Raw genomic sequence first — 126,583 nt, 5'->3', positions numbered from 1 at the left:
TGTGTAAACCGGATTAGCAGTATGAAAGAAAGACACACAATAAGCTGGAATTGTTTTACTTCCCTTTCATTTCTCATGCCTATATCTCTAATAAATTTGTTGCTCCAGCAGTGGGTCAAAGGGATCATGTTGCTCAGCTTCTTTTTCATGCAAGACCCAATGGCAGAGATCACTGAAATGAATGGTGTGCCTTCTGCCAAATGCAAAGCTTGATACAGATATATTAGATGGGGAGATAGGGATGAGGCAAGAGAGAGATGGAGGAAAAAATGTTCAAAGTCTGGGTCTTTCCAGAATACATCTCTATCCACTGGAGCAATGTGGGTAAGAAGATACTTGAGAAGGGGGGAATCAATACAAGGATCAATGCTGTGTTTTCTTTCAAGTTCATTGTAGGCTCTGGACATTTTCTCTGCTGCATAAAGTCTAATTCCCCTTTTCAAACTAGTATTTGAACCTGGAGTAATAAATGTGGAGATTTCTGGGATCTTCTCAGGATATCTCCCCTCTGCCACCCCACCCCAGGCTCACTACAGACTCAAAAAATGCCAGTGTTCCTGGGTTTGTGCTGTAGACCCCTCATTTACTCCTTTGTGGAATTGGGAGCAGCTTCCCATTAAAGGAGATCAGGGGTAATTAGCAGCATTATTTTGACAAGTTGGCTAGAGCTGTTCCCTTTCCTCCAGTCCTGGGGAGGGGGGAATAGGGGAGGAAACAGAAGGTAGAAGGGGAAGGGGAGGGGAGTCATACTTAGGGGTTTCACATTCTGTGGCTGCTGAGTCTTTTTTTTCACTCCCACCCCTGAAACCTTTTAGACTCATTTTCTACCATCACCTTTTAAATAAATACAAAAGCTGCCAATGAGAAAATAATAAGGCATTCTTAGGGAGCCAAGAAAATGTGGTGGATGGTGGCATACTTGCTCGAATAGAATAGACTAGTTATCCAAGGTACCTGCTTTGAACTGTTCAGGCTCTGGCCCATCACTCACATCTTGCACCCTGGGCTCCCCACCCAGAAACAGACATTACATCAAATCCCCAGTTCCTCTCCCCATCCCAGTCTCTCAACAGGCATACTGTGGGACTTAATATAATACTTGCACTTCTTTGCATTTGAAAAGAATATTAAACTCAGGCAAAATTATAACATGGCCCAGAGATCAATTGACTGGAATACATTTACCCCTTTATTCATTTCTACTCTGCAAAAACTAGCTAAATCACACTAGATTTTAAAGACCCATTTAGTCTCATCTGAGTAACCAGTGAAAAGTCAAATCTCACTATGGTTTCTCATTACTCAGCCAAGTCCACAATTGCTTATCATTGCAATGTCCAGATACAAAGGGCAGATATTTCATTTCCCAGTGTTATCACTTGGATAATTGGATGTCAATTTTGAGATGTGTGTGGTGTGGCCATGGATATTTGAAGTATTGGAATGGAGAAGGGAAAATATATGAAGGATTCAGATTTTAAAAGTTTAAGAATATCTGTTTGAAAACTACAGACTCCTATGAAGTCTTGGATAATGATGGGGAGACCCAAATGACAATTGATAGAGACGATACATTCCCCCTTTACTTGGAAAGGGGAAAGACAGCACTCAACTGTTGCTCCAAAGAGGGCCAGCAACTCCTGCTGGTTGAAAAGGCCCCAAGCTCTCACTTATCTGGTAACTCTCAGGAGGGGAGCCACCCTGCAGAAAGGCCAAAAGGGACTGTCTTCCTAGCAGACACCTTCCCAGGCCTGGCTGCTTCAGCCAGCCTCATTTCAGGTCTGGAGAATCCTTATGGCTAGTTGAAGTTAACAAACCCGGTGTGGCACAGCAGTCCCCTGCACAGGGCATGCATATTAAAGCCGACAACGCTTACAAATGTAAATAAGGGCAGATTGATTAGGAACAACATTATCGCTGGGAATGTCGCACTCGCATGCATCAGCAATGAGGCAAATTGGGGGCAGCCTCAGCCCTGACCACCCAAGTCGAGCAGGCTTTTACACTGGCTCCTCTTCCCTTTCTTAAAACGTTACAGAAACAAGGCCAATTAGATCCTCAAAGTAATTCATCTCTGTGTATGAAAAAAGCAGACCACAGGGGAAGCGGCGGGTGGGGGTGGGGAGATTAAGATAGCGCTTGTTAGAGCCCAGGCTGGGGACTGCGTCCTGGAACCGATGGGTAGAATTTACAGGCCTGGACTATTGTCTGAGATGCTGAAAAGTTAACCTATCAAACAGCGGGTGAGGAGGCTGAGGGCGCTGAAAACCCGGGAGATCAATGTTCAAAACGTTTAGGAATTAAGTCAAACTGAGGGAAATGAGCCCGAGTGGAAGAGGCTTTACCATTGAAATGGTGCACATGTAGAAGCAGTCAGAACGAGAGGATATGCAGCTGCGTGCAGAGAGTAATAAGTAACCATGATGTGTACATAGCCTATAATTTCAGTTTAGAATTCCATAATCCAAGTGGCTATACTAAAATTGCTATAAATAAAAAGATTAGGAGGCACAACTAATGTTCTGGTCTCAAACGCTGTAAAGGAATGTGAAAAGACAAACATAGCAATAGCAACCTATGGCTACATGATTACCTTGCTACATACATACAGCACGACTCAAATATCAAAAGACTGACATGTAAAACTAGGGGCACAACCCCCAATTCTCTGAAAAATAATTTCCAGCGGCAAGCACTTAAGAGTTTGACTTGAAACGTCTGCAGAACCAGTCAGTAAAAAAAGGTAGAATGAATCACCTTTCCTGCTTTATGTTCTTTATCAAACAGAATAAAGATCAGGATATCGCTTCAAGATTAAACTTGCTATGTGTCGAGCCCAATCTTCCTTTGATATTATATTTTAAGGTAGTGTCATTTTAATTGCACGGTGCTTGCCTTCCCTTCTGGATTTTAGCAGCCCTCCCAGAGCTGCGCACAAAATCACGTGCTCCTTCAGAGTTTTGAGTTTTGAATTTCCGCGCTAGCCGAGTGCTCCGGTCCTCCTGTTGATCTCGAAAACATCCTCAAGACACTTTTACTGTCTTTGTCTCTATTCTACGAGCCACCCTATTCCGCCCAGGGTCCCCCACACGTTCCGCCGGTTTGGGATTCAGGAGACAGGGCCTCCCACTGACACCAAGACGGAGAAAAAGCTAGAAGGAAGGTGGGGAGGCTGGATAGGGAGGAGAAAGTGTTCACGTGAAAGAGGAAAAAGAAAGGAAAAGGGAAAGGAGGGAGGGGGAAACCGCCAAAGAGGAAGGAAGAGAGCGGGGAGGGCTGCCGACAAGCCCCCCGCAGGAACCGCGTGGGCCGCCCGGGTGGCCGGCGCGCCCCGCTGCAGTCCCCTTCGGGCAGGGGCCGCGGACGCCCGGCAGCTGAATGGGAAGGGAACCCGTGCGCTCGGCCATTGGCCGGCTGCAGGGAGGCCGCGCGGACATTGGGCAACGTAAGGGGGCCGGACCGCCTTCAGGAATGTACTACGGCGCGTTCGGCACGTCCGTCAGCGCCGGCGGGGTGCTAGCCTCGTCTGGGCTCCCGGGAGGCCGCGCTGGAGACTTGGAGTCCGCCCGGCTCGAGCCAAGCGCACCGACTTCCCTACCTGCTCCGCCTGGGCCGCGCGGGGAGTCCCGGAGCTCGGGTGCGCGCGCAGGCGGAGGCACGCGCGCGCCTAGGCCTCCCGGCAGCCGAGTGCGCGCCGCGCTGGCCCGGCCCTGAGTCACGTGGCCGCATGGGCTCCGCCTTCTCCCTGCTCCTCCCCCTTTCCCTCCATCTGGGTTTCTTTCTTTCCTTTCCTCTCCTTTCTTTCTTCTTTTTTTTCAATGAACACACACCGTGTGCATCTTAAAGCCACACTGCTCCAATTCACTGCTGCGGTCGGCTTCTAGCTGCCGCGGGGTCCCCCTCTGCAGTTCAACCACGTTTTTAAAAAAGAAAAATACTAAAAGGAAGCAGAATCGAATTTGCGGGGTCTGGTCCCTAACTCAGGGAGGAATTTAATAACTTGCAAACTTAAGAAAAACAAATTACACTCCTCAAAAATTCTATTTTTCAATAAAAAGCGGAACTGTGTAGATAGTTTAATTTGTCTATGGCCCCAGGATCTACTTCAGAGGGTCGCGTGTTTTCCTCCCCAACGGGAAGCGAATCCCCGGGATGTCTCGGTGACACTGGCCGCAGTGTCCTGACAAGTCCTCGCAATCAGCGCACAATTTGTTTCGAATGAATCCAACATCAAAGCCTTTATTCTCCCCAACGTCACGCTATTATTAAATATAACAGGATGCGTACCAATTTTTGAAAAAAATAATAAAACTTTAAAAACAGACTTTAAGTAACAAAGGCACATGAGTAATAAAAGGGGGGCGTCCAAACGAACCCCAAATAGGAAAACTTTTTTCTCTTAAGGAAACAGTTCCGTTGCTCCGGATTGTTAAAAAGATTCTGTTGTTTCTCTTTTGCATATGTCATATTAAAGATTCAAATAAAAACGCCTCTGCCTCCACAAGACTACTTCGGTGTCTGGATTCCACGTTTTTAAAACACTGACTCCTTCAAACGGCGACTGTGCTGCCGTGGGTTTTGGTGGGGGGTGGGGGGGAGCATTTTAAGAAAGGGTGGCTTTCCCCAACGTCCTTACTTTCCTCTTTAACTTTCCATTTTGTTTATCTTAATGCGAGGCGTTGTTCCCTGCGAGAGCCTAAGTCTTCTCTTTAGTTAGAAAAGAAAAGAGAGGAGAAAAAAAAAAAAAATCTGGCACACACTGGCGCACTATCCACCACCCTGTCATTATTGGTGCAGGCCTGGGAATTCAAGCCGGACCTCCCAGTATTTGCTGCAGCTTGAGGCCAAGGTGCCTCTGAAAGGGTTTTCTTTGAGGAATTTCAGAAATTGTTTAAGCGCTTAAAAAAATATTACATTTCCCCCCGTGTCTATCGCGAGGCAAATGCTCGTGGATGTGTGTGTGTGAGAGAGTGTGTGTGCGCGCGCAAAAGGCGTCTTACAAAAAGAAGACACTGTTGAAAAGAAAAGAAATAAGAAAGAAAAGGGAGGGGGGAGCATTCCTTAATGGAAGTATTGCATGCGAGAAGGTTGGCGCTCTCGGAGGCTCCCCCCGAAGCCGGGGATGCACACACTGGGGTTGCCTACCTGGGTGGTCTCTCTACTTTGGTGAGCTGTTGCTAAGCAGCTAATAATAGTCATGTTTGCTGAGTAATTTCTGCCCTCCGCGAGCCAATCGCGTCGCAGAAACCCAAGCCATCTGACAGCCCCGGGGGCGGGAGCTCCAGCCTTTTTCTCTTTCGCTCGGTCTCTCCCCCTCCACCCCCTCCCCTCCTCCTCCTCTTTCTCCAAATGGAGAGAGTTCTTTTTTTTCTTCTTCCATCTCATCTATTGAATCAAGGAGCTGCTGCGGCCGCTGCCCGCTGCACACACACAGAGCGGAGTCCCCAGGTCCCGGGAGCGAGAGAGGCGCGCTGCACTGGGGCAGAATGGTCCAGCGGGTCGGCGAGGAGCACAAGAAAGCAGAGTCCGGGACCGAACAGCCACCGCGAACCCAGCAGCCAGAGCCCGAGCAGCCCGAGCAGCAGCTTCAGGAGCCGCCACCGCCAGCAGCAGCCGCCGCGGGAGCAGCGGCGACGGCGGCTGCCCCGGCCCGGCAGCGCTGAGACCCGCCGGGCACCCACGGACCCTGCGGCAGTGGCTCTGCGCTTACCCTCCGCGGCCGCTCGGGCGACCCGGGAGGCGCCGAGGGAGACTGCGAGGCCGGCGGGAGCGGCGGGGATTTGCTGGCGCTTTCTGCAGTGAAGGGGTCGCGGCGCGGGGCGGGGGGCGGGTAGGGGGAGTTGGGGACCGCGAGGAGCTCCGCGCGAGCGCCCGAAGGACAGGCTGGCTCCGCGCGCCGGCTCTCGCCTTCCCGAGAACTGGATGTGGGCAGCGGCGGCCGCAGGGAACTCGGGACCCCCGCGCAATGTGGCAATGGATGGCGCAGGGTCTGACTCCCCGGCAGCGGCTGCGGCCGCAGCGGCAGCAGCGCCCGCCGTGTGAGCAGCAGCGGCAACAGCAGCAGCAGCAGCAGCAGGTCTGTCAACCCCAGCCCGAACAGCCGGCGGCCAGCAGCGTCCTCGCCAGCCGAGCGCCCGGGCGCGCCGGGAGCCCGCAGCGGCGGCGGCAGCAGCGCGCCGGGCCGCCCGGGAAGCCTCGGTTCCCGCGGCGGCGGCGGCGGCGGCGGCGGCGGCGGCGGCAACATGGCCTCGGCTGGTAACGCCGCGGAGCCCCAGGACCGCGGCGGCGGCGGCAGCTGCAGCGGGGCCCCGGGCCGGCCGGCCGGCGGCGGGAGGCGCAGACGGACCGGGGGGCTGCGCCGCAACGCCGCGCTGGACCGGGACTATCTGCACCGGCCCAGCTACTGCGACGCCGCCTTCGCTCTGGAGCAGATTTCCAAGGTGCATTTCAGACTCTCTCCTCTCCTCCCACTCTCTCTTCCCTCCTCTTCCTCTTTGGGATCGCCCCCGCCACACACACACACACACACACACACACACACACACACACACACCTCTCCAGGAAAAGAAGCAGACAAGTGGGGATTGAAAAATTCAAACCCTCCCTCCGGTCCTAGGAGGAAAGGGCTGTCTGAGGTCCGCAGGGGGTGGAGGGTGTGTGTGTGTGTGTGTGTGTGTGTGTGTGTGTGTGTGTACGCGCCCTCCCCGGCAAGCCTTTTCCGGAGCACTGGAAAGCGGTCCACAGAGGACCACCTCGAGGGCGGCCTCAGCGCGGCACAGCCCAGTGCCCCCAGCCCCGTAGCCCCCTGCTCCCGCGCCCCTGCCCCTATTTGCAACCTAAACCCCTGTAATGCTGCCACATTTCTTAACATCTTGGAGGGGGAGGCGGAGTGGAGAGAGGCGGAGAGAGGAAGGGGGGGGGGAGGGAGCCGAAATAAAGGTGGTTTCCTCTTTTGGCAGCCGGTTTTGCTTTTGTTGAACATGAGATCTCTACCCTCTTAAAAATTATCCTTGGAAGAGGGCATCTCCCCTCTTCCTTTTTAGTTTTTGAGCCACCTCTTCTCAGAGCCTGAGGGGAAAGGGAAAGTTGTAAACAAATTGCCACCTTAAATCCGCGGTACTTGTCTGCCAAGCGGCCGGGTTCATTGTGTTTACGAGGCTCGCTGAAATGTGTGGAATCCAGGGAAGGCGAGCACCCAGACGGGGGCCCGCCGGGGCAGCGGCCAGCGCCGGGGAAACGCCGCCGCCGGGAGCAGCCAGCGCCCAGCCAGGACCCCCGCCTGCGCCGGCCTGGGCCCTTACCCTGTGCACTTGGCTACTTTTTACGTTTAACCAGATGGGAAGGGAGAGGAGGGAAAGATCCATGTGGCTGCCCTCTTCCGATCACAAATGTTGTCGTAAGTTGCAGATGGCTGCCCCACTTCCTAATTCAGCTCACACAGCGTCTCCCAACGCTATGGAAATGCGTCGCGAGTGAGCTCCGGCGGCCGCGCTCACCACGTGGATCCCCACTTACTACCACGCGGGGCGGGGGTCAGGCTCGGGGGGCCCGCAATACATTGTTCCCAGAGCGCGCTCGTCCCCCAGCCCCCATCCCTGCCGGGGCACCCCGAGAGGGGTAAAAGATGGGGCTTGACTTGCGGGGAAGGGACCCTTGGCTTCCTGGTTCTTAAATGGTGGGCTCCATCGCAGACATTGAGCAGCCCCTCCCTTCCCGGCTCCGGGGTGAATATTGCCTGTGATGAGTGATTTCTCTCCTCTCTGCCTCGGCTTCCCTTCCCCCTGTTCTTGCAGCCCTTCTCCCCAACGCCCCCAAGACACCTTCGGGGATGTTGCGCGGGTCGAGCGGGGGGTTGTCCCTGCTGTCGCCAAGGTGCAGCTCCCACGCTGCAGCCCCACTTTGATTTATGTCCAGGCGCCCCCCACGCCGCTCGCCTTACCCGGGGCCAGCCTGGGTTCCAGTCCCGAGGGCACCCCCCACCCACGGATGTCGCGGGATCCGCGGGCGGGTGCGCGCAAGCCGGCGTGGGCGCGCGGGCCGCGACTCCCCGGCGCTCACTCCTCCCTTCTGCTTCATCCTCAGGGGAAAGCTACTGGCCGGAAAGCGCCGCTGTGGCTGAGAGCGAAGTTTCAGAGACTCTTGTTTAAACTGGGTTGTTACATTCAAAAAAACTGCGGCAAGTTCTTGGTTGTGGGCCTCCTCATATTTGGGGCCTTCGCTGTGGGATTAAAGGCAGCTAATCTCGAGACCAACGTGGAAGAGCTGTGGGTGGAAGGTAAGAGACCTAGCGCCCGCCGCAGCGCCCTCTCGTCCCCCAGCCCAGGCCCCCTTCCCGTCCTCCTTCCAACTGATAAAGATATTTGCCAGCGTACACCTAGAGCCTTTCTGTGGCGAGCGAGAACCCCCTGCCCGCACCAGGGGGAATTGTTTATTGTTTGGGCGCCTGGCTGGGAGCCAGGCCCGCCCGACAAAGGCCGCGCTGTAATCTACTCGGGGCGCTGCGCTTTGCTAGGTGTTGTGGGAGAGAGTGGCGAGGGCGGGCCGGCGGGGGCGCCAGGCCCCTCCGCGGGACGGACCACTCCGCGCGGCCGGGGACCCCTGGGGCCTGCCGCCGCCGCTGCTCGCCTCCGCCGCGCCGGAGACGCGGTCGGAGGAAGGCCTCTCGGCTCCTGGCTCTCTTCCTCGGCGTCCTTCCCTCCCCCACCCCCACCCACCACGTCCAAAGAGAAAGAAGGGGGGGGGGCAGAGAGAGGCCACCCCTCCGGCTGGAGGGAGTGCGCGCGCCCCCGGCGGCCGGGGCCGCCGCGCCGCGGAGGGTGGGGGGCGGGCGTAGCGCGGGCCTGCGGAGGCGGCGGCGTGTGTGGTCCTGTTTTTGGACAGCTTTCAACTCTGGGGGAAAAAAACATTTGTCTCAAGGTACAAAAAAAAAAAAAAAAAAAGTGGGGGTGGGGAGGAAAGGAGTTGAAAAAAAAAACAGTAAAGCATAGACTGGAACGCATGTTTGCAAAGTAGATTAATATTTCCTCGCGGGTGGGGGCTTTTTAAATGGTATGATTTGGGGGCAAGGCTGCGTTTTGCAGGCTGAAAGAAATGAGTTTTAAGAACGCGGGTTTGGAGGGCGGGGCCACGCGGGAGCTCTCCAAGGCTTTCTGCCAGTCTTTTATACACATTCCTCAATTTGGGGGTTCTCGAAGTGTCTTTTTTTAAGCAGTTGTAAATTTAAAATAGATCCCCCCACCCCCACCCCCACGACGGAAACATTTTACATTCTTTTGGTCGCACGGCTTTTTTGTTGGGGGGAGGGTGTTATTGGTGGTTGTTTTTTAATTATTTTCTGGAAAGTAACAGATTTGCTATTTGGAAACATTTAACCCCTAAACACTGCCTTGGATATCTCTGACAATAGGATGGGAAGGAAGGATTGAGGTAATTATGCAGATTTTTCAAAACAGAATATCTTGAGCATTCCTAGGGAAAGCTACCTAACCCAAAATTTGGAAGCCTCAGAGTTATATGTGTAATTACGTGAATGATTCCTTTTAGGATGCTGAGAACTAACCTTGGAGAATATTTTGTTAACTATGCCTTGTTTATGAAGATTCAGCTCTCTGTGTTTTGCAAGCATATGGTGGAGTCTTTAATTGAGAAGTGACAATTAAAATAATAGTCCAAGTAATTAAGGCCAGAAAACATTCTTGCTTTAAGTAGCTTGATAATTAATACAAAAGTATTCTTTGGATTGAATCCATGGGGTAATTTACCTCAGTTGAGCACTTCAGCATCATTGGTAGATAAAAGAAGGGTTTTATTGAACACCTATGATATCTTAGCACCAAGCTTACTGAGCACCAATAATGTCCCCAGCACGTGTTAGGTACTGTAAGGGTCACTGAAGTCTGTGAGACACTCTCTGTGTACAAATCCACTCACTTACAAAATACTAGAGTTGAATGGGCTTGCAGTAAATTTGAGCTCACAGTTGAAGTGGGCCATGAAAGTCAAATGGGGAAAAAAAGCTTCTGCGGAAGTGAGGCAAATTAGGGTGACCTGGAGAGAGAGAGAAGGAGAGAGGGAGTTCTGCACAAGAGCTCAGAAAGGGGGTCAAGCAAAGCCCAAGTGAGTGGAGGCCCCTAGTGTAGTGGGAATAGGGTGCCATGGCTCATGTGTGCCCTGGAGCGCAGGGCTGTAGTTCAGAAATGATGTGATTGGCTAGGCTGTGGGGAGCTGGACGAAACAAGGGGTGAGCAGAGGGGCCTCCCAGCTCTGTCCATATGTTCACACTGCACCACTCAGACCAGTGAATTTGCTCAGTATCAGTGACCATGACAAAAGATAATTTTTTGCTATTTTGAGCAAGACTTTTAGGTAGACCTTTAATACATGTAAAGAGAAGTGATGCGATTTATTTTCTTAACATTGTATATTTCTGGAAGCAACTGTGTTTCTGCATTACACACTTCATTGCAAGTCCTGAAAGAAGGAGGAACATGATTAGGGGCAGTCTCCCTGAGCTGCCGCTTAGTGAGAGAGTATTAAGGAGTGATACCTCAGACACTCAGGACTCAGTTTGCCAACTTTGGGCCTCTGAGTTTTGGTATTTTCAGCGTGGCTCACAAGTTCTTTAAGCAAATGTTATTTTACTTAATGCTATCACTTGTTGAGCAACTGCCATTACTGTTTATTATCTATTATCACAAGCCTTACAACTCAATAAAGTAGCCATCTATTATATTTATTTTTATAACATGATAGTGTATGTGGTATTTCTACATGTAATAGCTGAATTCTTGTTCCATTTTACAATGGCAAAATGTCCACTTTGCCTACTAATGATTTAAGTCAACTTGGCCTCTTGATTTCTTGATTTGTCATCACTCATTCATTCATTCATTCATTGGGTATTAGATTCTTCCCGGTAGAAGAAGCAATAGTTTCATAAATGCAAGGAAACCCCACCAGGGATCCCATGAGGCCACCATACCATCTTATAATTTTAACATAAATTCAAAGAAGAGGTAACAGTGAGGAGGTCTTGTTTATGGTGTAGTGAGCTTGGTGTTCATATCAGCAATAAATAGTGTAAGCATTTGTTTTCAGGAGTTGGAATTTCCTGCTGTCCTACACTGTAGCAGATTAAAATGAGCAGCAACTCAGAATTTAGGTTAATTTGTACTTTAATCTCTTTGATAAATTCTTCATCACTATGAGCACAAGAAGTCTGTTAGATGGTTGTTTTCTTAATGGAGACTGTAAATGTTCTGAACATAAACATGGGTGCTTACTACTCTAAATAAACCAAATGAATAGAGATTGCGTATTTCCCTAGTTAAAAAGCAACAGACTGAGAAAGCATAAGAGATTTTAAGGGGAGGGGAATGCTGAGGGACAGCTTGGAAAAAATGCTATTTCCCTTGTGATATTTAAAAATATGACCTACCACACACACTACATAGATAAATATACAAAGGCAACTAGAGATACATATATCTACATACCTACACACGAATACATATTATATACCAGGTGATTCCTGCACAATATGTGGGGTTAGGTGCGCCAACCCCTCCACAATTAAAAATCCATGTATAACTTTGACTCTCCAAAAACTTAACTACTAACAGCCTGTGTTGACTGGAAGCCTTACTAATAACATAAATAGTCAATCAACACATATTTTGAATGTTACACACATCATTTACTGTATTCTTACAATAAAATAAGTTAGAGAAAAGAAAATGTTATTACAAAAATCAAGAGGAAGAAAATATATAGATATGGTAGAGTATTTATATCCCCAAAAAATCTGCATATAAGTAGACCAGCACAGTTCAAACCTGTGTTGTTCATATATCTCCACTTAATATTTGTATTTGTGTGTACACATAGACTTACTACATCTATCTTTGTATCTGCCAAGATAATTGTTATCTTTTTAATATAGCCGGCAAATTAAAGGGATCCACTTGATAGGCTACATCACTGATTTGACTTTCATGCTTTTAACATGCTGGGGAAATGTGGCTTTATAAGGACAGTTTGAATACATTGGCCACAATGTGCAGACCAATATAAGCTAGATAAATAAGATTCTGTCCTATTTTTATCTCATTGGTGATAAGAATTTTTTGATCCTCTTGTTAAAATGTTCGTACAACGATTGCTTTCATCATTGTAACAGCAACCAGTTTCTTTTAAGAAACTCAATATACATTAGATGTTAGCTTAGGTCTCAGGGTTAGAGTATTTGCAAGTCAGAAATACCAAATTTAGCTCACTTGTGAATAGAGTCATGAGGTTTAGTAAAAGAATATGTGGAATGATGTTGTGGACATCTGCTGTTACTGAAGCACATGCCAGTGGTGGCAAGGTCTGGGAGAGACTAATTGTTATTTAAAAATAAAAATATTCGGGGCACCTGGGTGGCTCAGACAGTTGAGAGTCTAACTTTGGCTCAGGTCATGATCTCACCGCTTGTGAGTTTGAGCCCTGCATTGGACTCTGTGCTGACAGCTCAGAGCCTGGAGCCTGCCTCAGATTTTGTGTCTCCGTCTCTCTGTCGCTCCTCTCCCCCCCTCCCCCAAATAAACAAACATTTAAAAAAAAAATTTTTAGGGGCACCTGGGTGGCTCAGTCGGTTGAGTGTCCGACTTCGGCTCAGGTCATGATCTTACAGTCTGTGAGTTCGAGCTCCGAATCAGGCTCTGTGCTGACAACTCAGAGCCTGGAGCCTGTTTCGGATTCTGTGTCTCCCTCTCTCTCTGCCTCTCCCCCGCACATGCTCTGTCTCTCTCTGTCAATATTTGTTTTTAAAAAAATTTTTTTTAACTTTTTAAATAAATAAAAATATTCAGCACATGTTCTCCATGCCTGCTCTGTGCCAGGCATTGCATGAAGCTCCAGAGAGATGTTAGTGAAAGGCCACAGTCCCTGCCCTCAGGACCTCCACCCAGCAGGCACATAGACCACTGGCACTAGGGCAGGGACGCCTCCCAGGACAGCCCTGACAGGGGTCTGAGCCAGGCACAAGGGCTGGAGAGGTGGGGGTGCTGCTGGGACATTCCAGAACAGAGGAACAGCTTCTGCAAAGGCTCAGAGGCTGGGGGTGTGGCCTCCAGGAGAACTCCCAGTGCTTGACTCCAGTTGGGACATCGGTCTGAGGCGGGGAGCCTTGGTGCCTGGAAGGCCCAGCTGCATGGCAGAATGGTCTCTGCTGTGTGCAGGGCATTCGGCTGAGGGGCTACCAGCTCTTCCTTTTAGTCATTCTTTGCCTGTCTCATTATCTGTACTAGCATATTTGGCCTCTAGTGCCCTCCCGGGACTGGAGTGCTTCAGCTGGATTTCTCTCCTCTGGGCACAGAAGGGAAATACTTTATTTTTAATCTTGCCCATTTCTCTGTTGGCATTTCCTTTTTTGCTTAGCACCCATATCTTCCTGTCTCCCTTAATAGCTACTACCCCCCACTCCAACCCTCTCTCAGATGCAAGTTTGTTGTCACAACTCTCCAGTGGCAGAACATTCATTTATCTCTTTGAGATTTGTTTTTCCCCTCAAGCTTTGCCCAGCCCCTGGTGTCCTTTACTGCAAGGGGTTATAACAGCCTTGAAATGAATCCATATTGCATTGTGTTTGGTTATTAACATCAAAGGAAGAAGGCACAAGTTGTGACTCTGATTTTTTTTGTTGTTGTTAAGGAAAATTTAAAAAGATGTTCTTAATGCCTGCTTGATGCTTATAAGTGCTCTCAAGTTTGTTTCTTGCTGGTATGATGGTTTCATTGTTCTTGGCTTGAACTCAGGCAGTTGTAGGAGATAAATGAGCTCCACCACCTTTCTTTAAGTTTAGAGCAAGTTTTCTCACTCTTGACATTTTGCTGGATAATTCTGTGTTATGGGGGCTGCCCTAAGCACCCCAGGATGTTTAGCAGCATCTCTGAACTCTACCCACTAGATGCCAGTAGCAGCCTCCCAGTTGTGACAACCAAAGATGTTTCCAGTCGTTGCCAAATGTGGCGGGGCGGGGGGGGGGGGGGGGGGAGCTGCACAAAATCACCCCAATTGAGAAGCACTGGTTTAGATAATAGATTCCAATTGGAAGACTCATGCTGTGCAAATGGAGGGCTTTTATTATGATGACATTGTGGCTGCAAATGCATTGCCTTACATGCAAAGGAATTTTTTTTCTTTAAGATAATGTCCCCTCCCATCTCCATATTTACTGATCTAGGTAACTAATTTTTTATGCTAATAATTTAAGTTTTTTGTTTTTCTTAGAATTACATTAAATATCAAATAAAATGCATGACAAGTTGACAGAGTGAGGGAGGTGGGGAAGACACTGTGTGGGTGGGGGCCAGCTATGCAAGGAAGAGAAAGCTTTATATTAGAATAGATTTTCTTCAGGTAACTTAATTTTGAAGACAGACCTTGTTGCATTTCAAGAAGCGTAGGATGAAAGTTTTATTTAGCATGAAGGTGACTTTGTAAAAAGCAGGAAAAGACACCACTAAACTTAGTTCATATTGAAATAAGAGCTCCTTTTGGAAGCCCGCTCAGTACATTAGCTCTTCGGTGGTCTAGCTCTCCTCCAGATGTTCCTATGACAAACTGCTTTTCCCCGGGTGCCCTTTTGCAGCAGAACCAAAGGGATAGTGAGGGGCTGAGACCTTGAGCCCATATGGGCAATATGAGCTCTGATTTTACTGCCAGTTTCTGCTCTGCAGGGCTGTCAGTTTGGGTGCATTTCACAAGGAACAAGGGACACAAGACCTAATGAAATGCAGCGTATTCTCCTTGGTCCCCTAAGCACTTTGAAAAATTAAGAATATGTTTATTAGCTAGGTATTGATTAGATTGCAATAGCAGGCGCACACATACAGGTGCAAGGAATTGTGGTTTTTCTTTTACATCAGGAGAAAAATAGTTGAAAAATTTACATCCAACAATAATTGCTTGAAAATACCAAATAGCCTCAGGTGCCTTCTCCCCAGGGCAGCTGACCCTGGGAATCTTCCGTGTCTCTTGACTGCCTGCCACTCTTGATCCTGCCAAGGAGTGTAGAAGCCAGGTTGGGCAATGGGGTGTTTCAGATCCACGGACCGCCGCTTGGAGGCTCCAGAAGATGACAGCTTCCAGATGTACGAACCGCCGGATCCGTTTGTTTGGATTATGCACCACAGCTGATGGCGAGATTAACGCTGGCTGGACAAGCTATGGGAGATTTGTCTGGTTTCCACAATGCTGTGTTTATATTTCATTGGGATTTCTCCTTCAAAGCTGACCTCCCCATGACCCCCAGAGCTCTGTCCACTCAGGCCAAGCTGTAACTTGTCTGCCCTTCTTCTCGTGTTGGGGGGTCACAATTGTGCAGCGGAAGGGGCTGCTTTCATGGTTTACCACCCCCCACCCAGCTCCATGCCAGCTGTTCACCCAGATTTAGCCCCAGAAAAGTACTCTTACTTTATGAGGGTAGGAGGTGGGGAGGTGGAGGGGGGTTTGATTTTAAAAGTCTTTTTGGCTTTTAAAACAAATATGGAAATGTTTTTAAATTACTTAAAATTTTTTTTAAATGTTTTATTTATTTTTGAGAGAGAGAGAGAGACCAAGTACAAGTGGGGGAGGGGCAGAGAGAGGGAGGGAGAAAATCCTTAGCAGTCTCCAAGCTGTCAGCAAAGAGCCTGACATGGGGCTCGAACTCACAAACCGTGGCATCATGACCTGAGCTGAAGTTGGCCGCTTAACTGACTGAGCCACCCAGGTGCCCCTAAACTTACTTTAAAGGACACCATATCTAATAGGGGCCGTTTTGCAGAAGTATAGTATTTGACTCAACACTAGTGTGATACTATTTTGAAAAAAAGACATCCCTAAATAATCGCCATACCTGTGTGATTCTGTTATTATAACACTATTTCCTTTGCCCCTCACTGGCTCCCAGAACCTCTTCTCCCAACCCCCCTTTGCTCCCTCCCACCCTTCTTTCCCCCCACAGACTCCTAAACTGCCCTAATCATTTCTTCCCAGTAGATCTCTGGAGTTACTAGTGTGAAATCTGAAATGGTAGTAAATCTGGTTAATCACAAACTGACAGGAGGGAATTAGAACATGTATTATTTCAAACCAGCTGTGGGAGATACCAAATCCCAAGCTGCCATTTGCATCCTTGAGGTTCTTGTCTTGGTAATGGGTGGTACCCGGACCTTACTCTCTGATTGGGTCTTGTCAGCAGAAGATGTACTTCCCCTGTTGAAGAGTCATGGCATCCTATGGACTTTTGAAGTGCCTTAGAATTCATTGACAAATGGAGTGTTAAATAAGTCTTGGTCCCATGTGTTTAATGTGTTGTATGGAGTATGAAGAATTGGGCCCCTTAGCATTTCTTGAGATGGTAAGTGAAATGTAAGCCAATACATTCCAACCCAGGCACCATACTTCAGGCTTTCCATGGATGGAACCCTCACCAAAGGCAAAAGGAACATGGTGCTTGGGCATAGATGGAAGAGGACAGATTTCCTTATCCAAACTTTGGCCGACTCGGCAGCATTAGATGGTCCATCCCACATGAGAGGTCCCAGAGAGCAGAGGGTTTTGCTCATGAAGGCACTTCCAGCAGTTCATACGGAGAAAGCTCCCTGGGATTTTCTTAGTGGGAAGCTTCCCTGACTACACAGATACCATCAGGGTCGTCAGGATATAAGCACTTTTATTACTTGTTCTCTGCTTTCGAACTTTGAGTTTGGGCCCTTCATCATAAGACCTATTTATTGGATTTGTTTCTCTTAAACTGGATTTAGGATTGTGTTTTTCTTTAAATGGCAGTTTGTTTTCCTACATGTATGTATCTTTAGGTTTGACACAAATAATTTCATCTTCCAAAACAGTAGAATGCTGCATTGGGAAACTGCTTGACTGTCATAGAGATTTTTAGGAAAGATGCATCCTGTCCACAACCTTTCAAGACTCTGACTATTTTGTTGTATTTGGGTTCAGAGCATAGCTGGAAAAACAGCTGTCATGTGTTAGGGAAACTGTGTCGTTTGTGGGCAGTCAGGCACCTGCTCATGAGTGACAAGTTAGTTGTTGGGGAGATTTATAATGTGGATGTAGGGCCCTATTTCTAGAAACCCAGTTGTGAGTTGACCCAGATAGTCCACACTGCATGTGGGTCCCAGAACACCACTGGCTATGAAGGTGAGGCTAGTGAGAAGCAAGTCTCCGTACCACAGCACAAGCTTGATTTATTCTCGTTAGGATAAATGAAAAGAAGCAGTAGGTTTCCCCAATTTATCAACCAACATAGTTTTCAGTTATTGATGAAACACGTACAAAAGCAAGCAAAAGGAACTGGAAGTAGGCTTTGTTAAGTCAGTGTGCATGATTTTTTTCCCCTTAAATCATTGCTTAAGGGCTTCTGGCCCCTAGCTCAGGAATCCTGCCCAAAAATGCCAGATGTATTACACAGTCAAGTACTGCAATGTAAACACTGCTCTGTGCCATGAGGCAGGGTGGTCCATCTCCTATTAAAGAAGAGCGAGAGATTGAGAGGGAAAGAGAGGTAAGCCCTCTGCAGTGGCACAGTTGTGGTCGTGTTGTTTGTGTTTTTGGCTGCAGAGTCAAGATTTGGAAGTACAAAAACCTAGATGAATTAATACTTTTTACTGGCAAAGAAAAGCAGCTTGAATTGGGATGCCAAAGAGAGCACGATGTGGCTTGGATAATGTTGCTTCATTGGGTCAGATAAGTTTATAAAATGTTGAACCGAATGGGGAGGGGCTGATAGGAACGAAGCTGTTGTTTTCATAGCAGCATCTGTGAGCATCACCCTTTTCATCTGCTGTGAGCTCAATTGAAAGGTGAGTGAAGTAAGGCAGGGAGAGACCAGCTTCTTTCACCCCCCTCTCCCGTGTATAAGAAAGCCTCCTGGCTTGGTGCACCTTCTGTGTGTAAACCTAAGAGGTATAACAAAGCTTCTCTGGTGTTTTGTAGCACTGGGGGGGTGGGGGGGGGGTGGGGGGGGTAGCCCAAGATCTATGTTGCAGAATAAATGGCCTTCCAGTTTGCTCCCAGTTCCTAGATTTCAGTAAAGCAGCTACTAATGATGTTCATTTGGAGGTAAGAAAGTAACTGGACACTTTGAGCCACCCCTCCAAGTACAACTTGTTTTACAGTGCTGCGGGCAACCCAAGGAAATTGGAACACCTAGGCATTAGCTGTACATCCAAATAATCTAATACTAAGCAGTCCTTAGCCTTACTAACTTTAGGATGTTTAAACATTAATATGAAGGTATTTTGGGAGTTAGGAGGAAATGGGGTTTCAGTTTGAATTTGGGGAGTTGTTAAAACAACTTGCAACCTGCAATAATATTATCCTGATTTTAGAAATCCATTCTGTAGAGTGATCTGAGAAAATTGCTTTTAGAAACAGGGATGGGAAACAGGCGTTTTGAGATTCAGGAAAATGCAGGCTTCTTGACTCTGGCTCTCCCCCCACCTCCCTCCAGCACTTTTTTTTTTTCTGTTTTGAACTCTCCCATCTCCCCACCCCCATTCCCTGATTTCCTTTGCTCCTTTAGTGGGGAAACCAGGAAATTTCACAAAATAGACATAAATATCACACAGTGTCTTTTGAAATGAAAGCATTCTAAGAGAATAACAAAAGAATTTTCCCTAGTTGCCTAAGAAATTATTTCTTCTCTTACCTGACTTTTCTCCGTGAGGTTCATACATTGTTGCACTAAGTTTAAAAATGATAAATATGATGCCATCATTTTAGGCTACACATGATCCAGAAAAAAAAATTGCACGTTTAATATGTTGCTTAATTGCAAACAAAGCTTGCAATTTGAGAGAATTGGGATTAGGGCTAAATATCTATTAACTGCTCTTTCTAGAGATTTGGGGAATAGGATGACCCTTTTTTTTTCTTTTTTTTTTTTTTAAATAGGCTACAGTTTCACATGGCTCCCAAAAGAAATCTCTCTCCCTTTTTGTTTCCCACACCAATTGATTTATCATTTTGCTTGCAAGCAGATCCAGAATGTTAGGGCAAGAACACACTCACTTTTTTCTCGTAACTTTTTTGTTGCGGACCGAAACCAGTTGACTTGAATAAATTTTTCTGAGGCCTGAATGTAGCCAGCAACGTGGAAAAATCTTGCCATTCAGGGCCGTCTGAATGTACATTTCAGCCACACAGTAAGCTGCATTGGTAGGCACTGGACTGCTAAATACAACCATTTTTCGCAGCAGCGAGTTAGACAGGTGATTAGCATAATTAGCACCGAGCAGCTATACATATGGTAATGCTGAGTGTGTAAATGCCAGCTGCGGTGTAAAATTTATGTCAGGGGTCGGCAGGGCTGTGCGAAAGTATTGTGTTCCAGCTGCAGGTCAGGGCCGCCAAAGCTTACCTCCTTTTCTCTTGTTGGTGAATACGCCAAACAGAAGAGAAAGACAGAAATATAACAGATACGGCTTTGATGGAACAGCCCAGTTCTGTGCAAGAAGGACTGTTCTATAAAACACACACATACACACACCCTTGCACACACTTGCAGAAATCCCGTTGCTTTCTCTACAAATCGTGTTTACTTCATGCAGGGTGCACGTAAGCGGCAGCCAGGATGCGGGTTTGGGGAGGTACAAGGACCAAGTGATTTTTCTGGGAGGAAAAGTTTCAGTCACTGAATTCTTACAAGGCGTTAAGAGTTGTTCTGTTTCTTTCCATCCTCTTGCTGACCGCCCCCCCCCCCCACTCCTGCCCACATTGTTTTCCTTCAAATTAAATGGGAACACCCCTACCTCCCCCACCCCCACCCCATGGGATAGGACTGTAATATAAGGTTCCAACAGCAAGACTCTCTTCCCAAATTGCTTGACTGGTTTTAGCAAAGGACTAGAAGTTCCTTTGTGTTGTTTTTCTGGGGCAGCTCTGCTCACCACTTCACTGCCACTATCAGACCCATGACATCCTTTATAGATAAGAAAAGAATCAGTAGGGCTCTTGCTGGAAAGGAGGACAGTCTTGAATGGTTCACACCCTTGGGAATGCATGATGGGGGAATTTATGGCTGTGACGAGTTCATGAATTTTCTCTGCTGTCCCCTCCCCTTTTTTTCAGTTGGTGGCTATAAGGAGCAGTGGTGGTGACAGAATATAGTTCACACCATGCTGACCTGGTGATGAAACTTCCTCGAGGCACCAGGGGGTCCTTATGCATCAGTCCCTAATCCAGCTAATCCTGATGGCAACAAAATCATGAAAGTGGCCCCCAGGGAGGGTGTGGGAGATAAAGCAGGCCAGCGTGATGTTCCTCAGGGCCCTGGGAGCCTGCCTGTGGAGGTGGGGACTCACATTGTCTTCTCCCCTGTGCGTGCTCAAGTAGGAGGCCGGTGCCAAGAGGCCCAGGCCGTATAATGGCAAGAAGACTGTTGAGAGCAGAGAGGTGATGTCAGCCCCACAGAAGCTGAGAGAAGGGAGCTGGGGTTAATGTTATGCAGCAGCCCGAATGCTGGGGTAGAGAGCCCGCAGCCCGGGCAGGCACTTGGCTTTTGTTGTCGTGGTTGTGTTGTGTTCTGTTTTTATTTTTTGAGTGAAGAATTTAGGAGGCCTTAACTAAGGACTTAAAACTTGATAACAACACTGTCTTTGGTCCCTGGGTTCTGCTTCTTGGTCCAGCTTTGCCTCTGAGCATGCTGCTCTGTGTCGAACCCTCCCAGGCTTGCTCAGCTCCTGCAAAAGGACAGGACTTGAGTTTGCATCTACTTGCTTATAGACTGGAGCATTCAGGTGAATCTTGGTAGCGCCTGGGACAGTTCCCAGTGGGGCAAGTGTGCAGTTAGGGATAGAGCAGATCTCCATCCCATTCCAGCCTGCCGGAAGCCAGGAACATTCTTGAGTCCACAGGCTGTGGCTTCACTCGGCCTGTCTTTGAGGGGGCGGGGGGGGGGGGGGTTTGACCGCAGCCCTCATTTGCCACAGCAGCAAGTGACCAAAGAAGAATGGGTCTCCTAACAGATGCAGTGTGATCTTGGGAGCTGCTGGCCCTGGAGAGAATACCAGGTGGGGGGAGCTGTGGCAGGCAGCAGGTCCAGTGTGGGCACAGTGCTGGGCTGACCTGATCGTGTCCGACAGGGTGAGCGGGCAGCTTCAGGGAAAGCCATTCAGAGAAGCAGCCTGGGCGGTAACAGATGGCACCACAAACAGCTGGTGTGGGGGCTTGTGGTGGGCACATGCTCAGGCCTGCTACCCCTTCTACCACGTTCCGCCCTCCTCACCACCACCACCCCCCTCAAGCTGTCCCTGGGGAGGTGTGGGGATGTGTCCTGCTCTTGTCTTGTTTTTGTGGTTTTCACTCACTGGGCTCACTTCATGAAGGCAAATTCTCTTTGGGCTATCTGATTCTAGCATTTTCCCATGGCAACACCCAAGGGCACAATCCCACGAGGAGAAAAACAGCCCTGAAGCTTAAGCAGCAGTTGGCTAGTCATGAATAAAAGAGATGGCTGGAAGACTGACTAAAACTCACAGCTCAGGAGTTTTCAGCCAATTGCCCAAATTACGGAATCTTCATTTTTTTCAATTTAGAAAACGAGCCGGTGCTACTAATTTTGCAGTTACACCCTTTGGAGATTTGTAGTTTTTCACCCTCACAATAACTAATCGCAACATTGAAAGAAGGACCTGAAGTAACTAAAGGGGAAGAAAAAAAATCTCTCTAGAGGCTGTTAGATAATTCATGGGATTAATCAAATGCAAATGCTCCGCTTGCGTATACACAGACCCCATTTTCCTAATTGGACTCTGAGTGGGTACTTTTCAGGCTGAAAGGGTCATTTGTTTTGACTGATTGACTTTTTGAGGCTTTGGGGAGAATTAATATCTTATACAGATGACTGCCTGTTCCCAAGGCTCTGTATTGAGGCTGTTCATTCATTTATTCCTCTGACACACTGAGTGTGCGCATGCGCCTGGTGTGCCGAGATAAGTGGGCAGCGGGCGGTGCCTCCCTGAAAGGACTTGGAATTTACTGGGAAAAATACTTCGTTTGGTCCCTCAGATCACCTTTATGTGGATCACAATAAGCTTTTGCTAAAAGTCTTGTGCATGAATGCTGCAGCCGTTTATTAAGCTCTGTGCAGGGGCCATGCTGAAGAATGGTACAAGGTGGGAGAGCATCATGAGGGGAACATCTCTTGTCTACCATGGAATGGAACAGCACTGGCCCAGAGGTATGGACCCCTGGGTGGAATGGTTTCTCACCTGTGCTGGCCCTTCTTCACCTTGGAAGACCATAATGGTTTGATTTAGGGAGGAAAGGATCAGCAGAGCTTGAGCAAGAACTTCTTTGGGGAAGTGATGCTTTTTACCCCAGCTCTTTCAAAGAATTGGTTTAAGCCTCAGATTTCTGGAGAATTTGCAGGTAAAGAGGCCTAAAGCTGTGTACCCTAGTCTCTCTAACCCCCTCCTCCAAATCAGGCCCCTCTGGGGACCCCAAGGAAAATGGGGGGCTGGTACTGCCACCCATGAGGTTCTACTGAAAAAACTATCTCCTCACAGTGGCAGTAAACACTGTGGGAAGCAATGTTGTCCTTTAAGCAAAAATGCCATCCGTTGTCCTGTGTAATACTCTGGTGCAGGTGCATTCTAAAAGCTCTAGCTATGAACTTGACACAGTCTGGTATATGGAATTCAGGACTTCTAAACTCATATCCTCAACTAGTGCTCAGAAGCCACAAGGCTCTCTCCAGGCAGTTGGACTAGGGTTGAGGGTCGGTTCCACCTCCTCTCAGCTGGGGGACCTTGGGCAATTGCAGCTACTTTTCCTCTTCTGTAAAATAAGGGTGATGATACATCCCCTGTGATGAATAAGCAACCGAATGAGTGGATGAGTTCAGGGTTTGGGAAATTTCACAACACATTGTTAACACTCACACCAATTTATGAGGTTAGTAGTATCATTTTCATCCCATTTCATAGAGAAGGTTACTGAAGCCCAATTATGTCACAGGGACTCGTCCCAAATCTCAGTGCTGCCTTTCTGGTCCTGGTTCCCACCACCTGACTGTCCAGTCAGCTTGCCCCAGCTTGATGAGGGAACAGCACCGCACTGAGCAAAATATTTATAACTAGGTAAAGAATGAGTGGGAAATGGGTTTGCAGATGAAAAACATACACAAATGTAAAAGGCTATTTCGTGTCCCAGGATCCTGAGATAACATTTTTCATGAGTCTTGTTCAAAGAGTTTGATTGTTATTTTATTGTTAAAAGTTATTGCATTTGGAAGAAGGAAAAGAATATAAGAGGACTTTAGAATTTAATGAATATGCATGTTTTGTTTTGTTTGCGTTGAGCTTTTTAATTCAGATCCCTACCAAGTAGCTTTCTTATTTTTCTCTTTTTGTCACATGGAAGTCTTTAATTATATGGGTTCTTTGCAGAAAAATTAAGAAGTAGTGATAACCCTCAAAAAGGGAAATGGGTAAATATTATCCATAAACCACCACACAGCAGTAGTGGCTGTTCACATGGCTGTCAGCATTCATACATCTACATCACAAATACTGGATCGTATGGTTCATTCTGCTCAGTAGTCGGAAATAATTATGCAGTATTTCATGAACAGATTGTTTTTTAAATAGAAAGGACCTTGACCTTGAACATGGGACAGAGAAGGGAGAAAAACCATCTCCCCCAGACTGCACCTGTAACTTCGGTCGCTTGAAATGGGGTCTGTGGGGCTTCCTGCTGATGGAGCATCACGCTGATGTGTGATGAGGAAGACTCACAAGAAAAGGAACAGCTTTGGGCTGTCACCCCGTTGTGATTTAGGATAGGCATTTGCTAGGGTAGCAAAAATCAGGGGAGTCCATAAAGTTGCTCTGTCCAGAGAGGTTTCTGTTTCTGGTAGCTTGTTCCAGAGCACCTTGGGTGAATACTGATGTAAGACCATACGAACGCTGAGCAGCTTATGACACAGGTACACCCGAGAAGGAGCTAAGTCTACCAGTGCAACCAAATGAATGACATAATTATGGTCTCACCAAGCTCCAGCCACACTGGCCTCCTTTCTCTTCCTGCAGCAAGCCAGACATGAGGGCTTAACAGTTGCTGGTTCCTCTGCCCAGACACTGTCCCCCCCAGCTCATCACAGTCAGCTTAAATGTTACTTCCATTTAGGTCTCCCCAGGCTACTCCATTTGAAGGGGGCTTCCCCCTTCCCCACCACCCAGTAACTATCCTGGCATTACCATCTGTGTTTCCTCCAAGGCACTTGTCATCCCATGAGATTATCCTATTGATTTGTTTGTCTACTGCTTGTGTGCTTCACTGGCCAGCAAGCCTTTTGGAGAACGCACCGGTTCTCACCCCGCATAGCACCCCGCTGTGTAGCACACAGCAGGCACCTTCATATGCTCACTGGGTGAGTGTTAGGACTCTTTGTCAAGTAAAGTGGACGAAACTTTTTAAAAAGTTACCAAATAGTTTTGCAAAAACAATAGATGGAATGTTAAATAAAATATGGCCATGTCATATGTAAAACCGAATTGAACGCTACTGAAAAGTAGGATACAGCTTAGGTACTGGAGGCCATTCAGGGTTTTTGATCTCCAGTTGCTCAATCTACCTATGATGAGAGTCTTGTCTTGGTTGAAAATGATTGTCACATTAGCAAAATATTACATTTATCACTAGAGCAAAGAAATGAAGGAAGAAAAAAATATTTTCAGTTCCAGAGACATGATAGACACCTTTATTAAAAAATATACATCTTTAAATATACATTTTAAAACATCTAAAAAAGTGACACTATAAAGCCCTTGAGGTATGTTTTATATCTTGTAGGAAATAGCATCATTTTTGAAAACCCCTGTAATAAAATAATTGCTCTAATGTGAGGTTGGTCTGGAAGATGTAGATAGTTCTTTTCAGGAGCATGAACCTTGCATTTGATCTCTATTTTTGTGTGCACTCGTCTCTTGGATCCTCACCTTATGGGTTATAGTTAGAGGCAGCTGCTATAAAGCAGGAGAGGTGGGAGGGAGTGTCTGTGGTCCCACTCTGTTGATGTTTGTTTTTACCTCATGGTTGAATTCACCTGAAGCTCTAAGCGTCAGGAAAAATAAAGGAAGTAGGACTTTGTAAGCAGAATGAGGGATCGTGTGCTGTGCCAATGCTTCAGGAGCTGGTAGAAATATAAATGATTTATAGGTGTGGGGTATTGATGTCATATAGCCAGAAAAAAGGAAGGAGTTGAGCTTTTTTTCAAAAAGGCTATTTGGAGATCTTGGCATGGCAGTCTGTAGCTTTTCAGAAGTGACCTCTGGACTAATAATTGGCTTTTTAGCCTCAAACAGCCTTTTTATCTCCAGAGAATGTGGATTGAGTCTAATTCAGTTCTCTAGTTAATTGCTTGAAATAATACATTGTGATTCCTGCCAGAAGGAGCCAGACCCTGCCTACAGGCAGCTTTATAAGAGCATCCTGAAAAGGCCTAGGACTTCATGTAAATTTATCCTTTGTTGCAAGTTTCCTATGTTTTCCTGTGGTCTTTCTTTAACTTCAAATTGATTGCAGTATCCTGGGCAATTCCCCAGGGCATTTGTCAAAGTTTTCCGCACAAGAAATCTTAATACTTTCTGTAACTGACTGATAATATCCTTCCCTCTGCCCCTCCCCATTTCTCCTTGCCCCTCCCCGCTCCTTCTTCCTCATCCTCCCCCTCCTCTCTCCTCTTGGACACACCCAACAGTATGTTGGGCCTCACCTCACAGTATTCCGCAGGGGCCTTGGCCATCTGCGTGGACCCACACACATGATCCTGCCAGTCTGTGAATCTGGACTAGCTTTCCTAATGAGGGCATTATTTGCTTTTTAGCCTGCCCCCTTGTTTATAAAATATGCCAAGAGAACTAAACAGCCCGCTGTTCCCAGTACTTCCTTACTTGCCCAAACCAAATGTTTATGTCCTTGAATGCTAAACTTGAAGAAAAAGGATTCCTCCTCGTGGGAAAGCTTACCATGATTGCTGAAGGCTCTTTCTACACTGTAGCTGAAGGCCTGTTTTCCAGTAAACATGCAACTTACCAGTGACTTTAGGAACTCTTCAGACTCACTGTTCAGACTCATCAGCTGGCCTTGGAGAGTGTGTGTGTGTGTGTGTGTGTGTGTGTGTGTGTGTAGGGAGGGGGAGAAGGGTAGGGGGTGCTGCTTGCTCTAGGATTGTCTCTCTGCTGCCCTCCTGGGCCCTTCTGGAACAGCCCCTTCCCTGTGACCATATTGGATCAAAGCATGCTCTCCAGAGCACTCCCAACTGCATCCCCGCACACCTACCCTGTTGGGAAGTGACACTCCCTCCCCCCACCCCCCCCACCCCCATACCTCCCAGCCAGGTCCAGCATTCTGAGCTTGGCTTATTCTAAAGCCATAGTTGAAATATAACCTAAGACCTGAGAAACAAAACAAAAAGTGTACCTTGTTGCCCTCGCCTGTAGCATGCCCCACTGTGGCCAGCCTCCTGGAGAGCCCGGTGCTACTGGGGCAAGGCCTCTGGGCTTGCAGCAGGTTCAGGATCCCTGGGGAGCTTCTGGAACACAGGCTGCCTGCTCACAGGCAACTCAGAACCTGGTACCTTTGTTTCCGGATGCTGACCAGGTGAGTCTGATAGAGCCAGGATCCAGAGACTGGCTGTCCTGGCCACAGCTGAGACATTTGGTTCCTCTCAAGTACATCTGATGTAAATCACATTATTTATCTTCTCCTGGCAAGTTTTCTGCTGAGCACACATTTGCCACCTTTCTTTGTTTCTTTTTGAACGGGGAGAAACATTTCCTTGTTACCTTTACTAGATTATTTAGGAGAAGAGTGTAAATTGAAGCCATTTATCTTGAAATGTGCTGCAGGGGCACATTGTTTACACAAGTGAAAGAAATTGTAACAGGGGTATTTGGTCTGGTCTGCAAGGAAAAGGTGTCTCAAGTTTTCCTTCCCCTTCCCCCTTTATACATATGGCACATTAGTTAGAAGGTGCACAAAGCACGTATGCATTAGGTTTGCATATGCAACAGACAGGACAGTTTTTCATGGCCTTAGTATTTTTTCCGTTTTTTTTTTTTTTTAATTGGTGAAATGAACATTGCCAGTAATAATAAAGTGAATGTTATCCCCCAAACATCAGCCCTGCATTTTCATGACCAGAGATAATTTATCCTGTATCCTGCACCTCTTAGTGAGATAACAGAACATGAATTCACGGGGATATTTCTGTTCTAATTGAAACCTGTACATGTTTGTCAGTTGGTGGACGAGTAAGTCGCGAATTAAACTATACTCGCCAGAAGATTGGAGAGGAGGCTATGTTTAATCCTCAGCTCATGATTCAGACCCCGAAAGAAGAAGGTGCTAACGTCCTGACCACGGAAGCTCTCCGACAACACCTGGACTCCGCCCTCCAGGCCAGCAGAGTCCATGTATATATGTACAACAGGTAAGGTGGCGGGAAGAAGCGGCTGGTTTTACTAAATAAGGTTGTGCTGGAAATATGCTTCCAGTGTTCAAGCAGTTTTCTGATAAGTGGGATTTTCTTAAATCTTGAATTTCATTTCTAGAGTTTGGTAACAGATCAAATATGTTATAATGTATTTTCACTAAGTATCTTGGCACTATATACCCAAATGAGTATGAGTTTTCAAGCAGCCATTTGGGTGGCTATACAGCCATTCTGAGGATCTTTCCTGCTTAAGCTATTTTTGGAGCAGTTACATTTTGAATTGCCTTTAGTCAAAAAGACTGAGAAAAGAGGGGCATCTGGGTGGGGCTCAGTTGGTTAAGCCCCTGACTTCGGCTCAGGTCATGATCTTGTGGTTCGTGGGTTCAAGCCCTGCATCAGGCTCTATGCTGACAGCTCAGAGCCTGGAGCCTGCTTCGGATTCTGTCTCCTTCTCTCTCTGCCCCTATTCCACTCACGCTCTCTCTCTCAAAAATAAATAAACATGAAAAAAATTTGAAAAGAATGAGAAAAATGAAAGACTTTACGTATGGTTACTTTGTATTCACTACAGATATTGACAGCATGTGTCACAAAGCATATAGCGGTTGAGTCACTATGGTGATTTCTTACTGACGGGTAGGCAGATATGGTGGAATTATAATACAGCCTCACAAAATATTTCCCTTTAGCTTCAAAACTAACTTAACAGTGCTGTGGGTATAATAAAAGCATATGAAGAGTTCTGGAACAAAATTGACAGTCCTTCTCTATTTAAACAGTGCATTATTCAGGGCATGGACCACATCATGTCCGTTCTTCCACCCCCCAGCATTTAGATCAGAATTTGTTGATTGACTAACTGCCTAGATTGATACATTTGAACTGGATCTTCTCCCTGAACTATTGGGATGACTGTCACTAAACCCTGTTTTCAGGGGACTGCTTACTCAGTTGGCATTTGCCTAACCCCAACCTGTCCCTCACCTCTTAACTGACTGGTTGATGATACAGTTTTTCACAGGGGAGGTGAGGAAGTGCCACTGTATACCTATTCAGAGGCCAGGGAGAATGAGGGGAGAAAATAAAAGGAAAATCTGTACTTGTCCCTGCTACGGTAACCTCCACTCCCCATGGTCTTCACTGGATTGTCTCTAAGACCCATCTAGCTGGAGACAGCACCCTAAGGTCCAGCATGAGTCACATATCTTTGACATGCTCTTGTTTCCTCATCTGTAAAGTCAGTTACTGATCAAGTGTGGTCTATTATCCTCAGGAGGTTCTGAGAACGAGATATATAATGTATGAAAAGGAAAACGTAAGGAGGTATTCTAGCACTCTTGTCAAGCAAACTTGGCTAGTGAGCATATCCCTGATCTTATCAGCACATCCCTCCCATTCTGCAGTGGAAGCAACTCCCCAGGGCAGTTTTGCAGAACTTTCAAGTAGAGGCCCTGCTGGGAATTTGGAAATAAATAAGTTCCAGGGCCACTGAAAGCTGCTGTGACCCATTCTTAACACAATGGGACCCTACCTTGAAGGACTTGTCACTTAGACACTTAAGGAGAAGATGTGAGTGTCTGTACAATGAAATTATATTCTTAATCTGAGATGGAAGCAGAGAACTTTTATGTGTTGGAATGAGCTTTAAAGAACACCTAGTTAAACCCATCTCATTTTTTAGACGAGAAAACCAGGAATTAGATTAACTGGACCATTTGTCCAAGTTCATACAATTTTTAAACACTAGAGCCAGTTTTCAAACCCTTTCTTCTGGCTCCAAGCCCAGGGGCTTTTTTAAGGCACAGCCATGACCTCTCAAGCAAGTGTAAATGAGTTCACTGATCAAGTGATATTGACAACCTACTCAGGCTAGATGGTATGTGTTGATGCTATGTGGAGTTCAATATAAACATACACATAGATATATGAGTAGGTGGGTGGGCGGATGGGTGGGTGAGTGGATGGAAGGATGGATGGATAACTTGGGCCCTGCATTAGGAGCCGATGGTCTAGTTAGAAAGAGGAAAGTATCACACCATAGATGGGCATGTACGAAGCCAAACACAGATACTCCCAAGTCCAGGTGCTCCACATATCAGACAGATCAGACCAGCAGTGTTCGGTGGTTCATGAGAAAGGGGTCATTTTCAATAGCCCTGGGCAAAAAAAAAAAAAAGCCTAGTGGGAAGGTGTGGCATTTCAGTGAGGACCCTGAGGGATAGATGCGAAGGTTCCACAGGGAAGAGGGCTAAGTCCAGAACATTGCTTTGGGTGACCAATAAAAAAAAAGAAAAAGGAGATGAATAAATAAACTAGAGCAATTTAGAGAGACTCAAAAAAATTTTTTTCTCTTGGATTTCCCATCCCTATACTTTCCAAATTTCTTCTTTTTCAAGTTAAACTCCCTGATACACTTGGAAAGGCATGTGCTTATAGAGCATTTTTCTAGAGATGTCAGAGTTCTATAGTATTCTATAGATAGATGATAGATAATAGAGATAATTGGTGATCAGTATATTTAATAACATTTCTATAGAACAAGAATAAAAAACTGTAAAGTAGGAAATCTGTCTACCTGGCAATGCTGTTTACAGCATTCATGGTTCAGAGCAGAATTCGTTTGGAACACTGTTAATAAGGACGTTAACTGCCAGTAAAAATAAGTCAGTTACGTTTTCCCACCTAAATATATGTTAATACATTATAAACCTTACTAATTAGTCTCCACGTATTTTGAAATTGTGATAATTCAACTGAATTATCTGCCCTGAAGTTGTGCAAATTCAACTGAATTATCTGCCCTGAAGTTGTGCAGTGTATGTAGAAAAGCAGATAATGGCGTAAACAAGATTATTGGGAGAACACTTAAGAAAACAGGACTTTTCAAGTACTTTGGTAGCATTCATTTACATAAACACCCACATGTTAATTACAATTGAGTATTATCTACTCATTAAATTAAGCTTGTTGAGTCTTTACTTGCCAAAAGTTGTGTTCGTTTTGACAGATACCTAAAAGTGATCAAAATTGCAGTTCTTTCTATATGTTCTGTAGTCCTGATTTTGCATGGATTTCCATACTTTATTACAGTGAGAAATGTTTGTGTCTCCTTTCTATTTTAACAGGCAGTGGAAATTGGAACATTTGTGTTACAAATCTGGAGAACTTATCACAGAAACAGGTTACATGGATCAGGTATATTTTCTTTTTTTGCATATAATTCTCAAAAATTCCTCAATGGTATGCATTAGCCTAATATGTGGCCTGTTTTTGTTTTTGTTTTTTTTTTTAACTTTGACAGATAATAGAATATCTTTACCCTTGTTTAATTATCACACCTTTGGATTGCTTCTGGGAAGGGGCAAAGTTACAGTCTGGGACAGCGTACCTACTGTAAGTGTGTGATATCATTTTCTGATGTCTGATTTCTGAACTTTAGAAGGTTTCTGTGATGTTACTTCATCATTGTTTATTCTGTTTCAGTTTTGAACAAGAAATAAAAACATTGAGATTCCATGGGCATGTTTTGAGTGAATAGTTGGGGGAGAGGGGACTTTAGCAGAATGTTTTTCCTCTTTTCAAAAAAAAAAAAGTTCTGAAGGCATCATTAAATTTCATTCACTTTTACCAACCTATTTATATGCAAATAAAATGCAAATTATTTCAGAGTATGTATGATTTTTAACTCTTTAATAAGATATTTGCAGTTTTGCTGACCAAGCCCTTCCATAGGTTTAGTTTATTTTTTAAGCAGAGAATTTATTAGTGTGTGCATGTCAGAATTAAACATATTGAGTTAAAGTTCAAGATCTTCCTGTGAAGTAAAATACTAACCTTTCTTTGGATCACATTAATGGCATTTAAGGGGGAAATCCGCTATCTTTGAAGGCCGTGGCAGGGGATGCTTCACAGTTTAGCAGTTGGATATTATACATACCACGTCATTTAGGAATAATTGTTAATCAGTGTAGACATTTTCAGTTAATTATGCAAGAGTTCATGCTTGGGTTATTGTTTCTGTCCTAGCTTGCACATATCTGCAAAAGCAATTTGCAGTGGCCATACCCTGACCTTCAGTGTACAGTTTTAGATGGGAAATAAGGGGTTTTGTGTTTTCTGGTTGGGAGATTCTGAATAATGACTTCAGCCTGGTTAAGCAGCTACAGTGTGGTTTGAACCACATAACAGGCAGCCAAAAGCCTTTCTGGTCTGTCAACAGCACAAATTCAAAAGTGAGTGTGGGGGGAAGTGGCCTTGATGGTGGTGATGGCAGAGGCAGCGGGGGGCTTTCGGGGTCGACTGCCAGGCTGTCAGAGAGAGCTCATAAGTGTGGGATTATTAAAGGTAATGGAGATCAAATATTTTGATTGATGACATTTACAAAGCATTTATTAGGCTGGCAAGTGCTAATTTGACATTGTGATTCCTTCTCCCACCCACCCCCCCACCCCCCTAATTTTGGATCTCAGTCTTTTGCTAGGAAGTGCCCTTTGGCTAATTCTGTAGTAGGTATTAAATATGACATATCAGCCAGTAAAGATTCTTTGATCGCTTCATTAATTTACAAGCTCTCTGCTTGGCATTTTTGTTCATGAATTACTTTCCTGACTCAGGTTTGCATACAGATACACTGGAAAGGAGCATTTATTTTGTATGCCAGGGTCCCAGAATTGCAGCACAACCAGAAAGCCTCATGCAATCCAGACACAATATATACAATATACACCATCTTGGAGGCTTGGGAAAGAGGCTTGGAAGCCTCCTTTCATGGTCTCGCCTCCTAATTTCTTTCACAGAGGTAAGCCTCCTTTGCAGTGGACAAACTTTGACCCTTTGGAATTCCTAGAAGAGTTAAAGAAAATAAACTATCAAGTGGACAGCTGGGAGGAAATGCTGAATAAGGCCCAAGTTGGTCATGGTTACATGGACCGGCCCTGCCTCAACCCGGCTGATCCAGACTGCCCTGCCACAGCTCCCAACAAAAATGCAACCAAAGTGAGTACAGTCCTCGATTCTTCCCTGAGAGAGAAAAACTTGATGTCTTTCCCCCATTTGGAGTTCTATTATTTTCATTTTTAAGATTTGATTCTCAACGACTTTTTTTGTCTATGGAGCTAAGTTTGTTTATAGAGCTAAATTTTGCTGTAAGATTTGCCATACGCCTCTCATTAGCCTTGTTATTAATGTTCTCTCTGAAACAAACAAGCCCTTAAAGCACTGGATTTTAACAAGGCATGTGACCTGCCTACTGACTCCCGTAATTATGTGGCTGTCTTTTTATTTTAGCCTCTTGATGTGGCCCTTGTTTTGAACGGTGGATGTCATGGATTATCCAGAAAGTATATGCACTGGCAGGAGGAACTGATTGTGGGTGGCACAGTCAAGAATAGCACTGGGAAGCTTGTCAGGTAATCCAACATATGGAGGAAAAATCCAAGCCGTCTATTTTTTGTCCTTTCCTCAGAAACCACTTCCCTTCTGACATCTGCAAGTGTATTTGCATTAATACCTAACTGTTATCCTAGCTAGCCGCCTGGTGTAATAGAATCTTAGGAAATATTACTGGACCAGACCAGCTTGAAAGAACACCTTGTGGGGAATTTTTCAAGAGGAGATTTGTTGTTTTCATTGAGACTCTAGTTAGTGACTACAGGTTTTTAGAAGACCTGTCAGGTAGAAGATCAGGACAAGTGTAAAGTGGGCAGAAAACATTGGTCATAGCCAGTGGGGTGAAATGCTGTGACAGCTAAACAAGAATGATCCTCTGTGCACTCGCGGACTCTGCTCCGGCAAGCGTCAGGCTCTCCGTCTGAGATCTGTCCCTTGGGAGAGCCGTCGTCTGGGATTTCTGCACAGGCAAGCACACAGCGCTGAGCCCAGCATATCTGGTCAAGCTATCTACTCCCCGACCCTTCCTGTTTCACTGAATAGAAACTGAGAAAGGAAATTGCCTATTAATTTAATTTCGGGGTATATCTGTAAAAGGTTTTGTAAGGTTACACCTTTAATATGGTACATCAATCTATTAAATAAAATAACCATCAGGTCCTGTTTAATGGAAACATGTGCTCACATAGAAGGAGAGAATGGCCACAAGTGAGTTGGGGGTGCTTGTTTGTGATTCTAAGCAGTGAGAACTACTTCCTGGAAATGCTGATGTTGTGTCTTTACCACCCATCACAGTGCCCATGCCTTGCAGACCATGTTTCAGTTAATGACTCCCAAGCAAATGTACGAACACTTCAAGGGGTACGAGTATGTGTCACACATCAACTGGAACGAGGACAAGGCAGCAGCCATCCTGGAGGCTTGGCAGAGGACGTACGTGGAGGTAAATCGCCAGTATTCCGACGCCTACCTTTGAATCTGGGTACAAACCCCTTAGTTACTAAATACTTCATTGTAGTAATGTTTTAAAACATTTTTTTTTCATTAGAATTTATTTTCAAAGCAAATTGTCATTTTGGGTACTTGGTGGGATGGAAACTTTTCTTCCTTTCCTAGATAGACATTGAAAATCTTAATGTCTGGGTGATGCTAATTCTAATTGGGATGCCTGAAATATTCTGAGTAACCAGTTGTGAACTCCAGAACTAAGGCATAACAGTGTTTAAAACAACAACAACAACACTTGGTTAGCAAGAAAAGGTGTCTGGAAAACATTAGCCAGGCATAGAATCTATTCACAGCTGCAGTCCCCTTGGTTAGGTCATATGACAGGAGCTGGCCTTTGTTTCCCAAGCAGTGACCTCTGCTGAGCTGCATATGACCTTTTAAAAGTGGCCAGCAAACAAAGTGGGGAGGAATCACCACAGGAATGAGTTGTTTTAGATTAGTGGGGAGCCGAGGGGACCCACAGATCAGTTGTACAGTGGCAGAGAGGTGAATGGGTGGAGTAAATAAAGCTTGGAGTGGGCTTCAAGGATTCTGGCTCACCGCAGCACCAGATTCTCACCTGATTAGCAATGGCCTTCATTGTTCCAGGCCCAGGGTCATTTCATGTTAGTCCAAGTTCAAACCTGGATCATGTAGAACTCTTTAATGCATCAGAAAAAAGTGAGGGTTGAGTGGAGGGGGCATGTCCCCCAAGATCTGTGCTGTCAAAGCCCATTGAAGCTTTAATTCCGTGTCGGACTTTATCCTTATGTTGTGACCACAGGTAGTTCATCAAAGTGTCGCCCCGAACTCCACACAGAAGGTGCTTTCCTTTACCACGACGACCCTGGACGACATCCTCAAGTCCTTTTCTGATGTCAGTGTCATCCGAGTGGCCAGTGGCTACTTACTGATGGTAACAGTCAATTCAGTTCTCCTGGGGGATGGGGCGGTTGGTTTGGTTTTTAGTTTTTATCTTTCCATGACCGCTCCTGCTTTTTAACTGCTCTTAACACACACGTGCATCCAAGACAGAGAGAGCTCTGCTTCATAACGGTTTCAAAAGTGGTCGTGTAAAGCGTTTTCTCCCATTTGTAGTTTGCCCATCTCTGACTCATATCATTTCATGTGATGTCTGTAATGTAAATTTTTTGTTGTTGTTGGATTCAATAAGTTCTACTTTTTTATTTGGGGTGATGGGTGGGGGAAAACATTAGAATCCTTAAACATTCTAATGTTTGGCTTTTGTTTTGTGTCTCCCCCCACCGCCCCCCATCCCCCCTTGTTCCTTCACCTGCCCCCCACCCTGTGGTTCTGCTCGCAGCTTGCCTATGCCTGTTTAACCATGCTGCGCTGGGACTGCTCCAAGTCCCAGGGTGCCGTGGGGCTGGCTGGCGTCCTGTTGGTTGCACTGTCAGTGGCTGCAGGATTGGGCCTGTGCTCATTGATCGGGATTTCCTTTAACGCTGCAACAACTCAGGTACTAAAGGAGCCATCCATCCACTGTTTATTGACAAACACCCCTCCCCAGGCTTAGCCCTGCGGCCTCCTATGTGTCCCTGTCACCTAAAGAGTCTTCCGTCCTTTGCCACCAAGATGCCACACTTCGGGGGAGGGGGCTGCTGCCTCAAAGTGGAGCTCTTGGCAGTGGGGGGTGGGGGGGTGGGTCTGAGTGGGCTTGTTGCTTGGTTGAGGCACTTCACTTATCAGTGAAATTAAGACCATTTATTAGAGCCGTGGTTCCCAAACTTAGGTGTTTGCTAGAGTCACCTGGAGGGCTTGGACAGCTCAGACTGCCCGACTCCACCCCCAGAGTTTCCAATCATCATTTCTCAGTGATGCTGGTCCAGGGCTCATGCTCTGAGATCTGCTGCTTTCCATGAGTCAGATTCTTTCTCATTTATTAATTTAAAAAAATATAACGGAGCTTAGAAATAGAAATGCACAAGATCTCCTGTGCGCTAAAACAGCTCGATCTGGGGGATTTAAGCCTCAAAGAAAACTAGATTCAATGGTGTGAGCTGTCCTTTGGGGAGCTTGGGGGGGGGGCTCTGGGGGTAGTGTTTTCAAGGGCTCGGGAGTGGTCAGAATTGGGCTTCACGCATCTAATCTGCTGCCCTTTGTTTTTGCTGCAGGTTTTGCCGTTTCTTGCTCTTGGTGTTGGTGTGGATGATGTTTTCCTTCTGGCACATGCATTTAGTGAAACAGGACAGAATAAAAGAATCCCTTTTGAGGTAATAGAAAAGAGAAAGAAGAAAGCTTTGGGGACAGCCAAACTCCCCTCTGTTCTTGAGTTTTTGTCCTCTAATTTTCTGTAATCTGGCCCAATAAATATTTCAGTCCCAAGTCAGTGACGTGGTACTGGCTCTAAATAAGTAAAAGAAGTTAGAAGAATCTCAGAACACTTATTCTAAGGCCCAAATTTGCTTTTCTGTTTTGTGTGTGTGTGTGTGTGTGTGTGTGTGTGTATGTGTGTGTCTCACTTTGTCCCCATCACACCCTCCCCCACACCTTTTTTTTTTTTTCAAGTTTATTTATTTTGAGAGAGAGCAATCGAGGGAGGGGCAGAGGGAGAGAAAGAGAGAAAGAACCCCAAGCAGGCTCCACACCTTCAGCACACGGCCCAGTGTGGGGCTCGAACTCATTAACCTTGAGATCATGACCTGAGCTGAAATCAAGTGAGGACATTTAACTGACTGACCCACCCAGGTGCCCCTCCCCCACACCTTTTAAATCTGAAAATTTTACTTAAATCATTATCTTGCAGCTCTGTGCTTTGGATGTCAGAGCCATGAACAACACATAACCATGTAGATAATCCTGAGAACTTTCTCAATGCCAGTGTTAGGGGGTAAGGCAGAGATCGCCCTTTCTTTCTTATATCCCAATGTCAGCATTATCGACTCTCTGCTGTCTTACTTTGTCATGTATGTGAATTGTTCACACGGTCTGTGCTCTGAGGGCACCCTGCCCTGTGCAGTTTTCAGCACTGTGGTTTCTCATGCTCAGGACAGGACTGGGGAGTGCCTCAAGCGCACGGGAGCCAGCGTGGCCCTCACATCCATCAGCAACGTCACTGCCTTCTTCATGGCTGCATTGATCCCAATTCCCGCTCTGCGGGCGTTCTCTCTACAGGTGAGTCTCCAGTGATGAAACCTATGGTGAGCACCCCACGTTGACTTTTCTCCATTAACACGCCTCCAGTCCTACTGTAGCATATACCATATGGAGCTCGTGTGGGTGGGTGCTTCTTTAAGCCATAACCCTCACAGTCCCCCTAAAATACAGCCCAGGGTTCTTCCCTTCCTTTTAGTCCTGTAGCCCAGATGCCTGTGGCCTGGGTGTCCTCAAGACCTGGTGCCTTAGGGAGCGGCTCTTTCCTTTACAGTTAAACTAAAATGACACCAGAGCTGCTCCATATAGGATGCCAGGAAGCCCCTGCTCCAGATATCCAGAAGTCCTCTGGTCTCATCCACAGTGTGGCCAGCTTCTGGCCATCCCTGCTTCGAAATCCCACTCAGTTTCTGTGCTTACCCCAACATGCCACCCTCTGTCTATTTCCCTAAAGCAGCCTCAACACAAGGCAGTTGTACAGAACACACTTCATTGACTATGAAGACGAGCTTGCAGTATAGACCAGGCTAGGCGATCACTTAGAATTGAACACATGGGGGTTATAATGGGTGCAGATCCTCCCCGACTCCTGCAGTCCAATCTACACATAACATTTTTTTTTCTGAGAGAGAGAGAGGCAGAAGGAGAGGGGGAGAGAATCTTAAGCAAGCTGCACGTCCAGCACAGAACCCTTCATGGGGCTCAATCTCACAACCATGCAATCATGACGTGAGTCAAAATCAAGAGTCTGATGCTTAACCTGCTGAGCCACCGAGGTGCCCCTGCGTATAATTTTTGACTCTCCCCAAACTTAACTAATAGCGGCTATTGACTGGAAGCCTTACTGATAACATAAACAGTCAATTAACATATATTTTATGTTCCGTGTGTTATATACCGTATTCTTACAGTAAAGTAAACTAGGGAAGGAAATGTTATTAAAATCCTAAGGAAGAGAAAGTACTTTTACAGTGCTGTACTCTATTTATTGAAAATAGCCTCCAAGTGGCCTGTGTAGTTCCAACTTTAGTTGTTCAAGGGCCGGCTGTATTAGCTTCCACTGTGCAGATGTATTGGCCACCCTCTGCCTGCAGGGGGTTCATTGGTGGGCCCTTGCTTGCCACCTTTCTCCCTAGTTCCCCCACAGTCTCTTCTGTCCTCTCCTCTGCCTTCTTTTGGTCTCCTCGTCCCCTCTCAGGCTGCACAAAAAGACTCAGAATTCCTTTCCCTTCCTTATGCGGAGCAGTTTGGCTTCTGCATTGTTCTCCTTCCAAACTAGGCCCTTTCAAAGCACCAAGATATTTTTTGAACAAAGAGCCAGCTTATGTGAACGGTAGGAATGGAGAGCTCCCTGGGCTGGGGCCACAGCAATGGTCCATTCTATGCTTGGCCTGCAGTGCCGGTATCGCCCTTCAGCTGCTTGAAGCCCCCAGGGATCCGGAAATCGATCAGCACAGCAGGTGAAAGCTCACCGCCCAGTTTGAGATGTGGCCTTCCTGAGCCCGAGATGGTTTTGGGTTTTGATGTCTCAAAGACGTTATTGCAGTTTTGTGAATTAAATTCAAATTTTACCTTTCTTTTTCTCTTACAGTGTGATGCGTAATTTATGAGATGGCCAGGTTTTTAAAGGAAACTACCTTTGGTGTCACTTTTTAAGCCTTATTACATCCGTCTTCTTCATGTTGCTTTACTCTTGTAAATCACCAAAAGGTGATTGTGACCAGGAAGAGAAACGGACAGATGATAAATTATGTTTCTCTTTATACTTTGTCAACACGCTTCGCTCTTCTGTAGTCTTCATATTTGAATTTCACTTCACTAATGGCTAATAAAGACCTAAGCAAGTAATGATGCTACTGCATTTGGGATGCTAGACTTACTTAATATTTAGTGTAAGACAAGACATGAAAAAAATTTTTATACCAGTCACTATAACCACCACCCCCAAAAGAAAAAGGGTTTATTACAAAAATATATATAAAAATAGAAGCAGTAAGTGAATTAATGAATAAAGGTAAGCCTTTAATGACCAAAGCACAGGAAAATGAAAATATAAGTGCTCAGTAATGTGGAAGATGAGTGAACATTGCCACTAAATTATGGATGCAACCAAAGTTCTAGAATGCCTTTTTGCATGGGCATCTGCGCCCCCGCATTTTGTCTCCCGTTCTTATTACATATAGAGCAGATTCTAGTATTGAAAAATTGTTGTACTCCTTGGACAGTGGGACCCTGTCTCCCACCTGTCTCCTTTTCTGCTTGCCTTTTTCTCACTGTTCTTTATTTCCGCTCTGCCTCACACTCCTTCTTTTCTTCTTGTGTGTGTCTCTCATTTTCTCCTCTCCTCTCTCAGTATACACTGATGATTCATCAGGACATACTCTCCTTTAATGATATCCTATGGTGTGGTGCTGAAAAGCTACATGAGTTTTCCTTACGTCTTTTAGAAAATCCAGTGCGCTAAATTCTCCCAAGGTAAGCACCTTACCAAGAAGAGAGGAGTACTGTGAGTTTTGCATTTCTATTCTGAGCCACTGGGGTACCACTTTAGAAAATTGAGGACTTCCAGGAGTCTTCATTTATTAAAGACTGGCTCTGCCATAGCACTGGCTCATGCTCTGTCAAAAAACTAACAAAAGCAAAGAAAAGGAAAGAAAGAAGAAGATAATGTAAAAAGAAAAGAGAGAGAATGTGTTTTGCAGTAGCCATCAGAAATTTACATTGGTTTCCTTTTAAATACACTGACATTCAAAATTGACCATTATGTAGCTTCTTCTCTTTCTTTTAGTGAATGACATTAAGTTGTGCCTCTGGGTATTCATTTGTGTTTATATTTTCAGGATACTACAGATTAAGCCTCAAAAGAGAGAGATCCACAGTGGTTCGGCCTAATAATAAGTCCATGTTAATTTAGGATTTTTCCCTATGGAAATTTTCCAACTGTCTAACTTTACACAAATAAATAGAAAAATTTTCCCCAAAGAAACCATCTTAGACTTCCTTGTCAATGTCCATCCATCTGTCCAAATACCACCTCTGTGCCAGAAAGCAGTGGCTTTGGTAACCAGTGCCCCGCACTGGGCTTTGCTGGTAACTGAGTGGTGTTTGTTCTTCAGTGAAAACTCCCAGAACAGAATGTCTTATTGTTCCAGACAGTATGAGGGTTTCAATGAGGGCCCCCCTAGGCAGGGCCCAGTTGTCTTCGTGTCGCAGCAGGGCCACCATGGGTGCGTTGCAGGGGGCAGGGTGGAACACAGAGGATGGGGACATTTCCCTTAAGCACCGGAATTAGAATTGATTGACAGTGCAGATCATCCCCATCATCTTTTCAGATTTTCTACAATTTCTTAAACTCCCCTTTGCTCCAGCAATGACACATGTCCCTTGCTGAGAGACCTTGCAGTTATTTATTTATTTATTTATTTATTTATTTATTTATTTTTACTATTTTAGTGCACTTGAACAGGGCATTGAAACTGTGTCGTTTTCTTGTCAGAATATGTGCTCCCTATGTATGTAATATGCCACTTGACAGTAAGCATGGGCGAGATGCTACACTTTGGAGTTCTGGGGTTCTTCATTTCCCCCACAGACTCCTCCAGTGGATATGGCTGATACCAGATGTGTTCCACAGTCACTGTGGAAGCATTGGTGTCATTCGGCCCAGAGCACCTGGGCCACTTGCGTTCCTCATCCTCAGGAACTTCTGTCCAGAGTGAGGCCCAGAGTGTTCAATCTGCATTCCACCCCTGAATTCTGAACATGCCTATCATAGAAAGAAAAGCTGAAGGGATTCCACCTCTTGGACTGAATTTTCCTGAAAAATCTCCTTGAGAATCAAATCCATTCTTCCCAGCACCCCTGTGGTCAGATTGGTCAGGAGTCCTAACCCCACCTACATCCATCCCCTCAGGAGGTGACCAGGTGACAACAACTCCCAGGTCTCAGGCTGAGGGCTTTGACATCAAGCCTGTATTTAAATTCTGTTTACTCCATAACCTGAGGCAGGTGACCATCCTCTGCACCTCGGACTCTCTGTTAGGTAATAGTGTCAACAGCAGTAATAATGGCTGACCTGGTTGCTGTGAAGACCAGATGAATCATGTGTTAATTCCCTGGTCTCTCATTACTCCCCCTTTTACTCCTTTCTCTTTCCCTCCACAGAATTTTATGTGTCCCCCCTCAGACACTGCTTGTCAGTTTCCTCCACGTGGTACATCCTTCCTCCTTGCCCCCCAGAGTCCTATTTTTGTCTTCTACACCTCCCAAGTACCTGCCTTGACCACCCTCTGGCCCGCCATCCCCACACGCACCCGCACCTGCACGTTCTTTCCTCCTCTGAGCTGCTCTGAAACCCTGTGCAAGCTTTTACTACTGTATATATCAGCCTGAATCATAATTTGTTTAAAGGTCTGGCTGTGTCGGTCCTTGGAGAGCACCAGGATTTTGTCTTATTTCTCTTTTTGTCTTTAGTACCCAGCTCAGTACCTTGCCTTTTCTTTTTAAAGTATTTGCCTCTTGGATGAATCCTCCAGGCAAAATAGTGATTTGCTTATTAAAACAAGTCTGACCTTCCATACATTAGAGTGGTTAAGTCCACAGGTTTCATATGTTTTGAGTTGATGAGGAATCTCAAAGCAGACTAAGAAGAGAGAAGTTATGTAATTTTTAGCAGAAGACTTGATTATTTTTCAGTTTTGTAGACTTGACAGGGAATAAATTATTGAAGGTCCCTTTCCAGAACTTACACTTGCTCTCTCGCCTTGAGCATAAATTCACAATTACTATGAAAAGTTTTTTGCAAAGTTCTCTTCTAATTCTGTAAGGTATCAGTTATAATCAGTCAGGTTTTCTTTTCTCACCTGGAGATTTACCCAGTTGGAGAACGTTTTAGAACTAAGTAGTTCTTCAGAAAGCTTCCTAAGAATTTTTAATTTGCAAAAAATTTTCTGATGATTTCTTGGTTACTTAGCATTCCAGTTGCTTTTTTTCTTTATTGTGCTGCTTCTTTCCACGCTTTTCTGAAGGGGAGAGCCCTTTCAACTGTCCTCTGTTGACTTTCCCCTATTAACAGCCCAATTGTGTAATTTTTACTAGGTCAGCAGGAGATTTGCCAAAGCACTACAGAATCTAGCCCCATGTTTATTCTAGGTTATGGAGTGACTTTTGAATCTGTACTTATTTATTCTGCATACTATAATCACACGCAGGAATTTCTTTCTGCCTTACTCTCCTTGACCTTTTATATTACTGTGCTCGCATACCCCACAGGCTGCTCCAGAGGCTATTTGGAATGTGCCTATTAAAAACCTCAGGGGATGTGTTTGAAATTTTATTTCATGTTTTAAAGGTGACATTTTGATATACCCAATCCACTTTACATATAAATATTCTAAGTATAAAATCAGAGTTGCGTGAAACTCTTAGAAATGTTCTGAAAGGGGAATGTTTGTTTTAAATTAAAACATCTCAAGTATATTCTGTATTCTGCCTTTGTAAATTTGGTTTGGTTAGGTTGCTACCAAGACACTCATTTCATTCCTGTGTTTGTACATCATGGGTTCGTGAAATTCTAAGAGATAGAAAGGATCAGAACGATGGGGCCTGTTCTAGTCAGATGGTCTCTTAATGATGGAAGAGAAGCAAAAGGATGAGAAACTCCAACATCTATTTCAACTTTCTTTCATTTCCTTACTGAAGTGTTTAAAGATGTTTAATTTTTTTAAATTTTTTTAATGTTTGTTTATTTTTGGGAGAGAGAGAGCATGAGCGGGGGAGGGGCAGAGAGCAAGGGAGACACAGAATCCGAAGCAGGCTCCAGGCTCTGAGCTGTCAGCACAGAGCCCAATGTGGGGCTCGAACTCACAAACCGTGAGATCATGACCTCAGCCGAGGTCGAATGCTTAACTGACTGAGCCACACAGGTCGCCCAGAAAGATGTTGTTTAAAACATCTTTATTTTCAGAGCAGTCCTCTGGCATATTGGTGACCTCTGCTTTTTTTTTTTTTCTTTTTTTTCCCCTGCTTCTAGGCGGCTGTAGTAGTGGTATTCAATTTTGCTATGGTTCTGCTAATTTTTCCTGCAATTCTCAGCATGGATTTGTATCGACGGGAAGACAGGAGATTGGATATTTTCTGCTGTTTTACAAGGTACAATTTCTGGCTGCTGTGACTTTTATTTGTTGGGTACAAAGTGGTAGGGTTTAGAGAGGTCTTTAGTCTGTGGACTTGGAAGAAAATGTAATCAACAGGGCTTGTACCAGCGTGATGGAGGCAGAGGAGATAATGGACGGAGGATGCTTTTTTAGGGATATCGAAAGACTGGGGCTCTCCCCGCCCCCTCTGCCCCGCCCCTGCCAACAGAAGACGCAATCACAGCCCCAGGGTTGTGATGTGCATGGCCATTATTTCTTCTGTGGATCAGTTTTGCTGATTATCAGGAGTGTGTCATATCTGTATGGATTCAGGCAGAACAAAGGTTTGAAAACCAACCATCCAGAAAAAATACAGCCCTTTGGGTGTTGTGGGATTGGGGGGGGCGGTGTTTTGGGGCAGTTTTTAGGAATTATGCTTTGAAGGGGTTCATCAGCGTGTAACTTGATTTTGTCAGCCAAATTCAGGTTCAGCCATCCATTTGGCTTCCTTTGACTTACTAGTGTCTATGTCCAGATGGTTAAATCAGGTGACATGTGTGAAGTTGAGCAGTACGATATTTTCCTCCTAAATCAGAGCTATGTAAAATGGATCTTGTCAGTCATTGGCAAAAATGAAAGCACTTTGTTTCCCTGTTTCAGTTATACCACTACAACATATTTTTCCCTCTCAGCCCCTGCGTCAGCAGAGTGATTCAGGTTGAACCTCAGGCCTACACGGAGACTCACGATAACACCCGCTACAGCCCCCCGCCCCCCTACAGCAGCCACAGCTTCACCCACGAAACCCAGATCACCATGCAGTCCACAGTACAGCTTCGCACAGAGTACGACCCCCACACGCATGTGTACTATACCACTGCTGAACCACGCTCTGAGATCTCCGTGCAGCCCGTCACCATGACCCAGGATACCCTCAGTTGCCAGAGCCCCGAGAGCACCAGCTCCACGAGGGATCTGCTTTCCCAGTTCTCAGACTCCAGCCTTCACTGCCTTGAGCCCCCCTGCACCAAGTGGACACTTTCATCTTTTGCCGAGAAACACTATGCTCCTTTTCTCTTGAAACCAAAAGCCAAGGTAATCTACCAAAACAGAAGATTCTTGTCTTCAAGAAATGGCAAAACAGTCTCCTTTGGAATTCATCAGGTTGCTTCTTTGGGTGTCGCTTCTTTCAGGCCTTCTACAGAGTCCATCCATTTAGCATGTGAGGCCATTTTAATGAGCTCATATTCTACAGCAGTGAATCTCTATGCAGCAAGTGCTTCTGTGAATTTAGTTCAACTTCTTACATTATAAACATTTCATTCTTCATGAGCTTATTTTTAAAATATGCTTACTATGATTACTTGTTTTTCCCTGCGGGAGAATGACCCCTACATGCTGCATCCAGGCCATTGTGGTGATAAAAGTGAGGTCTGGGGCGCCTGGGTGGCTTGGTCGGTTAAGCATCTGACTTCAGCTCAGGTCATGATCTCACACTCCGTGAGTTCGAGCCCCGCGTCAGGCTCTGTGCTGTCAGCTCAGAGCCTGGAGCCTGTTTCAGATTCTGTGTCTCCCTCTCTCTCTGCCCCTCCCCTGTTCATGCTCTGTCTCTCTCCATCTCAAAAATAAATAAACGTTAAAAAAAAAAAATTAAAAAGTGAGGTCTAAACCAAACAGCTTGCTTTTGTTGAGGGAGAGTCGATCCCATCCTCTGACTCTGATCTTGTGCCTTTTGCTGTGTTACAGGTCGTGGTGATCTTCCTTTTCCTGGGCTTGCTGGGGGTCAGCCTTTATGGGACCACCCGAGTGCGCGATGGGCTGGACCTTACAGACATTGTGCCTCGGGAAACCAGAGAATATGACTTTATTGCTGCACAGTTCAAATACTTTTCTTTCTACAACATGTATATAGTCACCCAGAAAGCAGACTACCCAAATATCCAGCACTTACTCTACGACCTTCACAAGAGTTTCAGCAGCGTGAAGTATGTCATGTTGGAAGAAAATAAACAGCTTCCCAAAATGTGGCTGCACTACTTCAGAGACTGGCTTCAAGGTAAGGTACTGCTAGAGGGCGTTCGCCCTTTGTAAACTCACCCTTTGGCCCTTGGTGTGTTCAGCGTCCACAAGTTCCCTTTGTTCGCTTAATTAAAGTGTTAGATTATAATGTAACACTGACGTGTTTCATTGACTCCTAAGTGTTGCTTAAAATTCTTATATAGACTGTTTCTGGGGCAGCCTCCCAAATCTGGCTTTCACCTATTAAATGATGCAAACAGTTCACACGGGTGACTCAGGAACTTCCGTAAGAATTTATGGGTGCACATTAGAAAATGGGAAAGTATGTTATAAAATAGGGAGCTGGGTGCTTCTAGTGCTCTTTTTTGGATGGCGGTCAGTTGGATGACCAAGTGAAACCAGAGTGATGGAATTTCTAGACTGACTTCTTGTCAGATTATGGCTTACTATACCAGCGGATTTTGCATCATTGGTGAATATAATGTAAAATTCCATATTTTGACCGTCTTTTGATTTGGCGTATGAAATAAACTTATCAGTGCTTAACTACATCTCACAGTACTTCATACTGTAATAATGAGTCAAATTCTGCTGTAAAATGCCTTTCTTACTTCTTACCTTGTTCTTAGAAACATTTCTAGGAAACGGTAGTCAGCTGAAGAAAAAAAATGGCTTAAATATGCTCCTAACTGCTGACTGAATATGAATGTATTCAGTGATTCAAAGAACATCTGTTCATTTATTCCGTGTTGACACATGCAAAGTGAAGTGGGGAATCAAGATAATTATCCACACAATTCAAGGAAAAATGCTTTTACTGAAATACCCAAATAATTATGGCCCCCAACATTTTTTGGCTTAAGTTGTCCAAATGACTGTCTTAATTTCCCACTTAATTAGGCTTGTTTAAACACAGATTTGAGTGCCTTTTTTGGTCTTAAGTCAATACACTTGTATGTAAAGATTAGGCAGCCAATTTCCCTGTGAGTTTGCATGGAATGGTAAACAACTTGAGTTTGATTGAAAATTCTTCAGTACAGTTTTTCTGGCCTTGACTTCTGTTCTTACAGTTTTGTTCATATGTATATACCAGATTTGACCTCTTTTTTTGAGGAAGGCAAAGAGAACCACATGATCTTAATACTATTTTTTAACATGCTCTGAGATTAACTCAAATTTGCTCCAAGTCTTATTTTTGACAGTAGTTTGGGAGGTAGTGTTTTTCAGATAATGGGTCAAAACAGGACCAGACAGTTGAGAGATTCCCTGCTTTTCATTTTTCCTCCGTTGGCCAAAGACATGCAAATAGCTTGCCACGAATGACAAAAGAGTGCACTGCCAGTATCTGAGCAAAGGAGGCTTGTTGTAGAATTGATTTCAGTGTCTTCAGCCATTCCTTTGGAAGCTCAATATGGCATGTTAGGCGGAGCTTGGGAAGAGGGCAGAGGGGTATTGTCTGCAGGCAGTGCTGAGGGCTAACCTTTTTATAGCGTATTGTAAATTATCCCTATGCTTTCATCCATTTAAAGACCTAAAGCAGTTGGACTTGATAATCACACTTTTTTAAAGGTGCCATTGAATCATGTTCTGATTGCTAACTGAACAGCACCCACCTAAACCAAGTGAGACCTGTTCATGCTCCCAAGTCAGGGTCCCAGCCAGCTCTAGAACTCTGCTTGTGACTCTTAGGAGGTCTCGCAGAGAGCACTGGACACAGAATGGCCAGATAATGGGACACTTGGGTTGCCTAGATACTTTTCAGGCCTGTCAAGTGGTTGATTGGGTCTTTGGACACTTCCTGCAAGGAATCAGCTCTCCTTGAATCATTCAGAACTTACTGTGCGATTGTTAAGTGTTGGGAACCTTGTTGGTTTTTAGTGGAATTATCACTAAAAACCATGTCGTGCTGTTAATCTTTATCGACATTCCAGTAGTTTGGGAGGAGTAGTTAACTCATACAAAATACGTAATGGTAATACCACATGTTATCTTTAAATGCACATGCAAGGAAGGCTAAGTTGCAGGTAAAAACCACACTGTACATCATGTCCAAGTGGTGTTCGTTTATATTTCACACTGAATTATGCAGATAAAATTTAAATTAATGTTTTCTTTTTAGGGTTCCATATCAAGGAGAAATTGACAATTGGGATAATTAGCTCAAAACTCTCACTAGAAAATGAAATTTAGTACAAAATTTAAAATGAGACAGATTCTAGCTGAAACTTTTACGTTTTGCTATAAGATGGCAGTGGAGGCAAAAGCCGTGTGCCTCGTTTTGTGTATAGAATCATATGTTATACATGCATCTTAGGCAAACTCATTGTTACTCAAGCTTTTTAGTAATTAGTCAGAAAATAAAATAATCTGAGTATACAGACTTAACTTTTCTATGAGGTCAGTGACTAGTTCTCATTGGTGTTTGTACTCCCAAATAGAGTGAATGGCATGGGGAGGCCGGCAGCATGGATGATGAGTTGAGCTGAGTTGCCGACAGGGTTGACCTCCCCAAATCCAATCTCTCTTACTTTGGTTCACTGTAGGGTGTCCCCAGATCCTTAGTGCATAAGTATCTTAAACTTACACTCAGATTTTTGGAACACCCTGTTTGCCACTAGACATCATCGGTGCCCACGATAACTCTGCTGATCTTATTCCTGCCTTTAGCAAATAACTTCCTGAGCACCTTACTGTGTTCAGGGCAATTTAGAGCATCCACGGTTGAAGCCAACCCTGGAACTCTGGATCCTGCTGCCTGGATCCAAAGCTTAGCTCCAGCCCTGGCCTGCTGGGTAGCCTTCATCAAGTTGCTTTCCAAGCCTCAGATGAGGAAACTGAGTGGAACCATAATGCTAACAGGACTGTCTCATGAGGTGGTTGTAAGAATTACATGAGCAGTGATCAGTGTAAAATGCGAGACAGCTCAGTGCTCACTGAGCACGAGTGGCTCCCTAGGATTAAAGGATCAAGAGGGAAAGGGTTAAAGTACCACACAGGCCATGAAGTGATGAAATTTCTATTAAGGCAAGGAAAACAGACCAGGTCTCTTTTCTGGGGAGAGGAGGGGTTGTTTTTCCTCTCCTGTTTATTTTTTTTCAAAAACAAAAAAAGGCTTTAGGTAATAAAATAACATCTGTTCCATACGGCTTGTTGTGTGCATGCCTCACTGTGAAAAACAGTCTGTGTGAGAGTTGGGAGCGCGGCTGCTCCGGTGGTCCCCCCCGCCCACCGCTCCTCCACACTGGGCCTTCTTTCACCACCGAGCCCACGGGCCTCATCCCCACATTGTTCATGTAAAAACAATGCCCACAGCAATGTCAGCAGGAAGGTTTAAAGAGAGAGACAAGGAGACAGGGTCCTGTGCCGCCCTCTCACCCTACTTCATACCCCAAGAGCTTAATTATTTTGAGCACTAAGGGAGCCAGTATTTTGGGGGGTGGTGTCTTTGAAGTCACTCGAGGCATGTCGTGAAATGAAAGGAACCCTTCTCCCTTCTTACTGGCTATGTCTAACCCATGCATACGCAGCTTGTTCAAAAGATGTGGTTTCCTGAGCTGCCGGGGCTGGGGAGTTCTAGTTGGGAGGGGATTTGGGGAAAGCAGGGCAGTGGGAAGGGGGTGGGGTGTCAGGAGGGTGTGGTGGGGGGAGAGTGTGTGCACACGGGATCACTCAGCCCCTAAGGCCGGGTCACCAGGGCCCTGTTTTCTCTTCCAGCGCGCTTATCTCTTTACAGCTGTAGCCAAACCATCAGGTCTGTAATGATGGTTTTGATTACAGAGGCCAAGCACAGCTGTGTGTGGTGGGCTGGTGGGCTCGCCCATCCCCCACCCCCAGAAAGCCCTTTCCTTCCCCTCCCTGTGCTTGCGGTTTGTCATCTGTTCTCACAGAGCCCCCTTGTATTGGCCTGTGGCTTCCTGTTCTCAATCTGATCCAAATTTACCCCGTGAGGCATTTCCCTGCGCACACAGGCGCACCCGAGATCCCTCCCCTCCCCCTCCCCCACACCCCCCTTCTGAGGAAGGGTGGCAAAGAGGAACAGTCGAGAGTGAATAGGTGTTGGCTGTGATCTTTACACAACCTGGCAGCCGATCCCACAGCTTGTATTAGCTCCACAAGCCGAACAGATGGAACAAATTGACAGAATCGTGTTCACTCACCCTGAGCTCGAGAAGCAGCTGAGTTGCTGTTTGAAGTTGTGAGTTTGAATGCGTTTTTCCTTCTCTGAATGTACTGAAGAACCCACGGCTTCAGCACCTGACCGTGGCATGAAGTGGCCAATGAGCCCATGCGTCGTCCTCACCCAGCCAGTCCTCACCCAGCCAGCCGGCTCTCCCAAGCTCTCTCTCTCTCTCGCTTTCTTTCCAAATAGCCATGGGGGAGAAGCAGGGGTTTCTTTTTTTATGTAAAGGTAAAACACGTATATTTGATTCCCAGAAATGACTATTCCCCTCTTCCGCCTTTGAAGCAGGGATTGTTAGCAACCTGAAGTTCACTCATGACAAATCTAATAGTGTCACTTGAACTTGATATAGGAAAACAAGTAGAACAGAGAGTCTTTGAGGTTGACGTCAAGTACTTCCTTGTTCTGCTCAGCGTCCTCAGCCCATCCCGTGGATCGTTTTGGTTAAGAAGTGTAATGTGTTATACACGTTTGCCTTTTCTAGGACTTCAGGATGCATTTGACAGTGACTGGGAAACTGGGAAAATCATGCCAAACAATTACAAAAATGGATCCGATGATGGAGTCCTTGCCTACAAACTCCTGGTGCAAACCGGCAGCCGTGATAAACCCATCGACATCAGTCAGGTACTCTCATGGCCTGACACCCTGGGGGTTTCAGAGGGCATCGTTGAGCAGAGCTTTGGGGAAGCTGCTATACTGAAGACTGTTCGACAGCCTACCATCCCAGCCTGCGCTGTCTGGAGACCTGAGGCATCAGGGGCTGAGAGAATACTGAATTGGCTCTGATTCACTTCATCCCATCAGCTAACTGTGTGACCGCAGGCAGAGTGCCTCGCTCTGCTCCTCTGTCAAGTGGGGACAAGTGTGTTACCCTCCCTCGGGGGCAGTTGTTCTAACCAAGGACCCTCAAGGCAGTGCAGGCTCTTTTGGATCCTAGAAAAGCTGTGTTGTACTGTTCTCTTTTGAAAATAGTACTTGTTACCATGTTGGTCTTGATTATATTCCGACTTGGAGGGCTGGTAGCAGTCATTTGAATGAGCAGAATTTGGGGCAGATGTGTAAGTTAGGAGACCAGAGAGGTTACTAGAGGGAAGGATTGGTTGCATTCGACTCCTGGGGTCACCCTGGCCCAGCAGGTAGAGGAGGAGGCTAGGCATGTGGCTCTGTGGTGAGGCAAACAGAAATGACGGCTGTTGGACCCTGAGCGCACCCACTGCTCTGATCACCCCGCTAGCTAATAGGAGCTGTTTCAATTTGGCGATCGTATTCTGCAACTACATCTGCATCTTCGGCGATGCCTGCATCCCGGCATATCCCTTTTGATTCCTCGGGCGTGTTGGGAGTGTGTTCGGACCCTTCAGATTTCACATGAGTCCAGCATTACTACCGGCTCTCCCCGGATCCCATTCCCTCTGCTCCTTGCAGCTTACTTGCTTCCCTCAGGCAGAAAACCGTCATGCTAATGATCTTCCCAGCAGCTCTGTTTATTGTCTCCCCTTTTTTGCTGGCATTAAAGGTGACAGATTTACAAAGTACATTGTTCAGAGTTATTATGGAGTGTGAACTTGGTGCTTTATGGCCGCATGCAGCAGGCTGTCAGGTTTGACAAGGATGTGGGCAGAGGAGCCTGTCGGAGAGATAGCAGGGGGATGCCCAGGGGCTGGGCCAGACTTTAGGGACCAGGGACAGGGAGGAGCAAACTTGATTGGGCCAGGCCCCCGGATATCACTTCCTCTGCCTGGGAGGGAGAAAAGCGTGCTTCGTGCACGGAGGCCATGAGCTGTGCTATGTAATTCCAGAGACGGCTTGAAGACATGCAGTTGTTACATATCCCGGGGATTAATTGAATCCAGACCCCTGAAATTTCGTTTTCTTGCTCTACTCTTTCTTCCTTCACTCTTTCTCTATTAACTGCTGTCACTGGTGTTTTTCATTTTGTTAAGAAGGCCCAAAGCATTGGAATCAGGCCTGCACCTAAAGTAAACAGGAACAATATATTTGTGTGTTTGTGTATGTGTGTCTCTCTCACAGTGTTTTCACCTAAGCAAAGCCCACAGGACCTAGTATTTGCCATGCCCGGGATGGGGCATGCTAAGCGTGACCACATCCCTCAGAAATCAGGTTACCCAGAAAGAGTGGAGCCGTGCACAACCCCTTCCACTCTCTGGCGATGGGCATTTTGTGAATACACAGGTCATAGGAGGCTAGTGTTAGCAAAATTTATACAGATGTTGTTTTATTTTTATAGCTCTCCTCCATTTACTGGGTGGCATTTCCTTCAGTGTTAACAGCAGAGGTTAACTGCACACAGACGTGTATGGGGATTCTTGCCAGGTTTTTTTTCCCCCTTCCCCTCCTATAAATATGTTTCTCCAGATTGTTCATTCTCTGCCTTGGCTGCAGACAGTCTTTTAGCATTCAGATTTAATTGGTTCAGTCAATTCCTGGACCATCTGCAGGACTGTGTGTGTGTTAGTGCGTTTTGAAAGAAAGCAAAGGTGCTCTGATGGGATTTTGTACATGTTCAAAGAAGGGGCATTCTAGTCATTATTGCAAATGCTGGGGCAGGGTTCTGCTCCCCCCACCCCTCCAGGGAGGAGTATGTTTACCTCCAGCCCCATTCTGAAGGACCCCTGTTCTTCCCATTTCGCAGTTGACCAAACGGCGCCTGGTGGATGCAGACGGCATCATCAACCCCAGTGCTTTCTACATCTATCTGACCGCCTGGGTCAGCAATGACCCCGTGGCTTATGCCGCCTCCCAGGCCAACATCCGGCCTCACCGTCCTGAGTGGGTGCACGACAAAGCTGACTACATGCCGGAAACCAGGCTCAGAAGTAAGTAGCCCTCCAGTGACGCCCGCCGGCAAAGGGCCTTACCCTGCTCTTCCAAGCTCTGTCATGGCCCTCATCTGCTGACGCTACCCAGGGTTCAAAAGTGTAAACAGAACAATATATTTCTTTGAGTTTAAAACTCTGGGAGACACAGGAGGATGTGTAATGGGATACAACCCGTGCTCTGTCACGTTGGGACGTGAGAGCCCCTAACCTCCGTTTGTAGCTTGCATTCTAGGATGTCCACCAGGCAGCTCTCTTTAATGCCAGCTGTTCCATGTGAAAGCTGGGGACGCCTCCAGGTTGAGTGGTATTTTACTATTGCAGAGTTTTATCGCTGGGGATTATATGTTTATCTTTACTTTGTCAACTCTGGCGTTGAAGGGATTTTTGGCAAGTTGGGTCATTCCTATAAGCCACCAAGCACCTGTATTCTGTCAAATCTGTTGAAACTGGAGCAGAATAGTTCTGTACACAGCAGCGTCCTCTTCCTTTCCTCTCTCAGCCCCGACCTGGAGAGGTGGTCCCATACGGATTTAATTTGCATTTATGTTTAGAGGCGTTAGTAGCTTATACCTTGGATATGAGGCCGAGGGAGGATGTGACAAAGAAGACCGGTCCCTTTGCAGACATGGCTGGAGAGGAAGCGGGTTGTGCTTCTCTGTATCTAAACCCCAGAGCCTTGTGGCAAGCAGCCAAGGCTTGTGTTAATGAAAATTTATAGTTGAGATTATAATAGGGCAAATCATGTTTAGCAAGTCAACTGAATGACCCCAAAGGGTCTGGAACACACAACGGCAGTAACTAAATGCTTGTTGTGTGAGGATTTCTTCCCCTGCTGCTGAAGACTTAGCATTGCATTAAAAAAGAAGCATGGAAGGTTTAAGTGTGTTAGATCACTAAAAGGATAAGAAAGTTAAGCGTTTTTCTCAGTAAAGCATGACTTTTGAGTTATTTTGTTCTCATAAGTGATTGAGTAAAACAGTTTGAACTTCGTATTTTCTCTTGTGTCAGTTGAACAAAAAAAATGCTCCCACCATTGAATTCTTACAAAAGTGACTGCTTCTAGAAGATTAAAATCAAAGGTTAAATAAATACACAGATCCTGGGCTCCTCCTCTCCCTAAGCAAATTAAAAAAAAAAAAAAAATCAAATGTTGATTATTGAAACCTTTTTGAACCAAAGATTAAAACTGTAAAGGCCCGAAGACTGCCCTCGGTAGCTCGTTAGGGGAGAAGTGCAGTGAGGAACTCTGTTGCACAGTTCCCTGTCTATCCGTTGCCGTGGCGGAGAATGCGGGATACAGATCTGGGGATGGCTGCCAGCAGGGTTTGCCACGTCTCTTCCATGCCTGGGGCATGCCTGTTGACCAGAGCCTTCAGCCACAGCCCCTTCCCCCTGTCTTGTCTGTCCAGTCCCAGCAGCGGAGCCCATTGAATACGCTCAGTTCCCTTTCTACCTCAACGGCTTGCGGGACACCTCAGACTTCGTGGAAGCAATCGAAAAGGTCAGAACCATCTGCAACAACTACACGAGCCTGGGGCTCTCCAGCTACCCCAACGGCTACCCCTTCCTCTTCTGGGAGCAGTACATCGGCCTCCGCCACTGGCTCCTGCTATCCATCAGCGTGGTGCTGGCCTGCACGTTCCTCGTGTGCGCCGTCTTCCTCCTGAACCCCTGGACGGCCGGGATCATTGTGAGTTCATTCGGAGGGTTTTTGGGGAAGTCGGATTCCTTTCAGCCTAGCTCTTGCTGCAGCCGGGAAGTTGTGTTTATGTCTGGGCCTCTGGAGGAGGGTATAGATTGCATCATTCTTACTATATTTATTCTGCTGGAGGTGGCGAGGTTCGTGGTTAGGTAGTAGAGCCTTTAATGGCCTTCATCTTGTGTCCCTTCTCCTAAGACTTTAAACTTTCCATGTAAAGATAGGGGAGTTTTTAAACACATGTTCTATAGCAGCTCCTAGCATTTATTAAACACAAACACTCTGAGCATTTATTAAATACAAATGTAATTAATTTTTTTTAATTTTTTTTTTTTTTTTTTTTTACTTAAAGGGCCTTTTTGTGACTACATCCCAGACCTAACATAGAGAAGATTCTTCTAAAACAGGGGAGGGGGAGTAATTAGAGAAATTAGGACCAGGGGTACAGAGGTAAAATGGGTTTTGAGATGGTTTTGTGGGTGGTATGTGTTTCAAACATTGAAGGATAATGATGAACTAGTATTGCTGACCGATTTTTTGGCATCCTTCTTCCAAGTATAATACTCTCAGATTTGAAGTAAGTTTCATAGAGAGTCTAATAAAATCATGGCAGTGTTTAAATTCCATGAACTGTGGTATAGACTTCAAAATGCCAAAATTATAAAAACAGAGACCAGGGCTGGTTTCTGTACCATAAGTCTGTGCAGCAGGTATGTTAAAAGGTAAATGTTTAGTCTGCAGGGGTTTTCATGGTACTTAAGCAATTGATGTTGTCCATCTTTCATTAGCTTACTAAAAGAAAGCAAAGGAAACTTTTATCGTACTTGCTCCCCACCCCCCGCCACCACTGCCCACTGCCCCACCCCCAACAAGGAAAGACCATTCACTCCTTGTCTTCCGCCCGGGGAAAGTTTACCATTTTATTTGGATTTTCTCCCCTTTGACTCAAGAAACTCCAGTGTCTACCTCACAGATTTTCTTTCCATCTCTGTGCAAATTTTTACAAGGCAGATGGAAGGCAAATAAAAGCTTTTCCTTGGATTTAACTGTCTGCCGTGTCCACCCGCCTCTCTCCTCATTTCTTCAAAGTGAAGGCGCCTGTAACCTGACCCATGTCAGCTGACCAGAAGGTCCTCTTTTTCCCTAGCCATCCTCTCTTAACCCATGGGCTCTCCAAACAAAAGCAAGGCTGCCTTTGCGTAAAAGAACTTTTATTCACCCGTCCTGTCTGCTTTCTTTAGGATGCAGGGTACAGAAACCCAAAACACTAACGTTTCAACTCTGTTGTAAGTTTGGAAGGACACTTTCTGATGATTAAGATCAAAACAGAAGGAAATACCTTGTTTTAAACTGTATTAGATTTGTAGCTAGTGACGAGTCCATGTTTGTGTAATTCTTATATGCCTAAAATGGAATAATTGTCATTTTTTTTTTCGCTTTCTAGAGCAGGTGTGTTGGAAAAACAATTCATGGTAGAATACTAAGCGTTGCCTCTATGTACTCCTTGTACAGGCTGATGTCCCAAAACTGTCCCAAAATCTCCCTTGTCAGCAGGGACATGGTGAAGTAAAGGCAGGTGTCCAAGTTAAAGCAAGTCAGCGCCTGCCTTCTGTCTGGGTCCCGGGTGTTTGTCCATGCCCCACCTGCAGCGAGCCCCTCCCTCCTTTGTCTTCAGCACCTCCAGTGTGTGTGTGTGCCCATCCACTCATGCTGTGCATCTTCCTGAAGGTGACGGTCCTGGCTTTGATGACGGTCGAGCTCTTTGGAATGATGGGCCTCATTGGAATCAAGCTGAGTGCTGTGCCTGTGGTCATCCTGATCGCTTCCGTGGGCATTGGAGTGGAGTTCACTGTTCACGTTGCTCTGGTATGGTGGACCTCTTCACTAAGAACTTTATGAAGAGGCAGCGTGTTTCCTCTTGCTCTCGTAGTCTCCCAAGTTGGAAACCTTTCCATTTTCTCCAGTGTCAAGGAACACACATAATGACATGTCCTAGTGAAGAGGCTTCAGAGCACAGGCAGTCCTGTGCTGGGACAGGCTGAAATCTAGGCGGTGTCCTTCCCCACTGGGAAGGGGGGAGGCCCACTAAGGAGAAGGGCACGGAAGGTGAAAGAATACTGGGCAGGGTCAGCGTGGGCCAGGAAGGATTCTGCTTATTTGGTGCCCTTAGTGTCAGGTCCATAAGTTGTCACCTTGGTTCCTAAGTTCCATGCTGTGAGAGAGAGAGAGAGAGTGTGTGTGTGCGCGCGCATGCGCGCGCGCACGCACGCACACACGCACACACACACGAATATGCATGGGTAAAGTGAGACCACACTCATAGGCCTGGCAGGGATGGCGTGACTGAGGGTGAGGCAGGTCAGCAGCCAAGGAGATACCCTGGGGCCGATAAGGCAGAGGAACTCCTTCTCCCCGTTAAGCCCACCCAGTTCCTTCCACCTCCTGGCCTCCAAATTCATGAAAGCAGAAAGTAAGAGAACTGGGGTTGTTCTCAATGGCATTTCTCCCCACTCTCTCATTCTGTGCCTAGTCCCGTGAATGGTTTGTTGGAGGAAGTTAAACGTCAGGGTCTTTAATCCAAGAGGCAAACCAATTGTGTATACTTCTCAGAAAATGATTCAAAAGCCTCCTAGCAGTGTGTGAGTCCTGTGCACACTCGCACTTATTACACCCTCATCCTTGAGGTTATTGATAGGTGCTCGATAAATAGTTGCTGACTGAGTAAATACTCATGTTTGGAATGCCCTACCTAGGAAACCTAGCACTGAGCTTGGGTCAAAGTCCTTTTGGCCTTGCTTTCTCAGTCACTAGCATTGATTTTCTTTGGGCTCAACACGTGGCATATGCATGCGTATATGTGTGCACATCTGCACATATGCTGTGTCTTGTACCTTCTTAGTTTCTCCACAGGAGTCTTTCAGGGCCATTTTTATGCACTTTGGAGACTGTAAACTTTTGTGTTTCAAAAAAAATGTTTTGTTGAGGTTGTTCTGTTTTTCCTCAGTGTATAAGGAACAGCTGATAATACAGAAGCAATATTCTCTAAATTTGAAGCGTACCCAAATTTTTTTCCTCCATTGATCTGAGAGGAGGGAGAGGGTATTTTTTTTTTATGTAATGTTTATTTATTTATTTTTGAGAGAGAGAGAGACAGTGATAGAGAATGAACAGGGAAGGGGCAGAGAGAGGAAGACACAGAATCGGAAGCAGGCTCCAGGCTCTGATCTGTCAGCACAGAGCCTGACACAGGGCTCGAACCCACAAACCATGAGATCATGACCTGAGCTGAAGTCCGATGCTTAACCGACTGAGCCATCCAGGCACCCCTGAGAGGGGATTTTTTTTTTAAAAAGAAGAGCCCACTAACCTAGAGCTTAGAATGTAAATAATTCTTAGTATCATTTCTTCAAAAAAGAGAAAACCTTGAGAGTTAAGAATCCACCAGTCATTTTATTCTGATGTGAATGAAAATCACCTTTTTAAAAAAACTTTGGTAGCTAGCAATGCAAATAAGAGCATTCTAGAACAGGTTGTTACAGTAAAAATGAAAACTGCAGCCTTCAAACTGTTGTGGCGCCCTGGGCCTCACACGTGAGGTAGTGTGAACATAAATGTCCATACCGGTGCTGGGTAAACAATTGAGGAATGCTTCTACCAGTTGTATAGATTTAATTCCAAGAATTTAAGGACTCTCAAGAGCCAACTCAGCTTTGCGAGCAGTAACCCCCCACTCAGTGCTGGTAGCCCACACTTTCATTGAGACACTCTCTACACTCAGGATATGGTGTTCCTACCTGATCCTGTATGTGAAGATCTATTTAAAGCAGGCAGTTACTGCTCTTCCAAGGTGTGTAAAATGATGGAATAAGGTTGGTGAGGAGCACTCTTCAGGGAATCAGTGGTTCCTGTCAGCTAGCTATTCCCACAGCCTAAGTTGTACATGAGATGATAAAACCCTGCTTGACCCCTGTGGCCTCATGGCCCAAGTATGGCACAAAATAACATGGTTCCAAACCATCTTGTTGCTTTTCTCCCAAAAGAAGAAAGGTAATTGTGTTGACCCTAAAGTCAACCCCACTCTGAAAGAGCAGATACACTTTAGAGAAAGTATGGACACTCATAGCACATTTTTGTAAACGTTTCTTTCTCCATCTGCTCAGAAGAACAACCTTAGTGTTCTTCCACAGGCTACCCAAGGGATGGGAATGCCCCCAGTGTGTTATAGACCTTGATTTATTTTTTTTATTTTTTTTTTAATTTTTTTTAACGTTTATTTATTTTTGAGACAGAGACAGAGCATGAACGGGGGAGGGGCAGAGAGAGAGGGAGACACAGAATTGGAAGCAGGCTCCAGGCTCTGAGCTGTCAGCACAGAGCCCGACGCGGGGCTCGAACTCATGGACTGAGAGATCGTGACCTGAGCTGAAGTCGGACGCTTAACCGACTGAGCCACCCAGGCGCCCCTAGACCTTGATTTTTAAGGGGCTGTGACATGCAGTGTGCCCGAGCTATGTCATCTCGGCATGTCCCAGGGCAGCCCTTAACTTTCAGGCAAAAAAAGGACTTGTGCCAGCCTCAGTCCTCTCTTTTGGGGCCCCGCTGAAAGGCCAGGCAGGGTATAACAGTAACTGACTCATGTTAAAATGGTCCTGGGTCACACTGTCAAGCCAATAGTCTGATTGGTGTCAACAGCATTCTTGACCTAGCAGAGCTTTAGGAAGGTAAAGGAGGTGGGGATATAACCACATGGAGTTAAAATAAGCTTGAATTTCTTTTTTTTTTTAATTTTTTTAATGTTTATTCATTTTTGAGAGAGAGAGAGAGAGTATGAGTGGGTGAGGGGCAGAGAGAGAGAGGGAGACACAGAACTTGAAGAAGGCTCCAGGCTCTGAGCTGTCAGCACAGAGCCCGACACGGGGCTCAAACCCACGAACTGCGAGATCATGGCCTGAGTTGAAGTCAGATGCTCAACCGACTGAGCCACACAGGCGCCCCAAAATAGGCTTGAATTTCAAGTCCTGTATTTTTCTTGTGATACTTCCATGGTGTTTAGAGAACACAGCAACAGAAATGCCACGTCATCCACAAGGAAATATGTACTTAGCACCCAGTTGCACGCAACCCTCAACTAAGCCTACTCGGAAGTAAGATCTTGACCTGCCACAAAATCAGAAAGAATGCTGTCATTCTCACACCACGGCTCTCCCATGTGAATGCTGTGTGCTCATTCAGGTTGGGGGGGGGCGGGGAACCCAAGGGGAGTAGCAGTGAATAAAGGGACATTTTGCTCCTTTTTGTATAGTTTTGGTTTGGTTTTTAATTTAAAGTAAATATGCTTTCTGTCTTTTTTTCTCATTGTTCAAGATTTGCGTCAATATCAAATATGATGCAATATCATGAACAGGTCATTTTAGCGTAAGCCTAGATTTAGGTACCAGAGCAGCCCTGATTAAATAGCCCAGGAGCTAAATGGGAAGCTGTGAGGAGGTCCGTACAGGTCCATACAGACCAATTAAAACAGCTTGTATGTAGCATGCTGGACCAAGCTGACCATGGACCAGGCCCAGTCCGGGCATCTGCTCACCCCACGTCTTCTCCTTGCACAGGCCTTCCTAACAGCCATTGGTGATAAGAACCGCAGGGCCGTGCTTGCCCTGGAGCACATGTTTGCACCTGTCCTGGATGGCGCTGTCTCCACTCTGCTGGGAGTGCTCATGCTGGCAGGATCTGAGTTTGATTTCATTGTCAGGTAAGCAGAAGGGGAGAGAATCCTTATTTTTAAGAATTGTTACCACTGTTAGGATCTCTGTTGCTTACTTCCTTGTGTGTCCAGTAGACAGCAGCATGTCTTCATTGTGACTCTACTCTCCTTCCCCCTAGACTGATGGAGGTATAACTGACAAATCAGAATCGTAGTGTCTAAGGTATACAGCATGATGTTTTGATATGCCAACCAGTACATTGTGAAATGATTACCACAGTCTGTGACTCCACTTTCTCTTGCGTTTATTAATTCAGAGATATGCTGAGAGGTATAAGGAAAAGGTCTTTTTTAGAGGCCTTTTAGGGAACATCTTGGGGAGAAGAGACGGAGAGTCTGTGGCCAGCAGCAAAGACAGCTCCACAGCTTGAAACCAGAGGGCCACCCAGCACCCCGGCGTTGACCTGGGTTCCCCTCAACTGCCCAATTTTGACCTTGACTTCTCTTCCGAAACTATAGAAAACTTAAAAATACCTGAAATTGTCACCATTCTTTCAAGAAGCAAAGGTGGCATGCCCAGATTTCACATTCAAGTTCTCACTAAGATTTAGGGAGTCTTGGGTATGTGACTCTGGTGCCATGTGTTTGAAATCCAGGCCTAGTTTGGATACTTCTCCTTGGAACCCAAGGCAGGCAGTTTCTGGTAGATTTATGAAGAATGCCAGTTTGTGAGGTAGAAAAGAAGGGCCAAGGTTTCCTTCTGAAAAAAACTTGACAACTGCAGGGAAAGACCATTTTCTTGTCTGAAGAGCCTCCACAGCATCGTAAAGTAGCTACTCTTGGATGTGACAGTGCTGCTCTGTGGAGGGACAAGGCCAGAATCATCAATAAGTGAAAGGCCAGAATTAGAACCGTGGTAAAGCAGAACCAAATGTGAGACATGACTGCATTGTTTGGGATGCTTCAAATAATCTGGAGAGAGAATAGAAAAAAGGCTTTCTTGGTGTGCATGCCTGTAATAGGTCTTTGATTTTCAAGTAAAAAGAAGAGGGTTTAAAGTTTCAGCCCAAGTTCCCTTATTACAGAAAAAAGATCTATCCATTGGTCTGTGGCATACCCCATAACCCGTTGGGCAGTTCGGCAACAGAGAGTTAGCCTTCCTTGAAGGAGTGCCGGAGTTTACTGTGTGTAGTTTAGTACAGGGTAAATGAAGAGGTAAAATAGCTCTTGCATCGTGGACCAGTACTTCTCACACCACAGAGTGCTTATGAATCATCCAAGGCTCTCTGCAAATGCAGGTCGGATTGCACTGGGTGCAGGGAGTGTGTAGAGTGGGATTGGCATTTCCAGCCAGCTCCCAGGTGATAACCCAGGCTGCCAGTCTTCTCTGCACACACTGTTAATCACCTGACAAGCCAATTAGTACATTCTTGTTTGCCAATACCAGGTAGATAGATGTATGCCTAAATTAGATCAAGGTTTTGGCCTGAGTTTTATTTTCAGCTCTTAACTTCACTTTGGCTTTTCCTTTATTTTCTTAGCACACACATATTCAGGCATTAGTAGATGTTTCTTTATGGTATAAAACCCCTGTGTCAAGCAGAGTTTCTTCTGTGTTTTTCCTCACTCGACACAATGCAGTTACAAGCACCTCAGTGCCATTTTACACAACGAATAATGTGGACCCCGACGGCCTCCATGTAGCTTACAGTCTCTGGAGGGAGAGAGAGTTCATGGCACTTCAGAACCATGGGAAACACTGAGTGTGATGGGGTCTCAGAGGATCTAACTCAGCCCTGTGGGGACGCCAAGTGAGACACAGAGGGGAAACGTAGCCAGAATTAGAGCAACCAGCTGGGAACCACGATGGAGGGCAGAATCCCAGCTCTCATACAACCCATAGCTTCCTGTTCTCTCCCAGAGATATCAGGGTTCTTGTTTCAAGCACTTAAAAGGGCTTCCCATTTTCTAGAACTGGATGGATTAACCTGATAAAGCCCTCACTGAGGTCAACTAAATGAGCAGACATTGTATACGCTAAGCCGTCAGAAATCTAATTGGTCTGTTTATTCTACAGTTAGATGGATGGGATGCAAATGTCTTAATGCCTGCTGCTGATATATGCTTCAGCCTAAAGTTCCAGCAGTTTACATTAGAGCAAGACATTGGCGGCTTGGTTTTTACTAATGCAGTTCAGAAGTTTCTAGTGTTTACAATAGCTGCAAGGTATTTGTGTTTTTATAGGGAATCTCTCTCCTTTCATCTAATGTCGAAACATATATAGTCATGGCAAAGTTTGGTGCCTGTTCTGTTTTATGATCAAAAGGACCCTTAACAGATAGATATCTTGCCCTCCCTCTTCCCAGAACATCCTGAGCTCTCCGCCCCCCACCGCAGCCCCTCCTTGCAGCAAAATCGCCCTACACTCAGTTCCAGAAATGCACGTTTGCGTGGAGCCCACTCCCTCCAGCTGTGTGGAGTGTCCTCCAGCAGCTCTCCCGGGCTGACAGGTTTACCTTGGTATTCATGAAGGATCCCAGACCTTAGCCCTCAATGGTGGGAAAGCAGGGCCACTTGCGCACTCTCCCCTTCTTCATGGTGCTGCGGCCTTTATGTTTGAATTGGCTGACGCAAAACAAGAGTATTCAGAGATGCTAAATTGTTCAACAAAAGCTTGGCCCGCAGAGCAGCCCCCTCATTGTGGACCGCCCTCCCCCGCACAGAATGGGCAGCGTTTTCTCTGCAGAAAGCTGGTTCTTGTGTTCTAAAAAGGTTGCAATTGGAGCTGTTTGGTAAAACTGGAACTCACAGAATTCTAGGCAGAAAGTTGTGATTAATGAAAGCCCAGGGAAAGCCTTACCTGATACGCTAGAGACTTAATTAGAGATTCTGCTCTAAGATGCTGAAGCATTTCACAGTGGATTAGCTGCCTGCAGAAGTGGGCTGCTTTTCCTCCTGAGCTAAATTGTTTAAATTCTACACCCTTCACTTCATTTGTTTGCTTCTGCTGGGTTTTCACGGACGGGGCCCCTCTGCATTGTATTTGTGCTTCCAATCTGCTCAGCCATTCAGCTCACATTCCATATTTTTGTGTTTGTGTAACACATTCATAAATAACATTACATGCCAGGAGATTTCAGCAAATTAACAAACTAATTTTTCTCTCTTCCCTTCACGAACTAACACTTTGGGTTGTGGAATGTAGTCCTCGAGAGTCACAAGGTAAAAAGAGAAAAAAAACTAATGTCGTGCTGAACCACAGTCTTTTAAACTGTGTGGGTTTTGTTAATTTTGGGTTTTGACGCGCTGTGTAATATTTGGGCACGTGAAGGCTTGCTGCTCTTACTTTTGCCACAGTGAATGTTCCTGTGTCCCTTTTATCTTCAAGGTATTTCTTTGCTGTCCTGGCAATCCTAACAATCCTGGGTGTTCTCAATGGACTGGTTTTGCTTCCAGTCCTGCTGTCCTTCTTTGGACCGTATCCTGAGGTCAGTAATTATGCCGGGCTGTAATGGACAGTCCCCAGGCCACCTGAATGCTGTTTTTCCTTGTGTCACTGTTCGTTTAGATCTTTAGGCAGACCCACATTGCCGATTGTTTACTTTTTCAAAATATTTCAGTAATTATGAAGTTTTTCATAGAAAAACTATGGCTTTTTTCCTCTTCAATTTAATAGTTTGGGAGATGCAGGACTAGTTTTGTTTGGGTTTTTTAAACCAACTGATTGGCGGCCTGAGTCGTGTAGTTCGGTATCAGTGAAGCATTTTCCACTCAAGATGAATATCTGGGCTTGAATCAAAGGAAGAGGGGCACAGCCTGCCTTTCCAAAGTGTAAAAGCAGAGGGCAGCTCTTTTGCTCCAGCTGTCAGGCCTGATGGTCCTCGAGGTGGCAGAGTGGGGGAGGGGATAGCAGGAGAGGCTGGGGCAGTCAGGGGATGGGTGCAGAGACCCCTGAACAAATACTGTGCTTTGCACTTTAAGTGTGACCAGCAGGTAAATGGATGACCACACTTTTAACATGGAATCTCCTTCAATAGGTGTCTCCAGCCAATGGGCTGAACCGACTGCCCACCCCTTCCCCTGAGCCGCCCCCCCAGCGTGGTCCGGTTTGCCGTGCCCCCCGGTCATGCAAACAATGGGTCCGATTCCTCTGACTCAGAGTACAGTTCTCAGACGACAGTGTCGGGCATCAGCGAAGAGCTTCGGCACTATGAGGCCCAGCAGGGCACCAGGGGCCCTGCCCACCAAGTGATCGTGGAAGCCACAGAAAACCCTGTGTTTGCCCGCTCTACAGTAAGTCACCCTAGAGGCCAGCCCCTGCCTCCTCTATGCAGCAAATCCCAGACGGATAGGATTTAAAAATAAAGTATAGGTTAGGTAGAATCCTATGAAATTGCCAATCTTTGACTCCAACTATAAAAACATGAGTTGCGTGTGGTTCTATCTCATATAGGTTAAAAAGGGCAGGGGTCAGTAACAGTAGCTACAAAAAGCATTGGTATGTGTCTTGTTTGGGCTAAGTATAATTTGAGTTTAAGGGCCAGAGGTAAAGCATGCTTTGCTTTTTTTTTTTTTTTTTAAGCCGTATATCATTTTAGAATAATACTTTTTTTTTTTTAATGTAGTGGTATTTTTATTGCCAACAGAATGATTTTCTTTTCCTCTCACTTCTGTTACTTTTAATTGCCCTTGGTACAAAATTATTTCAATTATTAATGTCCAAGATTTTACCAGAAGGAGCTGGAGGGAGCAGAGAAGCTTAGCCTTCAGTAATTCAGGACAGCCATAAGCAGCCTGGGAGCCCCTTCTCAGAGGCTCTAAGAGCCGCAGCCATGCTCCCTAGGATGTCCTTAGCCCCCCAGGCCTAGAGCACAGCACACAAAACCCGAGGAAGGTTCTAAGGCGCGTGCTGCTCCAACTCAGGGCCTCCTGCTGTCCCTCCAGGAAATGGGTATTCCAGTCCCAGGCCAGAGCAGCCCTTCCATGAAAGAGAGAGAGGCCAACCAAATAACCTAAATTTTCCTCCTCTTACCCCCCGTGACGATGCCTGCTGAGCTGCAGTGTGAATCTGGTTTTGTTCAGCGGGAGCCTAAAAATAGGTACAAGCTGAACGACTTTGAAGTTGGTCACGGTCCTTTTGATTGATGTGGCCACTGTGTTGCTCCATGCTTTGTATAGAGACCCAGAAACCAGATTCCTAACAACCGGACAGAGCAGCACTGCCCCATGGAACTTTCTGCGATGATGGAAACGCTCCCTCTGTGCTTGCCAGTATAGTAGCCACTCACCACATGTGGCTGTTGAGCACTTGAGATGTGGCTAGTGCCACGAAGGGACTGAATTTGGAATTGTTCTTAATTTAAATGCAAATAGGCATATGCTCCTAATGGCTACCGCCCTCAACAGCATAGGTATAGACACTCCTGCCGACCTGCTGCATTTGCGCGAGCCGGAGCCAGATGCTCAGCAGTTCACAAAGAGGACGAGCTTGGGATCTGACTGTGTGGCACAGGGTGGAGTGGCAAACCGAGAGGGGGGCAGCCCGGGTGCTCTCCAACCACAGCCCTGCATTTATGGGCAGCAGCTGTATGTGTCTGGCCAGCTGTGCTACAGAAAGCCTAGACATAGGGTCCAAATAAGGCCTCTGCCACGTCGTGGAGGTTCTAAAAGAACAAGTTTTTCTTTTGTGGGTTGAAGGCCCAGTTGGCTCCCGGGGGCCTCTCCCAGCCATTTGTGGGGCTGACTGAGCACTTGGTGAAGAGCTGTGTGTGGGTGGCCGGCGGGAACTGGAGCCAAGAAGGGAAGGCTGGGAGCGGCGGGGGGCGATGCCCTGCCTGGGGTTAGCACCCCGCCTGTTTTAACCTGCCCTCGCCCTCTGCAGGTGGTCCATCCCGAAGCGAGACATCACCCACCCTCAAACCCTCGACAGCAGCCCCACCTGGACTCAGAGTCCCTGCCTCCAGGACGGCCAGGCCAGCAACCCCGGAGAGAACCCCCCAGAGAAGGCTCACGGCCACCCCCCTACAGACCGCGCAGAGACGCTTTTGAAATTTCTACTGACGGGCATTCTGGCCCTAGCAATAGGGACCGTGCGGGCCCCCGGGGAGCCCGTTCTAACAACCCTCGGCACTCAGCATTCACTGCCATGGGCAGCTCTGCGCCCAGCTACTGCCAGCCCATCACCACTGTGACGGCCTCGGCGTCCGTGACTGTTGCCGTGCACCCGCCGCCTGCCCCCGGGCCCGGGTCCGGTCGGAACCCCCGAGGGGGTCTCTGCTCGGGCTACGGGGACTACTCTGAGACTGACCACGGGCTGTTTGAGGACCCCCACGTGCCTTTTAACGTCCGGTGCGAGAGGAGGGATTCCAAGGTGGAAGTCATAGAGCTGCAGGACGTGGAATGTGAGGAGAGGCCCCGGGGCAGGAGCTCCAACTGAGGTATGTGCGGCCGGTGGGTGGGCCTCGGCAGCAATGGAGGGGCACCCAGGGGCACGGAGGGCAGAGCTCCCTGGGGGTTCTTTAGGCTGCATCCTTGGTGAGCCCCTCGGCATTGGCATGTCCCACACTGAGCCCCAGGGACCTCTCATCTCCCTGGCAAGGATGCCATGTCCAAGCTTTGCCATCCTCGGGGAACCCATGGAGCCCCAAACTGGGTGTCTCACCTCGCTGCTCACCTGTTGAGGGTTAGTGCAAGTTAACAAAGACGCTAACAGCTGCACCTTTCACCTGGTTTTCAGGCTTTATAAAGCCCCGCCACAGGTATGTATGCCACACATACAGCTCGATGCGTCGGTTACACAGTGAACACATCCGTGTCGCCAGGCCCCAGATCAGCCTCTCATGCCCTCCACCCAGCACCCCCAGCCTGAGTTCTAATACCACTGAGCAGTTTGCCTACTTCTGTGCTTTCTGAATATACAGACTCGTATACCCATTGCTTAGTTTGACTTCCTTTTTTTTCTTTCAAAGGGTGAGTAAAATCTGAAGCAAAGAGGCCAAAGATTGGAAGCCCCCCCCAACCCCCCCGAACTGCTTGAAGAGAACTGCTAAGAGTTATACAGATGTGCGCACCAGGAGAGCAGTTCAGTGTTACTGTAACCGACTGTATTATTTTGTGAAATAGTTCTATAAATATTTAAGAGGTGTACACATATGTAATATACGAAGGAACCGATGTAAAGTAGTGAGATCTGGGCTCTCTCCACTCCTACCCCCCGAGTGGGCGGTGGGGAGGCCACAGCGGGGCCCCTCCTGATTTGTACATTGGTCTCTGTGCCACAACCAAGCTTAACTTAGTCTTAAATTTCAGCATATGTTGCTGCTGCTTAAATATTGTATAATTTACCTGTATAATTCTATGCAAATATTGCTTATGAAATAGGATTATTTTGTAAAGGTTTCTGTTTAAAATATTTTAAATTTGCATATCACAACCCTGTGGTAGTATGAAATGTTACTGTTAACTTTCAAACACGCTATGCGTGATAATTTTGTTGTTTAATGAGCAGATATGAAGAAAGTACATTAACCCCGGTGGCTTCTCCAGGTGTAGTTGGATGCGATTCTGTTTGGCTGTGCGTGTGAACACGTGTGTGGTTTCCCAATGTACTGTACTGTGATTTTTTTTTTCTTTTTTTGTTTCTTTTTACTGTCTGTAACCCTTCGTGGGCTCCACCCTAGTTAGGCTGGAAGAGTCAGGATATCTTTATTGCTTGGTGCTAGTGGAAAGCTAGCCCTGAATGTCGCCTTATCCCTCTGCCCGACTTGCTTCAGGTACGGGGCGTCTCTTACGATCATTGGCTGCTATCCAGACACTCCTAGTTCATGCCTCAGAGGAGATGGGCTCCGCTGTGTGGGTCATTGTGGTGGACGTTGGAACCTCAGGGTTTAGAGCTAACATCTGTTCATCTTCATTGGTGTTAAAGAGTTCTAGAACGTGCTTAGTGGTGAGCCTCACCTGAGCCATGAATGTTACTCTAGAGTAGGCAGCATCATTGTACCTCTCGTCTCACACACACACACACACACACACACACACACACACACGCCCACACACCCTCAAACGTTCAAGAGCAGATTGGAAATCTTTTGGAGACAATGATCCTGCTATGAGTGGAAAAACCTGTTGATTCTGGGTCCACAATAAACCTGGAGGTGATGTTTTGAGTTCCTACAATTTAAACTCCCCTCTTCCTAAATTGCACAGTTGGTGGGGCTTTCTAGATCTCTTTGTATCTTCTTTAAAAATAAGTAGTGAGCATCCAGTGTGGTGGTATGGAGTTGGAAGTTCTACAGGATGAGAGCTTCAGAAGGATCCTTCTCAGTGAGTTAATGTTAACTTTATGAGTACACGCTTCCTAAATAAACTGTGTCCCTCCTCTCAACCTTATTAGTGTTCTTTCAATGTGACATTGATCGAAGAGCAGGGAGATGTTAATTGCATACACCCCACTGAAGAATGTATATGGAGGCAGATCTATCAACCAGGCATTATTTTTAAAGATTTGCTTCTGTATCGATTCTGTTGTCTTGCTTTGAGGTTTGGTCTTCCTCAGCTCTTAGCCAGAAACCAGCAACTGTCGGGGAAGCAGTGGATACCCGGACTAAGCTACTGTAGGAGCACAAAAATGGCAGCTTCCATTGTGCCCTCCTGTTTTACACGGAAAATCTCAGTCAAAAGTCAATGGGCTCCCAGTAGTACCGAGCAGTATAGTGACCTCAGACCCTAAAACTTGCCACAAAACTGTAAGATACTAATTGTAAGCCACCTGTGGCCGCCAGGTGTGTGTGTTAATGTGCCAGGGGCCCCGACGGGCCCACGTCTACTGTTTGGTGCCTCTGTCAGCCACACTGTCTGTCCACCTAATAGCCAGCTCTGCTCAGAAAACTTAGGTCCTGCGTTCAGGAGAGAGATGATGCAAAATTCTGAGGTCTGCTTCCCTCTGGCTCGTGGCATGCCCTCCTCGCTCCTTTCCTGAGCCCAGCTTGTGTGGCGCATGACAGTTTGCACAGCCCTGCTTTCTGCACAGTGTAGAACTTTCTCCCATAGTCACATTGGCAAAGGGAGAACTCGGGGGCTGGCAGGCAACTAGAATTTCTCTCTCTCTCTCTCTCTCTCTCTTTCTTTAAAATAGTTTTATTTTGTCTGTCTTGTTTGTTCATTTGGATGTTTTAATTTTTTTTTAAATCTTTGCTGATATTTATAATTTTGTATCATAAGAATGTTTTCCTACAGTATTTGTCATGCCAGTTTATAACAAAAAATGCAGGGATTTTATTTCTATTGGAAACACTATTACAGCTATGTTTTACTTTTGAACAGAATTTTTATTTGTATAGAGTGCTTACTAATGTTAAATAGTTCAGAGTATATAACATCTTCATTAAAGACTCATGGTAGGTTTTAGTGTAAGGAGTTTAAAGGAAATAAATATTCAAACTGGGTCTCATTGTCTGCCAATTTTGGCAGAAATGGGTTTGTGTCATTTCAATTACAAAGATAAAAGTATGCCATATAATTTATTTATATGAAAATTTATTTTTGTAGTGTACATAGTAGTCATCAAGTCTTTTGACAGAAGTATATTTTTAAAGAATTTATATGTGATGAATCCATGATGTCTGGAACTTTGCTGAGACATGAGTGGGGCACGCTTTTCATTGTAAAGTACAGCAAGGAAAAGAAAATGCTTAACAGTGTTAAGAGAGTGAGATGGAGTAAATATTCATGCAATTGTGTATTAGTTACCATTTGTGACCTAGTGTGGTTCTCATTTTAAACCTTGGAAGGCAAAAATGTACAAACTCTCTAAATATTAATGTTCAAACACTGATAGAAATTCTAACATGAATAAAAAATAATATAACTTGTTGGTTATGTCTTTGTTCATGGAATGTTTTTTATTACAGTGTTTTATGTAGGCAGCACGTCAGACCATCATAAACTTTGTTGATTTGTCTTAGTAACATTGCTAAAGAATCCTTTCCTGTTCTACCTCATGGAGGCATTGTTGCTATATGAAAAGTTCTAGGTTTTTATTTTCTGACACCGAGAAAGTTCCTCAATTACCATTCAAAGTGATCCCCTCCTCATCACTTAACATCTTTGTGATGCCTAATAATTAGAGGGAATATTTATAAAGATAAATTTGATGACTATTAAAATAAATGGAGGTGCCATACTTAAATAGGAGGGCTGACGATACGGGACTGATTGAACCTGATCTAGAATGTTTTCTTCTGAATGTTTATATGATTACATCCCATCTTTACTAGAGCCATGGAGAAAAATAAGACCAGGAATATCGTAGCGATCTGAAAGCAAAGAGTGGTGGGGAAGAACTCAAGACCCAAACTGTTACCAACACATGGTGAGAGGTCGGCAAACTGCAGTCCATGGGCTTCCTCCTGTTTTTGTAAAAATTTATTAGAAGACAGACACACCCATTGACATACAGATTGTCTGCCTATGGCCTCTTTCCAGCTACAGTAGCAGAGTTGAGTAGTTGTGACAAGTGTACAGCCTACAAAGCCTAAAATAATTTACCGAGTGGCCCTTGGGAAAGAGTTTGCCGATCCATTTTAAGATAGGGTCGTCCTAGGCCAATGATACTCAAGTGGGGCTCATGGATCAGCAGCATTGGAGTGTCTTGGAAGTTTTCTAGAAAAGCAGAACTTTCACTGCCACCCCAGACCTACTGAGTCCTGGGAGTGAGGCCAGGAATTGTGCTTTAACCAGCTGTCCATAGTTCTGATGAACGAGCAGAGGCAATCCCTAAATTCCTTCCAGCTGAATGTGACCATGGTTCTATTATTCGACTCAGGCTACACAGCCAATGCAGGCCAGATCTGAAAACAGCATAGACATCCCAACTCCTCTGGGTGGTCTTTCCGCAAAAACGCATGTTCATCCCTGGGAAACAGTGGAGGAGACCTGTCAACTGCATTTGTGTCTGGGAGGCCAGAGAGAGGAATTCCTTTTTGGTGCTCTACTACTGCTGTGGGGCAGGACCTCAGTGGAGGGTGTAGGCCTCAGACCCTCATCCACCCTTCCTGCTGAGAGGGTTACGTACAGGTGACCAACTCTGACTTGGGCAATTCTCTTGAAACCCTGGAGCTTCTTTTTCCTCATCCGTATATAAACTAAAGATAACGCATATCCTTTACAGACATCTGAAGGTCAAAAGCTGTGATGGTTGTGATGAGGTCTGGCCCAGAGGGGACAGTAAGAGTCAACTGAAAGAATTGAAACCTCTGTGGACCCTACACTGAATAAGATGCTTGGGTAATATAATGTCTTCCTTGATAGATGCTTTATCTAAAAAAAAAAAAAGAAAGTCATAAAGTGTTAAGCAGGGTTTTCTATCTTATAACCTCATCTTCCTACCATGGGTCTAATCAGCAATCTGTTCCCAAAGCCCTTCAGTGGTAAATTTCATACATAATGCTCATTTGGTTCATTCAAAAGTCATGAGGAGTTGGTACTCCCTAAAACTGGCATGGAAAATATTAATTGCATTAATTGGAATTCAAATTGAGAGACGCTTTCTTTTAGACATGTTTTATACCACCAAATGACCATTCATTACCATCCAATTTTATATTCTTTTAAAATTACATATACCTAAGTAAGCTAATTTAGTTTTTCATGTTGGCCTAGGGAGAAGTTTTTAATCAGATTTGTGTCCCAAAATCCACCATATTTATTCAGGACTTAGGTAAACATAAGGCCCCATTATTTTTGGCACGATGGGCGTATTTAACAGCTTTGGGAATGCTGCATGCTGCTAAATTTCGGGCAGCAGCCACGTTGATGTAAAGGCAGGTGTTTCATTTTTGGTAACTGGCATCTGACCTCCCAAAAGGAGAAGAGGAGATGGCCTATTAATCATCCAAAAAGAATATTTGCCAAGTTTTAATTACTTTTAATGAAGGTTGCACCTAATGAGAACACGCCTAGAACATGAATCTGTTTAATCGTTCACATCAGAGCCTGTTGGATGCCATTTTCTGCCTCAGTTCCCTGCCGGGAAATTACAACTGCCATTACAGGGGTCTTGAAGGGACATTCCGGTGTGTTAGGAACTCGGTAGACCTCAGGAAAATGGAGGGACCCAGGGGTCTCTGTTCCATGAAGAAGTGATCAGTAGAGATGACCCAAATTAAGTTTGGCCTGGCCGAAGCATGGGCGTTCTACATGGCAGGGTGTTTTTTATCATTGATTCCCACCAACTCTTTAGGAATTTCTTTTCTTGGGGCAAAGAGAACAAGCTTTTCAACTGAGAGGGAGCCTGTGCCCTGACAATGAGACACCCCCCACCACCACCCCCCACTGCCTAGGAAGCAGTGTAATCTAGAAGAGGCAACCACAGCCATATCTTTCTCAAAGTCGACCAAACCCCTTTACATTCCTTTTTCCTGGAGTGTGTTCTCTTCATTCATCTGCTTCCTATTTACAGGACTCAAGACTGAGGGCATAGGAGTGTGATGTAAGTTATCGATGAGGGCAAAAAGGAAAAAAAAAAAAAGGCAAAATAAGAGTTCACACTAAAGCAAGCCCAGAAAATACCTCTGTCAATAGTACCATCTTTGTACACAGTGGACAACAGCTTGTGTTCTCGTGGAAAAGGGGGTGGGGGGTAAGAACCGGTTTTATTTTTATAAAGAGAAAAATCATGTAGATGGAGGGGAAATTGATGAGCAAGTTCTGACTGGTGAGTTATTATTATAGGAGGATTGCAGCCTGAAGCCCACACTAAGATGCCAAAAGAATAATCTTTGTAATTACAAATTTCAATCAGCAGCAGCAGTGGGTAGCCTCCTGGTGAGAGCCTCTTTTGCAGCAAGAGGAGAAGCAAGATGAGGCAGGAATGGAGAAAGGCAGGAGGCCCTCTGCTTCGCACTGGGAGAGAAAACAGCTATCTATCAGAGGGCACGCGGCCAGATGTCCAGAGTGAGGCCAATACTGTGGAAAAGGCCAAAGTGCTGCCCAAACTAGGAAAAGACCATCAAAATGAGGAAGGGGCATGACAAAAGAGAGGAATAGAACACCGAGATATGAAGATCTTCTTCAAAATGTCCACGGGCTGCAAGGGCACTTGCCAGCCCATAATACTTCCATTGTGACCAAAGCGTCAATGAACACACCTGGCCCTTTCATCCAATGGATGCTTTTTCTTTTTTTATTCAGCTCCCACCTTACGTGGAATCATGGAAGGTTATCATGAATCATGACAATTTGTCATGGATCATGGAAGGCTAAAGCCATAGGAGTCCTTACCCTCTGGGACTGGACAAATCTGGAGAAGTGATATGACATTCTTAACATTAGCCAATGCCTTCAGTAGTCAAGTCAGGCTTCGGCCCTAGATCTGGTGCGGTCTGATGTTCTTATTCTCTCCCATTGCCTTCATTTCCCAGCCATTTGTTTTACGTGTTATTTTCAAAGGTATGGGTGACTGCTACACAACTACTACAGCAGAAGAGCTTCTGGACACCTCGGCTCCCATGTGTGTGCCCGATCCTGTGCACAGAGAGTGTATGTCTGCACTGAAGGCAAACAGCTGCAATGGACGAAGCAATTAGCAAATCTCTGAATTATCCTTCTGATTACACTTAAATTCCAAAAGCTAATTGGCTAAAATGTTCCTCCTTAATTAGAAGCAATTAATATGTGAAGCTAGGTTTGCATTTCACAAGAGAGTTTGCGTTTCATGATTGAAATCTCATAGTTCATTTACTAATGGTCTCTAATGGCTCGTAATCATAAGGCACACACAATTAGGGTGGGATTTTCAAAGTGTAAGTAAGGGAGGATGGCTGGATTTATGACCTATTCTTCCACTGCTCAGGACATAGCCCGCATCCACCTGGGACTACAAAACACACATCATGCCTGCACACGCTAGCCCAAACACACCCACACATGTAACAAGTCCCGACCTGCCAACTTTGACCCCTTCCGAATTTCCTCCCCTCTCTCTTGTCCTCTCTCCCCTGAGAAGGCTTGTCTTCTCTCCCTTACTTGGTCAAGTCAGACTCTCAACAGTAACGCCAAGAGAAGTCTGGATAGAGTACAGATAGTTGCTACTGATGGAGGCCCAGCCTGGGGAGCAGTAATACTGGTATTCTTGCTCGGCATGTGTCAGGCCATTGGTTATTTCACTGAACAAACCCGATACACATGACATCGACAGAGACTCCGAGTGCACAATGAAATGGGGGAAATAGAGAAGGAAGAGATAAAGCAGGGAGCTGAGGAGGGAATGAAGCCACAGAGACATGAGGAATGACTGTGGTGAGTTAAGAAAGAGAAGACAGAGGGGCGCCTGGGTGGTTCAGTCATCATCTCACAGTTCCTGAGTTTGAGCCCTGCATCGGGCTCCATGCTGACAGAGCCTGGAGCCTGCTTCGGATTCCGTGTCTCCCTCTCTGTCCGCCCCTCCCTAGCTTGTTCTCTCTCTCTCTCTCTCTCTCTCTCTCTCAAAAATAAATAAACATTTAAAAAAAAAAAGAAAGAAAGAAAGAGAAGACAGAGGCAAAGCCTGAGTCAGAAGCATCATCTGAGGAGTCGAGGCCATGATAGGAGTCCCTCACCCACACCAAAGTAATTTCTTGAGAATAGTGGTGAATCTGAAACCAAGAGAGAAGACAGAGAATAAAAGAACAGTTCCTTTGTTGTATGTGTTCGTTGTTTCCTCTTCCTTTTACTTTCCAAAATCTTAGAGTGAGAGATGTAGTGTAGGCCAACTACAGCCTATAGGCCAAATGCAGACTGTCACTTGTCTTTGTAAGTAAAGTTTTATTGGAACACAGACATGTTCATTCACTTTTGTATTGTCTATGGCTACTTTCATGCCACAGTGGCAGAGCTAAGCAGTTGTCACGGAGACCATAGAGCCTATGAAGCCTAAAATATTTCCTATGTGGCCACTTAGAAAAAGCTTGCCACTCCTGATTTAGAATATAATGCCTCCATATCAAATCAGGTGTCCACTCTGACCACTGTACAGACAATGATGTCAATCCTTGCTATTCCTCAAACAGGCCAGGCACTATTTTGCTTCAGGACATTTGCACTTACTCTTCATCCCACCAGGACTGGACATTTTGTCTCCCAGACAGACACAGGCTCAGTCCCTCATCGAATTCAGTCTTTGTTGAAACGTCACCTTCTCAGGGGGTCCCTGCCATCCACTTTAAAACTGCAAATACACTCCGCACCTCCCCCCCAGCACACCTCTCTCCCTCTTGTGCCTAATTTTCTCCACACCATTATTTCCTAATATCCTCTATATTTTGCCAACTTATCTGTTTATTGTCTTTCTTACCCTAATAGAATGTTAGCTCTTTGAGGACAGGGATGTTTGGCTCTGGTGTTTCCTACTGTATCCCTGAAGGCTAGAACCATGCAAGTACAGTATTTGTTAAGAGAATGAACCCTACAAAGTACCTACTATAATTATTCCCATTTTATGGATGAGAAAACTAAGTCCCTATGGGGTTACGAGACTTGCTAGAAATTGTAATGCAAGTAATGGATTTCTGAGCCTTCAGGCTTAAGTATGACCAGTGGGAACTCTTTCCATTGCTACTTTTCGCCTCTACTGTGCATTCTTGCCACGACTAGTGACTGAGCCTAGTACCCTATCTAGATTCAGGCACCATTCCAGATTCTGGGTAGGATAAAAAGAGTAACAGGGCCACAGTCCCTGATACAAAGAACCTTAAACTCTATTTCTATTTCCCTACGAATATATATAAATATAATGACACATATATGTGCATTTTTGTTTTGTTTTAGTGTACTTTTTATTACAGGAAATGTCAAGTACACAAATAATAGCATAGGATAATGAACCCCCATGTATCCAGTTCCAACAACTGGCAACATTTCTCCAGTTCCGTTTTGTCTGTCCTCCTCCAGTTTCTCATTGTTTACTGGAATACTTTAACACAAATCCCAGACATCATCCCATTTCACCTACAGATACTTCATTACGTATCTCTAACCAAGAAGGATTTTTTTTATTATTGAAGTGTAGTTGACACGCAACGTTACATCAATTTCAGGTGTACAAAACAGTGATTTGACAACTGTATATATTATGCTATGCTCACTACTTGCTAGCTACCGTCTGTCACCATACAACTGTATTACAATACCACTGACTCTATTCCCTATGCTGTACCTTTCATCCATGTGACTTATTCATTCCATAACTGAAAGCCCATACCTCCCACCCCACCAGTTTTACCCAACCCCCTCCCTCTCTCCTTCTCTGGCAAACTAACCACCCTGCTATTATTACCCCAAACAGAATTGCCAATAATTCCTTTAAGTCACAGAATACCCAATTCATACTAGAGCCCCCTGATTGTCCCAAAGTTGACTTGTGCGTGTGTGTGTGTGTGTGTGTGTATTTATTTTCTCATATGTTTTCATGCAAACCTTCCTATAATTATTCAAAATAAAACAAAAAAAGGTGGAGTGCCTGGCTGGCTCAGTCAGTAGAGCATGCATATGGCTCTTGATCTTGGGGTCACAAGTTTGAGCTCCATACTGGGTGTAGATATTACTTAAATAAATAAACTTTAAAAAAAAAACAAAAAAAGGAAACAAATGTTTTTTTTTTAATTTTAGAATGAAATATGTTAGATAAATGAAGAGAGATATACAACCAAATATAATATATAATATGATACATCATTTTTAAAAAAGGAATAAATCAAGCAAAATGGGACCCAAGGGATGAATAGATCAGGAAAGATGTCATGAAGGAGATGGCATTCAAATTTGCCCTTGAGAGATAAGATTTCAGTAGGTAGAGATTGCGGGAATGACATTATCAATAAAAGAAACAGGCTGAGCTAAGTCCCAGAAGATAAGAAATTGAGGGTGTGTCTGAAAAATGAGAGGTCCATTTTGTTGGAGCAGATGTCGTCCATGAGCTATGGTTCTCAGAGTGTTGTCCTAGGACTAGTGGCTTCAACATGACCTGGGAAATTGCTGGAAATGTAAACTCACAGCAAACCCCCACCCCCACCCCAAGCTCCACTAAATCATAATCTTTGGGTTGGAGACCCAGGAATCAGTTTTAAGAAGCTGTCCAGGTGATCCTTTCTTTCTTTTTCTTTCTTTCTTCTTTCTTTCTTTCTTTTTTATTTTAAAGTTGTATTTCTTTAAGTAATCTCTATACCCAACTTGGGGCTTGAACTCACAACTCTGAGATCAATGGTTGTGCTCTTTCAACTAAGCCAGACAGGCGCCCCTTTCCAGGTGATTCTTAAGCTCCCAAAGGTTTAGGAAGGACACATGTAGGACACATGGGAAGAAAGTGACCTTAAAATCTAGCCTACAGATAATGGCCTTATCTGTTTGCCCTCTGGAAAACTGTTAAACAGTTACCTGATTGTGCCTGTGTTTCAAAGCTCTGAAGGATGGGTGAGAGGTACAGAAATAGAACCTTGAAGCAGGAAAAGCATAGGAAGCTATTGCAGTGGCTGTAAAATGGAATTACAGCAGCAATCCATTGTTTGTGTCTCCCACCATCCATTTACTCGTTGGGTTCCCATAACCCAATTTTCATCTGGAGGAACCATCCCTTTCCCGACCCTCAGCCTACTCACTGCAGGTACAGTTGTCCAAGGTCCAGGGTTTATCATTGACTCAGACTATCCAATATGTGCATAATTACTTGGCCACAGTGGTTGGTTCAAGGACGGGAGCAGGAACCAATTAGGATCTGTTAGATGTTGTGAGACTTCATCTGAAACTTGTAAGAGTAGATGTGCTTTGAGAAGATGTGCTACCCAATGGGAAACATGCACCTGTCTTGTGAGTGGTGTGGAAGACTGCGTTTCTGAGAAAGGAGCCAGTACAGTGGAAGAAGGCACAGTCAAGGAAATAAGGGGATGAAGTCAAAACTGCTTCCATCATTTGAACGCTGGATCAAGCTGTACCTAAAGCTCAACATTTTCAGTTCTGAAAGGCTTTGTGGTCTGGCCAACTGGAGGCAGGGTTTTTTTTGTCCTGAATGACCTAAACTTAGCATGGCATTGGGCTTGATGAAGGGAGCCACAGATTCACAGGACAGTGACTTGGGATTGTCGCTAAGAGAAGAGATTGAGGAAGCCAAACGTGATTGACATTGTTGCAGGTTGGATTCCATGAGAAGCAGACTCTGAGAAGGACATGTGTGGGGGGCGGAGGGTAGGGGGGAATGTTCACTGGAGACAGTGAAAGAAGCAACACTGAGCAGAGGGAGAAGTCGAACTGCCACACAGCTGGTCCTATGGGGACTGAGATGGCCCTTCAGAGTTGGATCAAATTATAGCAAGGAAGCCAGAGCTCTATACTCTCACATTGACCAGTCACTGGATATAGGCTGCCTCCAGAAAAGGGGCATAATATTGGGCCAGGTGTCTTTCTTCCACCAAGTGCAACTCCCAAAGAGAGACTGAGCCGAGCCATCAGCCACCAACAACCCCACAGCTGGGGAAGAGTGCTGAATCTGGGTGCGGAAGGAGCAGCCCAGCATTCATGACATCCAGGTTTCCTGCCCTAGTGCACAACTGTGAGGACAGGAATGCCTGCAGTTGAAATGAGGGAGGGAGGAGGAGTTGATGCATCTGGGAGAGGGTGGAGGCAGTTTTGAACTGGTTTAAACCTCTGTTTAAACATTTAAGGAGATGTTCCCAGAGGTCCAGACTGACATCTATCTAGGGAGCACTGGAATAGAAAGCAGAGTTGACAAGCACCTGCCAAGAGAGATTGGAGGTGGAAAGGGAGGAGGATGGAGACTGAGGAGTTCCCCATTTAGGGAGAAAGGAGAAGAAAAAGAAACTATGAAGGGAGAAATGAGGAGCAGTTAAAGAGGTAGCAGATTCAGGCAGTGCTGCAAATTCCAAGATAGTCATACTAATAGCAAATACAAATATTCCCTCTGTGCCAGGCTGTGATCATTTGTGGGCAAGGAACTTAAGGTGGTGGCAGACGAGTTGGGTGGGGGTTAATCAGTTGATGAGCAGTTAAATTAAGGAAAGAATCTGGAATCTGGGCATAAGACAAGTGTACTTGAAGCATGTGTATTGGCTGACTAAAACATAAAAGTTGTCAGAAACAAGAGTATGCTTTCTGCATAAATTTCCTCTCTACTCTGTTTTCATTTAATAGCTTTATTGGGATAGAATTCACATACCGTCCAATTCGCTCATTTAAAGTGTACAAGTCAATGGTTTTTAGTGTATTCACAGAGTTGCACAACCATCACCATGGCCAACTTTAGCACATTTTTGCCTCCTTCTAGCTGTGACTCCTCTAGAGCCTTCCCATCCCCCTCAGCCCTGAGTAACCATTAACGTATTGTCTGCTCTGTTTTGAACATTTCATATGAATGGAATCATATAGCATGTGGTCTTTTGCGGCTGGCTTCTTTCACTTAGTGTAGTGTTTTCAAGGTTCCTCTGGGTATTAGTAATCTTCACTCCTTTTTATGGTCAAATAAGATTCCACTGCATGGCTATACCATGTTTGTTTGTTTGTTTGTTTGTTTGTTTGTTTTTATCATCAGCCAGCTGATGGACATTTGCGTCCTATTCATTATCTCCTAAAAATATTCATGTACCAATTTTTGTATGGACATCTTTTTTCATTTCTCCTGGGTACTGCTGGGTCATGCGGGATATCTGTTTGTTTAATCATTTGAGGAGACATTTACAGGAAGATTGGGAGTGTTTCCCATCCAAAAATGCATGATAATAATAAAACCAAACAAATGACCATCCTAAGGAATGACAACCTCTCAGATTCCAAATCTTCAGTCCTAAAGAGATAGATAACCCCATTTGGTCACAGGGTAGCCATGAATTTAGCTGTATCCCCACCCTTTCCTGTCACCACCTGTTCTTGGGGGTGGGATGAGTAAAAGAAGAATAGAACAGGTCCTTTGATCCTAATAATGTACATATTTTACTTGCAAAGAGTATTATGCTGCTTATGATAGAATCTGGAGTTGGAGTCAATCTATCCAGTAGATGCCCTAATCTTTTTAAGTTCCTCTGTGGGAGCTGGGAGGGAGTAAATGATGCGTGATACTGTGTATCAGATGAGAAAGGATACTAAATGGCAGGTCAGGTTAAACTTCGGGAAGAGGTAAGCAGAACCTAGAAATTCAGAAGCATGAAGTGTTATTGTGAACTGGCAGGGTCATTTTGGTATTTCTGCCGGAGGCAGGACTGGTTTTTGAGGTCACCGATCTGGCAGAGCTATTGGCACCCTATGAATAAATGTTCAGATCAGATGGGAGTAGAGAGAGTGTCCAAAACAGAGCTGACATATTTGCCAGGTGCTGGGCTTTACATTCCCTCTCTTAGGTAACCCTTAGAGCCAGCCTAGTGTGAAACCGTAAGTCCAATCACGCAATTAATTATACTAAGGCTCAGAGAGTCTGTCAGTTAGGGTCCAACAAGAGAGGCAGAGCCAATAAAAGACATGACAGATAGATGATAGATAGATGGGTAGTTAGATAGGTAGAGACACAGCCGGATTTACTACAAGAAATTGGCTTATGCGGTTGTGGGGACTGGCTAAGCAAGTCCAAGGTCCTCCTTAGGGAGGACAGGAAGGGAAGATAGTGATCAGGCTGGAACCCCAGAGGCACAAGCTGAAGAGAATCTCTAAACTCAAGGAAAGCCTGTACCTTCTGTGGAAGGCCTTGCAACTGATGGGTCAGGCCCAATCATGATAATCTCCTTTTTAATCAACTTAAAGGTGATCGATTAGGCATTGTAATCACAGTTGTAATATTCCTTCACAGCCGCACCCACGTTAGTGTTTCATTAAATACTAAGAGAAGGTGCGTGCATGTTACAAAAAGGCCACTGCTTCCTTTCCAACCCCCCAATTCTCAAAGGAGAATAACCCAAGCAGAAACTAATGAAAGAGAATGCTGGGGACTGTAGTTGAGCCTTTACAAGGAGACACATCAGAAGTCACCACAGAAAGGTTAAGGAACTCTGTTGTCTCCGTTATGAAGAACAGAAACCATTCTTACTGGTTTAAGCCAAAAGAGATTTCCTACAAGGTAACAAATGATTGAGAATAGGAACAATTACTTAAAAGGCTGGAGAAAAAAACTGGGAGCTGTGTTCTGAGAAGCACTGCCAAAGCCACAGCGGCAGACTACCAAGAGGGTTTCTGCCTCTTTTAGGATCAAGAAGCTGGGGCACCTGGGTGGCTCAGTTGGTAAGCATCCAATTCTTGACTTCTGCTCAGGTCATGTTCTCACAGGTTCATGAGTGTGAGCCCGCATCTGGCTCCTCCCCACATATGACTGTGCAGAGCCTGCTTGGAATTCTCTCTCCCTCTCTCTCTGCCCCTCCTGCACATGATCTCTCTCACAAAATAAACACACAAACTTAAAAAAAAAAAAAAAAAACGGTTTTAAATAAGATCAAGAAGCCACCAGTGAAACCGGCCAGTTCTTGACAGCTCTTGACTGAAGCCGCCACAACCATGCTGCCCAGGAAAAACACCAGAAGCAACACAAATATGTCCCCAGACTCACTTCTGCTTTCTGTCTTCTTTGCACCAGATGGGTGAGACTAAATCAGATCCTAACTCCTGGCTGCGAGGGGGCCTGGGAAATGCTTTCAGCTCCTCACCTCTGAGATGTAAGATGGATGTTAGGCATCAATCCACCACAATAATATACAAGGTCCTCCAGCCATTAGAGAGCAAAGCCAGTATCCATGACAGGCTTTTAACCCCCACAGTACACTTCCCATGATCCAGAATGGTCTTTCCTCCCTTTTCAGATTTGGGACTTTTTTTCTGGGCCTTGTCTAGAGATATTCCTGGTCTTTACTATCTAAATTTGCATTCACCTATTATAGACAGTTTTCATTGTTGTCATTGGCTTCAGACTTCTCTGAAACCACCTATCCAGGAGCAAATAAAAACAACCCACTGGGTTTCTACCTGTTCACATGGCCTCAGGCACTGGGTGGAGGCTGTGATTATGTGGAACCCTCTCTTCCTGAGCCAGTCACTCCAAAATCTTCTGTTTATGGAAGCTAGCAAAGGGGTCACTGGGCAATTAAACCTAGTGGTCTTAGTGATACTTGGAATGAGAAGAAGCATTTGGGAAACAAACAAACAAACAAAAACCCTTCTGGCAACAGTGTAAGGAGAATCAGGTCTTCTTGGATCTTCTATTTGTGTCCTGGTCACATCACCCCTGCACCCCAAAACTCCTGAGTAAATCCCAGTGAACACACCTAGGCTAGCTAGGTGGGCAGTTCATGAATGAGGAAAGATTTACACATGGGTCAGTATGAAATTTAGTTCCTTTGTAGCCATGAGGAATTCAGAAATAGACATTTTAAGGTCTCTAGAGAGAACCAAATCAGCATTCCTGGCAAATATCCCCAATATCAAAGTTCTAGGTAAATGATACATAACTCCATAAATCTAAGCAAAGAGATTTTTCTGGCACAATTGTACAACTTCTTTCTGGGGAGGAATCTCCACAGTAAGTCTTTGTTTAAGGGAAATAACCTTGCTTCATGTGGCTTGTTCAGTAAATACCACACATATATAATTTGGCTGTATACATATGAGGACTGATAAGTCACACAGCAAGACCTATGTACATATTTATTTGGAACAAGTTGATTTTCTGTAAGATCAGAAAAATCCTTGTGGGTCTGAAGAGATTATATGTTTACTGACACTGGAAAAAGTTCATGGTCAGTTAAAAAGCAGATTACTGGGGCGCCTGAGTGACTTGGTTGGTTAAGACCTGACTTTGGCTCAGGTCATGATCCTGAGTTTGAGCCCCTCATCGGACTCTGTGCTGACAGTGTGGAGTCTGCTTGGGATTCTCTCTCTCTCCCTTTCTCCCTGTCCCTGCCAGCTGCCCCCCCCCCCCCCCCCCTCTGAAAAAAAAAAAAAAAAAAAATTTAAAAAAAAAAAAAAAGGAGATTACAGGGGCGCCTGGGTGACTCAGTTGGTTAAGCGCCGGACTTCAGCTCAGGTCATGATCTCACCATTCCTGAGTTCAAGCCTTGCGTCGGGCTCTGTGCTGACAGCTCAGAGCCTGGAGCCTGTTTCAGATTCTGGGTGTCCCTCTTGCACTTTGCCCCTCCCCCGCTCACACTTTTTCTCTCTCTCTCTCTCTCTCAAAAATAATAAAATAAACATTAAAAAAATTTTTAAATAAAAAAGATTACAAAAAAGTATGTACATTATAATTCTTTTTCTGAAAAAAATTATCTTGACAGCAGAGGCAAAGTCAGAGAGAGAGTACGTTTTCATGATGTGATTCTTACAAATAGTTTTCAATATTATTTCTTGATATTAATGTAATATTATTTAATAATTATTATGTCATTACTTAATGTGTTGCCTTATTCATTGTTTCTTCTGTTATGTCACTTCAGTGTATCATTGTTTCAGGTGATTTTATGTTTCGTGTGAATCTGTATGTCTTAATTACTCTGCAAAAAACAGCTTTCGTGTTATGAAGAGAGACTTTATTATTTTCCTTCCTCCCTTGCTTTCCCTCTTCTGTCCCTCTCCCCCACCCACCCATCTTTCCTCTTTTCCCCTTTCAAACTAGCATTTTGAAAACTAGCTTTCTTCAGGGATTGCTCACAAGCACCCATGGATCATCATGGAAGCAAGGAGCCTCCTAGAACTTCGTGATGACCACAGACATGCTCTGGGAGAAACGAAGGCAGCCTGGCCCCTGGGAGATGCTGTGAGGCAGGGCCGGGCTGGGGTCTGCCATCAGACAAAGGGACCGCAGCACATGGGAGGCGAGCAGATGCCAACAGACAGCTTTTGTGAGTCCCTTCATGTTAATTAACTTTTGTGAGAACTTTCATGTTAATTAACTTTGCTTGAGCTTTCCCTGGACTTAAAAGCTTTGGAGTGGTTTGTTTTTGCAAAATGCTTTGACTCCAGGGAGAGCCGCTTCAAGAGAGAAAAAAGGAAAAACAAAAAGAAAGAAAGGGAAAATTTTTAAGTGGGGTTTTACTTACCAGGAAATTTCTACCCTTGGCTCCGTCTCTCCCCTCCCCCTGCAAGGACTGACTCAACCATCAGAGAGAATTTTAATGGCCTTTTTTCTTTCCCTAAAAAATAAACCAGAACCAGACTTCCATGCAGTAAGAACTAGCTTTGCCTCACCCAGGCGAAGACAGGTGTGTGTGTGTGTGTGTGTGTGTGTGTTAAAGGAAGCAATTTCAAAGTATGAAGAACTTTGGCCTAATTTATTTCAAGCTAGAGAAAAAGGAAAACAGAGCTAGATTTGTGAAGGCCAGTTCTGTAGGTGAATAACTTGCCCATCCACAAAGTGGCAGGACCCAGGTGAGAGACAGGTGGTGGTTTCATTCCTGGTGTTTCCAAGATTTTATGTGACAGAATGGGATGGTAGAAGCTAACAGGGGCCAAGTAAAAAGAGAAAGTGTTGGAAAGTGGAAGATCTTGTCAGCTGTCTAGTTACTAATAAAGTCTACACAACATCAAACTACTGACTTACTTTTCTTCCTTCCTTTTATTATGAACATGTTCAAACATATAGAAAAACAAAGTTGAAAGAATCAGATACTCACGATCTATATTCTATAATGAAAATTTTGCTCTATTTGCTTTTTTTTTTTAAGAGAGAGAGGGAGAGGAAAGGAGAATCTCAAGGAGGCTCCAAGCCCAGTGCGGAGTCAGACGCGGGGCTCCACACAGGGCTCGATCTCACAACCCACAGTGACATGGTGAGATCATGACCTGAGCCAAAATCAAGAGTCAGACACTTAACTGAGCCACCCAAATGCCTCTGTTCCATCTGCTTTTATCATGTATGAAATCACCCATCCATCCCTCTCACATGTCCATCAGGCCATCTTATTCTATAAGATTCTGAAGTTGCTGACATTGGTATTCTTTACCCATAAGCACTTCAGTGTGCACCTATTAATTAGAATTCAGTATTTGTTTATGGTTTGTGGAATTTTTTAGATAAAATTTACATACGGAGGAATGAATACATCTTAAGTGGACCTTTTGATGAATTTTAACCAACGCATACAATTTGTCTTTTTTAAAAAAGTGATTTCAAATTTTTAAAAAAAGTTGCAAGAATAATACAAAGACCTCTCATTTGCCCTTTTCCCAAATTCACTACTTATTTTTTAACTAGTCACGAGTAAGTTGTATATGTCATGTACCCTTGCTTAATAATTTTGTGTACATTTCCTAAGAGCAAGTCTATTCTTTTATTTAGGAAGTTTGACTTTGATATTACACTTTTAATCTAAACTACAGTCCATATTCCAATTTTGACAGTGATCCCAATTCTTCCTAGCATTTTCCCCTCTAATACAGTTTCCATTCCTCTGTGAATTATGGTTTTAAATTTATTGTGACTTTCTTTATCTTGCTTAATGTTTTTTGGCTTAAATTCTACTTTGTTTTAAATCATAGTGATGATCCTTGAATTCTTATTGTTTCCATTAGCCTGGTAAATCTTTGTCCATCTCTGTATTTTTACTCTTTTTGGTTCACTGTGTTTTAGGTCCTTTGTCTCAAGAGTCAGACACCCAACTGAGCCACCCAGGCGCCCCTAGGTGTGTCTTTTGATCACAGCATGGAGTTGGGTTTTGTTATATAAGCCAATTTGAAGATATTTTCATATATAGACAAGTTAAACCTATTCACATTTAACAAGATGACCTATGTTTGGTCTCAACTTTGTCATATTTTTAAAGTTGTATTTTTAAAGTTGTATTTGCTATGCTTCTTTCTCTATTAAGTCTATGATCTATATTAATTTTAAAGGTTTTTTGGTATTTAAGAATTTTTGTTCTAACCTTTTTTTTTAAGTCGGCTCTATGCGCAATGTGGGGCTTGAACTCACGACTGAGAGTTCCATGCTCTACTGACAGATCCAGCAAGGTGCCCCAAAGAATTTTTTATTCTAGTTATTACCTTTGTAGTTATACATTTTATAGTTTCCCTAACTCCATTTTTTTTTGCTTATTCTCTTATTATGTGACTCCTCAGTGGTATCTTCTTACTCCCACTCACCACCATACATAACGATTTTATGCTGCTTTCCCCCTCTTTGACCTGTCTCCTTGCATTTTTAGTTGTTTTCTTTCTACTTTGTCAGAATATATAATATTTATGCTTTCCACCCATATTTGCTCTCTAATTTACTCCCAGATCTGCAATTAACTATATTAAGTGTTCATCATCGGTTATTTGGCTTAAGTTTCCTCTGTTACCACTTAGTTGGATGAAGTTCATTCTCTGCTATACTCTTCAGGAAGGGCATATGCAACAGTATTTATTCCACAGTTTGGATAGTCTAGGTGAGTATAAAATCTTTGACTAGCATTTTCTGTCCTTGAGCATCATGAAAATGCTGTTTCACTATTGCCTTACTTCGTACATGGCTCATGAGAAGCCAATACCCTGCCTGATTTTCTAACCTGTAAGTAATTAGATCTTTTTGCCCGGAGGCTCTGAGGATGTCTTCTGTTTTTGTTTTTGTTTGTTTCTTTCTTTTGTTGTCTTAAAGTCTAATGGTTTTACTAGGATATGTCTTGGAGATAATTATCTCATATCAGTTTTCAAAGTTACACTGTGGTTGTATATGTAGACTGAAATGTTCTTTTATTTCCAGAAAATTGTCTTGGATGATAAATTTAAATACTAGTTCCATTACAATGTTTTGTTTGTTTCTTCAGAGACCACATTATCCATGCATTGGACCTTTGTTATCTGCCTTCCATTTTAGCCACTTTGTCTCAGGTCTTTTTAACCTCTTTATCTCATTTTAATTCTCTTGATTGTCTATTCCTTTTTGATATTCCTTAATAAGTTTCCACTGAAATTTATTTTCTACTGGGATTGTAATTTATTCTTTTTTTTTGTAATTTGTTCTTAATTTCCCAATAATTGCATTTTTTTCTTCAGTATCTTTCAATTAATTCATGTTGCCCTTCTTGTTTTACAACCATTTCTATTCTTAGGGTTTTTTTTTTTTTTCTTTAATTTTATGATTCGAGGACTTAAAAAAATCTATCTCTGGGGCACCTGGGTGGCTCAGTCGGTTAAGCTTCTGACTCTTGACTTTAGCTCAGGTCATGATCTCACAGTTGTGAGACTGAGCCTCATGTTGGGCTCTGCTCTGGGTGTGGAGCCTGCTTGGGATTCTCTCTCTCCCTCTACCCTCTGCCCCTCCCCTGTTCACATTCTGTCTTTCTCTCCCTCAAATAAATAAATAAATAAATAAATAAATAAAATTTAAAAATCTATCTCCATGTACGTGTATTTGCTTTAGGATGCTTAATTCAGTTTAGAGAGTAGTGTTAAGTTTTCTTCTGCTTTGTGAATAGTTTTTGTGAGGAGAATTTTCATTAGCTCAAATGTGATGATTAACATGCTCTGTTTTCTTTTTATAACTAACTGTCTCATAGGAAGTCTGCTCGATTTTTTTCAGTTTCTAACTACTTGGGGGCAGTTATTTTATTCCAATTTACTAAAGTGTATCTTCTTTAATAGATGATATTGACAATTGTGGTGGTGGCGGGGTGGGGTGGAGAACTGATTGGTGCAATAGTGTAGTGATAAATGTTTAACAACCAGATCTCCAGTGGGAGAAATAGTCTGAATTCTAACGGTTGCCAGTTTCTGTGGTGCATGTCCTCCCTCCATGGTGGATTTCAAACTACCAAAGGGATGTTGCTGAACACAGACTTGGGAAGAGATGCTGTCAGTCTTTGTGAGCCATTATATCTCCTGAACATCTTGTTTCTCTTTTATTTTTGCGTGATCTTTAACTTCCCCTCTCATTTCCTTCTTGTCCTTCTTGGCAACATCTTCAGGCACAATTCTCATTTTTCTGTTTGATTTTTTCCATGGAAGCAGCAATGTTTCTTCAATGATGCCACTTCTGGTGCTGCTTATCTTAAGTTCCTCTGCTATAGCTGGTGCTTTGAATTATGATGTCCCAGACATGTGTTCAGTATTTTGACACTTATTGTTGGACTCCTCTGGAGTGATTTTGCCTATGCTTCAACTGCATTTTTTCCCTCTTTTATTTTTTATGGGTCACTTAAGTCTTCTTCTTTCTAACCACCACAGCAGTGGTGGGAGTATCCCGGAACTTGGTATTTATTTCTTTGTTTACATGTAATTTGAAGGTCAAGGAATTCTCTGTGTGTTAGTAATGCTGAGAGAGTGGGTCATGCATGGTTTTATTTGCACTTCTTAGTAAGTTTATGTTTTGGGAAATCGATGTATAAGGATAGAAAGAGAGATTTGGATTCGGGCAGCCATCATTACCTCTCAGACATGAAGACTCTTTGGGCTTGAGTTTTCATTACCAAATTCATTGACTCTTTCAAAGTCATGTTGATATAAAATGTGAGTTTTTCACTTTACCTCACTTCAGGTGAGTTTGGCCCCTTAGACTAAGTCTGTGTGTCCCAGTAAGTAAACCATGATTTTAATAATCAGGCAGAATGTGAGTGGTGGAATCATCCCTACAATTCTGGGTCAGTGGGACTTGAAAATTGATCCAACCAAAACTTCAGATCAAGTCTCGTCCAGCTGCTCATGTCAGCCTGACCCCAATGTGTACCAAGTAGGCAGAAATGCTTGACCTTTGATGGCACTAATAGAGGGGGAGAGAGTGAAATATGTCAAAATAATAGTAATTTACAACTATTTTGGGGGCGCCTGGGTGGTTCAGTCAGTTGAGCGTCAGACTCTTGATTTCGGCTCAGGTCATGATCTCAAGGTTCATGGGTTCAAGCTCCACATGGGGCTCTGCGCTGACAGTACAGAGCCTGCTTCAAATTCTCTCTCTCTCCTCCTCCCCCCGCATGTACGTGCACATGCATGCACTCTCTCTCTCTCACACACAAAAATAAACATTTTTTAAAAAGCGCTATTTTTAATTTTGGTGTACAATGGAGTAAGGTAAGTCTTCAATTACAAGCTGTTCAATGTTCCCATGGCTTTCAGTATTCACAAATGCATTTAATGTTCATTTGTTATTTAATCTCATCGCAACGTGTTCCACACATGAAGATTTATGCATCTTTGTGTTTACAATCTCTGGGAAAAAAAAAAAAAGTCTGTGTGCACAGATCCATGAGTAAAGTTGTTGATTTGTTGACTTTATATTTTAAAAAGTTTTTTTGTTTTTGAGTGAGTGCCACACAGTCATAAAATCAGTGACTCAGCAAAACACATAGGCTACACCAAACAATCTATAGCACAGCCTACAACTCAATGTGCTCGCACACTAATTCACTCATTCATTCATTCAGTCCATCAACAAACATATTCTGAGCACAAGCTCAGGAACGGTTCTAAGGACTATAGGAAGAGGAAGTGACTCTGACATAGGCTCTAACCCGAGATAGCTGGACACTCAGTTCCTTGCTGCCTTTCTGCCTCCAATTTCTATTTCAACTGTGGGCACTTACTGTGTCTATATAGCATTCAAGGACTTGAATAAAAAGATGGAAATTCTGAAACTGAAAGAGGGCAACACAAATCAGATGTCCATCCAAGGGATTTTTAAATGTATATATACATCTCCTTTGGATCTTCAACAATGTGCTTTTCTTTGCAGAGATTATCTTGCACATGATATAGGCCACTCTCGGTAAGCAGCTTGCTCTGAAGCAATCCATCATGCTCAACTCCTTCAATCTTGTAATTTTTCTTGCTCATCATACATTTACCAACAGAGCCCCTTAATTATACATGCCACTGCAGGGTCTTATTATGCAGCTCCAGCTTCCTTCACTGACTGGGTGAAGTAGACCCCATTCGATTTCCTAGTTTCATTGAAGTGGAGAAATGCTTCACTACCCCTCATCTTAAATGTACAGCTACAAAGCTCCCTTGCTTGAGTTGTATTAAAAAGTTTATAAAGAAGCAAAATGATTAAAGCTGGAAGGGGTCCACTGGCTTTTGAGATTATGGATGATTTTTTTATACTTCTCCACATTTTCTAATTTTTTTTTAGTGCATGTGTATTGCTTTGTTCAAAACTGCACAAATGCACACACACTAAATGCACACACACTAAATGCACACACACTAAATGCACACACACTAAAAATTGCAAGGAAATATACCAAAATTATACAGTTGGAGAAATTTTTATATTCTGCATGCTTTTAGTATTTTTTAAATATTATTTTTAAAAATAGAACAATTATATACAAAAAGGAGCCCATGAACTACTTTAAAAATTTTTCTTTATGAAAGTCAATGAGCATTATAAAGCATACAATCTAGCATTTAGATTCTCATTGTTTACATACTCTATTTCAGATAACCCTTCTTGATGAATGTAAAGATTTAATTTAAGACCTTCCCAGCCTTATTGACAGTTTTAATATTTTCAATACACCAGACTATTCACTGCATCCCTGAGGCTTTTGAAAAGCAAGCCTATCTCCCCTTCCCTCCAACACACACACGCACATGCACACACACACACACACACACACATAGGCCACAGTGGTGATCTCTAGGTAGTAGAAATAAGATTTTGGTTTGTTTTTGGTTTTTGTTTATCTCTATTTTCTATTTTCTTCCATGTTGCTTCCATATTAATAAACAGTTAAAAAAATAAATTGATCATGTAAATAACTGCCTCCCAGGCAATTAAATAAAACATTGCTCCATTTTCTTACCAACATTTAATATTATCAGAAGTTTCAATTTCTAGAAATCTGGTGGGTAAGTAGTATTACCCAGAGTGATATTAATTTGCATTTCCTGATTATTAATAAAACAACCATAGGTATATTTGTCTAGCTCTGCACAAAGTTTACACTGTCATAATTACACCACTAAAAAAATAAATTTATGATATATGGTAGAGTAGCGTATCTAACCTTGATCTAAATCTGCACTTAAATACAGTAGCCCTTGGGGCACCTTGGTGGCTTAGTGGGTTAGGCGACCTACTACAGCTCAGGTCATGATCTCGTGGTCTGTGAGTTCAGCCCGCGTCAGGCTTTGTGCTGACAGCTCAGAGCCTGGAGCCTACTTCGGATTCTGTGTCTCCCTCTCTCTCTGCCCCTTCCCTGCTTGCTCTCTGTCTCTCTCTCTCTCTGTCTGTCTGTCTCTCTCTCAAAAATAATAAACATTAAGAAAAAGAACGGTAGCCTTTGAAACGTGTCTAGTTCAAATTGAGATGTGCTTTAAGTCTAAAATACACTTAAGTACAAAAGACTTGGTACCAAAGAAGAATGAAAAACATTTGTTAATAATTGTTATATTGGTTACATGTTGAAATGGTAATACTTTGAATATATGGATTAAATAAATTACATTATTAAAATTAATCATACCTGTTTCTTTTTACTTTTTTAAGTGTGACTACTAGAAAATTTCAAATTACACAGATAGCTCACATTCTCTGGCTCATGTTATATTTCTCTTGGACAGCACTATTTTAGAACAGTCAATTTTTTTCTATTTTTTTAATATCAAAATTAATGTTATACATTTTCTAGAAACATTTCTACCTTGTAGTTTTCAAATGTATTAATGTAGAGTTGTTCATAGTATTCTTTTATAATCTTATTTATTTATTTATTATTTATTTATTTATTTATTTTTGAGAATGAGAGAGAGAGAGAGCACAAACACACAAGAGCAGGGGAGGGGCAGAGGGAGAGGGAGAGAGAGAATCTTAAGCAGGCTCCCAACACAGAGCCTGACACAGGGCTCCACATGAGGCTCGATCACATCACTGTGAGATCACAATCTGAGCTGAAGTCAAGAGTTGATGCTTAACCGCCTGGGCCCCCCGGCACCCCTATAATCTTTTTCATGTCTACAGCATCTGTAGAGATGTTTCTTCATAAAATTCCTGATTTTTGTTATTTGTGCCTTCTGTCTTTTTTTCTTAAGCAGTCATGCCAGGGATTTGTAAATTATCAATCTTTTAAAAAAACCAACTTTTGATCTTATTGATCCTCATTTTATATGTCTATTTTGCATTTCACTAACTTCTGTTCCTATATTTATGTCTTTCTTCATGCAAGCCTCTTCATGTTTACTTCACTGTTCTTTTTCAACTTCTTGAGAACGTACTTCAGTTGTTTTTTTAGACTTTTTTCTATTTTAATATGTTTTACATTCCCTATGTTTTAATATGTATTATTTTGTTCAGCTTACATACTTCCTAATTTCCACTGTTGTTTCTTATTTGACTCAATACATTTAGGAGTCTTTATCATCATTTCCAACCAAAGAGAAATTCTTTCTTTTTTTTTTTAATTTTTTTAATGTTTATTTATTTTTGACAGTGTGAGACAGAGCATGAGTGGGGGAGGGGCAGAGAGAGAGGGAGACACAGAATCCCAATCAGGCTCCAGGCTCTGAGTTGTCAGCACAGAGCCCAACTCGGAGCTGGAACTCACAGACTGCAAGATCATGACCTGAGCCGAAGTCAGACACTCAACCAACTGAGCCACCCAGGTGCCCCTAGAAATTATTTCTTTTAATTATTGATTTAACTTTTAGTGACCAATCTCCAACATAATTTCATTGTGGTCAAAGAATATTCCTCTGTAAAATTTATTGAGACTTGTTTTTATGCCCTACTAGATTGTCAATTTTTGTATGTCTCAAATTTGCTTGAAAAAGACTGTGTACTCTGCAGTTGCTAGGGACAGATTCCATATATAATTTAGGTTGAGTTTGTTGATCATGCTCAAATCTTATTTTTTTAAGATTTTACTTTTAAGTAATCTTTACACCCATCTTGGGGCTCAAACTTACAACCCTGGAATCAAGAGTTGCATGTTCTACTGACTGAGACAGCCCTTTGCTCAAATATTCTATAGGGTGATTTTTTTCCATCTGCTGAGAGATATGTTTTTAAATTTCCTCCCATGATTATGAGTGTGTACATTTCTTATTTCAGTTGCTAAATTTTAGTTAAATATATTGAGTCTATACTATTAAGCATTTATAAATTTAAAATTATTATTCTTATAAGTCTAGTCTGTATCATTAGGAACTGGCTCCTCATCTCTCAGAGTGCCCTTTGCCTCAAAGTCCATTTTATCTAATATTCATAAAGCTACACCAGCTTTCTTTGGTTAATACTTGTATGGCATATGTTTTTCCATTCTTTATATGTGTCTCTCTTAAACAGCATATAGTTGAGTGTTTGTTTTAATATACGACAGACTGATAATTTTTTTCTCTTATCTGAAGAATTTAGTTAATTTATATTTATTATAATTATTGGCATATTTTCACTTAAATATACAACTTTATCATGTGTGTTCTGTTTATCCCACTTTTTCCTGCATACTTTACTGAACTTTCTTCCATGTTTTTCTCAGGGACTATTTTTACATCCCTCTCATTTTTCTTCTTTTGCTAGCTTAGATGTTATAGATGTTTCTATTTTATAGTTATATAAAAAATTACAATGAGCGTATTTAATTGATGAAAGATAAAGTTAATAAATACTATTCCAAGCTTTCTCCAGTGTTCCCGGTCTCAGTTAATGATAACTTCCATTTTCCAATTGTGCAGGCCTAAAACCTTGATCAGGGTTGGCTTCACAGGTTTGTGACCTATGTAGTCACACAGGGCCCCACAATAAAAGAGCAGTGAGATTGGTTTAGTGCCTGCTGTGGCTGTCTTGAAATTCTTTATAAATTTTGAAGAGGGGGCCCTGAATTTTTATTTTTCCCTGAGCCCTGAAGATTGTGTAACTAGTCATGACTTTAATATGTACTTGACTCCTCTTTTTCTTCATGCTTTACATCTGTTCCATTATCAATTCCTATTGGCTTCACCACCTAAATATATCCACAACTTGACAATTTCTCTCCACCCTCCTTCCCACTACCACCATCCTAATCCAAGTCACAGTCATCTTTTGACTGAACTAAGTAATCTTAAGCAACTAAGTAGTCCTCCTCAAACTCAAGTCAGATCACGTCAAACTCTCTGAAGGCTCCTTCTTACTCAGGGTAAACCTTACCAAGTCTTTATCATGACATAAAAGACCCTACAGGATCTGATTTCCTATTTCTTTTCTCACTTCATTTCCTACTACTCTCCCTCTCTATTCAGATCCAGCCATGCTAGCATCCTTCTTGATCTTTGAGCACTCTAGGCATGTTCCCAATTCAGAGCTTTTGCAGCTTTTCTTCTTTCTACATGGAATGCTCTATTCCTCTATCCACCATCCTCACATACTCACCCCACCCCACACCCCAGATATCCACATAGCTTGCTTCTCAATTCTTTCAGATTGACTCAGCAGTCACCTCCTTTGTGCAAATTTACCTAGCTATCCCATCTGTAATTTAAAAGCCAAGACCCAATATTTTATATTCCTCTGTTCTGCTTTAGTTACTCCTATGCATATTACTTTACAAGATGAATTTTTTGCTTTTATTTCTTTTTCATTTTCTTTGTTCTAACTAGAGTGTAAGTAAGCTCTATAAAGGTAAGGGATTTGTCTGTTGATCATTACATTCCCAGTGCCGAGAACACTGCCAGATACATAAAAGAAGCTCAAAAACTTTTGTTGAACGAATGAATGAATGAATGATAAGACCACCTTTGAACACTCTGACTTCATGAATTACTCCAATATATTGTTGTTGCCTTATATTTTATTCTATTTATTCTTTTTAAAAAGTAGACATTATTGTTGTTTCTTTACCATCAGAATCCATTTAAATTTGCCTATATTTTTACCACTTTCTTTGCTCTTCATTCTCTCTTGCATTTTACACCTACCATCTGTGATCAATTTCCTTATGCCTGAAATATATCCCTTAGAATTAAAGTTAATAAGTGTGTGCTTGTTATAAGATTTCTCAATTCTTTTCTCTAAGATTGTTTTTTTTTCCCCTAGGTAATAGTTACCTTCTTTCAGCACATCAAAAGTGTCATTTCTCTGACTTCTGACTTTCATTATTGCAGATGATCTCTCAGTCTATTAATCCATTGAAAGAAATTGTCTTGATTATTTAGTATGTGTGGTAGGTGGAAAATCACCCCCAAAAACATGTCCATGTCTTAATCTCTGGAATGTGCCCTGTTACTTTATTTGGAAAAAGAATATTTGCATATGTAGTTAAATGAAGGATCTTGAGATGAGAAGATTGTCCTGGATTATTGGGTGGGCCCTAAATGCCACCACAAATTTTCTCATAAGAGAATGGCAAAGGGAGATTTGACATACACACAGGAGAGGAGGCAATCTGACTATGGAGACAGAGATTGAACTGATTTGTCTATCAGCCAAAGAACAACGAGTGGTGGTAGCCATCAAAAGCTAGAAGACTCAAGAAATAGCTTCTCCCCCATAGCCTCAAGAGGGAGCAGCCCCACTGACACCTTCATTTCAAACTTTTGGTCTCCAGAAATGTGAGATAATAAACTTTTGTTGTTTTATTATTTTTTAATTATAATTTATTGTCAAATTGACTAATATACAGTGTGTAAAGTGTGCTCTTGGTTTTTGGGGTCGATTCCCATGGTTCATCGCTTACAATACCCTGTGCTCATCCCAACAAGTGCCCTCCTCAATGCCCATCACCCATTTTCCCCTCTCCGCCATCCCGCATCAACCCTCAGTTTATTCTGTTTTTAAGAGTCTTTTATACTTTGCCTCCCTCCCTCTCTGTTTGTAGCTATTTTTCCCCTTCTCTTCCCCCATGGTCTTCTGTTAAGTTTCTCAAGATCCACATATGAATGAAAATATATATCTGTCTTTCTCTAACTTATTTCACTCAGCATAATACCTTCCAGTTCCATCCATGTTGCTGCAAATGGCATGATTTTATTCTTTCTCATTGCCAAGTAGTATTCCATTGTATATATAAACCACATCTTCTTTATGCATTCATCAGTTGATGGAGATTTAGGCTCTTTCATTAATTTGGCTATTGTTGAAAGTGCTGCTATAAACATTGGGGTACCTGTGGCCCTATACATCAGTAATCTTGTATCCTTTGGATAAATTCCTAATAGTTCTATTCCCAGGTCATAGAGTAGTTCTATTTTTAATTTTTTGAGGAACCTCCACACTGCTTCCCAGAGCGGTTGCACCAGTTTGCATTCCCACCAACAATGCAAAAATTTCCCGTTTCTCCACATCCTCGCCAGTACCTGTTGCTTCCTGATTTGTTCATTTTAGCCACTCTGACCAATGTGAGGTGGTATCTCAGTGTGGTTTTGATTTGTATTTCCATGATGATGAGTGACATTGAGCATCTTTTCATGTGCCTGTTGGCCCTCTGGATGTCTTCCTTGGAAAAGTGTCTATTCATGTCTTCTGCTCATCTTCACTGGATTATTTGTTTTTCAGGTATTGAGTTCAGTAAGTTCTTTAGGGATTTTGGATACTAACCCTTTATCCAATATGTCATTTGCAAATATTTCTTCCCAACCCGTCAGTTGCCTTTTAGTTTTGTTGATTGTTTCCTTTGCAGTGAAGAAGCTTTTTATCTTGATAGGTCCCAATAGTTCATTTTTGCTTTTAATTCCCTTGCCTTTGGAGATGTGTCAAGCAAGAAATTGCCTGCTTTCTCCTCTAGGGTTTTGATGGTTTTCTGTCTCACATTTAGGTCTTTCATCCACTTTGAGTTTATTTTGTGTATGGTGTAAAAAAGTGGTCTAGTTTCATTCTTCTGCATGTTGCTGTCCAGTTCTCCCAGGACCATTTGCTAAAGAGGCTATCTTCTTCCATTGAACACTCTTTTCTGCTTTGTCAAAGATTAGTTGGCCAGACTTTTGTGGGTCTAATTCTGGGGTTTCTATTCTATTCCATTGGTCTATGTGTCTGTTTTTTGTGCCAATACCATGCTGTCTTGATGATTACAGCTTTGTAGTAGAGGCTAAAGTCTGGGATTGTGATGCCCCCCACTGTGATTTTCTTCTTCAATATTACTTTGGCTATTTAAGGTCTTTTGTAGTTCCATACAAATTTTAGGATTGTTTGTTCTAGCTTTGAGAAGAATGCCGGTGCAATTTTGATTGGGATTGCATTGAATGTATAGATTGCTTTGGGTAGTATTGACATCTTAACAATATTTATTCTTCCAATCCATGAGCATGGGGTGTTTTTCCATTTCTTTATGACTTCTTCAATTTCCTTCATAAGTTTTCTATAGTTTTTAGCATAGAGATATTTTATATCTATTCCTAGGTATTTTATGGTTCTTGGTGCAATTGTAAGTGGGATCCGTTTATTTTCTTTCTGTTGCTTCATTATTGGTATATAAAAATGCAACCAATTTCTGAACATTGATTTTGTACCCTGTGACTTTGCTGAATTCATGTATCAGTTCTAGCAGCCCTTCAGTGGAGTCTTTTTGGGTTTTCCATGTAGAGTATCATGTCATCTGCCAAAAATGAAAGTTTGACTTCTTCTTTGACATTTTTAATGTCTTTTATTTCATTTTGTTGTCTGATTGCTGATTCTAGGACTTCCAACACTATGTTAAACAACAGTGGTGAGAATGGACATCCCTGTCGTGTTCGTGATCTCAGGGGGAAAGATCTCAGTTTTTCCCCATTGAGGATGATATTAGCTGTGGGCTCTTCATATATGGCTTTTATGATGTTTAAGTATGTTCCTTCTACCCCGACTTTCTTGAGGGTTTTTATTAAGGATGCTGTACTTTGTCAAATGATTTTTTCTGCATCTATTGACAGAATCATACAGTTCTTATCCTTTCTTTTACTAATGTGTTGTATCACATTGATTGATTTGTGAATATTGAACCAGACTTGCAGCCCAGGAATGAATCCCACTTGATCATGGGGAATAATTCTTTTTATATGCTGTTGAATTTGATTTGCTAGTATCTTGTTCAGAATATTTGCATCCATGTTCATCAGAGTTTTTGGCCTGTAGTTCTCCTTTTTTGTGGGTCTCTGTCTGGTTTGGGAATCAAGGTAATGCTGGCTTCATAGAATGAGTCCAGAAGTTTCCCTTCCATTTCTATTTTTTGGGGACAGCTTGAGAAGGATAGGTATGAACTCTGCTTTAAATGTCTGGTAGAATTCCCCCAAGGAAGCCATCTGGTCCAGGACTCTTATTTGTTGGGAGATTTTTGATAACTGATTCAGTTTCTTTACTAGTTATGGGTATGTTCAAATTTTCCATTCCTTCTCGTCTGAGTTTTGGTAGTGTGTGGATGTTTAGGAATTTGTCCATTTCTTCCAGGTTGTCCAGTTTGTTGGCATATAATTTTTCATAGTATTCCCTGATAATTGCTTGTATTTCTGAGGGCTTGGTTGTATTAAATACAGTTTCATTCATGATTTTATCTATTTGGGTCCTCTCTTTCTTTTTGAGAAGCCTGGCTAGAGGTTTATCAATTTTGTTTATTTTTTCAAAAAACCAACTCTGAGTTTCATTGATCTGCTCTACTGTTTTGTTTTGTTTTCTTTTCTTTCTTTTTTTTTTTTGGATGCTATATTGTTTATTTCTGCTCTGATCTTTATTATTTCTCTTTATTATTCCTTCTGTTGGGTTTGGAGTTTCTTTGCTGTTCTGCTTCTAGTTGCTTTAGGTGTGCTGTTAGATTTTATATTTGGGATTTTTCTTGTTTTTTGAAATAGGCCTGGATTGCAACGTATTTTCCTCTTAGGACTGCATTTGCTGCATCCCAAAGGGTTTAGACTGTTGTGTTTTCATTTTCATTTGTTTCCATATATTTTTAATTTCTTCTTTAATTGCCTGGTTGACCCATTCGTTCTTTAGTAAGATGTTCTTTAAACCTCCATGAATTTGGAGGTTTTCCAAACTTTTTATTGTGGTTGATTTCAAGTTTCATGGCATTGTGATCTGAAAGTGTGCATGGTATGCTCTCAATTCTTTTATATTTATTGAGAGATGTTTTGTGACCCAGTATGTGATCTATCTTGTAGAATGTTCCATGTGCTCTTGAGAAGAATGTGTATTCTGCTGCTTTAGGATGAAAAGTTCTAAATACATCTGTCAAGTCCATCTGGTCCAGTGTATCATTCAGGGCCATTGTTCTTTATTGATTCTCTGTCTAGATGATCTGTCGATTGTTGTAAGTGGAGTATTAAAGTCCCCTGCAGTTACCACATTCTTACCAATAAATTGCTTATGTTTGTGATTCCTTGCTTTATATATTTAGGTACTCCTGAATTCGGTGCATAAACATTATAATCGTTAGCTCTTCTTGATGGATAGACCCAATAATTATGATATAATGCCCTTCTTCATCTCTTGTTATAGCCTTTAGTTTAAAATCTAGTTTGTCTGATGTAAGTATGGCTACTCCAGCTTTCTTTTGACCTCCAGTAGCATGATAGTTCTCCATCCCCTCAATTTCAATCTGAAGGTGTCCTCAGGTCTAAAATGGGTCTCTTGTAGAGAGCAAATAGATGGGTCTTTTTTTAATATATATATCCATTTTGATACCCTATGTCTTTTGATTGGAGCACTTAGTCTATTTATATTCAGTGTTATTATTGAAAGATATGGATTTAGAGTCATTGTGTTATCTGTAGGCTTCATGCTTGTAGTGATGTCTCTGGTCCTTTGTGGTCTCTTTGCAACATTCCACTCACAGAGTCTCCTTTAGGATCTCTTGTAGGTCTGCTTTAGTGGTGATGAACTTCTTCAGATTTTGTTTGGGAAAACCTTTATCTCTTCTCCTATTCTGAATGATAGGCTTGCTGGAAAAAGGATTCTCGGCTGCATGTTTTTCTTATTCAGCACACTGAAACTTTCCTGCCACTCCTTTCTGGCCTGCCAAGAGAGTCAATAGATAGGTCTGCTACTACCCTTATGTGTCTACACTTGTAGGTTAAGGCCCCGTTTGCCCCTAGCTGCTTTCACAATACACTCATTCTGCCAGTTTCACTATGATATGTCATGTAGATCAATTCAAGTTATGTCTGAAGGGAGTTCTCTGTGCCTCCTAGATTTCAATGTCTGTTTCCTTGACCGGATTGGGGAAGTTCTCAGCTATGATTTGTTCAAGTACACCTTCAGCCCCTTTCCCTCTCTCTTCTTCTTCTGGAACGCCTATGATACAGATATTATTTCATTTCATTGAATCACTTAGTTCTCTAATTCTCCCCTTGTGGTCCAGAATTTTTTTATCTCTCTTTTTCTCAGCTTTATCTTTTTCCATAATTTTATCTTCTATGTCACTTATTCTCCTCTCTGCCTCTTCAATCCTCACTGTCACTGCCTCTAGTTTATTTTGAACCTTATTTACATTTTAAAATTCATATGACTATTTTTTAGTTCCTTGATCTCTGCAGCAATTGATTCTTTTCTGTCTTCTATGCTTTTTTCAAGCCCAACGATTAATCTTATGACTATTATTCTAAATTCTTGTTCAGTTATATATTTTTTTTATCTGTTTTGATCAGTTCTCTAGCTGTCATTTATTCCTGGAATTTCTTTTAAGGAGAATTCTTCTGTTTCATCACTTTGGCTAGTTTTCTGTCCCTTAGTGTTTTAAAAGCTTGTTATGTGTCCTGCAACTGTAAGCACTACTATATAAAGGGGGGTCATACACTGTCCAGGGCCTGGCCCTTCAGGATGTGTTTTTTGCAGTGTGTTACTTGCTCTCTGTTGTTGTGTCTCTGGTTGGTTGCTTTATCTCCCTACTTGTAGTGATGTTTTGGACCCTCCGCCAGATGTGCTTTGATTTGTTCATTGAAGTAACCCTGGAAAGGAAAACAAACAAACAAACAAAAACAAAAACAAACACACAAACAAAAAACCCAAAAACAAAAAACCAGAAACACCAGCTGCAGCAAAACAACAGGGTGGAGGTGTTGTTGATGGAAGAGGCCTTATATGATACAAAAAGAGAAATGACAGGGGCAGGGAAAAAGAAAAGAAAAGAAAATTGAGCAGGCAAAGAAACTCTATCCAGAGAGTTAATGGCTTAATCCAGAGAAAGAGAGAGAGGAAAATAAAGAAGGAGATATAGAACAGGTATAAAGGGAATAGATTAAATATGTCTGCTTAAACAAACCAACAACCAGAATAACCAGACTAGAGGAGGAAAGAAATATAAAAGAGAAAAGGAAGGGAAAAAAATATATATATACATATACACATATATACACACATATATATATGTGTATACATAATATAATAAGAATTGTCCAGGAATTAAATCCAGAAAATGCAAAACCACTGGGTGCCTTGGAACCAGTGACAAAGCTGTTTGGGAGGAGAGGCTGTCTGGTTCATTAGCATCAATTCCTCTCCAGTAGATACCAGGCACAGAGGGGCGTGGTTTGGTGTAGGCAGGTCCTGCCTTCCCTGTGGGCCTGCTGTCCATCCCTGAGGCCCCACCTGGTGACATCCCAGTCTCTCCTCCACTAACCAGGTGTCCCAAACCACTCTGTTCAGTCTGTCCTCACTGTGCTGCAGGCTCGAATGAGGAGTTTTTCCCCACTCCACCGACTCCCACACCTCCCTAGTGTTTGGCTGGGATTTAAACCCTGATGTCTTTAAGGGTCCTGCACCATGTGCCCTGGTTGGGGGAAGTGCCATTCCTCGTCCATAAATGGTCTCCGGCTGGTGGGCACAGCAGTCTTTGTCTTTTGAACAGTTACATACCTCTTCCCACAGCACTCCAGTCAGGGGATCGCTTTCTCCCACTGTGGACTGCGCCTCTGAACTACTGAGCCCAGGGCTGGATCCCCTACTCCCCAGGTGTGTGAACTGGGCAGCTGGCCCCAGTCCAGAGGAAACCCCACAGTTAGAGATTGGATCTTTCTCCATCCTGGTCCGTGGCTTTTCTCTTGTCCAAATACAGCCCTACACTTCCCCAGCCTCTTTTTCTCTTCCCTTTGTCTCTCCGCAGAAGGGGATCCCTTCCCTCCATTCATACCTGGCCCATTTTATCTCTCCCAGTTCGCACTCACCCAAGGCCTGCCAGCTTGTCCCGGTGAGTCCCTGGAGGCGTCTCTGTCACTCTTGGAATTCAAAGTCCTTTGGCAACACTGCTGTGTTTGAGAGACAAGGGAACTTTGGGTCCCCCTACTACTCTGCCATGTTGGATCCCCCTCCTTTGTTATTGTTTTAAGCCACTATATTAGTGATAATTTCTTACAGCAGCCACAGAAAATGAATACAGCATGTCTGAGGTTCAGTGTGCCTCTTAAATATGTGAATACATATCTTTAGTCAGTTCTAGAAAATTCTTATATGTCAGATTTTTCTCAGTACATTAAGCTCTTACCTTCTTTTCTATATTTTCCATTTTCATATTGTTTCTTTATGCTACATTTTGGATAATTTGTTCTGTTCTGTACTGCAGTTCATGGATTCTGTCTTCTAAAACAAGTATTTTATTTACTGATTTTATTAAAGCATTTTTTACTTCAACGAGTTTTGTTAGACTCATTTTTTACCTCAATATTTATTTATTTTTGACAGAGAGAGAGAGAGAGAGAGAGAGGGAAGGAGGGGCAGAGAGAGAGGGAGACAGAGGATTTGAAGTAGGCTCCATGCTGACAGCAGAGAGCCTGATCTGTGGCTTGAACTCACCAACCATGAGATCATGACCTGAGCCAAAGTTGGGCAGTTTAACCAATAGAGCCACCCAGGTGCACCAACTCATTTTTGTATGTGTAACATGTTTCCCATGTTTTATAGCTTCCTGTTCCATGCAGACAAATAAGTTGGCATCTAGAAGACCCTTTAAGCTAGATAACAGAGTTCCTAGGAGCCCAAAGGGTGCATGGTTCCACAACAGTTTGATGCGCCTAATTAACAATAACTCCAGAGAGAAAGAAGTACCTCAAAAAGAACTGTGTTGTGACTTTTGCCACGGAGTGGAATGAAATACATAGAAATCTATAGTGCTTTTAAATTCATATTGGTTAAAGTGATGCCAGCTCAGACTAAAAGAGGAGATTGATGTTATGATCCTCATTTTCATAACAGGTTGTAAGATTTTAACTGGTACTGATGGTCCTCTCCCCACACCAATTCCACTATTCAGTCTATGTTTCCTTTTAATGGAGAGCTCACTTTCCAGGGTTCTTTATCCAATGGACTGACCCAAATCTTTACTAACAGAAATTTAAGCCTTTTGTCTCACTGCACAGGGTTTCTGTGGTCTTCCACTAATTTTTTACCATTGAACATGGTCAAACCAGTAGATGGGTCTTCTGACTTTCACTCACACTCTTCCCTATTCCTGTTGTGTGACATAAACCCTATTCCCCTGGAAAATCAGAATAAATCAACCCATCCAATGCTTAATCTAACTTTTTCTTGATTACTTAGTGGTTATAGTAGCCTCAAATGATCAAGATGAAAGTCGTAGCTAACAATTAAGTGGTTGTGTACCCATTGGAAGCATTCCTTTCTTCAATATTAAGATTCTAAATCAAGAGACCCTAAAGTAACAAAGCCAATAAACAAACTTTGCAAGTGACAATAAGGAAAAAAAAATGAAGTGGGTGATAAATATAATAGTGAGAGGTGTCATGCTTTCTTCAACTCATTAATTCTGGCAATGGGAAAAACCACACTATTGGTCATTGATTCCGAGTATATAATGTATCCCTTAAGACAACATGCCAACCTCGGGGCGCCTGGGTGGCGCAGTCGGTTAAGCGTCCGACTTCAGCCAGGTCACGATCTCACGGTCCGTGAGTTCGAGCCCCGCGTCGGGCTCTGGGCTGATGGCTCGGAGCCTGGAGCCTGTTTCCGATTCTGTGTCTCCCTCTCTCTCTGACCCTCCCCCGTTCATGCTCTGTCTCTCTCTGTCCCAAAAAAATAAATAAAAAACGTTGAAAAAAAAATTAAAAAAAAAAAAGACAACATGCCAACCTCATAAGATGTTGGCAACACACTCAATCTTTAATTGGCTATTTTGTTGTAAAGTGAAATGCTTTTGAATATGTGGGAAGTGAAACCTATTTCATTTTTCCATTGCCTTACTTCTTTATGGAGTGAGCTTCTTTGTCAAAAGCACAAAGATGCATAAGGAATTCAGTAAGACCATGAATGCAATTGCTAGAAGAAACATGGTAGTTGGGAAGCAAATCCAAACCCAAAGTATGTATTTATTTAGACTCATCAATTGTAACAAATGTACTCCTGTGATGGGGAATGCTATTTATGGGGGAGCTATGCTTCTGTGGAGGCAAGGAATACCTGAGAAATAGCTGTATCTTCTGCTCAATTTTGCTGTGATCCTGAAACTGAGCTAAAAATAAAGTCTATTTAAAAAAAAAAAAAAGGTATCTACTTCATGATCATGCCCCCTTCTCTGTAACCAACTTGCCATGGGTCAGGCTGGCTTGTCCTCCCAGGCATAATTGACTGTTTGTTATTGGGAAGGCTTCTAGTCATCAGCAGGCTATTAGTAGTTACATTTTCTGGAAATCAAAAGGAATGCAACATGGATGAATCTTAAAAATATTATGCTCAGTGAAAGAAGCCAGATTTCCAAAAACACTTTTTATATAAAATTCTAGAACTGGCAAAACATACTCAATTTATTGTGATTGAAATTAAATCAGTGGTTACTTTGAGAGTGTGGGGTGGGATAAACTAGGTAGCAGAACAAGGGAGCTTTCTGGTGGATAGAAACTTATTTATTTATTTACATTTATTTTAAGTTTATTTATTTTGAGAGAGAGAAAGCACAAGTGAGGCAGGGGAAGAGAGAGAGGGAGAGAGAATCCCAAGCAGGCCCCCCATTGTCAGTGTGGATCCTGATGTGGGGCTCGAACTCACAAATGTGAGATCATGACCTGAGCCGAATTTAGACACTTAACTGACTGAGCCACCCAGGCACCCCAGGGATAGATACTTTCTATATCTTACTCAGAGATATTAATTTGTTAAGTCCTGTGGAGAAATAAAGTTAAGATCTGTGCTTTTTACTGGATGTAAGTGACATCTCAATAAACTTAACACATGATATATGTATGTGTATGTATACAAATATATATGTGTATGTGTATACGTATATCTGTTCTTTGTCCCACTCCTTTCCATTCCTCCTTTGAGAAGATACAAGATCTAGGATCTAGATAATACAATCCCAGAGAAAGGAAATTCCAAGGCCCAGATGGAGAATGGAGGTCTGCAGGAGGGAATTCTCTAACTAAATAATGGAACAGATAGATCCCTTCACAAGGAAGCCTTAGGACTTCTTGTGGAAAGTTGTACTGAGAGGCAGGTGTGGGAAAGAAAACTAAGGAAAAGAAAATGAAAGGCACTTCATTTCTTCAAACTTCAAAAAGGAAAAGTAAGGAAACTACCATGATCAGAGTACTCTATAATACTCAGCTGAGGGTATGGGGCACCTGGGTGGCTCAGTCGGTTAAGCATCCGACTTTGGCTCAGGTCATGATCTTGTGGTTTGTGAGTTCAAGCCCCGCATTGGGCTCTGTGCTGACAGCTTGGAGCCTGGAGCCCGCTTTGGAATCTGTGATTCCCTCTCTCTCTGCCCCTCCCCTGCTAATGCTCTGTCTCTCAAAAAATAAACATTAAAAATTTTTTTTAAAAATACTCAGCTGATGATAATATTTACATAATCATAATAATGTAAATACAACATATTAACCAATCCTAAAATTTGTAACATAATTATATTGGGGGACAGAGGAGGGAAGGCTGAAGGGATGGATCCGCTACAGTAATATGAGGTGAGTAGACAAAATGGATGAATGAAAAGTAGGGTACACACATTAGAATTACATACATGTAAATGCCAGGAAAAAATAGCTTAAAAAGTTGAAACTAGTTGCTCGGAGGAAAGGAATGGAGTATGAGGAAAGCAGGAAACACCGTGCTTTGGCACAAACTATTGACTATTATTTCTCTTTATGAATATTATACACATGCCACATTGATAAAATAATAATTACCTAAAAACTGTTGTGGACTTTAAATTGTATTTACAAGGTAACATTAGCCTTTCCAACTATAGAGTTCAACCTTCTAAGGATGTTTCTAGAGCAACTTGAAAACAAATCTGAAGCCATTTACTAAGTAAGGTAGTTTATTAATTCAAGAGGCTCTGGAGACACACATAACAGACACTGCAATTTATCTTTACTCATTTATTTGTTTACTTGTTTCAGAGATTCAAACTGAAACCATATAAACAAACAAACAAACAAACAAAAACATTGAAAGCAGCTCAGCAGGAAGGAAGAAATGGGAACACTTAACCTCCCTGCTGTGAGTGGGAGTAAGGACACTCTCTCCTTAGGCAATTTGCAGACTGGAAGATCCCTTTACCACCATCAACCAGTCGATTAAATAGGGTACTTCCTCAATTCTAAGATCATCCATTCTGATACCCAATATTAATTTAATAACAACTTTGAATCAGGCAGAGGAGGGGTGACTGGCAAGCCTAGTTTGGCATGAATTGCAAGATGCATGCCAGGTTCAGAAATATTAATATATGAAGACTGTGCATCTTTCAACTGAGGGAAACTTCAAATACCTTGTTTCTTGATTTTCCATATGTCCTATCTGGGGCCTATTGGTTTCAATATATACATATTTTTAAAATTTTACTTGAGAGAGAGAGAGAGAGCGAGAGAGAGAGAGAGAGCATGTATGAGCAGGGGAGAGGGGCAGGGGGAGAGAGAGAGAGTCCCAAGCAGGCACCAAGCTCAGCATGGAGCCGAATGCAAGGCTCCATCCCACGACCCTGGGATCATGACCTGAGCCAAAATCAAAAGTCAGACGTTCAACCAACTGAGCCAGCCAGGCGCCCCTGGTTTCAGTATTTTTATACAGCTGTTTTACTGGAAGCAGTCTCCAGGGTCTGAGGACCTTGCTCCCTCAGCTGTACTGTCAGCTGCCAACAGCTCTTGACAGAGTCCTTTCCTATGGTTTGCCTTTGGCTTGGAAGAGACATTTTCCCCAAGTTCATGCCCCCTCCCCAGAACAGCTTGCATGGAAGAATGGTGGGGGAGGGGTGCGAAAGGCCTTTGAGCCCCAGAGCTGCCTGGGAGTTGGCTGAGGCCTTTGTTGAGACTGCCGGGCACTTCAGCTTCTCCCTCTGCCCAATCCTGCCTGGGGGATCCCCTCCATGCATGTAAATCCCGAGAACACTCCCCAACAGAGCACCAGTATGCAAATCCCTCAGAGACAGCTTCCTGGGAGGCCAACCTGGAACAAAGTCGAAGTCTAATTTCAGATTTTGGCCTCCTTTCATGCCGAAGGTAAGATTCTCTTGGCATGTAAGGTTTTTAGGCCTGAGGACATCATCCCTCTCAGTGTGAAAATGAAAGCATCATACCTGAAGCCTTGATTTACTTCCTAAGGCCCAGGGCTGGTGCTTTTCTGGGCCAAAGCCATTCTCTTAAGTTCCTGAAGATGTGACTCAGAGGCAGGCTACCATCCTGCTGTACCACTGAAGTGACAGAATCTGACTTCTGAAAATTACTGTCCCTGAGCCTTCATGTCCTTTTGTGTAAACTGAGGGTAAAAGAAAGAATTGCTGGAAAGCATTTAGCACAGGCTAGTGTGTGGCAAGGGCTCACAGAGCATTCTTTCCCATTCCCAGTCATCCGTCCTCACCCATGAGGGTGATTTGCTCTCAACATCCTACATAAGGTCAGGGAAATGGGCTCAGCCTGGCTCAGAGAGGATGCCGCTTGCGGCCTTCAGTGAGGGATAGAATCAACCGGACAAGCCTTCCAAGGTGCAGCAGGCCACGGAGGGTGCTGCCTGGGGTCTCACCCCAGCCCCAGGGAAAAGGCCACTGCATTCAATGACCCAAGAGGCATTGAGGAGAGAGCTTAGGCTGCCTCTGGTTCCCTTGGGAACTGGAGGGGGTGTCCGGATGTGTCCCCTTTCTGCGTTCAGCTGGGAATGAGCTGGTGGAGTATTTTCCCCTCCAAGCAGAGAATTATCTGTTCCTCCCCCGCCCCTCCCCCACCTCCTGCCCCATCCACTCTAGCTCACTGGTTCTCTGGGCAACCCCAGTTAGCAGTTTGGGCCTTTCTTCCTGCACACAATTGACATGGAGCTCCCGAATCTGGTCCATTCAAACATCACATGGAACACTCCGTTTTTGTCACTGAGCTTCTAGAAACGTGATCTTATCCAACCCAGGCAAAATGGAACTGGCTTGTCCTCTCCCGGTGACAGTGTGTTTCCTCCCATGGCATGGCATTTTCTGTAATTTTTAGATTTAACATTTCAAATTATTTTTAATGGGGGCTCCGATAGATGCTAGCTTCTGGTTATTTTTTTTCCCCAAATGCTGAAAGGTTTGATTCTTCCATCTATCCATCAACAAATCTCATTGAATGACGGTGCTCAGTGACCCAGGATGCCACCGGAGACAAAACAGACCATACATATTTTCTGGTCTCCCTGGAAAATTAGTGCAAACACTTTCATCACTGCAGAGAAGGAAAATATGCACGGGGAGGTGAAGATTTGCTTTTGTTTTGTCTTGTTTTGTTTTCCTAAGAAGAGACTTCCCCCTCATCCAAACAGTGAAATTCATATTGTTCTTATTTGTCTGCAAATTAAGCAGTTAACTAGAATCCCTACATTCTCTCATTTTTGCAAGCCAAGGCCCTTTTTTCTCTCCACCTCCTAGTCACACTTATTCTAGGATCACCGTCTTTCTCCCCTCCAGGACTGTTTGGAATTCATTCTGGTTTTGCCCTGCCGTGTTAAAAGTAACATTTAAAATATTTTAATTTGATTTCTTATCCCATCTGTCTTCCTTTTTTAACCCCATTTTAAAGAATCCCCTTTACTCTACGAACAGCCTGCTTTTAATTCGGTGGAAAACTGGTTGGATTGCACAGTCCCTTTTCTCTCTCCTGTTAGATTTTCCGTTTTATGAAAAGATACAATCTAACCCTCTGGAAATGAAGCAGGAGGAGAAGCAGGGGCTCCTGGCCTCACTGCAGCCCTCACGTTGTGCTGTCTGGGAAGTCGTCCCCTCTGTTAGGTGGAGAGGACAATTAATCTCTTCCTACATGGAAGTGGTGCCTGAATGCTTTAAGATGAAAATGTTTGTGTACAGGGTGGTCTATTTAAAACAGTTCCCATATGATGCAATGCAACTTGAAAAGGAAACCCTTTCAGATGACTCACCCATTTAACAATAATAATTAGCATTGGAGAATCTTGTTTAGAACACTCAGAAGAAGAATAGTTTATGATTTCTTAAGAGTTCACACACTCCCTGGAGCTTCAATCAAGGCAGCGTATTAAAGCCTGACATTCATTTTCATTTGTAAAAATTTGGAGAAGGGGAGACCAGGTTTACCAACAATTTAAGAGAAAAGGACTTAGGGAATTTAGGAGACTTCAAATCCAGCTAAGCCATTAGGGCAACCTAGTTATTCAAACAGCCAATAAGATGTTGGGATGCATTAATAAAAGCATAACGAATGTCTCAAACAACAGAGGTGATGATCCCCTTGTACTCTTTAATGGTCAGGCCATATTTGGGGTATTTTTTCAGTTATAGGTGATGAATTTTAAAATAGATATCAATAAACCAGAAAGCAGCCAAAGAGGACAGCCTGAAAAATGAAAGATCTAGAAACCGTACAAAATAATCATTCCTAGATTAGCTAGGAGAACAGGGTTCAGAGTTAAACAGAATTGGGTTACAGGCCCAGCTCTATAAATTACCAGTTGTGACCTTGGACAACTCACTTAACCTTGCCTCTGTATTATCATCTCTAAAAATGGGTATAATAATACCCAGGAATAAGATCATTCATGTATACCTGACGCCCGGTGCCTGGCATATAACATGTGCTCAATAAGTATTAGTATTATTGTTAACACTGACAACAAAAATCATCATTATGCTATTACTTTCTAGTTGTGTAACAATTTATATGTAACACATAAATTGACTTTGTATTATCATGTTTTCTAACATACACATGTAATATGAGTTGGGCACTGCTGTTCTCATTTTCAGAAGTAGAGAACCTCCTTGGCCCCAAGGATCCTTTCTTTTATGCTCAGCTGCCAAGCACCAATCTCCTATGCCGCTGCCATAAAGTCCTCACAGCCGGCACCAGCAGCTGACAAAGTGAAGCCACCCTAAGTCTGAGGAGGGGTTGTGGACAGCCCTAGATGGAGAGTCACTGTGATCACAGAGCCTCTAGTCAACCTGGTCCTAAATGTCCACTGATGGATGAGTGGACAAAACAAATGTGGTATATACGTACAGTGGAATATTATTCAGCCTTAAAATTTAAGGAAATCCTGTAATATGTGACAACATTGGATGAACCTAGAATATAATGCTAAGAGAAATAAGCCAGTCACAGACAAATATGCATGATTACCTAAATTAATCAAACTCATGGAAGCAAAGAATAGAACTGTGGTTGCCAGGTGCTGAGAGGGGGGTGAAAATGGAGTTGCCAATCAATAGGTATACAATTTCAGTTATGTAAGATGAATGAGTTCTAGAGATGTACCATACAATAATTGGGCCTATAGGTAACAATGCTGTATGGTACACTTAAAAGAAACAGGTTAAGAGGGTCCATCTCATCTTAAATATTCTTACCACAAAAAATATATATAGAGAGGGAGAGGTCTAGCCAGCAAGAAAAGGCAACTTCTTAAAGTGATATGTGTGTGTATATGTGTGTGCACCCATGCACATATGACAGAAAGGGAAAGAGAGAGATGAACTGATGTATCAGTTCAAATTATACCAGCATCCTTTTAGGTTGACCGAGGTCATATCAACACTCTGCCTTAAAATAGAACAAATAGGAGCACTGGGGTGGCTCAGTTGGTTAAACGTCCAACTCTTGATTTTGGCTCAGGTCATGATCTCACGGTTTGTGAGTTCTAGCCCTGAGTCAGGCTCACACTGACAGTGTGAAGCCTGCTTAGGATTCTCTCTCTCTCCCTCTCTCTCTCTTTCTCTTTGCTCCTCCCCTGCTTGCTCTCTCTCTCTCTCTCTCAAAATAAATAAATAAACTTAAAAAAATAAAATAAAATCAAGCAAACAGTATGGCAATGCCAGGAATAAAAATAGAGGCATTGAGAGTTAACCAACTGTTTTTTAAAAAAGTATTGTGTATGTGAGTGTGTGTGTTCATGTTTGAAAGGAAAAATATTTTAGGGTTAATACTGGTTCTCTCTACTTAATAGATTAAAGGTATTTTTTCTGTTTGATCTCAACTGCACTTTCCAATTTTTAATTTTTTTACAACGACTTTGTCTTACTGAATAATAAAGGACAAGTAAGACTTTCATGACAGTCTTGGCTATACTCATTCACAGAAACTAGAAATGCCCCAATTTCCAAAAGATGGCGAGTTGACAGAGCCTACGAGTGTCCATCCAATATCCATTCTCTCCTTGTCCCTTACCATCAGCCTGAGACTTTACATGCGGCAGCACTGGGCCCAGAAATCACTCACTTTCCTTTGCATCCTGGGCTGGTCACACAACCCACTTCTAATAAGATGTGAGCAGAAGTCACTGGGTGGGTTTTAACTTTATTCGCCTGTAGCAATAGGAAGAGTTTGTATGAAACATGAATTCATGCATTTCTCCTACCTAAGAAAACTAAGACAGAACTAAAGATCGTGAAAGCCAGGTGGGCAAACACCTGGAAATAGCATATTGGACAGAATCCTTAATAAGGTACAACCCCCCTTTGCCTTCATTGCAAAAATGTAGAACTGCGGCTAGACTCCACCATTTTGGGGGTCTTTTCAACTAATCTAGACAAAGCAGTGGTAGAAACCAAGGTAAAGGAGGCAGGTGAGGTGTGAGTCTTTTCCTCTCCTAAATTTGGTAATTCTGAATGTCACAAAGGTCCTTTGTTTCAGAATACTGTGTGTTCCAAGCAATTCCCGGAATTTTTTAAATGGCTTCCATTTTCCTGGAGGAGTAGCTTGTAATGATCTGCTTGGCTCTCTGCCTTTAACAGCCCTCTACTGGAGTCACTTAACCCCCAATTTGTAGATTCAGCCCTGCTCCCAACCCTGTCCTCAGGCAGAGGGAAGGTATGTCCACCCAGCCTCTCCTGCCTGTTTTTACTGGTCACCAGCTCATCTATGAAGAGCAAGGATCCCTGTTAGTCTCTGGCAGAGACGGGCATTTACTCCTGGCTAGGAATGAAAAACAAAAGATGTATTTATTTTTAAATGTCTGTTTGTAAATGTAAAACAAAGGTGAAATCTTAGAAAAATAAGTACTCCCAAACACTTGGCAAGTATCAGCCCTCCTAGGTGGTCAAGGCGTTTAGTGCATGGGGACCTTCTGCTTCCAATTGGTCACAGGAGGCTTAGGGGATCCTTTAGGATTTATTCTAATTTTCCAGGAAATATCCCACTTAAAGGGAGAAAAAAAATACTAAAAAAATAATCCCATGAAGCCTCCATTATACAAGCCTTAACATACAGCCTCTTCCTTTAAAAACTTGCACATTTCCATACTATCCTATTTTTATTCAGCACAGTCAAAACTGTGCTGCTTTTTTTTTATAATTTAAAGAAAGTAATTTGATGAAATTTAACAGCCCTAATGAATTAAGCTGAGGAAAATGCAGAAGGCTTTAATAACAGCAAACCTATTGAAATGAAAGAGCCTATACATTGTTCTACTGACAGACTTACTAGCAGAGCAAACCAGATGTAGGTTGCCAAGGGAAGTTCAGCTTGTAAATTGTAAGAAAAGAATATATTGCCAGGCTCTGCTGGGCTCTGTTATTTCTTCATTAAAATGCACTGTCAATCAGGTTGAAAAGAAATGTCTAATTAACACCATAGGGCACCAAAAAATTTAGTGTCAGAAACTCAGCTGCTATCCCCCTTTACAACTGTATCTCTCTAAGCAACTCCATTCCTCTCTTTCAACCCTCCCCCAACAACAGAACCCCTCCCCCATATTCTACTTGCTTATGATCAAAAGCGTCAGAGAAATTGCAAAATGCATTGCATTACACAATTCCCTCTTTATAGCTGTGAACCAGCTAGAACTAAAGTTTCCAGCAACTTCTCTTCTTTGTATGCCCGGTATCCATGCAAACACTCAAATACAATGGAACATAACAAAAACCAACGGTCCATCTTGAGATCTCTTCTTCCAAGATATGGAAGAATTAAAAGAGTTCTAGCCTGGCAGAGTCTAGTCCTGGCTTTACTACGAAGCCACTTGTGGGTCTTGGGGGATGTTCCTTCATAGTACTGAGCCTCAGTTTCACCATTCATAAAACAGAGGTAAGTAATAAAAGGTCTTGTCAGTCCATGTCAAGGATTGCTTCAAGGATCAAATGAGACAAGGTGTATACAAGGGCTTTGTAATATTTAACACACGATTATTATTACCCCAGTGTCAGCAGAGTTGTCTGAAGTCCATATGTGTTTGGTTAGTTGGAGGCTTACTGCCTCCAGAAGGGTCATGGTCCCTCAGCTCTCCTCTGCTCACACATTGCTCATGCCCAGTGATGGGCACTCTTAGAGACTGAGTGGAAGCTGAGTTTGGAGGAAGTTCTAGAAGAAGGAAATACAAGATGTTAATTAGAGACTCTGAAGTTTAGACTAGAATCCTCTCCACTCCCTCAACATCCAGGCACCAAATACTGTTGGTTTCTCCATCATAATGCCTCTCTCTCTTCCACACATTCTTTCCATTTTCATCTTTCTTAGGATCACACACTGGCATTCCTGCCATGGACTTGCTGATCGATTTTTGTGCCACCTTCTCCCTCTAGTCTCTTCTGCACATAGCTATCAGATTAGTCCTAGTTATTAAACCCCACTCAGCATACATCAGTCTCACTTCTGCAGATTTCAGCGATTCAGTTGGGTCTCTATACAAAGGACCACGTTCTTCACCTGGCATTTGAGGCTCCCACATATGCCAGTACGTGCATCACAGGCTCACCTCCCATCACTTCCTTTCTAAGTCTGTCTGGTCATTTTTAAGACTTTTGTTCTTTACTCATACTTTTAATAGCCCTTTTTATTTCTTCAAATATAATCCAACATAGTTATTGTATATTCTGTGTGTGATCATTCTAATGTTTGATGTCTTCTCTGGTCTGGTTCTACTGTTTGCTGTTTTGCAGACTCTCATTCATGGTACCTTGTTTACTTACATGTTTTCTGATTTAAAAAAAAATGAAACATTATCAATAATAACCAAACTATGGAAAGAGCCCAAATGTCCATTGACTGATGAGTGGGTAAAGAAGATGTGATACACACACACACACACACACACACACTGGAATATTACTTAGCCATCAAAAAGACTGAAATCTTGCCATTTGCAACAATGTGGATGGAGCTAGAGTGTATTATGCTAAGTGAAATAAGTCAGTCAGAGAAAGACAAATACCATATGATTTCACCCATATGTGGAATTTAAGAAACAAAACAAATGAACATATGGGAAGTGAAAAAAAAGAGAAAGAGAGAGAGAAGAAAACAAACATAAGAGACTCAACAATAGAGAACAAACAGCATTGATGGAGGGAGGGAGGTGGAGGATGGGCTAGATGGGTGATGGATATTAAAATGGGTACATTTTATGATGAGAACTGGGTGTTATATGTAAGGGATGAATCACTATATTCTGCTCCTGAAACTAATACTGTACTCTATGTTAACTAACTGGAATTGATATAAAAATCTGAAAAGAAATTGATTCACATTCTCTATAATTTTATCTAAAAAATTACTTGAGGACTGAATTTAAGGTACATTCTTCCAGAGAGAATTTTAGTTTGCATCTGCCACGCATCTGTGCATTTGGTTCACTTTGAACTAAATTCTTGGCTCCAGGTTTAACTCTCAGCAACTTAGGAATGCTTGACTGGCTCAGTCAGTAGATCATGTAACTCTTGGTCTCAGGGTTGTGAGTTTATGCCCCACATTGGGCATGGAGTTTACTTTAAAGGAAAAAAAAAACAGTAATAACAAACCTGCAGCATGTTAGGAATACAAGGAACTTCCATGATTTGGTAAAAATATCTACAAAAAAAGCAACAAATAACATCATATTCTATAGTGAAGTTCATAACAGTTTCCCTCTAAGATCACAAACGAGACAAAGATGACAGTTCATACCCATCTTATTCAGCATAGTACCATAAGTGCTAGCCACTGCAATAAGACAAGAAAATGAAATAAAAGGTGTACAGAATGGAAAGGAAGAAACTGTTACTGTTTGCAGATGATATAATTGGCTATGTAGCCCAAGGTATCTATAAAAATCTCCTAAAACTGATAAGTGAGTTCAGCAAAGTTGTAAAATGCAAGAGCAATATATAAATATCAATCATAGGTTAACAATGAACCTGTGAAAAATGATATTATGCAGTATCAATTATAATCACTGCAAATAAAGCACAGTATCATTTATAATCATTGAAAATAAAACAAAATATTTAGGTATATGCGTCATAAAGCATGTGCAGAATTTGTATATTGGAAATTACAAAATACTGATGAAAGAAATCAAAACAAACCTAAATATATGTAGATACATACTATATTCGTGAATTGCTCCCAATTGAAAAATATAGTAAAGATGTCATTTCTCCTTGAATTAATCTATAGGCTTAATGAAATACTATTAAAATCTTCATGAGACTTTTTGTAGACACAGACAAGTTTGTCATAAAAATTATATGGAAAGGCACAAGCCCTAGAATAACTAAAACAACCTAGACAAATGAATAAAGTGGGTAGATTTACTCTATTTGAGGCTTACCATAGTAGCTACAGTAAGACCATGTGATATTGGCAGAGGCACAAACACAGAGATGAAGAAAACAGAATAGAGAGCTAGACCCACACAAATATGCTCAACTGATTTTTGACAAAGGTACAGAAGCAATTCAATGGAGGGAGGATAGCTTTTTCAACAGGGTGCTGAAGCCCTTGTGCATAGACATAAACCTTATAACTGATGCAAAAACCAACCCAAAATGGATCACGGAATTAAATGAAAAATGTAAAACAATAAAACTTTGGGGAAAAATATAGAAAATCTTTAGGATCTAGAGGTAGACATAGAACTGCTAGATTTGATTGTAAAAGCACAGTACACTAAAGGACAATTTGATCATTTGGACATTATCAAAACCAAAACCTTTTTTTCTGTGAAAGTCCTTGTGAAGAACATGAAAAGACAAGTTACAGACTGGGCGAAAATATTTGCAAATCACCTATCTGACAAAGGACAAGTACCTAGAGTATATAGAAGTCTCAAAACTCAACAATAAAATAAATAAATGAAAAAATAAACAAATAAATGAATCCAATTGAAAATAAGCAAAAGATACAGATATTTTGCCCAAAAAGGATATACAGGTAGCACATGAAATAAGCATATGAAAAGATGCTCAACATCTTTAGCCATCAAGGAAATGCAAACATTTTAAATACAATGAAATATTATTATACACCTATAAGATTGGCTAAATAAAAAATAATGAGAATACCAAATACTGGTAAGGATGTGGAGAAACTGAATCACCCATACATTTCTGGTAGGAAGGTAAAATTTTACAGCAGCTTTAGAAAACAAATTGGTAGTTTCTTACAAAATTGAACATGCTACCACTGTATGACCCAACAATTGCACTGTTGGACATTTTATTTACACACAACTTATACATAAACGTAGGTAGCCCCTATATTTGTAAGAGCCAGGGTGTGGGTGGTTAAACAAACTTTGCTGCATCTATATCATGAAAAACTGCTCGGCAACAGGAAGGAACTATTGATACAGGCAACATGCAACAAGTTGGATGAATGCCCAGGGAATTATGCTGAGTAAAAAAAAACCCCACAACAATCCCCAATGATCAAGGAGGGTGGAGAGGTCACATGGTGTGCTACGAAAAGGCAACAGAAGAGATCCTTGTGGTGGTAGAACTGTTCTGTATCTTGACTGTATCAACATCAATATCTTGGCTGTGATACTGTACATAGTTTCTAAAGATGTTACCATTGAGGGAAACTGGATAAACACTATACAGATCTCCCTGTATTATTTCTTATAAGTATATGCAAATCTACAATTATCTCAAAATTTAAAAGCTTAATTAAATTTAAAAATATTTGTGCACACATGGTAATAGGAGACAGAAATGTACATAGAGGAAGGAATGTAATTCTTCCAGTGTTAAGCAGGGAATTAGGAAAGTTTTCATGGATAATATGGCCTTTGGCCTGATTCTGGCAAGGTGAGTGAATGTTCTCCAGATGGACAAAGAAAGAGAGAAAGAGCATTGAATCAGAGGAAGTATTCCTCCCAGATGGGTAGACAAATTTGTCCACTGTGGGGGAAAAAATATTTCATGATGTGTTCCCTTTTTTTTTTTTTTTTTTAGTTTATTTATTTATTTTGAGAAAGAGGCAGAGAATGGAGAGAGAGAATTCTAAGCAGGCTCCACACTGTTAGCACAGAGCCCACTGTGGATCTCAAACTCACAAAACTCAGATCATGACCTGAGCTGAAGTCAAGAGTAGGATGCTTAACCAACTGAGCCACCCAGGTACCTTTGTATTATTTTTTTAATTGGTATTTCCAGGGATGCGTAAAATCCTCCAAAAGAAATCGTCCAAGAACAGAAGTAATCAGGTCAATTTAGCTTAAATGAAACTGTGTCTCTTCTAATCCATTTTAGTAAAATAAATTAACTTGCTGATAAAGAATTCGAAATTTGGAGGTAACTTCTGAGTTATGATCAATGTAATTATTGTGTTGATTAAATTATTTGTTTAAGTTTATTTATTTTGAGAGAGAGAGAGAGAATGAGTGCACAAGCTTGCACAAGCAGCGGAGGGGCAGAGAAAAAGGGAGAAAGACAGAATCCCAAGCACGCCCCACACTGTCAGAGCAAAGCCCAATGCAGGGCTCCAACTCAAAACTGTGAGATCATGACCTGAACCGAAACCAAGAGTCGGACGCTTAACTGACTGAGCCACCCAGGAGCCCCAAAATCATTTTTCCTCAAATATAATTAGGATAAATAAATGGGTCGATGCTTTCATTTGAGACTCTGTGACACAAGAGATTTCTACAATAGTGTATTTATTATAGGGTTATTTTATTTATTTTTAGCAAAGTAGCGATGCTTTTGAGGGCGTCTTGCCCCTCTGTTCTGCCTGAACTCTCCATAGGGAGGTCTGAGATTCCAAAACACATCATCATTTTGAAACACAGGTTAATACAAAGATGGGATTAAGATAAACAAATTACCTTAATATCCACTTTGGAATGCAAGTCTTCCAAACAGTGGAATATTTCTCTGCTTACTGTGATCTCATCATCTCATGAATTAATCGGCCTAGAGAAGAGCCTCCCTGACTACCACGTAACTGGAGATAGATTTTAAACCACAAAATCTGATGACACTCCAAAACTAGTTCATGAGACTCCTCTGAGCATATCCGATTATCTACGAATAAAGGAAATATTTGCATTGTTAGGTGGAAAATCTGCAAGTTATTTCATCAGCTCTTAATATATCCATGAGCAAAGCAATGCCAGCAATCCGAAGCTGGCAAGGATGCAGACCTCAGCAGGCCGGCAACTGCAATACTTTACCCAGGGCTGGGGGCATCTTTTTAAATGTTATTCAGTTATTTTTTTGGTTTTCGGTCATCTAGAATGCTTCATTTATTATCAGACCCCAGACGGAAACTAACTTGTTGAGGTTTATCAGGGCTGACTGGCCCTAGGAAAATGGAGAGAGAGACACAAGCCTCGTGTGTGGCCTCCATCCCCTCTTCCAACTGGTTATTTTTTTCCCTTCACCTTTCTTTAAACTCCCCACGCTCTGGGACACCCCTCCCAATCCACCTGCCTTCTCCTAGAGATCTCCTGGAAATATGGATTTGGAGTGTCACCAGCCTGACCAAGGCAGAGCATCTGCAATACAGTTGAGTTGTAGATGACCTTTTGTTTTATTCTTATTTTTTACATATTTATTTACTTCAAGTAGGCTTCATGCCCCCTAACCTCTGAACTCAAGACCCTGAGAACAAGACCTGCGCTGAGATCAAGAGTCAGGACACTTAACTGATTGAGCCACCCAGGCACCCCAGTGAGCTTTTGTTTTAAATCAGCTTTGAGAAAAGGCACAAGGCAACATGTGTGGGGCCTGGAGAGATCATTGATTTGGTGGCTATATGATGATCCAATGTGGCTGATTCCCAATTGTCAAACAGCGTGGTGGTGTTCTTCCAACACACAAGAAGACTTGAATAGGCATCTGCCCTGTTCCAGAGGCTCTGCTAGGTACTGGGGACAACAAGAAGATGTAATCCATGCCCTCAGGTGGCTCAAGTTCTACGAAGAACACAGGGACTAACGGAAACAATTAGAACACACAATGAGTTGCTCCACCTTCTAGTTTCCACCGCACTAGGCACAAACGTCTGTTGGCACTTACCTCACACCATGGCTTCTCCAGCTTCTAACAGTGTCAGCCACATAGCAGGCTCTCAGAAGTACCTGATGAAATAATGAATGAATAAACAAATGAACAAGCAAAACATTATTCAAGTTACCAACACAGAATGTGGTAGAAGCAATTAACTGGCTGGAGGAAAAGGGAAGTTTTATAAGAGATGGTGATTTGAATTGAGACTTAAAGCACATACACAGTGTCTGACCTTGAATGAGCTTATAAGCAAAGATAGTTTGATTAAGTGGAAGTTCAAGTGGAGAACAGGCATTTGGAGGCAAGTGGAGAAGGTTTCAGGCAGAAGTACCTTCAGTAACTAGCTTAGGACCTGGCACATGGTAGGAACACAAGAAGTATTTATCGAAAGAACGCATGAGTGAATGAATGAATTGATGAACATAACAAATAGCATAGACAAAGTCACCAGTATTGTAAAAAAGTCAGCATATTTAGGGAATGGTATATTTGGAAAATTATATAATCATAGAAGAGAGAAAGAAGACAGGTGGTTAGAACAAAAATAATGGAGGATACAAGAAAAGCATAATGCAAAGAGCAGAGCTTCTTGGAAAGAGAGGAATTGGACAGGGAGAAAAGAAATTTTTAAAATGAGAGCATGGGAATAGTTCAGGTACTACAGAACCAGAGGTCTGGTTGTTGTGAGAAATGAACTTAACGATTGTATATCACGAGTCAAAAGAGCTTTCAGGCAACAGGACTCTGAAAAGGAATAGAGGTACATAATTAAGAAAAGGCGAAACCTAACAATCATGGTCCAGAAGGAGCTGACCCATAGGAAAATAAAAATAAGAAGAGTCAGGAGAAAATTGATTGTCTTTAAGCCAAGGCAAACCTGAGCGCGCTTTCTTAGACTGTGTATTAGCTGCTGCATAACAAATTAACTCAAAAGTTAGTGGATTTAAACAGAAATAAACGTTTACTACCTCACACAGCTTCTGTTCATCAAGAAGTTTAGTTGGTGGTTCTGGCCCCAAGTCTCTCATGAGGTCGCAGTGAAGGTGTTGGCTGGGGCTGATGTCATCTGAAGGCTCTACTGAGGCCAGAGAGTAATCTGCCATGTATTTGTGGGAGTCCTCAGTTTCACCCTTCAGGGGAGTCTCCACAAAGCCACTGATGTCCTTAGAAAATGAAGCTGGCTTCTCCCCAAGCAAGTATCCCAAGCAAGAGGGCAAAGTGGAAGCTGCAATATCTTTGATGACTGAGTTTTGGAATTCGAATTTCCATTATTTCTGTAATATCTTATTCATTACACAGATCAGCTCTATTCAAAGTAGAGCCTCCACAAGGGTGAATAATCATCCAGGGACTATCTAAGAGACTTTCTTGGAGGCTGGATTGGAGGCTGGTTATCACAAATTACACTCTATACCTAATCTGATGTTCTCTAGATTTCTCAGGTAGGTTCGATGGCAGGTGACAAAAGTGGCCTTCTACAGATCTGAGATTATGACATCTTTCTCATGGCTGGTAATCCTCTAAAAGGAAAATATTGGTTCCTAATCGTTCTAGCCAGGCTTTCAAAGATGGGACTCATTGGCCTGGCTTGAATCCAATAAGCAACTATGAATCAAATCACCATGATGGGGTGGAGGTGAGGTGTCCACACAGGAAATTCCATCTGTACTGCATATATTGAGCATGACGGATCTACCAGCAGTGTGGCAGGAGCTAACTCTGGTCAGTTCTGGTTCTGGCCTGGTTCCCCCCAAAAGAAAAGATGCAGAGCAATTAATGAAAAAGGTGGCAGATGCTCTCTATAACCTCAATGTTAAAAAAGACTCACTCTGCTAGGTCTAAGGTCTTCATTGGCTGGCATAACATCACACATGTATCTCCTTGTCTCTTTTTCATCATCATATTTTTACCATCTAAGCATATTGAAAATATAGGTATATCATTTAGCAAAATTGTGCAAGACTTATACACTGAGAACTATGAAACATGGTTAAGAGAATTAAATAAAAACTTTAAAAAATACAGAGATATACTATGTTCATAGATTGGAAGACAGAAGATGGTTAAAATGACAGTTATTCCCAAATTGATCTGTAGAGTCAATACAATACAAATCAAAATCCCAGAACATACTTTTTTGCTGTTCAGATTGATAAGGGGATTATAAAATTCATATGGAAATGCTCAAGACCTAGAATAGCCAAAACAACAGTAAAAAAGAACAAAATAGAGAACTTATATTACCTAACTTCATAAAGCTACAGTAATTTACACAATGTCTTATTAACATTAAGATAGACAAATATATTAATGGAAGAAAATAGAGTCCAGACATAGATAGATAGATATAATCAGATGACTTTCAACAAAAGTACAAAGGTGATTCCATAGATAAGGATTGTCTTGTCAATAAATGGTGCTGTAACAGTTGGCTATGGATATGTTAAAGAAGGAAATTCAATCTATATCTTACACAATATATAAAAATAAAATGGATCACACACTGAAATTTAAATCCTAAAACTATAAACGTTCTAGAATAAAATCTTTGAAACTTTGGGTTGATCAAAGCTTTTATAAAACAGCAAAAGAATAACACATTTTTTATTTTATTTTGTTATTTATTTATTTTTACATTTTCAAGTTAATTTTTATTAGTTCCTATAAAAAATAGAGAGCACAAGGCAGGGAGGGACAGAGAGAGAGGGAGACACAGAATCCAAAGCAGGCTCCAGGCCCTGAGCTGTCAGCACAGAGCCCGATGCCAGGCTTGAACTCACAAACCATGAGATCATGACCTGAGCCAAAGGCCGACACTCAACCAACTGAGTCACCCAAGTGCATAATACATTTTTTTTTAAATGATGCTAGACTTCATCAAATTAAGATCTTCTACTCTTCAAAAGACAGGTTAAGAAAGTGAAAAGATATGCCACAAAATGGGACAAAGCATTTGCAATTATATATTTATAAAGGATTTGTATCCAGAATATGAAAAAAAAACCTCTCAAAACTAAGAAAACAATCCATTCTTCAAAAGTCATCAAAAGATTTGAACAGACTAATGAAAATATTCAGATGGCAAATAAGCCCATGAAAAGATGGTCAACATATTAGTCTTTAGGAAAATGCAAATTAAAATCACAAGATACTAATACATACCAACAAGTGTTGGTGAGGAGCAACTGAAACTCTCCTACCTTTCTGGTGGGCATATAAAATGCACAGCCAATTTTGGAAGACAGTTTGGCAGTTTCTCACAGAGTTAAGCAGATACCTACTGTAAGACCCAGCCATTTGATTTCTAGGGATTAAGATCTAAATTTCTTGGAATTTATTCAGAGGACATAAAAGCATAAAAGGAGTTGTACATGAATATGCATAGCAGCTTTATTTATAATAATCCCAAACTGAAAACAATGGAAATAAAAATCAATAGATGAATGAATTAAAAAATTGTGATGCTATTTCATGGAATATTATATATATATATATATATATATATATATATATATTGGAATATTATTGGAATATTATTCAGGGATAAAAAAAGGCATGAACTATTGATATAATACAACATGGATGAAGTTCAAAATAATTATGTTGAGTGTACACCCTCTATGATTCCATTTTTATAAAATTCTAGGAAATTCAAACTAACCTATAGTGTTAAAAATACCATTGGTTACTTGGGAATGGGGGAGAGGCATAGGGAGGACCAGGAGGGAGGAATGACCAAAGGGCAGGAAGACTTTTTTGGGGTGATGGATATGTTCATTGTCTTGATTGTAGCGATGGTTTCACAAGTATATATATGTGTAATTTCTTTTAAGTCAGTTATAACTCAAGCTGTAAAAAAAAATTATAAGATCTTAATTTACCTCCCATTTTTCCCACTTCCACCCTCTGCTTTTGACAACCACTATTCTGTTCTCTGTATCTATGAGGTTGTTTCTTTTCTTATTTCTCTTTTCTTTTCTTTTCTTTTCTTTTCCGCATTGACTTTGTTCATTGTTTATTTAATTTACATTTTTCAAACACATGGTAAGCTGCTCTATACTAGGGGCCTACAAAGATAGCTGTTAGGGGAAGAAGATAGCAATAGAAGCCATCAGAGCTCAGAGGAAAAGTATTGGCGAGTTCGGAAAAAGGTGTTATTAACATTTTCAAGGAAGAAATACCTGAAGAAGGTTGGAAAGACAGTCTTGAACTGATGCTTGAAGAATGAATATGAAGCTTTTTAATGTTATGATATTTTATCGTCTATTAAATTATAAGCAATTCAAGACAAGCACCGTGCCTTATATTTCTCAGCTCCCCTTATACCTGCCAGCCTTGCATGGAATGAGTAATGAATATGTATTTGTGAATTAATAAATTCATATCGATGGACAGATACCCAGACTTCTCAACTTAGAATTTCCATTTATACTGAGCAATTCCCACAGTTATCATTAAGCTTTGCAAATTTGTGTTCTTTGACACACACTGAGATAATCTAATTTTTTGAGAATGTGATGGTGACGTTGCCAAAATAAAAATGGGAGCATCTTAGACAATATGGAGATAACAGCTGCCCTTCTGTTATATTAAAATGTTAATCTTGTTTCCTTTAAACATTTTCAATCTGAGGGCAGAAAACATTCATTAAAATGTGAATGGAGTCATATGCCACTAAGGTGTGAAATATTTCAGGTTCACCTTTCAAAACCAAAGTCCACAGTGACCGTGTGGGGCAGGTCATTACTGTTAAAAAATAACTTATGGGTGTCCACCTGCTGTATTCCAGCAGCTACACCTCAACCGGGAACACCATGAGTCCACTAATTACATGCTTGTGATAGCATCAAGTACCAAGTCAATGAAAGAAAAAAGTGTTAGCAAATCTGTTAACAAATCTGTAAGACACAAATCATAAATTCTGCTTTTTTGTGTGGGTGACTGCCTCACATACCTACTTGTTATTTTTACCTCTGGGTGTTTCCTGAATCAAGAGAAAGAGAAAGAAATATAGGGATTGAGGGTGTTGCATGTTTAAATGGTAACACCACACCCCTAAGTGACCCCAGGTGGTGAGTAGGAAAGAAGTTTCTGGCCTGTGGAATAAAAACCAGGTTGATACTGGTTATATAACTCTATTTCAACATGGAGAGACAGTAAATCATATATAAACTATTAGCAATGGTTTGCCCCAGACCCTGTGGGTTCTGGGAAGCTAAAACAACGTAAATAACATCTGAAATCTGGAACTGGCATAAAGTGCTCCATGTCATTCAATTCTTTTAAAATTGATACCAATTTTATTTACAAATTGAAGCAGACAAATTCCCTCCCTTGATGTTTAAGAACGTACTGGATTTCAATTTTAAATAACCAATTCTATCTGGCTCCTAGCTACTTGAACCTGTTCCAAGTAAGAATTTTTTCCTTGCTGCTGTCAATGTATGCAAATATATTAAGTACAAAATAATTCTCCAGGCTCCTTCTGCCCACACATATTTTGAATTCTCACTCTTCACACAATGAGATGCCAGAAGTACCATAAACAAAATTGGCATGCTGTCAAAACGTGGTTATTCAGAAAGGACAAGTGCACTTGTCAGATGGAGACACTGTAAATGTGGTTGGGAAAGATGATTACAAAGTGTTTCCCAGCATTTCCGCCTGGTCATCGAGAAGAGATTCACTCTCAGGCCCTCTGACTCCGCTAGCACAACTTCTTGCCCCGGTGATTTTCTAGCCTGGTCTCAAAGTGGTGGTGTGCAGGGGGTGGAGTACATGGCCTCCAGAGTAGATCTCCACATCTCATGCTGAGTTTCCACAATCAGGAAAGTGACAGAGTGCATCTTGTTGACATAGGATGTGGACATATTTATGTAGGGCTCCATTAGACCCACAGCTTGCCAGCCTGGCTAACTGCCCAGGCATTTCCTCTCAGAGGAAAATTTCCAGAGGAAGTGGGCAGGGTTGGGCACACTGGGATATAGGTATGGAGAGATTCATGTGGCTCCAGGTGTGAGGAAAGGGATGCCAGAAAACATTATCAAGCCCTGAACTTTTGGAAACACTGGAGTCTGCAGAAGGTGAGGAAAGTAGGTTTTTATTTCATTACTTGTAGAAATATCAAGATATAGCCTCCAAAAGTGTTTTCATAATGAATTCAGGAAACACTTATTGGGTCCAATTGAACCAGAAGCTGTGTGAGGTGCTGGGATCACGAAGATGTTTCTCTTTGGCAAAAGTTAAGCAGATACAAAATTACTGAGGAAACATTGATGGATATACAAGTAACTGATGCAGGTTTATGTATCAGCTAGGATGCTTCTGGCTGGAAATAACAGAAAGCCTGATTCAAACAGGCTTCAATGATCACTGAAATATCCTGGCTCAAAGAACTGAAAAGTCTATAAGCAGGGCTATCTTAAGGCTTGATCCAGAAGCTAAGTCATGTTACCAAGGCCTCAGCTTCTTTCTCATTCTCAAAGCTGAACACCCTTCACTGCTTTCCCCTGAGATTTGGTCCTCTCATGGTTCCAAGATGGCTGCCACCAGATTCTAGGGCTACAGTTTGTCTACATCCAGCAGGAAAAAAAGAGTGGTATTGTTACACCTTTCCCCTCAATGTCCTGAGCACAATGCTGACTGAACCAACACGGATCGTAAGACCTCCTGCCGCCATGCAACAATTACTGTGGCTAGGAGATGAAATGTATTATCTGAATTAACCTCTAGATCACATGTCAACCACAAGGGTAGGAAAATAGTTCAATTTATCAAACACTTGGTTGGAGATGCTGGTGCAAAGGATGGGCCAGGTGGTGGGAGGGAGAGATGGACTTCTGATTCTGCCTGAGGAAGGGTAGGTGTGAGTGGGAAAGACGAGGTTGGGGAATCCTTCTCCAAAGAGGAGATGACAGATGGGACCAGAATGTGAAGAACCTTGAATGTCAAGTTAAGAAATTTGGACCTTCAAACTATGAGCAAAGAAGTTGGTAAAGCAAATCCATAGCATAAGTCAGATGGACTTACCAGTGTCAAAGCATAATTTTCAGTAAGTTAAAACATGACTCTCACATAAATATAGGATAAGAACATGTCAAAAAGTCTATTCAGTTCATTAATTAATGAGGAATCCACTAATAGTGTAAAGAGTATCAAACTGGTTTGAAGAGCATCTGAGGGACAAGGGTTTATATAGCTCATCAGGAGAGGCATTTAAAAAAATAAAAAGGATATTAAAAGAACAGTACTTGATTAGAAATGAAACTTGTTAATGTGTTTTGGGACAATGAAATCATAACCCTTGGGGTTATCTTCTCCACCTGAGAGAAATGACTTGCCTTTCTACTGGACAGGACACAAGTTAATACTTAAGTCTGCATAGAGTCTGAGTCTTTAAAAAAAAAAAAAGATAGTAGCAAGCAGGGGCAGCTGGGTGGCTCAGTCAGCTGAGCATCTGATTCTTGATCTCAGCAGAGGTCGTGATCTCAGGGTTGTGAGTTCAAGCCCTGCGTTGGGCTCTGTGCTGGGTGTGAAGCCTACTTAAAAAACAAAACAAAACAAAACAGTAGCAAGAAAAGTAAAATA

At 43.0% G+C, this 126,583-nt stretch overlaps 1 protein-coding gene across 1 annotated transcript; it reads left to right on the top strand.

Moving 5' to 3' along the window:
- Positions 1 to 6,148: 6,148 nt before the first annotated feature.
- Positions 6,149 to 69,428, top strand: LOC125925310 (protein patched homolog 1-like). The gene is given in 25 exon segments (XM_049634209.1): positions 6,149 to 6,440; positions 8,083 to 8,275; positions 27,295 to 27,484; positions 30,613 to 30,682; positions 30,789 to 30,880; positions 32,284 to 32,482; positions 32,774 to 32,895; positions 33,671 to 33,818; positions 34,647 to 34,778; positions 35,187 to 35,342; positions 35,998 to 36,096; positions 36,872 to 36,997; positions 43,008 to 43,126; positions 43,803 to 44,205; positions 44,857 to 45,166; positions 49,794 to 49,936; positions 51,966 to 52,149; positions 53,562 to 53,842; positions 55,580 to 55,717; positions 59,458 to 59,600; positions 62,941 to 63,040; positions 63,590 to 63,640; positions 63,642 to 63,845; positions 65,434 to 65,989; positions 66,521 to 69,428. Coding segments are annotated over 24 exon segments (4,356 nt in total). The 5' UTR covers positions 6,149 to 6,242; the 3' UTR covers position 65,989; positions 66,521 to 69,428.
- Positions 69,429 to 126,583: the final 57,155 nt, after the last annotated feature.

This window comes from Panthera uncia, chromosome D4, assembly GCF_023721935.1.
Source record: "Panthera uncia isolate 11264 chromosome D4, Puncia_PCG_1.0, whole genome shotgun sequence".
Taxonomy (NCBI): Eukaryota; Metazoa; Chordata; class Mammalia; order Carnivora; family Felidae; genus Panthera; species Panthera uncia.
Note: the sequence above shows the minus strand (reverse complement) of the source record. Positions and strands in the feature narration are given on the sequence as shown.